The following is a 144,179-nucleotide window of genomic DNA, read 5'->3' as shown; positions in this document are numbered from 1 at the left end:
AAAGTTTCATGAATAGCCAAAATGTATATTTAATTTTGTCATCTTGCCAATATTCTCGTTCTTACAGTACATACAAGCATTTCTTGCTTGTGGATTGCTAACCTTTGTTACATGTCAGCCTTATACAATATATTTCTTGTGGCCCACATAAACCTCAATTACAGGCTGGTTTACTTGTCAAAAAGTTATGGCTTAACATAACTCTTTAAGATAAATTGAATGCTAGTATTTTCATTGGTAGCATTGTTTATCTCTTTCAGTCCACCATCTCATGGACATGTGGTAATTTTGAAGTTGAACATCTCCAAAAATCTCTGCAATTGTACTACTTTGGAAAAACAGTTTGCTTGTTGGTCATAAGTTCAAGATAGCTCAGATGATTCAGAAGTATTTTCACAAATTCAAAGCATTATTATATTGTGTTTGTTTGTGTTTTTCTAATAATTGCAGTTTATGATAAATTGAATGGATGCTGATTTGTTCACTGAAAATACTACCAAGACTGAAAATTTTTATGGATTACAGATAATTTCCTATTTATAGCTGTTGCTATAAGAGACATTGCTGTTCTTCAGTTCAAGGAAATGAGGAACAGAATGAAGACCTTTTTTCTTCATAATACAGACAACACTATTTTTTTTCAAATGTATACTTCTTCCCTGCTGAAATCACCACAATGGAAAAAGCACATAAAAAAAGAAATCACAAATAGCTCCAAGGCTAAATTTTGTAATAAGTTATTTTGAAAATACTTTAAAAAAAAACACATTCAGAGAATTCTAGATTAGTCAGCTAACAATTAATAGTCTGAAGAAATATCTAGGTTGGGTAAAATATTCTTGGCTTGCAGTATAAGATAGAAAATGATGGTTTGTGGTCATGTAACTACAATCAGCTGCCCTGGCTTGTCAGAAGTGCCTCTAATCTTTCTGCTTATAGTCTAACTATCCTTAAAAATAAAATAAAATATAAAAAAGAAAGCATCTGGAGAAAATTATAAACCTGAAGCTACTTTACAGGCCAAAAACTTCTGATCATTAACAGACTTCATATTTAGTTTAAGGAAGGTCAAAGACTTCTAGCATTGAAATATATCTTGTCCTGCTTTGAGAGGAAATGCCTTTAGCCTTTAGCTACATAAATTTTGCTCGTATCAGTCTGCAAAAGCACAACCATAAGAGAGGTGATTTAGATGTTTTTTCTAACTTATTTGACCCTCTTGTATCTGTACAGAGACAAGCTCTAAGCTTTTCACTCATGTTAATAGTGTCTTCTCTGGGGAAAAAAATCATGTTTGTTTGCTAGTAACTAGAAACCAGAAACCAAATTGGATTGTTCTGTGCAGATTTTAGAATCTTTTCCCTGTGGACCAGTTCCTTTGCCAGCGAAAAATCCACCCATCAGATCCATATCTTTCCAAAATGGGAAGAGGGATGTTGTGAGGGACTATATCAAAGGTCTACTGAAATCCACATAGATTGCATCAGTGGCTCTTCCCTTGTTCAGTGATGCAGTTACAAGACAGCCAGTAGGTCGGCCAAGCAGGAGTTGCCCTTGGTGAAGCCATGCTGGTTGTCTTGTATCTCCACTCTCTCTTCCATGTGCCTTAGCATAGTTCTGGAAGGACCTGTTCCTTGATCTTCCATGGTACAGAGGTGAGGTTGACAAGTCAATGATTCCCTGGGTCACCCTTTCTACTCTTCTTAAAAATGACGTTGCCTTTTATCCGGTCACCAGAGACTTCACTTGACTGCATGACTTTTCAAATATCATTGAAGGCAGGCAGGCAACTGCATCAGCCAATCTTCTCAGGACTCAGATGCAGCTCATCAGGACCCACAGTCTTACAGATGTTCATGTGGCCATAAACCTGATCTTCTCTTCTAGGGGAGGACCCATTCACTTGAGGGCTGTGTGAAGAGCAATTACCAGTGAAGACTGACGTAAAAGTTTCTTGACTAACTCACTCTTCTTCTCATGCATTTTTACCGTCCTTCTTCCATTGCTCACTAGGGAGGTATTTGTCCTTATACTTTCCTTTTCCAGTAATGTACTTGTAGAAAGAAGCCTTTCTTGCTCTTCTTTGCTCCTCTTGTCTTGTCCAGTTCCAGTTGGATCTTGTCTTTCTTGATCCTGCCCCTACACAGCCTAGCAACATCCCTATACTTCTCTCAGGATATCTGTTCATGGTTTCACTGCCTGTGCATTTTCATCTTGCTCTCCAGTACAACCAGCAGATCCAGTTCAATCATGCAAGTCCCTTGCCTTCCTTTCCTGACCTCTGATAGCTAGGGATGGAGAGCTCCTGTGCCCTGGAGAGAGCTTCCTTAAAGCTTTGCCAGCTTTGCTTCACTAGTCCCTTAAGACAGTTTCTCAGGAGATTTAGTTGACTAACTCCCTGAAGAGCTGGAAGCAGGATTTCCTAAAATTTAGCACTTTAATTTTACTCTTTGTCCTGTATTCTTCAAGAGTGTGCACTCTACTATTGCATGATCACTGCAGCCCAGACATCCAATCCTGATGTCATCATTCAGTTTGCTTGTGCTGGTGAGAAACAGGTCCAATATTGTATCTCAGCTTTATGAGGCTGTCTGTTACTTGACTCAAGAAGTCATTCCAAAAGATTCCTGGTCTACCTTCATCTTGTTATGTTGTTTTTCAAGCAGATGTCAGGATGGTTGAAGTCTCCCAACAGGATGAGAGCCTGTGATCACAACTTCTCTGTAGCTGGAGGTAGAAGGCTTCATTAACAGGCTTCCATAGATCAGACAGCATGTAGTTGACTCCAATTACAAGGCTCCCTTTGTTGCCTCCATCTCTGACTCTCACCCATGATATCCATAGCCCTTTTCTCAGAGTTTGTCAAAGTCCTGAACCTTAAAAACAGCACAGATTCATTGATTGTCAAGGGAATGAAAGCCTTATTAGACAACAATCTGTTTCATGCTATTTAACTTCATTTCTATATTTAAATTAAGGGATGTATTTCATCTTGCTTCAGTTGTGCAGAAAGACTGAAACATATCTAGGAGTCCTCCTTCAGTAGCCTGTAGAAGAAACAGGCAAATTTCATCACCTCTGGAATCAGTGGTTTCTGGATCCTAATTTAAAATGAAATTGAGCCTGTGGGAGCATGGAGATCTTCATTGATTAGATCAGAGATTTAACTAAAAGTAAATTTTTGGACTGCGAACATTAAGTGGGATAAATCCCGTTCCCCATAATAAGCTTTGAAGACAGGAATTGTGCAAGAATTATTTTATGTAAAGAAAATATTAAGGGAAATTTAATTCTAGGGCACCACAGATTAAATCCTTGCTTTTATGGGGTGTTTGCATTTGTGTTCCTGTCCCTCGTATTATTTTTGGTAAAGCTTTGCTTTCTGAAATGGAAATAAAAGAATATGCAGAAATAATCTGTGATAATTTCATTTACCATACTATTCGATGAACACAGAATCCTGTTCTGCTAATGTTGCTTTTCATGACATAGAAATGTAGAAGCAAAATAGGATTGCATGACACTCTAGAATTTCAAAGTATTAGTGAGGAAAACCAGAACAATTTTAAACATTTCTCTCAAACACTTAGAGGTTTAGTTATACAATTTATCTGTAGCTGCTTCATATCATTTCTTGCCAGTGTTGTATAATTCTCTGTCTTCTGTGCTAAGGACAAGCTAGGCTGACAGGCATAGCGAGTCTACTGCACTTTTGACCTGCTGGTTTCCATTGTTTCCTGTCTACCTACATTAAAATTTGTTCACTTCTATATGTCTTCATCTACAGAAAAATAGATATGATTTTATAGCACAGCTTCTGGCTGCTATTAAATGGAATAATTAGTAGATATTTCTCCTTCATTCCTGTATAGAGTTTTTACCTACAGGAGACATTTAATAGATACATATATAAAACAAAACAAAGCAGTATGAACAAAAAACAGTAAAAACACACAAACACACACACACACAAAAACCTACACACACACAAAAAAAAACCCCACAAATAAAAACAAATGAAGAATAACTTCTTTAGTCTCTGTTCTAGGTCATCTGTCTTTCAAACTCTGAGGCTGGCCTCTCTTGGGAAGGCCTGATGTCTTCCACTGGAAGGCAGAAGGAAATGAGAACAACATTATGGAAAAAGAAGAGAATAGTTTTCCTTCCTTGTTGGATTATATTCCCTTAGGGCTCAGCAGAAGTCTGTACTGTAGACTGAGCATGAAATAGAGGGTTCTGCTTTTCCTAATTCTGTGATAATAACCCAGCAAGATAAAAAAGCTGATAGGCTTCCCATGCATTTAAAATAGTCTTATAAAAACTCATTGTAAAAGTAAATGTATTCTGGAAGATGAGCAGAAAAGAGACATTATTAATGCCCTCACAGGAAAAAAAAAACAACATGGACGTATCTGCACTGAAATTATTTGGAGTCAAAGACTAAAAAGTCATTCCTGAGAATGACATGGGGAACGTCTTGCATCAATACAGTAGCAGATTTGTGGCAAATCCAGGCATCTGTGGAGTACCTGTTTTTTCACATGTGTGACAAAACTGAACAAACTGCTGCTGAACAATACACATATACACAATTGAATGATACACTGCATACGAATGTAGTAAAGGGTTTGCTGGATATTCTGCCTAAAATCTCAGTATTGATAGGTTCTTTCACTTCATGCCTTTCCCAAGAAATACAAGTAGTACCCATCTTTTCTTTTGGTAGTTTATGTCTACTTTTGTGATATCAGCTATTACAGATTCTTCATCAGTTTTTGAATTTCTTCTATGCATTGCCTTTCACTACCAGCCATATGTTTCTTGTAAATGCTTCTGTTAACTTTTTCTTGATGCCTTATTCCAATAGTTTCCATGTGGTCAGCACACAGACAGTTCCATGTACTTCTTTACCTTTTGGTAGCAACTATTTCCTGACAGACTTCATTATTCCTATAACACTTCCATTCCTCTCCCTCAAGTTTCTAAAGGTGTTTCTTTTTTCTTCTCTGTAAATCTCACACTCCTTGACTTTTTATTTCTGTTGACATTACAGAAATCAAAAGTACTAATTATGCTTGGCTAAATATAATCCACTACATGTGGCATTTCAGTAGAAAAGACATAGATATGTTAATGCTTAACATATCTATGTTAAGCATTAAAGCATACAAGTGTATAATAGTTATATGAATCTCATCAGAGTAAATGTTTTTTTGGGATGTCAATGCTGGCATGATTTTCTTAGAAAGTACTTGTTTACTTACTCAAATACACAAACAAGTGGCAGAGCCTCTCCTAATTTTTATTCTGTAGTTAAAGGTCCAGAATCCTCCATTGCAATTCCAAAAGGAAGCAGTAAATACTGTGTGCACATTTATCTGTCAATCATGGACAAACTGAATGTGAAAGAAAAATAGTCTGAAGACACTTTTTTATTCCAGTTCCGCAGTTTTGCCAGTGTGGAGTTATGACTACAGAAGTGCAAGATGATGCTTTGTGACATATTAAAGCAAATATAAACAATAAAGCTACTTAAAGGAACAGAAAAATATCAACTAAGGTAGCAGGTGAGAGAACTTTATAACTCCAAAATCTTGTTTAATTTTAGATCGCATTTCCAGAAGGCTCTGTCTGCCTTCAGTCAGATCTCTCAAGAAAAATCTTAAATTACATAGTTTTCTAATTGTTCCAATTGCAATATGTTCATTTTGAATTGAACTGTTAGGTAAAAGAAAAGGTTAAAGACACTTCCAAAGACCTCTTAATTAGTTAATACATGAGAGACTAAAAATCAAATCAATTATCAAGATAGAGAACTTAAAACTTTGTGTTCTGCACACAAAATTTTTTTCTCCTGTGTTCTGAAATATTTCTTTTCATTAGATGACCTGACTGCATAAGAAGAGAATTTTTCACATTTAAGCAAAAAAAGTTGACAATGGTATTATTATGTCAGCAATTTTTTTCATAATATTAGAGTAACTTTGGTATATCTTGATAACTGGAAGATTTTTATTAAAGGATTAATTTAAGATATGTTTTCACAAATACATCATTTTATAAGTTCATCTACTATGTCATTAATCTGGGATATAAAGATCCACACAAATAGATTACTTCTTCTAGTTAAAGAAATATTTATTTTTAATTTGAACCATTCTAACATTTTGTTTTAAATAACAGCTTTTTGATCTCTGAAGACATTCATAGCATGCTAACAAAAAAGAAAACTGTTACTCTACAAAAATGTAATGTGGTTAGATTTTCTCATACGGATGCAATAAAGAGCACTTCTGGTGGCTTGACATTGCACAGCTGAATAGTTTTTGACAGGGAAAATAACTACAGTTTAGTCTGAGCTTTGGCAGTACTACAAGTTATTAAATACTTCAATTAATCCAGTAAGCGAAACTGTCTTATATGCAGGTTGCTTGAAGGTATATTCTCTCCATAGTTACAGACATTTTCATTATATGAGCATTTTTTTGCTATTTGAATGTGCTTCTTGCTTCTTAATTTTTATATTGTTTCTCTCATTGATCAGAATGGCCTTTTGGAAGCCTACAGTTTTCCTTTTTTATCTTCTTTGTCTTTTATAAGTAGGATGAACTTTTTCTGAAAAACTATAAAAAACATTCTGATAAAAATAACAAAAGTTCAGAGCTGCCATTCCAGTCAATTCTCTCATTTCTCATTCTCAACACTGAGTTTTATTCGGATCTCTCTTTTCTTATTTTACAAAAAATCTTCTGTATCTCTGTGTATATTACCTTACCTATCCTTTGGGCTTCCAATAGCACAGCACGTGGGCCCATCAGTCGGCACGTTCTCCTCTTTTCTGCATCTGGGAATTGCTGCATCTCCTTGCAGATAAAGAACAGGACAGCTCTATGTGAGCACAACCTGCATTGTGCAGACGTGGGGATTCTGGAGTAAGTTACAAGAAGAATGGCTCTGACACAAGCGGAAGCAGCTACAGCACTGCGTGCCAGCACAGCTGCACTGCTTACATTGCCTTCAGGTACCATCTCTGCCAAGAGATGTATCCTGCAGGTGCATTATGTGGCTGGTCCAGGCTCAAGCAGAGACTCTGAGCTGGGACAGGGTCAGTAACTCCGCTGTCATGGTTTCACGAGTTTTCATCGGTGTTCCACATTGTAACATCTTGCAGTGCACTGGGAGTTAAAGAGTTAACGTTGCAGCCCCATGTAGTGTTGATATTTCTAGTCTCTTGGTATCAGAAGAGAAGAATTAAGTACAACTCCCAGAAGACTTCATTTTTCTCTTTCGATTTTCTGTTTGGAGGGAAAGATAAAACTGACTGGAAGTCATGAGACAGCATCTTTGCTCTTCCTGCTCCCTGACTGCTTTGCCTACAACATTAGAGGACTTAGTTTCAGAAACTCTCTCTTTAGCATTTTACTTGATTTAGTAGCTTCAATTTCAATCATGTTATATTGTATTATCTCACATTCTGCTACTATATTTTGTTATTTGAGTTTCTTTCCTTTGGCTCATTGCTGCTGTTTATCTCACCAAGGATCGTCTCCCTTCCTTTTCCTTTTCCCTCTCTCCTCTCAACTCCCCAGAGTGTAGATCTGTGGGACCCTTTGCTCCCTCGTTATGGAAACCAGGACGAACTATGACATCCACACTGGTAAACATCACATTAGGAGCACTCTCTGCCTCTCTCTTTCCTCTGACATTGAGCATAGGAGAAGGAACCCAGCGGTTTTGCCAGATTTTTGTTTGAACTTGGAGTAGACTTTGTAAATCTGCTAGAGGGGAAGTGCTTGTTAGGTGAGTTCTACCTGCATTCCAGGGTCAAATTCTAAGGGCATGCAACAAATACCTTCACGCTTTGTAGAGTGAAATGTGAAAGCTCATTCTTTGGATTACACAAGTAGTTAATAAAAATAAAGTAAGGATTCTGATGGTAAAAAAATACACACATACGAGGAGAAATCTATCCATGAAGACAGGGAACAGAAGCTGACATACACAGGAGTAGCGAAGTGTATTAAATGTGAAATAGGTAAATCATCGAGTCAGCATATTTTACTAAGTCCTTCCAGATATGGTTCTGCTTCCTTAAGTGATTTACTTTATTAGGAGATTAAAGTTTCCTTCTAGTGTGGAAGAGTGGCTAAAATAATACTGGAGGTGAATTTGTTCAATGGACCCCTTTCCTTTTTTCCCTGCTAACTGGCAGTTTATTTATTGCTGTCATATAGAAATGTGACATGTTGTTGCACTGAAGAGAAAACATGGAAAAAGTCTAAAATGATCACCTGAGGAATTGAGCTGTGTTAGATTAAAAGTAACAAAGAGATGACAGTGGAAAAATTCCAGAACATGATTATCTCTCACATTAAACTTAAGCTCTATCATGAGGTTTTTGTTTATGTTTCAGATAATATGATTTATTTAAAACATTAAATGCAAAAATAGTATGCAAAATAAGTAATGGAATAATTTTTGAAAGAAAAGGGGTGTATATACTGTAAAATTACTCATGCTGTAAATCTTACTAAAAGCAATTGAACAATTTTGAATTATCTTAAAAGTGACAAGGTTTGTATTTGGTCATCCCATTTCAGGTTACAAAATAATGCATGAGTAATTTCTACAGTCATTTATGATTCTATTTGTTTTTTGAACTTTATTAGTATTTAGTATTACCCACACTATCACAGATATAACAAAGATAATTTTGAGCATTTACTCATTAGAATAATGGAATATTTTGTGTAAAGAGATCTGTTGTGTACAAACCAAACAAAGTGATTCTTGGTGTGTAAGAGACCATACAATTTTATAGATTTTGGGGACTTTTAACCCTTTCCCTGCCCTCCCCTCCCATTCCATCCCATCCCATTCAATTCCTTTTCCATCATGCTCATAAAGTTATTGCTTTTCCTTGACACCTAAAAGGGAAACATACTAGCTTTCCAGCTGAGCCAAAAGAGTCTCCACCAAGTTGTAATTGCAACCAGTTGGCAAAAATCAAGTGGAGATAAGTGTGGAAACTTCTTTACGGTGTGTGTTCACATTTTTCTATCACTTTAAGTACTTGTTCATTAGGAAAATGTTCACTAATTTGTGATCAGAATGGATTCTATGTGTAGGGACTGAGCATTACTCACAGTACCACAAATATAAGCCAAGGAAAGGCACCAAGGCAAGCACCTCTTTTATCAAGTGGTTAGGGGGTTAAATTTTGTGCCTGGTCAGAAGTTGATGGAGCCAAAGTTTAAAGCAGTTGCAAGGGGAGCTGAGGGATGCTGATTTCAGGAATACTGGTCTCATTTTTGCAGGAGAGTAGGTGAGTCTTTGTACTCTGCTGTGTGACTGTTGCCAGGTTATAAAGGTCAAGTATTTTATAGCATAATTTCATTTTACAACGTTTTCCACATTAGAAGGCAGTCAAGGAATCCAGTTTAGATAACAAAATGTCATAAATACATACTTTGCTGTGCTTTAATTGTGAATCTGTTTTATGTTTCTCTACTGCAAAATTACAGCCTATAGGAGCACGAGGTTCCCAACTCAACAACCCAACTTGGAGCTGTGACCTGCTGCAAAATGCTGTGGTGGGAAAAATAGGCAAACTCAAATCCAATCACAGTTGCTCTGCTCTGTTCTGTAACCTGTATTCTGATTAAAAACTTGCTGAACTCTACAGGAATTTCAGTTTCACAGAAACTCTTCTATTCATTAAAATAATTCCAGATTAAAAAAACAGAGCTCTTTATCAAACATTTTTTACGATGGAGAAGAAAAAGTTTGCACATAAGATCTGACATTGAAACACATAGCAAAACTCTGTTGTCTCCAGCAGCATTAATTTTTCATTCTGAAGTTCCTTAACAGTTGATCTGCATCCACATTGATGCCATGTGCCAGAAGCTAGCAGAACTAAAGTAACTCTTGTTCTACATCATCCTGTAGGAGACCATAACTTCACAGCCTGTATAGGGAGTTCTGTGGAATCAGCAGGTTAATTCAACATATCTATTAATTGTTGAAAGTAGAAAAATAATGAAAACCAATCTGCATCCTGCTTCCTCCATTCCCACTGGTGGGATTACAATGATCCCCGTCACATGCAAAATCCATTAAAGGTAGATCACATACTGTCTTGGTGAGATTTCCTTTATATATATATTTTTACACTACCTAGTTCAATGGAGCAATATCTTAGTTCTTCAGATCACTGAGAGGTAAGTATTTAGTCACAGGCAAAATAACTCCAGCCTGCAATAATATTTAATTAACATTTAATCATGTTGTCAAAAAATGGCAAAACATGAGTCTTAACACAGGTCACATCTTTAAGCAGTGAAATGCAGCTCTATGAGAATATTCAGCATTTATACATGTGCAGACCAGAAAAATGTGATTCTTCAATCTATGTTTTGTCTCACTAAGTTTGTCAATGTTTTTCTATAACTACAGTTTGTTTTCTACACTGACCTAACCTGTTCCAGCATAGGCACTCAGTGAAATGAATCCACTTGCAGCCTTCTTGTAGCTCAATCTGTGGAGAAGGGAGAAGAAAGGAGAGAGAGGACAGTGCAGCTGCCTTGGAGGCTCAGGCCTCCATTTGTTTTTTTGGGAGTTGATGCCATTTAAAGTTTTTTGCTAGAAAATCTTTAAACTGCAGAGAAAATTCTTGATTAAAAAAAAAATGCCATTAGATATACCCAAAATGGTGATAGAATAGAATAAGGGAACAGAAAGTGCCCTCATTTGGAGGCAAGTAAAACATTTTGTGAAAGATTTTCCTTGATGAAAGTGAACTGATGCAGAAAGGGTAATACTGAGAATGAACATCATATATGTTTAAGGAAAATGTGTGTTCCCTGAATAAATTGCCTAGATTTAAACTTTCTCAGGGGTCTGCAGAAACAAGTAATTTATGTTTATGTAAGTAGGAAGAGATTCTTTGCACAAGCACTGCAGTAATACTTCTGGTATGCACTTTGAGGTCTGTAAAATTGCTTTTTCTGGGGAAAGCAGTCCATGAAATTTCCATAGCTAAGGCCAATTTGCACAATCCAAGTAAATGTCCTGGGATATTCTCTGAGGGCTGAAGGGATGAATACATCCACAGCACCTCCTCCCACCGCAGCAATCACGAAGGCTGTAGGTAATAGACATCCTCTCTTTCACCTCCTCTGAAGTCATATCACGTCTGAACCCATACTCATGTCATATTCACATAGAATAATGGTTAGTGATAGCTCTACTTAGCAATATTTTATTTTTCATTAATACATATGCAAAAAGGGGAGTTGTTTCCAGTGAATCAAAGGAAAATACGCATTACTTCTAGGGTGGTGGCAAGTTTCTACCCAGTGGGTGTGGACATTTTTTGCACTATATTGCATTATTTCCCTTGCATTCAGGACACATGGGGAAAGGAGGGGAAGTATATAGCCTTTCCCCATACTAAAACATGAAAATGCAAAGACTTTTCCTCTTCTTTCTTTTGGCTTTACATTAAGAATTCAGTTTTTACCCTCCATATTGCTCAATAAACTGCTAAAAATTTCCAGCAGCTACATTTTTCAGTGAAGCCAAGTACAGTACGAGGTTTTCCAAAAGCTGAATGAAACAATCCATTGAAAATGTCAGTCAGAAGCCAGAACATAATTTTATTTATTTATTTTTTGATCCTATTTCAGAATTCATGATTAGCATGTGGCAAACTGTAAAATGAAGTGGAACAAAACTGCCTGAAATAAATTTCACCTTGACCTGATTTCCACTTGACTGAATTTGTTGTAGTAAACTGGTGACACATAGTGGATAAACAGTAACACATGTCTGCATTTGAAAAGGGAGAACAGATGGTAAACACAGTGATATAAGAACTGTTACACAAGAGGTTTGTGTATAATTCAGAAAGGTCAAATCCCCTGAAAGCCAAAACAAGTTTAATAAGGGAGAGGAATTCATTGACAAGAAGGAGTGAAGTGGGCACAACTGATGAAGATTGGTGCTCCTCAGAGAGTTTCACTCAGAAAAGGCATCTGGCCACATCTGCCTTTTTTTTTTTTTTTTTTTTTAAAAAAAAAAAGCAAACAAACAAACAACTGTTGGAGGTATTACTCTTTTTTAATGGTACTTCCTTGTAGGAGAACACTTTGCTAGTCCACAAATCTGACTTGTGTCACTGTTCTAAAAAGCACTTCCTGTGCAACAAGAAAATACACACTTGTGATGGTTTGGAATATATTTTGACCTTCCAAAGACATTGATTTACTGGGTAAGATCTTCTTCAATGTGATTATCTGCTCCTGTTTGTCTGCTGATCTACTTCCATCTGACTATGAGTGCTGCATTGGGTAAAGGAGTCTTAGCTGAGCTCAGGCAGGATTGGGAAGGCAGCTGTCTTTGAATGTTTGTAGTGTCTTCGTGTCCACTTGGTGTGTGGAGTTAATATCCTTATTTTGAATATCAGGAGCAATTAATTAGTTCAGTGGCCACCTGGACTAGAATAATGCAAATAAATAATAAAAAAGCAGAATCTCCCAAGCCCTAGGTAAATTTCCTGCACATCAAACTGTCCTCTACTGGACACACGCTTAAAGGCTTTTGTCAAGTAGTGCTGGAAAAGAAAAACAACTGTTCTAATTTGCCTTGGTTGAAGCATTCATGGTCACTAAAAGGGAAAAAAAAAAAAAAGAAGAAAAAGAAAAAGAAAATGAAGTGAGAATCCATTTAAGAGTTCATCAGCCAACAGTAGTGTTATTGGTGCAAAGTTCCTAGATCTCCTTTCAATAGTATTTCTAGAAATCCAAGCAAAAGAAAAGTTATTCACACAAAATTATTCCTTTGCACATATCTATCCTTTATCTTGCAGTATGCTTTGAAAACATTAAATATTGCTGCTCACAGATACACCAAAATATATCTACAAAGGAAGTTAGATAATAAGTAATTTAGTTGAAAATAATTTCTGCAAAGTGTGAAGATTTTAGTTTTCCAAACTATTCAAAGAAATTTTATTAAAATGTAATTCATAGTAAAATAGCTATTCTCCTTTAAATATAGGTTCTATTGTTAAAAATACACCTAGAGAATGTTATCCCTAAACCACATTTTTTTAATCAATTCTTGGCAGCAGACTACAAACTTTAAATTGAAGTTACTCTGCTTAAGGGCTCCCAGAAAACAGAGATGGAGTGAAAAATTAGGTGCTGAAGTCAGGCATATTGAATGTTCAGCTTGTATCTGTTTTCAAGAATTAACAATGCCAAAGTCATTTCACTTGTGACTTATTTAACAGCTGTCTGCAATTGGAGATTCAAATTTAGTCTCTTATCACATCTTTTACTTTAGGATTTACGCATTCCCTTAAAACAAACGTACTTTGAGCCAACAGTTTTTCCAGTAATAAAAGATTATTTTAGCTGTATAGAGACTTTGCTTGTATCTCTGCCACACAACAGATATCTTTCTGTCCCTTACAAACGTGCCCAAATTTTCATTAGCAGCTACAGCTATGAGGCTAAAAGGTTTGTAGCCTTGACAGCACGTAGTCTGAGTAGAGATGCTGTTCTGTTTTCTTCCTTAGCTCCTCAAATGGTGGTAAGGGTACTTCCATATATTATTTCCATACCTCACTTCCATTTTAATTCTTCCCCTGGTGACCTTTACATATTAACTGAAGAAACACAATGAAAGCCAAAACGCACAGAATACAGCACAGTTCCATACTTCCTGGGGAATTTCTAAGCTGCTCAGATCACAGAATTAAGATGTGCCTCCATGCAGTTCTCATGCTACAGACTCCCTGACTCTAACAGCAGATCCTCTTGCTGACATCCCACTGGTACTGCAAGGACAGGTGTCTTTCCCCTTGATTCTCCATTAAATGGAGTCTTTTGTTTGTCAACTTCTCTAATGTTACATATCAGATGAGCACGTTCCCCTTTTTTAATTTTTTATTTTCTCTTATCTATATATTGCATGAATTTTCTTCATTATCTATTCTGTGTAATTTCTTTAAAAACTGTAGGATGTTTTCCTTGTGTTCTGAGGACTGTGGAAAAACTACTCTATGTACTTTTTGTATTTTACTCTGAAAGTACTGGGTGGGGTTTCTTCTTGATGAAGTACAACTGTCCCACTCCAAGTCAGAAAAGGATAAATGCACTGAAATACTGACAATCAAAAAACAGTGGCAGGTTCATCTATGAAGACATTTCATGTATCTATCACTGTGTATATACATGCAGAAAGTGCTTTTTTCTGACCATTTTGAAAAATGATCGTGTAATCCTCACAAGCAGCAGTACTGGTAGTGTTAACTCTAACAGAGAGCATTTGAAGGTTCACTCCCAAACAGCTATGCTTTTTTTCCTCAGAGTCCTTGTCCTACTCCTCTGGAATAAGTGACTGTTCCTATATAGCTCAAAAATATGTATTTTTTTCTCTTGTAGGTTTAGTGTGCAGGAATAAGTTGGCTGTTTACAATGTAATGGCATTTCTTTGACTTATTCTAGAATATGATTGTTTTCCTCTCTTCAGTAAGAGATTCCTGTATTTAAAAGGAAATGATATTTTAAATGGAAATATCAATTCCAGAATTTGCAAATATCTTCATAATCACTTAAGACCCTATATATGTCTCAATCTACTCCTGATTTAGGCTATATTTACATTAGCGTTTTGTACAGAGCACTAAGGACCAACCAGTAGAGCAAGACAATTGATATCAAGGATCAGGTATCCCCATAACATGAGTTTCAGGAGTTTTATCCCAGACGAGTTCTAGTCTGCTCCCAGGGACTGAATCTCTGTTAACCAAGGGTGTGTATTTTGTGGTATCCTAAATTAGATTCATCAGAAAGTAGTCCAGATTGTGTACTTGGAACTCAATTTGTTCTGTAATCCAAAGGAGAAAGAGTGGGGAAACCGTGCAAGTAATTTAAGAATACCCTCCTGACCTAAAAAGAACTGAATAAATGTTAGCTGCGTACATAGCCACTGATCCAACCTGTAAGTGATGAATATCAAAGAGATTATTCACAATTCTCAAGATGAACTGCATTTGTGCAAAGAAGTTGCTAAATGGGAAAACTAACCAAGTCAGCTATCAGTGTGTTTTTGAAGGAATCCAAATGTCTCTTTCTGTCTCAAGTGAGACACCAAGGTGAATATTTAGACTCCTAAGGTATACATTGTTTGGCTCTAACATCAACTCTAAATCAAGTTTCTAGAAACTGGTAATCTGAATATCAAATCAGCATCTTTACTTAAGGAGGAAACTAAGGGCATTTTAAGTCCTCCACAATAGAAACATTTGTTTTAAGGTGAATACATGCAGGAGAGAATGCCTCTAAATTAGACAATATAGAGGGTTTCTGAAATGTAACAACTGTACTATGCTATCACATTTGTTACATTATATTGGATTGAACTTACTGTCATCATACCTTTATTTTTTGAACCTGGAATTTTTTTTTCCCCTCCGTGAAATGACATTTAAAAGGACCGCATTTAAAAGGATCATTCAGTTTACCTCAGTGCTGTTCTTTCAGAACTACTTAGTAGTACTGTCTTTAAAGGTCATGAATAAAGGGTAAAGTTCTTGGCTTCACTGATTTATCAGTAGCTGCCTCATTTCTAACATTTGTTGATAAGTAAAAGGACATGGTCTAGTTAGGACATGGAGTGAAAATAAAGTTCACATGACATTACATATGGGCCTGCAACAATATTTGTGCAAGAATAACAGTCCATTTGGGGGTTATCCCATGCAAAAGCTGAACAAACTAAGATGTTCTGATAGATTATAAAAATGTAGGACCAGTAATAAAATTCTCTTCAAAACGAACTGGTGTAATTCTGAAGGTGGAGCAGTGGAGGAACTATCCATGTTTGCACATTCCAATATGGATCTCACCTGTATGAAATTGCTCCTTCCTAAAAAATATTTAAGCAGCAGCTTGTAGTTTCAAGCTACTTTCCTAGTACCTGGAAACTGATAAGGAAAGACTTCATTACCAGAGCTGCAATGATTTGGCTGCCTGGAGAGCTGAGGTGGTAGATAGGTGTAATCCTGTCCAAGTTTCATTTTATCTTTAATGTTGTAGAGTTTCTTAGTAGGTTCTAAGCTCCAGGGTCACATTTTTGAATTGTGATGCTCTTCCCCCCCCCCCCCCAAGCTGAAGACTACATGAAAACTTTTAAACATCCATGTTGGTGCATAATATTTGCAGAGTAAGGGCAGGTCAAACAAAAGTTTCTCATGCTTGTGAGGGAAGGAATAGAATATTTCTTAATCTAAATGGCTTTACTAGAATCTGAAAAATAACAAATGATAAATTAAGTCATGAAGTGATCAATAAAAGTCTTTACCAGTTCCTTATTTGGAAAGTGCTGCTTTTTTTTTTTTTCCTAAGCCATCTACTTTCAACAAATAAACTCACTGATAAAATTAGTTCAAATCTTTCCTATTTTTAAGATAGAGGACATATTAGTGAAGATCCACTCAGTGAGTGCCTACATGCAAATTTAATATATATTCCCATAAAATAAGAAAATAATTATTGATATCTATAAGAAGGGTTAAACAACTGATTCCATGTTGGATACTTATTACATCTACAGTGCAGGATATGCACACGTTATACACCTTAGTTATGCCCCAAAGATTGTCAACCATGAAATTACAGGATAAAAATCAAGAAAGCATAAAAATCTAAAATTGGAGTAGAATACTTATAACCATACAACATGCAAATATCTTTTAAGTCTCATAGATCTAATCACAAGCTTATCACTAAGCACATTTACTCAGATATCTAGATGTGTGATCTGTGAATACACGACTTAAGGTCAACTTCTGTGACTAATTGAAACTCACAGGAACTTTTAAGATTTTGCTTTATGTCTACTAATTGGAAATCTGAAATTAAAGGTAAAAAAAAAAAAAAAAGAATGCATTTGTGGAAAAATCACTACGTCTATAGAAAAAAACTCAGTGCATGAAAAGCCAATATTCAATGCCTTTAAAACATGGTAGATGAAATATAAACAAAAAAATTGTGACAAAAAACACTGAAGATGTACTTTCAAAGGGTGTTGAAACTACTAGGAAAATTTATTTAATTTCATCAGAACAGAAAACTAGATATGAAAACAGTGGGACAACAATGTCTAAAGGACTAAAATAAGTGAACGGTAAAGTCATAGCAGAAAAGCTCACTAAAGTTCTGAATCAGGCCTAACTTCTAGACACATTGAGGAGAAGTCTGTATTCAATACATAATTTTTTTAAGACAGTAATAAGACGAATTTGAAGCACATGTATAGCAATTATTGAATGAAACAGACACTTTACATTTTAATAGGTCAGCAGAACTGATTGATATTTTTCTGAGAATACTGAAAGAAATCTAGAATTTTAGACCTGATTGCATTACCTGTCATTACAAGGTGCCCCTGTGCCAAGGGGCTGGCTAATTGGTAATGTCTTTGCCGTCTGCAAACAAGGCTGTGGGGCAGGTCCTGGAAAATGCAGACTAGTGAGTCTGTTTTCCTTCCCTGATAATATGATACGGCCTGTAATAGAGAAAAAGATCAAGGAGCACATGAATGAGTACAGGATGTTGGAAAGGAGCCAGCATGGATTCTGCAAGAAGCAATCTCACCACATTGTCCTATGGGTACTCTCTGAATGCATTGACGAGCATGTGGGTGAAGAACAGTCACTGTGGAAATACAAAAACTGGGTTTTCAAAGTCTTTGATGAAGTTTGACAGCAAAGGTTACTGAAGAATCTAGATTATTTGCTCTACAAGTTCAAAGCAAATATAGTCTACAACCTTGGGTTCAGCTGCAGGTAATACATGTTCCATACACCATAAATGCATCTTAGCAAAGTTTTAACTAACTGCTGTTAAAAATGTGAGAAGATACATGAGCTGAAGGCATTCAAGATAAGAAAAGTAGAAACACAGCAAAAGAGTGAGATGGTAATTGTTGAGAAAGTAATAATCTGCATTTCAAGAATTCAATTGCTGACATGAAAGAGTATAATTCTAAAGAAAAATAAGTCCAAATATTTATGAGATGGGAAGATTAACAGGGTAAAGGACATTCCAAGTTGCAGAAGAGATCTGGCTGATGCACTCTAGGCTAGGTGTGGCTCACTGGATTCTTGTTGCAGCTTGGAGTATTATTATTTAGCCTAGTATTATTTATTTACTGTGCAAATGATTGGCATGTACTTTCAGGTTTTAGTTATCCTGTTTGAAGAATATCCTTGTGTGTGCAAAGACCAGGTAATGACAAAATGGACAGAAGAGGAAGGTTACAAGAAAAAAAATGATTTATGGACAGTAGAAGACTTAAAAGTTACAAAGAAAGTGGTGTTCCAGCGATCACTTTTTAGAACAGTAACTAGTGGCTGCAACTCAAGACTACTAGGGGGGCAAATTTTGTTCAATGTCTTCATGAATAACCTGGAGGAAAATTTTTGTGTAATCAGATTACATACTCACAGTGATAAACTCCAGGTTTTTTGTTTTTTGGGTTTTTTTTGTTTTGTTTTTGTTTTTTTTCAGCCTTATTCCTCAGAATATTTCTATTAAATTGCCTAATTCTCCACTCTTTGATCTCTTAGATCTAATTGGAGTGGCCACAATGTTTGCAAAAAAATCCAGTCTTGGGTAGCTCATGATATCGCTGTCAGGGGATTCACACACAGTAAATTTATGTAGGTGGATTATGAGATTTTCATGTTGTAGCTCTTTTCAATTATAGCTTATCAGGAAAAAAATAAAGATGTCTGGGAGTACTGTTGTGCCAAATGTCTAGCAAAGACAGTTGCTGAGAAAATAACTTTTTCTTCAAAATTAGTACTACTGGATATTCTTACAGAGGCCTTCTAAATTATTGACTGCTTTCTATCTTGTGTAATATTCTTTTTAAAATATATATGAAAATTTCTAAGCAAATACCTAATAGAATAGCAAGATCAGTCCTCACTGTGTCTTTTCCTTAACGCCTATATTCCAGAAGAGAACTTGAAGGAAAAAAAAAATAATAATAATAAAATAAATAAATAAATAAATAAAATACAAAGATCAAAAAACAGGAAGAAAAGGAAGGGAAAACCCTAGGCTTTAAAGTCATTTGGAGAGATTTTTGAAAGATTTATTGCAACACTACATAAAAGCCTAAGAATCATGTCTGCAGGAAATTAGTTATGCATTCCAAGAGACTTTTTAAGTGGAACTTTGGGACTGACACTTCTCTAATCTACTTTATGAAAATACAAGTATAGAGAAACTTCCTGCCCTTCACCCAGCCCACTTAAACCTTAAAAAAGAGACTTAACAAAGAATATCTTATTTAATCTTCACACACAGTAAAAATGCTCACAGTGTTTGAGAAATATCTAATTAGCAGTCTGATGGTATCTCTGAATCATCAGTAAAGACTTAAAGATGTAAATGCTTAAAGATGAATTTGATGTGCTCCATGACAGCCAGTTTTTTCTGCTTCTGAGGACACTTAAGTGAATTGAAATGGCTTTTGTAATGTTCAGCTGATGTTGCAGTCCTCTGCATTAAGATACATGAACATCTATTGTGTTCTTGTTTCTATAGTAAGTGACATCAATCATTTAGATTGATAGCATGCCAGTGACAGAAAAAGGGAAAAAAATCGTAGGTGCTTTTTCTCCTATAACTGACTCATTGATACTACCCCTCTATCTTGCCTGAATGTTTCAGAGGATCCCTGACATCTAAAAGTGCCTTAGCCTCTGCTTTTTCTGGTACAGAACACTAAAGCACCTCCCTGTAAACTATTCCTTACCATGACACAGTCAATGCCTAATTTCCTACTCTACTGGAGGACATTCCTTAATTATCAAACCACTGGAGCAGAGTAGCTCCTGGAAGAGAACAAAGTGAGTTAGCTTTCATAATGAAGGCAATTTCGTATACAGACACACACAGATTACAGAAGAAGCTTGGTGTAGAGACAAACAAAGCTGTAAGTACGATTAATAGGTCGAATATTTTGCCTGCCTCTGCAATCTTCTTTTTTCTGAAACATCTCTCACTCCAAAAGTCTTCCAAAAGAATTGTGTACAATTAACAAATACAGCTATAAGGTTTGCATTGTTAGGATAGCGTTTTACAGGTTTATAGTTAAAAAGATCATCATGATGGAAAGAGACAATCAAAAATGAAATGCTCACCTGTATCCTAGGCTTACAGTAGAAAACTCCAAAAGAAGACATCTCCAGAAAGAGATCCTTTCCCAGTGGCAGTCAGCCCTTAAATGGGGGTCTAGGAGAGGTGCAGCCAGGCTCCACTCCTCCCAGTCACACAGCTGAATTGCCTTTACCTGTGCTCCCATGGCTGGCTCAGTACTTGCCTCAGGTGATCAATCAGTGGTTCAGGCCATGACTCACAGTTCCCATACAAGCTGATATTATAATAATAGATGATATTACCAATATATTATTTATAGATTCTACAACAGTAGGAGGCTTGTATGGCTTGATTGTCTGATCGCAGACTTAAGATGCCTGACTAACTTTAAAAGGAAGTGATGTCTCCAAATGTTTATTATCCTAACAATCTTCATAGTTCTTACTCTGGGGATACAAGGGTCCATCCCCACCAGTAACATGGTAAAATCCTTCTGTATCCTTTTTTTCTCTTCTCCTAAGTGCAGTTGGCATGTATATTTACATCAAGTTCAGTATCACAACCCATGGAATTGGGAAACATTGCGTCAATATGCCAGCTCTCTGTGAAATCACAAACAGGCACGCAGTAGCAAAGGCTGAGTCCAAAAACAGGCATGTGAAAGACAGAATGTTTCTCTTCTGGTTTTGAACAAGTGACAATTAATTACGTTTGTGAAACACTACCTTGCTAATATTTTGCTAATTGCTAATTTCTTTGTATGACGCCATCCTCTCAAGTTCCCATTAACTGATTTTTGGGTGGTCCCGTGTAGTCAGGAGCTAGACTCAATGATCCTATGGGTCCCTTCCAACTTGGAATATCCTATGATTCTGTGATTTGTACAATAAATATACATAGAAGAGCAGTTTACCTTTTTATTATTATTATTATTCTCCCCTCCCCTCCCCCCCCCCTTTTTTTTTTGTTTTGAGATCCATTCCATCTAATCATCTGAAAAGTATTAGAGATTCTACAAATATAGTTTAAGGCAAACAGACTAATTAATGGCTTCGTGTTACAATCACATTTATTGTAATTCATCTATATAGCTTATTGTCGTGACTTGTTTTCTCTGATTTAATGTTTTCCTGTTATATTTTTGTGTATATAGCACTGGTTTAACCAAGATCAACATCAATCACTCAGATTCCAAAAAAATGTTCACACCATTCTTCAGAAATTGGACTCCTGTAGCAATGCGTTGGGATGCAAAAGTATTCTTTAACAAAAGAAATGGAAACTAGTTGCTCCAACAGTATTTATGTCTGCTCTATTTTAGGAGAGTCTACTAATTTGTCATAGCCTTTGTTACCAGTCTGGAGACAGGAGCATCAGCTCTAAAGAAATCTTGGCATGACTTACTTGCTAGTGTCCATAAAAGCATTTTTATATTTGCTACTGACAAACTTACAAGTTAGCTACCCCCCAGTGAAGATTATTCCTGCTAACTGAGGTTCCATAAATGATATTGAGGGACCTATACAAAATGGTAGTCCAGGATCTACTCTGCAAAGCTTACTGTTGTAGGCTCACACCACATGTGCAGTGGAGGTATGTTACAAAGCACTAGCAGAGACAGGAAAAGATTGGATGAGAAGGTTTATGATATAATGCACATGATTAAATAGAGCTGGCGATCATCCAGCTTTGTGTGTGACAATCAGTAGCAGACTAGAAAGGCTGAGTAACAGATGGCTTATATGGATGTTAGAAAGGTTTGTGTTTAGGCACCCAATGCTAAGCCAGCTAATCTACTTCACAGATGTCCTTCATTTTGCAGCTGTTTTTGTCTTTAGGTGTCCTTGAAAATTCAAAGTCTGATCCCAGGCTACTCCTAGATACACCTGATATGAATTACATTTCATGTATCATTCACAGAGTGATAAATTCAGCCTTCAGTATAAGAACTGTGGAGATGTAGTTGGTTGTTTGTATTTGTACAAAACTTGTCACTAGTTACAGCTTAAGGCCAGGTTGCTAATATGAACAATCAGAGTTATATCCAAGGCTTAACATTTCCATTTTGAATTGCATTTTTTTCTGCATAACTTGAAAAAATAACCTAGAGTCAGTGTGAGAATAGCAAACTTGTTAGCTAAGACAACTGCTTTTTAAGAAAACAACCCATTGCATTCTCAAGATGTCTCAGAGAAACCGAAGATCATAAGAAAAGAGAATGAAGTAACAAACAGTAACATATAACTGTGCTTTAGATATTGAGAGGGGATATTCTTTCTAAGAAGGCTAGAAGGGTTACTGCTCTAGATTTAGAAAAACATTTGCATAGCACTTATGCATCTAGCAAATTGCAGAAACCTTAAGAAAAGGGTCTTTGAGTAACCCACAACAATTAAATATGAAGAGAATTTTTGATGGACAAACGCGTGAGATTCTAGTTTTGTGAACCAAACCACAATACAGGCAGTTTGTAAAATTATTACTTATCTACTGGTCAAGATGAAACCATCACTGCTACTTGTCGAAGGGACCATCTGGATAATGGGACCTTGGCTATATCCCTTCCTTTCAAGGACTTGTATTCTGAGGATTACAGAGTTTCTGATTTTAGTGTATCTTTTCTTGTCTCCCTCCTTGTGGCTCTCAAGGTTCTGGTGAAAAGTTCTTCCTCAGAAATTGCAAGAAGCCACAAGTGCCTTCTGATGACTTAGCTGCCAGTAAGCACAGCATTGCACAGCTGCAAATGTGCCAAGTGACCCAATAGCAAAATGAAAATGCAAGAAATTCCTAAAGTTAAGATTTACTAGAATTTCATCTTAAGGTCTCCACAGACAAAAGGGCTGTCTTCAAGACAAACCAGATAGATACAGACTTATGGAGAGGAGTTACACTAAATAGTCCTCATCCGTACTTTCTGCAGACTGGTCATTATTCTCTTCTATTTTTCCTAGGAAACAACATAGGTAAGAAATGTGTTTGGGAAAGATTTCTTCAGAAGGAGATAAGAGCTGAAGCATGAGGATAAAAAAGCTTACATCTCCTTTAAGAGTTTGGATCAAGGATCCACAACAAATTGTGTGGCAAAGTAGTGGAATGAATCCAAATTCCGCAATTTCAGCCTAGGCCTCCAGCACCAAACATCTATATATTTTCTTTTTGTTTTGAAGATATGGCCATACCAGAGACTGCTTAACATATAGAATTCACAGGCATTGGTGGTATGGCTAGTCTCAAGAAGCCTATGTAAGTAGTGTGGAGACCAGGGTGGAGTGGGCTTAGCTTAAAATCTGTGGAATTTTAGAGATTGAACAGTTTGCATGGTGTTACTGGGGCTTATTAGCATGCAATGTTGTTAACCTGCCAGACAAAAAAAAAAAACCCTCACTTTATTGTTGGGAGATAATAATTCCACAAAATCCCCAACAATGTTTGGTTTTAAGATCTGAAGAAGCCTTGATGTTTACAGCATACATTTGTTCATGATCTACTGGGAAATTATCTCTCGCCCCCCTGCTCCCCTTGAGATATGTTACTGGTAGTTATGATCTTTTTGGGGAAGCTGACAGTCCGACTTTGCTTATTTCTTCTTCAAAGCTGCAAAGTAAGTCGCAGAACACAGACTGACTTCTTTGATATAGTGAAGGTTGTTTGTATTCTTTGACATTGACATTTGCAACTATCACAATGTTTGTCCTACTAGCACAGGTTTTCAGAAACCAAGCTTTTATGCAGCATCTTATTTTTCTGATTGCAAGTGTCAAAATCAGTCTCTTGATTGTTCCTACTTGCTGTAATTTGACAAACAACATTTTTAGGTCTTCTGACACTGGATAACTTCTGTATGAAGCTAAGGCTTGACCTGCTCTAGGAGTGGAGAAGAACAGGTCCAGCCACCACCAGCCTTCAGACTGCCTGAAATAAAAAGCCCCAAAACATGTAATGTGGGCATCAGCACCCACTGAGCTGGTCAGCTATTCAACAGATCTATTCCTCTTGATCTCTAGTACCGATCTCCCGATGTTGGCATGGCCAATATAAGACTGGAATGCCACCTAAACCAATGTAAAAAAAAAAAAATCATGGCTTTTACAGAGATAATGATTTCCATCTTAGTGTGCTAGCAATTTAGAGTGCAGAAAGCTGAGTTTTGCTCCAGCATTTCACATATAAGAAGAACAGATCTGGGTCATGATAAGTAATAAGCACCAGAATCTGACAAAAAACTGGACGTTATAGACAGAGGCTATAGACAAAAGCAAGTGTAGAGTCTTGCACGTAGGAAGGAATAACTGCATGCACCGGTACAGGTTAGGGGATGACCTGCTGGAGAGGAGTTCTGCGGACAGGGACCTGGGTGTCCTGGTGGACAACAGGTTGGCCATGAGCCAGCAGTGTGCCTTTGTGGCCAAGAGGGCCAATGGCATTCTGGGGTGCATTAAAAAGAGCGTGGCCAGCAGGTCGAGGGAGGTGATCCTCCCCCTCTACTCTGCCCTGGTGAGGCCTCATCTGGAATACTGTGTCCAGTTCTGGGCTCCCCAGTACAAAAAAGACAGGGATCTCTTGGAAAGAGTCCAAGGGAGGGCCACAAAGATGGTGAAGGGCCAGGAGTATCTTCCCTATGAGGAAAGACTAAGTGAACTGGGTCTGTTCAGCCTTGAGAAAAGAAGACTGAGAGGGGACCTGATCCAGGTCTATAAATATCTAAGGTGCGGGGGCAGAGTAGCGAGGCAAGACACTTTTCAGCAGTGCATGGAGACAGGACTAGGGGAAATGGCATTGGAAGTTCCTCACAAATGTGCGCAAGAACTTCTTTACAGTGAGGGTGATGGAGCACTGGAACAGGCTGCCCAGGGAGACTGTGGAGTCTCCTTCTCTGGAGATGTTCAAGACCCACCTAGACACCTACTTGTGTGACCTGGTGTAGGGAACCTGCTTTGGCAGGGGGATTGGAACTTGATGATCTCTGGAGGTCCCTTCCAACCCCTATGATTCTGTGATTCTGTGACAGCCAGACTATAGCACAGTAGACGGGAACTGGAAACACACATTAAACAAATCTGAAATAAAAATAAAACCTCTCCTTTTCCCTGTGAGCATCATTATTTTTTTATTAATTTATTCTGCAGAATGATAAACTCACCAAGTCTTCTTCCTGCAATACAGAACAGCACAGCTTTTTAAGGATTTAACATACTTCAAATATAATATACTTACTTAGAGTAATACAGTGTTAGGAACAATTACTGGATACAAATTGAGGAGGTGCGATATCAGAAATTATAGATTATCCAAATTATTTTGGACAATTACAACTTTCCCTGCATGAAGGGTCTCCAGAGGGACTAACAAAGATATTTTTGAGAACAGTATGCTTTTAATGAAAGCAAGATGGTACAAAAATCTATCGCCTTTAATTTCAATTCAAAGGTACAGCTTTCCCCACGCCCAAACCCCAAAACCAAAATAATCAGAACTGAGTGCTACTGCTCATTTAAGACATATGTAAAGAAAGTTTTGACACTTGAGAGTTATGCCTTTTTTCCTAGATCACAGTTTTCCTTTGAACAGTATGAAAGCTACCAGCACAAAAGTGAAAACTTTTACGCTGATACTTTTGGATTGACTTGGAAAACTTCAAAAAACTCCAAGAAACTGTTTCTGCAAAGTAGTAGCTGGAAAGAAAGAAATACTTTCTCTGTAGATACAGTAACAGTAATCAACTGAACATGATTTCTGTTCAACACTTGTATCTCAGGCATGTCAGTCCAATGCCCCATCAACATCTGCCTTAAATCAATACTCTCTAGACATAAGAGCTGTTTTTAATTTTCTCTAGATCCAACTCCATACTCCTAGATTTTCTAGGTTAAGCAGGGTTGTTCTGTTTGTATACAAACATGAAATTATAATATTTGAGTTATATCAGTTGTATCAGTCATGATCAATAGTTGTTTGAACAGAAATGTAATTTCATAATTACTCTTTTACACTAAGCCTCCCATTCTACCTGTACCTACTTTATGCACTCCTGTGTGTGTGCCACCTGGAATAAGTCTGCTGCCTCAATATCTCATGTCACACTTGTGTGGTATTTCTTTATGTATGAAATGTATATTTGTTGAAATTTCTTCCGGAAAGCAGTGATTACAGTCAATGATCTGTTGATCTACAACCTACATTTTTGCCAGTCATTTTCAATTCAGTTGGATACTGGTCCTTGATTAGAAACACAGAGCAAAAATGGATCACTTCCTTTTTCTGGAGAGCTGATAACGTAATCACATCACAGGTAAAAGCTTTAACAGTAGGCCCTTCTTTAGGAGAAATAGTTTGCAGGAACTGCCAGAAAGGCATAGGATTTTATGCCCAGGTAGTAACCTGCCTTTCAAAGCTCAGAAGGACACTGCAACAGTGTCAGAGCTGTTGTGAGAATTTCACAGCTCCGCATGTTTATTCAAGGTGATTCTATTTTTTCTCTCTTGTACTTCTGAAAATACAGCTTATAGCTACATTTTGCAGGGTAGTATCTTCTCTTTTTATTGACATACATAGGTCATGACATTGGTGCTTATATCTAATTCAAGCCTAGCCAACAATATCTGCAGAGCAATGAGCAAGTCATTACAGCAGGGAGAACTATTATTAGCAAGCAATTGACTCAGCAAACATATTCTGTTTTTTTTGTTGTTGTTTTTTTTGTTGTTTTTTTTTTGGTGAGTTACCTATTGGTCTCTCTGGATAGTTCCTAAACCCACAGAAGTGTTTCTAATGACTACTGCATGCCTCTGGCAAGAGCACTTCAGTGAGCACATGATCATGACAGCTTCTCATCCCATAAATAACTTTGCAGATAAGATGAAAAATAAGTTTCATAGGAAGTGAAAGAAAAGAAACTTTCTGTGCTAATGATTCAATTGCAGCCTCTATCCAATCAAATTTCTACAACTATTTATTTATGATATTTGCCATCTATAGGATACTAAAATAATGACTCAAGAATTAGACAGAATGTATTTTCTTCTACAGGAACTGGAATGTAATGAAGTTAAACATCTATGTCTACACACAGTACTGGAAAGCACATTGGCTGATGTTCCTTCATACTAAAGTAATGCAATTAAATGTCCTTATTGTGGTTAAATCTCACAAGGCATATTTTTAAAGCACATGTTAGTGTGGTTCTTTGACTTTTGAAATAGAAAAGCTTCTGTCAGTAACACTGCTTTTATCTTACAATATGGCATTGCATACAGTGGGCAAGTCTTCAATGAAACATTAATTCTTATTATACTGAGAAACTTATTATTTCTCAGTTAAACAGAATTTCTTCCTATACTCACTTCATACTGTAAAAAGTTGTTGCTCTGTTTTCAGTATATGTACTGTACATATTACAGTGTATGTATCAGTCAGTTTGGAGCTAAAACTGTGACACTGGGGAACCAGAATTTCTTCACAGTAATATTGTCTATTATTATCAGTGTCTGCCTTGTCCTGAACAAACTCTCTCTCTCTCTCTCTCCCTGCAGAATCTGGAAAGAAATCTTTTATGGGAGAGCAAAGACAGTAAACATAAGCTGTAGTAAATGGAAACATCTAACCACAAATGTAGATGATTGGAAAATTAGAGAAAAGTGTCCTATTCTCAGGAGATAGCTGAATACAGCAAATGAAACATCCAACATAAAATCGAATATACAAGGCTAGTCAGCCCTTAATAATGCACTCTTAAATTTCTGGATCCCGAACATACAGTTAATTAATATGTTTCTTTACTCACATTCTTCCAAAGTACTTTCAGCCATCAGCACTTTTCAAGAATGGTACACACGGCCAGGCTGGAGTCTGCTAACCAGTTATGCTTGTGCAAAGCCCTAAACACTGGGAAAAACAATATAATAATAATAATAATAATAATAATAATAATAAAATACAGTAGCACTTTTCTTTCCTTGCATGAGATACAAGAATTGTGATCTAAGGCCTCTTTAACCTTGAGATATTTGTGTCTTATATATATACACATATATATAATGTATCGCAGAAGGTGTCCAATACAAGAACGGCTTAAGGCATTTTGATAGTCCTTCAATTTTTTGCTCCACTGACTTCACTGAAAACAAGTATTCAAAACGTTAACTTAGTTTGAAAGCAAAACTGAAGACTAATTTTTTTGTTATTCTCTTTTCTCGTGATGTTTCAGCTTTTGAATACAAATCAGAAAATGTCAGTATTTCCCACAAGAATTCCAAATTTTGACCAGAAATATTTGGGAAACATGACGGACAGACATGTTGGACATGATGGAAAGGCAGTAAAGTGTCAGCTTCAGTTCACCACAGTAGGTAATAGCAAATATGGACATTGAGGCAAAGGAATATCAACTTGCCATTAAGCAAATCAAGGCAACCATGCTATAACATTTAGGTTACATACTCTCTGAGAGAGTCCAGAAAAGTTCTTCTTGTGAGGATGTGGTTTAACCAGGGCAGAGAAACATGATGGTTTCAATATATAGAATTAATCTGAAGCAAAGGCTAACATGCAACTTACTTCCGTATATCTGTGAAAATCATGTTTTAGAGTTTGGGGATCTCAGATACAGCTGATGAAAGCTTAAATGATCCCATGGATGGAAGGAGAAGCTTGAGTAAATCAGTGATAAGGTGAAGAGTTTTGTAGGCTGGTTATTTCACTGGTACAATTTAGCTGTTATTGCAACCCCAGAAATCTTTAAAAAAAGATTTGGAAGCCTTCTTGAAAAAGATTCCATACCTTCTGTGTATGTTGCAAACATGCTCAGAGATATCTGAGAACCTCTGCTATTTTGACCAGATAATCCCCAAATTTATTTCAGGCTAGTCAGAAGATACAGGAGTGAAAGAATTTTTCTACTTTTTTATAGCTTGCACTATAGTTGGCAACCACAGAAATATCATGTTCTCCCCCTGCTCTCCAATTTTCTCCTCTAATGGAGGGATATACTTTTTTCTCAAAGTTGTTCATTGGTTCCCTGGCTTCCTATGGCATTTATTATGAAATTTGGTTTTCTTTTTCAGTCCTCCCCTTCACACTTCATATTTATCGAGATATCACACATTCCATCCCATCTTCTCTTTCCTCTTCTGCTTCTCTCTTTTTTCTCTGTGTTTGCCTTCCTACAGCCACAAAATTTAAAACATTTTGCTGTTTATAGCCACATTCTTCAAAGTGAAGATCATGGCTAATTCTCCTCTCATGAATTATCTCAGCCCTACACAGAGTCATGCTACTTGTTACCTACCCCAATTTCCTGAATAAAGACACCCAGTAATGTTGCTTTTTAGGTTACAAAGGAACATCATAATGACATTTCTTCCCACAGTGAGAGAGACAGAGGGAGAGCAGTTGAATTTTCTGTTTTCCTGCTTCCAGCTTTATCTACTTTAGGATCAACTATTCAATCCAAGCTTAATGAAGTAATTAGGTCAGTGCGAGTCAGTTTCCCAAGGGCAAAGCCTTTTGAAAATTTCTACTCTTTCTTAAATGCAGAGATGTTATCCAGTATAGCACAGTTCCTACAAATTGTGTTGTATAATGCAAATTAATTTCTGGATATAACACATCGCTGCAGCAGGTCATGATCAGTCAAATTAAAACTGGAGATATTTCAGTGTCTCCCATTTTCCTTTTTCCTTTTTCTTCTTGGGAGCTGAAAACACCCACTCTTTTAAATATTCTGTTCTTATTGCAAACAACAATTTATGGAATTTTCTCAGTGATGAGTAGATTATGTAATGCAGCTCAGTTAAATACTTTTCCACTGTTTTAATTAATAAATTATGGTAGAAGATCATCATTCCATCAACATAGCAGTGTGCACAATTTTTTATCTACACAATATATATATGAAAAAGCAATCTACATGTAACTAAGTAGCCCTACTATACATCTTATTAATTACGTGATAAAAATTTCCTATGACATTCTGCATATCGCATTTCTGTACAACTGTGTTACTGTTTTGTTGACGATGGTAACAGTCAGCTACAGTTTCCACACAAGCTAGAAATGCTAGAGTGAAAAAGATACTCTTACGTCAGTTTAGCAATAAAGATTAATTGCTGGAAAGCCATAAAATACTTCTGTGCTAATCAGTTTAAGTACAATAATCTCTTTCTGGAACTAGAAATTCATTAATTAATCATCTCAACTGTAAATGCAGTCTAGGCAGAAAAATCAATACAAATCCAACCATTCTTTTAAGGTCAGATATTGTCAACAAAACCTCTGCTGTTTTACTTATGCAGGGCTGCAAATCTAGTTGGAGATAAGGCAACTGCTATTGAAAAAGTCTCTCTTTATATGCAGTGCTGAATTTTCATAAAGGTCTGAAAAAATATTCATTTCAGTTTTACTGAACTGGCTCATGCCCACATTCTTCACAGATCATTTTCTTATTTTGCACTCTTTGCCTGTATAAAGAGAAGTACAATTCTCATTTAGCATGAGGGAAAAGGAAAATTTTAGTCATTATTGAGTTAATAGTCTTAACCAGGGAAATATTCATAAGTATGTATATAACTTCTAGACAGGGAAAATTTTCCAAGTGTTCTGGAGAATCATGAATATTGAGCAATCAGTAATTAACTGTTAGTCATAAAAAAGGATGGAATGAGCTCTTTCAAAGAAAAGAGTAAATGTAAGAACAGGCAAAGGCTGTATTTCCCACATGCCCTGTGGTACTAACACAAGGCATGCTTGATATCTAAATTGTCACTAGGTTTACCTAAATAAAAAAGCTTTATCTAACAGAAGAAGTCTGATAGAAAATCCATTCAAATCTATTAAACCTAGTGGTCTGGCACATTAAGTGCCTCAGCCAGACTGTGTGTAGATCTGTGAGACAAATGTTCATGTAGTTTTCGTGCTTCTTTCCCTATATATCAGCCACAGACCTTTGACAGATGCAGGACTTTTGGCCTTTAGTCTGCCTTTAACATGAACATTTCTTATCTTTTGCCCTTGGTTTTCTATAGCATGACTCACTCGTCCATATTTCTGTCAGCAGGTGGCATTTCTCCATATGACACGTGTGCAAACAGAACAAAAAGGAGTTAATTGTTTTAGAAAATGAAGTCTTCATCAGAGTACAATAACAAAGTTGTTTGAAATTTCATACTGAACGTTAGGCAAAATGAATAAAAACACCTCTCAAACACATCCCTTGAAATATTATGTATCATGAAACATGAAACTCATTCTCTAGAAAGAAATATGAATTGCAGGCAGTGGAGCCATTGTGGTATTTGATTCAAGATCCTTTCTTGAAGTGTAAAATGCAACTCTGTCCAATTTCCATTTCTTATACCTGTAGTAAAAGATTCTGCTGTTGAAATGAATATGCATTGACAAATAAAAACATATTACTATTTAAGGTATAACATTAAAGAATTCAGCTTACCAGACTGGTGACTAGAATCAAGTTTTGCCACCCTCACTCATGTTACCAATATCTTGCTATATGAATATACCTGATGAAATGTGTGTGCCTACTTGCCTTGACAATTATGTGGGTAAAGTTGGTTCTTCAGAAGTCTATGCAACCTTAATTATAAATGGCAAATGTGCATGTGAGATGGGAAGAGAGAATCTGTTTGTGGCTTCGGTTCTCTTCAGCAGCACTGGGAGATGCTTTATGAAAATGTCAGTTCCCAAAAAGACAATCAAAGAAAAGATCAGAAAGTGCATGTCACTTGAAAGAGAGACTGCTTGAATCAGCATTAAAACATTTTGGCTCACCCTTGCCTACATTGGATAAACTGACTTGTGAACCTGAAAAATCAAGCCCTGCTGATGTAATCTAGTCCACGGATGAAATTTCTCTGTTTATCATTCCCTGATCATCCTGATGTCTCCAAGAAAGTCAGGATTTCTCATGAAATACACAAGTTATCCACAAATCTCCAGGTCTTCAGAGACTGCTTTTTGTTCATCAAAATATTCTCTTAATAAACATGAAGTGATTTTCAGCCTGCGTTTTACTTTTTTTTTAAGTCACACGTTGTGGAACATTTAGAAATAAAGGGAATTGTCCTATGAAAGAAAAACCACTTCTGGGGGAATGCTTTCAAGAGGCTTTTATTTATTTATTACAAAAAGACCTCACTGAATTTCTGCTGAAAGTATTTTTAGAAGACTGACAAGATATACTGGTTATTTTTTCCAATTGTTTTTATAATTGAGGATGTTCAAAGCATGGTGTCTATAAAGATAATTTAAAACTTGTGGGATAAAACTCTATATATCAAATGATTAACATACAGTAACATGTGAAGTAGAAAAAACTCTTGCAAATCATATTTACCTGAAGAGCAGCAGTTGAAATACATTATGCTGCTCAGAATTTAATTTACATCACTGCTAAACTTCTGTTTGCAAAAATGAATGCATTTAAAAACATAACTAGGCAGCATGATTTCATGGTTCATTTTTTTCAAACCTCAAAAATGTTGAACTCATATTGTTACTTCAGTAATTTCTCCCTGAAAATCTTTTTCCTGTAGTTCTCGTCTACCAATGAGATAGAATTTTTCATATATTACTATAATGGAGTGTTTTTATAATTGTATTTTCTTAAAAAAAAAAAAAAAAAAAAAAAAGCAGTTTATTAAGACAATTCTTTTATGTTAGCTTTGCTGAAATTCAAAATACATTGAAAAGTTACTCCTACTTCTGTACAGCTTTGGGGATCTAATTTTATGGAAATTTTCCTCATCAAGAAATACCCTAGAAAATGAATTCCATTCAAACATCTGCAGCGTTTCTGTTGATTCCTAATTTGGCAGATCTTACAGGGGTGATTTTCATAATGTGCTTAGCACCACCCTCAGGAAACCTTGAAGATATCCCCCCTGAAACCTGAACAAAAGTCATATTAGTAGTTTTTTAAATGTTTATTTTTTTCTTTCAGGGACAGCTGATCACAAGTGACAGATGAATGAGCATGAGAAGTCGCGTGCATTCCAAGTTAAAAGAAACATATAACTTGGAGAAAATACATATACATATTTCTACGATGAGCAGCAGGTGAGAAAAAGATGTATAGGGAGAAGTGCAGATTATAGCTACCCATAGCTAATTGATGTTTAGATGAAACATGTGCATCTGTTTTCAGCAATTAGCGTGGAGATCAATAGAAAACATATATATTTAATTAGACATATGGTACATTTTACTGTAATTGGAACCCCATGTCACTTCTGGCTCTCCACATTCAGTATGTTCTAAATTGTTTTCTGGGACGTATTTCCATCACATGGATGGTAAACGCAGACACCAGCTGATACTCAGATCTCAGTGTCTCGTGGCACTGTTTAAAGTAGGCATGTACAATGACTTAGTCTGAGCAGAAGTCAATAAAATTTTGATTTTGAGGGTCATTTAACTCCTTCCCTGATGACTGGCCACTACATGGCTTGTAACAATAACAGCTGCTAGCACTAGATCTGTTCACTAGTGTTCAAGCTTAGCACTACTTTAGGGAAAACTATTTCCTGAGCCTCTACAAATAAAAGCAGCTCTGATTTCCACCCTTCAGAGAAAAAGACATTCTTCAGAATAAAGGTGGATCATAGTGGTATTATGTTACTTTACTCATTGAATGCCTCTTAATTATTTCTGTTTAAAGATAATACAGGAGAACTGAAACCAAAAACAACTTTCAGCAAAGTCTGCATAGATAATCTTATCCCATCTGCCCACACTTACCCAATTACATGATAGAACTCTAACTTAACAGAGCAAGAAAGCTCTGCTAGAGAAGGTGAGGGAAGTGATAGAGGAAAATTAGTGTTAATAGTAACTGATTCATTAGACTTTCATGTTTAAGGTCCTGTGCTTTATCTAAGAAAGAATGAGGACACATAGAATTACCTTTCTTCTTCTGGGGTTGGGAAGGAACACTCAGACTGCAGGCTGAAAGAAGAAGGACACGTCTCAAAGTCTGTCTCTTGCCCAAGCACAGATGCTTCCCTCATTTGGGCTCTAGGGTCTTCTTGCTCAGGTAATTACCAACCATCTGTACTATGTTGGACTGTGTGATGATTAATGGGTAATGGGTACCTTTGACATCCTGTTAAATGAACCAGTAGCTAATGCTTACAGACAGGAACTAAGATCTGAAGAAAATCACATTTTCTGTCTGGAAGAAATGGTTCAAAACCACGAGTCATGAGAGCAATTTGGAAGCCACAATCACAGGGCATTCTAGATGGGGGGAAAACTTTCCACTCCTTTCATTGTATGCTCTGGTGATGTCAGGAAAGGATTGAATTTCATGAAGGGAAAACAGCAAGAGCACTAAAGTACTGAAATATACCTTTGTATCTGTTCAATGTAGCTGCATTTACAGTTCATAAGATGACACAGTCAGTGTGCATAAACAGCCCTTGTTTCCAAGATTATATGTCAGGAATCGGAATCTTTGAACTGAATACTCTGAATCCTGGTCTCACAACTGAATGCGAGTCCAGAAAATGTTTTCTCTCAATGTCCTGCATTAGAATTCTTGGTCCTAGGAACGTTACTCTCCCGCCTAACATGAGTGTAAATCAACCTTGCTTTCACTTATGGTAATGTAATGGCCTAAAAACTCCTGAAGTTGCTGAAAAACTCTTTGTAAAAGACAGAAAGTAAAGATTTGTCATTAGGCAAGTTGAAAAAAATTTAACCTTTCTTCCCTCTTCAGAAGGAAATGTTCTAAACTGCCAGTAGGTACCATCACTGCTACTTTTTTAATGAAGTCTGGCCCTGACAGAGAAGGATATCTGCAAGATCATTATTCTCAGAAGACTTGTATGGAAAACAGCATATATATTTTACGAGAAATTAGGCAAAACAGCCTTCAGAATAGAGCTATGTTGGATTGTAAACATTCAATGAACATTAAAGGATTTGTAATTTTAGAGGCAAGTATACCAGGAATTTTCCAGATCACAACCTTTAATATAGGCCCTAAAATTTTCTCCATTCCTTCTTGAAGCCTAAAAGTCCTTTTCTTCTTGGAATCACTACTCTGTACAGTTGTTCAAGCACCCTAGCAAGTCTGTCTCTGTCCTCTCTATCTTTGTTCACTTCATATTGATCTTAGAAACCTTTGGTCTTAAGGTAACAGCTTCCAGTAGGCAGGTCAGCTGCATTGGTTTGTTTTGTTAGCAAGCTGTTTTTTGTCTTAATTACGTAAATGGACTCAGGACAGAGCAGAGAGAGGGCATGTGTTAGAAATACCAGGGAATATCCCATAGTTCTTTCCTCACGCACTGCTTCAGAGGACCAGCTTGTCCTGCCTAATATATTTTTCCTTCTTGACCCTGAAGATGAAACTGCCCGTTTCAGAAGTATTTCTTTTGGGCTGATGCCTATCAATTTTATCTTTAATTCCCCCAGTTAATTGGACTTCTCTAAATATTACTGCCATTACATAAATTGCCATGGCTATCTCTGTTTTCTAAGGGGTAATTTCTTTTACTGGTATTATCTGAATTCTTTTTTACCTCATGCTGCAGCTTTGCAGTAGATTTCCATAGAATCTACTGGAAGTTTTGTTTTCACAGCATTGATGGAAAGAAAACAGGTTTGGCCAGGGGACAGAATAATCTTCATTGGAATCATGGGTGATGTCCTGTCCACACAGCAGGATAATATCCCCTTAATCCCTCTCCCTTCCACAGACTGGTCATTGAGCTAAGGGAAATGGGGCACACAGGGCTCAAAAAGGAGCACCAGGGCTGCACTATGGCTGCCAAAGGACAACTATTGCCCCTGTGCTAGACCAGTCCTGTAATCCCCTTCCCTGTAGCCTGCTGCAGGCCCTATTACTGAAAAATTATATGCATGAGAAAGAAGCCTGTTCAGATCAAGCTATGTACTGCTCCTAGCTGTCAGTCAGGCAGTGACTAGCTCGTCTGAGTGGATAAAAGAAAGCCGTGTGAACAGTGCTGCTGGCATCTGCCTTTTTACTTGCCAGCATCCCACACTCTTGAAACAGGGCAGGGCACAGGACTGATCCCATACCTTTTGCATGTTATCACCCACATGGAGATTATGCCTCTGTTCAGGCTGAAAGGATTACTGTTAACTCAGCCTCTGTCATGGAGTAAATGCAAACACTGACTTTTTCATGTCTAAGAATCAAAGAGAAAATAAATCCAATTAAAAAGCCATCACTCTGTCTTGCACTTGTTTATATGTGATTTCAAAGTTTTATGAGATGAGCCTATCTACTTCTTTTCTTTAAAGAGATTGTAATGTCTATTTAGCAATGGGACAGTAGGTGCAGAACAGGTAAATGTTTGTGACCAAAACTGCATTGCCCAGAGATCAGACATCTGTTCTAGGATATTTATAACTTCTATTTCCACCAGTGTTTGTAGCTATCTCACTAACAACTCCTCTACAGACTTAGTTGCTCTGGGGAAACTGGAAAATGTCATCTCCTCCCAGCCTGCAGTTACTTAAATGCTCCAGTGTCAACCAATATTATTCGGCTTTTATGTTTTTCTCCATTAGACAGCTGCTGGCTCTGCCTTTATGGGAAAGCCACCCTTGAAGTCACTTGACCTCTTGGTGCCTTAGTCAACACAGATGGAACATTGAATAAAACCAGGATGTTGCTAGAAATCATATGACTCATTTGAACAGGGAAGGGAAGGAATTTGGGGGAATTGTTTTTCTTTCTACTTGGTTAAATAAGAGTTTGCTTATCTAATTAAAGGTGTACAGATTCTGTTATGCAAGCTTGTACTTCTTCAGTTTGGCAGCAATCTCAAAAGGTTGGTAGGTTGGCAGTTCTTTAAGAAAAAAAGTGGCATTTATTTTGATGTGAAGCATCAAGTATCCTGTGTTTCTCATATTCATATTTGAGAATTACTTTAAGGTGAGCACTGACAGGTGTGATTTGTTTCATATATCAATAATATAATTGAATTTATTTTATAATTCTAGTTGAAAGTGTAACAAAATTCTTGTAACATACAAAAATTTAATAAACTGAATATGCATTTTTATACTGAGTATCCCACAACATATAGTATTTTTTCTTCTTTTTCATGACCCAAAGGGCTGCCTGGCAATTGCCTGGAGGTCATAAGCTTGTTTCCTTCCCTTTTTTCTGGCCTTCTGCCAAAAAGATTTGTTTGAACATCAAAACCAGCTCAGCCTGCTCCTTCAATATATCAGCAATAGCATATTTTCCAGCTTCATCAAATCATGGAGTGGGTCTACTGAAGAACCAGGGGAAACAAATCTAAAGATGTTGCTTTAGAAATGGGCTGAATATAAAAAAAAAAAAAAACAAAAAAAAAAAAACAGGGAGACATGAAATTAAGAATCAAGTGAGAACACATGCAGAAGCAGGAAAGTTTGAAACCTCAAACTGGAAAAAGTGTTCACGTTACCTATGAATCTGTCAAAAAGATGGTATCTGTTTTTCTCATGCTTACTTACTTGATAACAGTAACATTCCCCATTGTAGTATATTACACTCTACTGAAGAGATGAAGCACTTAAATAGTAAAATGATTCGAGGCTGTCAAATGGTGAGCAATTTCAGAGGGCTGACCCTTTCATTTATGTTTGTAACACAGAAAGGGATGTTCTAGAGAAATATTATAGGAATCCAAGTATGATCCCATTTTTATGTATCTAGACATAGGGAATCTCTGCTCACAAGCAAAGATCAAAGTGGCTTTGATTGGAATGTAGTGTTCTACCACTGTTCATTAATGCAATTCACTGTTACCCTGTGCATGGCCTGTATAGTCAATGAATATAAAGGTGCTATAATTACAAAACAAACAAGAGAGTTTGACAAAGCAGATTACAATAACAAAAAGAGAATAGATAGGGCACCTACCTGCACCCTGGGTTTGCTGCAAAACTCCCAAGGAGAGATCTCCAGAAGACATAGTTCCCCACTAGTAGTCAGCTTTTAAATGGGTCTAGGAGAGGTGCAGCCAGGCTCCATCCCTTCCGGCAGCACAGGTCAATTGTTTTCACCTGCGCTCCCATGGCTGGCTCATTGCTCACCTCAGGTGATCTATCAGAGGTTCAGGCTGTGATTCAGCAGTTTCCATACAATGGTCAGAAGTTCATCTTTTATATCCCACAAAACAGTTGTCTTCACTTTGGAGAAAAGAGTATCCACCTCATGATATTAGTATTTAATTTTCCCATTTGATTTCAAAATTGGAAAAGTTTACAATGAAAACAGGCAATATTTACAGCTTCATATGACTTTTGAGATCATCAATAAATTGTGAAACATTTGTGATTTTTTTTTGGGGGGAGAGAAGGGAAGGTTCAGTTGACAGCCCTGGTTTGCACTATCTTCTGAACAGGAACAAACTGAATCAGAATGATCTCAGAATCCTAAAATACTTCAGATGCTATGACCCTTTAAAACTTTGACATTCATTTATCGGGACAAATAAACTCTGTAATAATGGCAGCAAAATAAATGATGAGTGCACAATATGAGAAAACTGTGTATATTGGATGACTTGAAAGTCTGTAAAAACAGCACAGAAGAAGCAGATGCTTTGGTGAACCAGAGAACAAAGCACAGCAGTTAATTCCAGAGGAAAGGATAGAGTTTAAAGAAAGACTGATCTATCTGGAAGTCAAATTTTTAAGAGAAAGCCTTTGAAGCAGAGGTGACACTGGTTAGCATGGCTTTATAGTAAGGATTGCCTTCAGTGTTGGGGTCTTCTCGTTTCTGCTCCCAGAAGGTGTTCCTACTGAATAGGGAGTGGCTCAGCAAGAGGCCAAAGCACGGCCCTGAGTTGGTGCTCGTACCGCACTCACACCGCAGGCTTAGGAGTCCTGGAAAGCACCTCCATCCCACCAAAGTGCTCCAAGGGAAGGTGTGGTTCAAACTGGAACTCTGCCTGATCAGCACAATTAATCTCGGCTTGAATATGACAGATGCTCTTCAAGTTCAATGTGCTCACAAAATGGATGGTGTGGATAAAGCTATTTGTTGTTTACTGTGTACTCCACCAAATGCAAGCTTGTCTCAGTTTGTAGTGCATCTTGTTGAATACCCTGTTCTTAAGGCAAAGAAAGTTACACTGACCACAGTCACATTTGCTTCTCAACCTTTTGCCTATTGTGGAGTGCTGTTGTATCTATGCATTTAGGGTCCTCCCTCTTGACCTACTTCAGTGATAACTGCTTTTTGTTCTGTCCTTTGATAAACATTATTTCACATCTGGAAGACAGTCACACATATTTGAGTATCTGTAGCAGATGTTTTGCATATAATTTAAAAATAGTTTTTAAGTGAAAGTTTAAAGAGCTGCTGCATATTACTTTTATTGCTGTTCTTATTGAAAACAAATAATTTGTAAGTATGTTTCCTCCACCATCACATCAGTAGAAAAGCACAGTGAATTCTAGTTGAACATCATAGAGGTTTCTGCCCAGAAATCATTTTGACAGCACATCGTTGAATAACGTTGTTACTAACAATTAATGCAAAATCCTGATGCAGAAGTGCCCCCCACAGCTTTATACTAGAAATATTTCGTTTTAAATCTCGTTGTAAGGTATGGAAAAGATACACGTTCCACCTAGGTTTTGGGTAGCCAAAGATTATTGTTTATCAGGAAGTTTCATATGTAGTGCAAACTCTGATATTAATGTTCCAGCAAGGATTATTTTCTTTGCAGACATGCACTCTTTAAACATGAAACTTAAAGTAGACTTCACCCTTAGTTCTCTTTTATGAACACTGTCTTCCACTAACTTTAAAACCTCAGTTTTCATTATTTTTCTTCAATTTCTAGTGAGGCATAACAGAAATCAAAGCAGCAAAAGTCTGGCTTCATATTTGAAATTTCCAGGACAGGATAAGCATAGCAACAAAGGCATTATCACAGGCCCAATTGGTTCTCTGCAAATCACAGCTGAATCCCACCAGTAGCTGACTCTGTTACATTTGTGCTGTGCTTTTAAAAAAGATTTCAGTCTTCAGCGTGCTCTCAGTGGTACACATTGTGAGTATGAATACTTAAGAAAATCCATTTTCACTCAATGATAAAAAAGCAAAGAAAAAAGCCTCCCCATTCTGTGTTAAAATTCTGTCACAGAAGGAAAAAATCCTACTTACCTTGAACTCTGCCACCACCCAAAATGATGTCAGCAGAAAATATTAGTTCATAAACTCGATGCATTTTTTTACTGAATTAGCCAAAGAGATTCAGATCTTTATTGCTAATGGGCTCAAAATAGTTATTCACAATCCAAATATTCACTTCCTCAAAACATTAAGAAAAAAAGACCATCATTTTGCAACAATAACAGCATGAGTACATACTGGAAAGTTTATTGAATTATAAATCACTGTTATAAAAGAGTTTCCTTTGGAAGAGTTATAAAATAAATTGATGAGAGAAGAGAAATATAATGATTCATACGTTCATTTGAACCCTACTATGCTACTTACAAAGTGAAAAAGTCAGTGGTTTATATGGAGTCACTGCTTTCTTAGCTATGAAGTTTTGGTGTTTGATGGAAAAGTCTGATTGAAAATAATGACCTCATCTACTGATTTACAATTGACCATTCTGCTACTAGGGATATAATGAGACTCTCTGCTAATTAGAGCTTATTGAGGCTCATTATCCAGAGACTGACATTTCCCATAAAACGGGAGGGTATGTTGGAGCCACGTATGTCTCAGCAATAGTCTGGTGTTCTGGTATCATTTGAAGACTGTAATTTTGAAAAATAACTGAAGAACTCATGGGCTGTGAAAAGGAGGAAACAGACAGTAGAAAGGCTGGGCACTGTGCCACTGTAAATACAGAAGTGTTTGCTATCCATCACATCACTGGTTTGGGCAATACCCACAGCAGTGCCTCCAGGCCAAACTCAAAATCGGGTTTTGTGGCTCTCAAAAACAATTACCCAAGTCTGCTATTTGTTTAACCCTTTAATGCTTATGGAGCTTATATGAAATGTATCCAAAGAACAAGCACATACACTGGCTGATGTTCAAGTAAACCTAAGGAAAATAGAATGCAGAAAGCCTTCAGATTAAAGACTATAATGCTGAAAAATGTTTCTTCCTAAATGTGGGATCACCGAGAGTTAAGAAAGCAGCATTTGACCCTCAAGCATTTCAATGAACATTTGAGAATAATTATAAAAATAAATTATTTTCTGCTTTTCGCTTTCACAGGCTTCTGATGTATCACCAAATTCTGTTCCTGCTTAATAGTATGCAAGCTCAGTGAAGTCAGTGTGGTTTCTTACTTATAACTGAGGCAAAAATACATATATTTCTGAGCTTTGTCTTCCTTTTTGAGGGTAAGCCCAGATACCCGCAATTATGAAAACTTCCTGTAAAATCATTTGCATTTTCAGAAGTTTTTCTAATATTTGGAAATGTCTCTCTGAAGTTTTGGCCCTTGCCCTGTACTGACGCATGAAGGGAGGTGTATACACGGGATACAATTGTATCTCTCATGGCCTCTTTCTGAGCAAAACAATGATTAACCATACATTCCTCTTCCTAACCATATAGAATATCTTGGCAGATTTCCCATCTTCAAGTGTTCGTATGTCTCAGTGGAGGCATGTGGTCTGACAGCACCTTTTAATATTAACACAAATCTTGCCATAGCAACATAAATGTTGCCACAAAAAGGTCACTCAAGTCATTTAGCAAAATAATTTGAATCACTATGGGGAAAATTTCAGATGAAGTCCAGCTTCCCAAAATTGTTATAAGACATATAATTATGTTCTTCCCAAAACGCAGCTCAGTTTTCCATTCCCTATACATCCGTAAGGAAACACCTTTTCATTTTTCATTAGATCTTAAAATCAAAATTAACAATACCCAGGATTTTGCCTTTAATTGCAGTAATTTGTAACACTAATGGGTGATTTTTTGGTGAACACAGAGAACCAAGCCCCTTAACTAAGCCTTGTAAGCCTGGATCCTTAGTGGTTCTTTTGTTTCACTGCAGTCTCAGGAGGGGGTCTCCATAATGGTGGCAATTCTCTGCCAAATTCCAGGGCTCCAGTGAGGGGATGGAGAAAGGACTCAGCCCACAGAGTTGCGTCAATCCATGGGGACCACCTGCCTGCAGCAGTCAATACTTCAGGTAGATCCACAGCGGAACACTGAGATACAGATAGGGGAATTATTACGAAACGGTAACCAAAATTGAGCTTACAAATCTATCAGTGAAGAGCTGGGATCTGGATCGAGCTACAGACCGATTTCATGCAAGTATACTTGACTTTCTCCTCATATAAAAGCAGAGGTCTAACTTTCTCCTGTTAGTGTCCAACCAATGTCTTCAATACAAGAGCAACAATATTCTCTCAAGCTGCATTAACAGCTGTCACAGTCAAGGTACAGAGCAGCAGAGGAGAGTCCATGTACATAACAAACAATTCACATGATATTTTTCTTAATCCATCCCTTTAGTTATTCTCTGTTTTGTGAATCACCAGTACCTGATTTTCCTCAGGAAAAATGAATAGATAAAAACCTTGACCTAAGGAAAATAACACTGATAACAATTCTGATAGCTCCTACACAACTCTGTTCCCAAGTTCAGGCCAGCAGGCAGCCAGAAATCCCATGAGAAGTGGTCTACGTTTAGGACGTTCTCGCCCCTTTGACAAACTATATCAGAATTCCACAGGCTAAGGTAAATTGTGAAACCATATTTGCTGTGCCCTTTTCTTAGAGAAGATACCAAAAACATAGGCAGAGAAAGCATCTCCAGCTGTACTCTGAGTTCAGATACCCCAATGAGACAACCTTTTTTCATGCATTTTTTCATGGTTGTCTGAGAGAACACTGAAGAAGCAGAATGTTTCTGTTGTTAAAACCAGTTTAAACTTAAATTAAAACAATTCAATTGCTCTTTTTTCAAGCTTTCTAAAAACATATGCCTCCAGAAGGATCTTCAGAGAATCTCTACTTTGGATTGACGATAAAGATGCATAATCTCTTTGCCTTTTAAAGTCTACTCATCATTTGTCAAGAGAAAATCTCTAGGGTGGATCTGGTACTTTGGGCAAACATGAAAAGATTTATCAGAAACAGAATAAACCATAGAATTTACTTTCATCATGTGTTCTAGTATCACTAAAAATATTTCACAAAAATCAAATAGATGAAAATGGTGTCAGTGATGTGAAACAGAATGAAGACAAGAAAAATTCATCTGTACTTGGATCTTTAAGTAGTGTTTAATGGATATTTAGTACAACGATTAAAGATATTTTTCCAGAACACTAGAGAAGGTGTTACAAGTGGCAGCTATGAAATGACAATGTATAGAACCTGTCCACATCACTTCTGGCAGCACTGCAGAAGAGCCAGCTATGAAAGCATTATTATGAAAAGATATGAGAACCATTTCATTGCAGGGACCTTGGAGTCAAAAGTTGTCCCCAAAGGATCCTCAGATAGCTAAAAGAAGGCACCATCCTGAACTCACTACCTCTCAAAGTTTGGTCCTCAAAAAAGAGAACAAGAAATCCAGAAAAATAACAGAGCTGTAATGAAATTAATAAAGCTGCCAACTCAAAAGTGCAAAGGGGTAATCTTAACAATTCCCTTCATGTTTACATGACAATAGGGATTTTAACTAGCTAGTTTAATTGCTTCCAAGACCTGCTGACTTGTTAATTGTATAGAGTGGCGTTGAAACATCTCTGCTGAAGAAGTCCAGGTCCCATCAGAAGAGCATTCAGGTTGATATTTGCAGGCACTTGCTTCACGCTCCTGGATTCCCAACCAGGGAACATACAGATGCTGTCCCACATAGGCAGGATCCAGGATAAAATCAAGGAGAAAAAAAATTGGTTCTGTTTTTACTAGAGCTTAAACTAGTGGTAGTATAAATATGGCTGATGACCAGACATTGAACACACAGGAAAAAAAAAAACAACCTACTTATTAGAAACACTCTATCCATGCTGAGAATTGCACATGACAAGGGTGACCTGTAGCTCTACCTTAATATATTTGCACAAAACAGCAAGACTGTGGTCACAAACATAGTCCTTAATTCTACCATTTCCTAAACTTCTGAATTATGTGGCTTTTATGAATAGCTTTTTCTTTCAAGTTAGAGTGTACATATAATTATAGCATACGGCTGCCACAGAATTCAAATGAGGAGATTCAGCCTTTCTATAAATCTGCTGAAAACATTTCTCTTCCTTGAAAACCACAAGAGTTCTTGCCAGAGTTTAAATGGATTTTTGTTTCAGGGTAAACTTACAGCAAATTTACAGCAAGTGACTGCAAATCAAGACATCAGAGGGCTGAAGAACCTCCCCTGCAAGGGCAGGCTGAGGGAGCTGTAGCTCTTCAGCCTGGAGAAGAGAAGACTCCAGGGGGACCTTATAGCTGACTTCCAGTACCTGAAGGGGCCTACAGAAAAGCTGAGGAGAGACTTTTTATAAAGGGCTTGTCGTGACAGGACAAGGAGAAATGGTTTCAAACTGAAAGAGGCAGGTTTAGATGAGATATTAGGAAGGAATTCTTTATTGTGAGGGAGATGAGACACAGGGAACTGAGAACTGGTTGCCCAACAAGGTTGTGTTTTCTCCCTCCCTGCAAACATTGAAGGCCAGGCTGGATGTGGCTTTGAGCAATTTTCTACTGGGAGGTGTCTCTACCTATAGCAGGGGGGTTCTACCTAGATTATCTTAAGGGTTCCTTCCAACCCAAACCATTCTATGATTCTGTGAATCCATGATTTTTATTCTGTTATTTGTCCTTATATCTACTGTTCAGGTACCAACTTAAAAATACTTGTGGTTCTCCTTTCCTTGTTTTCCATGATGCCAGTATGTTAAGGCATATCTAGTTAAGGATTATAACATTTCCAGTGTCTTAATCTCATGTGAATATAATCCTTTATGATCAACTGAAACAATGCATATTTCTTCAAAATTTCACTTATCAAACAAAAAGTTGGCTCTATTTTTTTCATTTCTTCTCCAATTATAGGTAAGTGACTGCATGAGTAGCTCATAAGTAGAACTACATCAGCAGTACAGTGCACACTTTCAAGTGTGAAATAGATATATGTTGACTTGTCAGTTATCTGTCTTTTAGCTGGTATCTGAAAGTGGGTAGAAGCTGAAAAGCTCATTGCCTCCAGAGGAGACTAACTGTAGAGAAAATGTGAAAATATTTCTCCAGAATTTTCTCACATTTCTAACAATGTGAAACCCAAAGATTCACATAGTTAGAAGTTATTTTGTTGATGTTGTTTTTTAATGCTGCTTTTAATACCATTTAAACATCCTATAAAGAGGAAATCCACAGCTTTGCTAAGGAAATGCAGAGACATATCCATTTATTTGTTCTAGCTTGCTACCCACTAACTTTACTTGATGTTCTGTATTTCTTGAATTGGAGATACATAAACTTCCCCATGTTTCTTACTAATTTACATCCTGTATCACTCCTCAGCTGAAGAGTGCCCCCTTGAAAATACTTAAAGTCATTATCTGCATGCTTCTTTCGAAGGGCACAGATGACTTTTCTCATAAATCAGGTCCCTTAGCACCCGGTTACCGTTCTCCACAAGCAATTAAGCTTGTCCTCTAAGCAATCACTCATGACACAACTTTTAAGTAGCCAATTCAGATGTAAGGAGGAAAATGTAACCAGCTGGACGTAAGGAAACTTTTCTGACCAAGGATTCGGCTACAGAAAGCAGCCAAATTTCATTCACAGAAATACGTTAGTATGCTTTCCCTATTAACACTTTTCTAGACAGATGCTTTTCAAGCAAAAGCCATGCCTTTCCCTTATCCTTCATCACTGAAAAGTCAGTATTGAGAGGACCCAGGTAGAATGGGAGCATTCAAATTCAGATCTTTCCTTCACCTTCTCTGCATATGGGCTTTAAAGCCAGGTCTTCTAATAATAACAAAGCTAGAGGTGGCTTTTGTTGTTGAGGATTGCCTATTTGTGCAACTGATTGGCCCATACATTTTCAGACCAGCCAGGAGGCAAATAGGTGGCTCTAGTGGTTCACTGGAAGGTTACAAGCATCATATTATACCCACAAAGGGAAGGAGGAGTGACTAGATTTGTAGATCTCCCCTGCATAGATTAAGGGGGAATTGATACTCAAGGCATACATACAATCACAGAATCATCCGGGTTGGAAGGGACCTCAAGGATCATGTAGTTCCAACCCCCCTGCCTAGCAGGGCCACCAAACATACACATTTAGATCAGGTTGCCCAGGACCCCGTCCAACCTGGCCTTGAACACATCCAAGGATGGGGCATCCACAACCTCCCTGGGCAGCCCGTTCCAGGGCCTAACCACTCTCCTTGTGAAGAACTTCCCCCTAACATCCAACCTAAATCTTCCCTCCTTCAACTTGGATCCATTTCCCCTAGTCCTGCTATTGTCAGCCCTTCTGAAGAGTTTACTCCCTTCCTGGGTGTAGGTTCCATTCAGGTATTGATAGGCTGCAATGAGGTCACCCCGCAGCCTTCTCTTCTCCAGGCTGAACAAGCCCAACTCCCTCAGCCTGTCCTCATAGGGGAGGTGCTCCAGCCCCCTGATCATCTTAGTCGCATCAATCATCAGTTTTATTGAGAATCTCTATACTACGATGATATCTGTCTAAACTGCAAGGTTGAACAACACAACTTAATAAGAAATCAAAACAAGCCTCGTGTTACTTAACAACTTTATGTGAGAAAAGGAAAGAAAAAAGAAACAGAGAGGGACAACAGAGAGAGAGAGAAAGAGAGAGATCATTGGCCCAGGCTCCAGCATTGGTACAGCCAATGAAGAAGGTCCTCAGTCTTTGCGAGCATTCATCCAGAAGTTCTGTGGTGTCAAGGTCTCAAAGCCCCATCTTCTGTCAGATATTCCTTATGTCTGCTAGACTTACAAAATGGGAATGCTTTGGACAGAGCAAGTCCATCCCATTATTCAGTCTGGTTATTCATGGGGCGTCCTCCTTCACCAAGTCTCCAGCCTTCAATTTGTAGTCACGAAAATGTTCTTGTAAGTGTTTGAGACAATTCCAAGCATACCACAGATAAGGTGTTATTAACTGATCTGCGTCAGTAGGGACAGAACCTGAAGAGGGGCAGCCCCACGGCACCACCAGGTACTGTGCAGCTCAGTCCTCTGTGGCAGCACCTGGAACAGAACCTAACCCCTTCACATCAGGCAATTACAAAAAAGCTAAATTGAAAACATATGGGAAGATTCAAATCGGGGAACCTTATAAAGAGACTGCATTCGGATAGACGAAAATATGGAGAAGAATCTGAGAGGCTTAGCCTGATGCAGAAGGTAAGAGTTCTGCCAGTCTCTCTTTGCAAGAAGAAACTCTTGGCCAAGTTTTGAAGTATGAGGTGATTGATGGCAATACAATGGCTAACCAGTATCAATACATTTGCAATGTTTTTATCTGTTGCATGACTGATTTCAAGAAGTAAGGGGAAATTAAACTTCTAGAATTTCTTGTACATGATAAGTACTAAAAAAACCTGTTTGGGACTGTTACCTATGTTTTTGTATCTTGTTTCCATCCCTTCACATTTGCATAAAGTAGTATGGTCTCCTAGGCCATTTACCAAGCAGAAGCATCATCTCACTCCAGCCAAACTGCATATTGACATTGCGTTCTTTCTACATTTGCTACTACTTGTTCACTGTGTTTGGAAAGGCAAAGTGCTTTGCCCCAGTGAATCTCCTCACTATAGTACTGTTGATTATCTACTGAACTAATGCAGCTAAACTGCTCTCTTAATACTCGCCTAACCTATAACTTAAAGCACCACACCTTGCACTCCTTATGGCAATTACAAGCAAAACTTGGACAGGCAGAGGTATAATAACGGCACTGCTACAAGCACAACCACTACAAGATTCCCTCTTTTGTTTCACATGTGAACAGTAAATATGAGTCGTATAGCCAGTGAATATAAAGATGCAATAATTATGAAATAAACAAGAGAGTTTGACAAAGCAGATTGTAAAAACAAAAAGAGAACAGATAGAAAGCTTACCCTTGTCCTGGGCTCGCTGCAAACTCCTAAGGAGAGATCTCCAGAAGAGTTCCTTCCCCGCTGGTAGCCAGCTCTCAAATGGGTCTAGGAGAGGTGCAGCCAGGCTCCACCCCTTCCAGCAGCACAGGTGAATTGCCTTCACCTGTGGTCCCATGGCTAACTCATTGCTTACCTCAGGTGATCAATCAGAGGTTCACACCATGATTCAGCAGTTCCCATACAGAAGTTTTTGAAGAAGTTTTTGCTTGGAAAACAATTGTTAGTTATCCTTCAAAGCACAAAAATATTTTAGGTTAAAGTAAATTGCAAACATGCAATTAATTTATTTTTTCGTAACTGAAGAGCTTATTGCATATATTGCACAGCCTCTTTGTTCCTGTTGTATGTTTGCTCTAAGACATATAAATATATCACAGAAAGAGTATTGCCAAGAGATTCGTTAAACTGACATTTCATAATTAATAAATTTGGAATAGATTGTGTGTTGTACTGACTCTTTCTTATAATTCAGTTTGCAAATGTCAAAGTTGATAAGCAAATCAAAAGTGAATGAAGCTGAGTCATTCCCTCATTCCCCATAAGCAAATCATATTTTGCTAACATAAGAAAAATTGATAATTTTTCTTAAATAAACAGAAAAACTCAGATATTATTTATGCAAAAAATTAGTATTTGATAAAGTATTACACAAAAATTAAACAAATTAACAGATGAAAGAATATGTTAGAAAAAACCCAACCAATTCTATTAAAATTGAAATACCTTTTCCAGGACAAAGTAGATTTCAACCTTATTCTATAATAGCCTTGAACAAGACTGTAAAATGTCAACATTAAACTTTCAGCCAGTGTACCTGAAACGCAGTAAATAAGTTTTGCTATTATCTGTGCTTGTCTGGACTTGCTGCACTGCTCCAGGGTTGCTCTTCGCAGTAATGTCTGATGTCTTTACTTTGAAACAACCCGCCTGTATTATGGGAAATACACAGGTCCATGGCACACCTACTTAATTTTTTTTGTTATGCCTGTTATCAGAGATGAAATGCACACTCTGCAACCTCTTCTGTTTTCTGTTAATGGAGAATGACTATGGAATTCTTTCTGGATTACTCTGCAATCTCCAAGAACAAGCAATTACAGTTAGTACAAGGTATTACCTATCAAATCCAGTGTATTTATCGTGTAAGCTTACATGATAACCATGCTCTGTAACTTAGTTATCTAAAACCCTGCTAAATGTTTTAAAGACTCTTTCACAGAGTTCCTCACCAGTATAAAAAAAAAAAAAAGAAAAAAAAAAGAAAAAGAAAAAGAAAAAAAAAAAAAGAAAAAAAGAAAAAAGAATTAAAAAAAAAAAAAAAAAAAGGAAAAGGACCAGAATATGATATGTAGCAGCTGTGTTCTTAGCAGGTCTGGGCACTGAAAAGCACCAAAGATAGTGGTCTGTGAGAGTCAGACTAATTCTTCAAATAAAGCACCATGGACATTGCATTACTCAATGCAGCTAAATTTTTTGCTTTAATAGCATAATTGAAAACACCAGAAAAATAAACAATTTAGTCATCTAAAGAGAATACAAGCCAGCTTTGATCCTCAGTGTGACAGTTCCAGAAGTACATGTTTCATTCTGATCTAAATTACATTGGGATATCTTTTTTTTACACTACAGTTGTCTTTTTCAGCTCACTAAAAACAGATATTCCCAAGTTGAAAGCTTTTTCTATTTCTTCATACTTTATAGCCAAGTCCTTAGCCATGATAGAACTTTATCATTTCTGCCGTTGGCCTTTTTTCTGAATTATTATTACTTCATCACCTTAATAATAAGTTTATTTCTCAAATGGCATTTTATTCTTTACAAAGAGTTCTAGGATTTCTTTTAGCTACTTATTCAGCAATTGTGTTTTTGTAAATTCACTGACGTAATTCTAACAAATTGAGCTTAATTTTTCATGTGCAGAAGATATTAAAGAACAATCTAACCACAATGAACAGGCACTTGGTGTGCATGAGTATTTGGGGCTCCTCTAAAATTACTTTTTAGCTCTCTTGAGAATTACTGGGACCTCTTCCGGTGACATTCATGGCCCTTTAGAGCCAGGACCAAAATCTTTCAATAACAGTAAGTTTCTCCACGTAGGTGAGCTTGCTCCATGCCAAGCCACTCTTCATGCATGGGGTGGGCCCTCTTTTCCCTGCTAACTAGACAAGGTCTGATCTTCCCTTCCATCCTAAGCTATTTCATGATTCTATGATCCCTATTTCAGCTCCTCAGATGCATCCTGGGACTGATGGAGAATGGGGTGCAGGGAGCTAAAAGATGTTCAGAAAGTGAAAAAAGAGAGGGGATAGTTTATTACTCATTAGCAGCCAAAGGACAGCCTGTACTCTGTTTTCCTAATAAACTACAGGCTTATTACTGAATGTAGAGAAAACACATATAGTAATTTTGCAATGGCATATGATGCTTAAAGCACTTATTCATGAGCCTTCATTGCAAAAAATCTTCAGCTCAACATCTTCCATGAGATAACATCTGTCCTTCATTATCTTCAGATTCAGCATTCTCTCTGATGTGTGTTTGAATAGCTCCTTTTTTCTTGTGATAACCCTGACATGACAGAACTCACACTTGTACTGGAAAACAAGGGTTCTTTTTGTTGAATTATAAGTACCGAGTCTTTTGGAGTTATGTTTTTAATGAAAGTTTCCATAGACGGGGGATTTTATTTGGATGGCATTGCACTTCCATAAAAAACAGTAGATCTTTATTGTTTCCATACATACATCTTACAGTAGTTTTTTGAGCTGGTCACAGGAAAAGTTGATGCCATGCAAAACTACTATAAAGTGATTTTTGAAATTATTTTGGATCATTATCAAAGAAATACAATAGAGAGGAGATGTGATTAAAAGACCAGAGAAAATTTTACTAACCTACCTTTTTCATGTTCAGGTACAAAGCTCAGATTAGTTATGCCTAGGTATACTTGTCCTCCCTCTGTTAAAGAAAAAACAATGAATGTGATGCTCTTACTATTCATGCTTAATTTTAGTGCTACTTTTAATTTTCACCTGCTCCCAAGGCAGATCTCCACATACAAAATTTCTAAACAAACAGTGAGTTCTATGATAGTATATAATACTAGCAAAAATATTCCCTTGATTAAACTGAGGCTGAATTTCATCTATAGTTCCAACAATGTCAAGCAGGACATATCTCAAACTCCATGTATCAGGAGAAGATATGAAGGCCTTACTGCTTTCCAAACTTTCTGAAATAAATATGCAAAATAGTTTCGATGTTACTAGGCAAGAATAGGAATTCTCCAGGGTGACATAGTGAGTTGGTCTGGATCCATCTATAACTTTAGGAATGTAAGTAATAGGCATTGAGTATAAGCTGGTAGTCTAGGCATCTTCCACAGTCACTAAGAGAGAGAGAAAAACATCTTTGAGACAATTTGTCTCACTTGGCGTAACAGCCCTCAGCAGCCTAATGTTTTTGAATCTAGATAGATGCCACAGTTTTGAGAATAACACTGTATTAAAACCATACCTGTATCACCTCTATTGCCACAAAGCAAGTCTGTGCTTAGATATATTTGAAAATTTATCCTTCTTGCTGGCATCAGTGGATGAATAACACGTATTGCATGACTCACAACATGATGGAATAGGCGACATGAATGAGGGAAGAAATGAAAGAAATGTTAAGCTTATCTTCTCCCTGTCCGTGAAGATATATGGTACATACACTTCGGCAGAAGAGCATATAGTACTCTGCATGCATAAGAGAGCTCCCTGTGAATTTACCATCTAAGCTTATTTGTCAGTGTTTTAAATGAAACTATTAAACTTGGCAGGATCCATACCCTTTTCCAATATTATGGTGAATAAAATAAGCAGTCAGGGATCCCATAGACTGAGTAATGCTAAAAGGAGGTATTTTATACTATAAATCTGGCACCCTCTACTTCTGTATCTTGAAAGTCGAGATGCATCTGGTCTCAAGATGGCCTGGAGTGGAAGTGGACATCATGGTCATATATAAAATTCCTCAATCTCAGCTCTAGGAACTTGGCTGTTCCCAAGCTGCAGGTGGTCCTCTGCTGGGGACACTGCATCTTGCCAGGAGCCTTTAGCTGATATGGGAGAAAGGAAAGCTCCAGAGTTTCCTGTTTTTTGAACTGAAGTGTCAATGTCCATTATTTATTAACTGACAGAGGGGCCTTTTTTTCTTCCCTTTTAATTAGAAACTACAACTTGCTTTTCAAAGCTGAAAATACTTGAAATGATCCCAAGCAATATTCCAAAACCACTAGTCTAAAGCTGGCAGTTAGAAACCCAATGAAATCTGATCAACTGGCTGAGTCCCCTCTTTCTATGCACATATTCACATGCACACACACACTTCCTTCACCCCAGCACCATAAAAAAAAAGACCCCAGCAAGGCAACAGCTTTCGTTTTGAACAACTGTCTGTATTTGTTACACAGCGGACAACTTTGGATCTATCCACAAGAGATTACAAGTGCTGCTTTAAGAAGCAAAAAGCTTTATGAAACTTCTTAAAGCAGACTAAGAAAAGCACATTCATTGCACAGGCTATTTTTACTTTCATTCGAGGCTCATCATGGGTTTTATAATCCTCTTCTGTGTGGAATATCTTCATGGCTTGAACTCCTCCTTAGCAGGATAGATTTAGCATTTGCTGCAAGAGGGGGAAAGGCTAAATGAAGCTGCACTGAGTTGCCACAGCTGCTCCATTAGAGCTCTCTCATTCCCATTTAGGAGCACTGCTATTTTCGAAGAGGCTTCTGCAGCACACACACAAAATCACAAGATGTGAAGACTTTTAATGGCAGAGTTTGACAGAAACATTGCTGCTGATGTTCGGCCAGATTCAGCTGGTCAAAGTACTGCTGTTCATTTACATCTGCCTCCCATGCACTGAATCCTGTCAGATTTTATTTGTTGTGGATGGAGTTAATTTCAGAATGCTCAATGTTGAGAGAATATGGAAGAGACAACATAAAACAAGCATCTGTTCTATAAGAAAAGTGTAAGGCTGACACAAAGCTGGCCTAAAGCTGAAGTAGTTTAAATGGCTGCATAAGGGCCATGTGTTTGAGTACTCCAGGATTAGTCTGTCCCACCCAGTCAATCTCTTAGCAAGTTCCTCTGCCACTGCTTGCCCACAGTGCAAGCTTGAATTGAGGCATCACCAGAAGTTCTTGGAGACTGTGGTGGACACAGATGTTTAAGACTATGCCACAGGGCTATAAACAGCAATAAGGTTTGAGCAGGTGTACTGCTGGAGGTGTTTAAAGAAGAGAGATATGTGGGGATGGAGAGTGGGTTGGTTGGGATGCATTGGCCACATGGGAAGAGATGATATAGAAAAACACTTTCCAAACATGAACCAGGGACACCCTTTTTGAATTTTGCTTGAGGCATGCTCTAATCACCTCAGGCTTATGTGGCGTGGATGGCTTATGCCTATCTGGTATCGATGGCCTATGCTCCCTCTGCACAGGAATGTCCATCTGCAATGCACTTCCTTAAATGAGTTCATTTCTCTGTATGTCCTCCATTTGCTTCTCTTCAGCAATAGTTATTTGGTCAAAGAGCCTTTATAATACATCTACCAAGTGGAAAATAATTTTAGAGAATCTTTTCAGAAAATGCTATGGTGCCTAGAATTTTCCAATGGGCATTATTTAATCTCCCTGAAAGTAAGGAAAAAATTCTTCTTTACCAATTTTCAGTCAGTGCCTACTCCTAGAAAATTCATAGGAATATGTAAAACTGGCACATGGTTCTTCTCACATGGCATAAAACCTGTTCCAAAACACAGCATTTGTTAGAAATCTTGTTTCATTTCAGCCTGCTCAAAGTTTTATTGTTATATTTATGGAGGCTGGAATAAGGAGGGCTAGAATAGATGATCTTTGAAGATGTCATCCAACCTAAAACATTCACAGAATCACACCAAGGTTGGAAAAGACCTACAAGATCATCCAGTCCAACCATTCGCTTATCACCCATAGATCTCACGAAACCATGTCCTTCAACACAAAATCCAAACGTTCCTTGAACAGCTCCAGGGTCGGTGACTCCACCACCCCCTGGGCAGCCTGTTCCACTGCCTGACCACTCTTTCAGAAAAGCAGTATTTCCTAACGTCCAGCCTAAATCACCCCTGGCACAACTTGAAGCCATTCCCTCTCATCCTATCACCAGTTACACAAGAGAAGAGGCCGACCCCCAGCTCACTACAGCCTCCATTCAGGTAGTTACAGTGAGCAATGAGGTCTCCCTTGAGCTTCCTCTTCTCCAGACTGAACAATCCCAGCTCCTTCAGCCACTCCTCATACGGCCTGTGCTCCAGACCCCTCACCAGCTTTGTTGCCCTTCTTTGAACACATTCCAGGGCCTCAATGTCTTTCTTGCAGTGAGGGTGCAAAACTGGACTCAAGGTGTGACCTCATCAGAACTGAGCACAGGGGGACAATCACTTCCCTGTTCCTACTGGCAATGCTGCTTCTGATGCAAGCCAGGATGCCTTTGGCTTTCTTGGCCACCTGGACACACTGCTGGCTCATGTTCAGCCGGGCATCAATAAATACCCACAGGTATTCTGTGATTGCATTATCTGAGGGCTCTGAAAATAATGCTTCTTATTTTATTATGCTGCCCACAACATCAGAGGTGGATGTTAGTGGTATGGCAGGAGATCTAAATCTTTCTGCCAATATTCTGTTACATTTTGTTGCCGTGCAACAGACAGCAGCAGATAACAGTCTGACACAATGACATCTGACATGGAAGTGCATATGAAACAAAGGTGTGGAAATTAATTCCTTCACATGAAAAAAATGGTACCCATTGACATTCATCACTGCTTGCTGAATATTTATGGAGACCAAACAGTGAATGTGAGCACAGTGGGGCAGTGGGTGTGCATTTCAGCAGTGGAGATAAAGACGTGAAAGAAACATGAAAGTCAACCCACACTCCAGACAGCCATGCATGAGCATGGCATGCAGGTTTCGTTCATTACTGCTAAAAGTGCAAAGCTAATTGTGGTGATTATGTTGAAAAATAGAGTTTAGTAGCTGATAATTTGCTCTATCAAATAGTATTACTGTGCTCTTTGTATCTGTTACAATTTCCATGGAAATCACATTGCATTTCTTTCAGAGTAACCAATGTATTTTCTTCAATATCAATATTATTGAGAAAAAATCTCCAAAAAAAACTCTCAAGAGCACCCATATTATCCATACCCGGAGTACACTTTTTATTAGCTCTTCGACAAGTAGAACCAGCAATGTTTTCAAAATAATCATAACATCCCTCAGAATACACACTCTAAAGCATATGCTTCATTCTATTGATCCAAGCGGGACAGTGGGACTTAGTCATTCTGAGTAAATCACACACAAATCATTTGCAAAACAGTACCTTAAATTCTAACCTAAAGTCTACCTCTTTCACAACAAAGGATCAAAATAGTTAGGAGTTAGTGGTGTCAACACTGATCTGTGCAGCAAACTCCTTGTCTGCTGCATATCTGTTTATCTCCTCACCTCAGCTGCACTCCATGACAGTGTGTGGGCTCTCTGAAATCCTATTAATTTTGTATGGTACAGCAGAAATGTAGTTCTGATACATCAGAGAAGTCAGACATAGACATTCTTGAGTCAGAAATTTGAAATTGTACTTGATATGAAGATGAATAGAATTTACCAGCTTTTCTGTATCTCAATCTCAAACCCAAATCTCCAAAAATACATAAGTGAAGAAATAAGCAATGACTGTTATCTCTCTCTAAATATTTTCTGATCTATATAGAAATGTGGTACACCCTGATGCTTGAGCAGAATTACCTGTAATTTTAATTCTTCTGAAACAAATGTTTCATTATCTTTGAACATTTTTTTTAACATGGAGCTTGAGAATAAATTTAGCAATAGGGGAATATATTGTTTATATTTGTATGCACTGCTTTCAAGATTATTATGTCTGTTTTTTTATACGTATATAGTGTATTGTCCACTACCAGTAAGAGAAGATGGAAGGAGTGTCTGGGGAGTCATAGTTGTCTGTGGTATATCATTAATTTGTGCTTCAGAAATTTGGAATTTTTCCAGTTCTGCAGATCACGATCCTCCCAAATAGAAAAGGCAACACTATTCTTACCTCAGCCAATGTTTCTCCTTTGGTCTTTGGTGTGCCATCATAAGGAAGCATGTACAAACAATAGATATTTTCTTAACTTTCCTATCATTTTATGTCAGAAATTCTCCATCCTTTCTGTTCACATCATTTCTTTTACATCAGCAGTTCCAGGATAAGAAAACCTGCCTAATCTACTGAAGATATGAAACTCTGCCATATCCATAGAAGAGTAACTTTTTCGCATCTTGACACACGAACAGTGTGTAGACGGTGTGAAAGGAGGTTTGTTATACCCAAAGCCCACCAAAACTGTTCCTATTATAATTTTTGATGCATAGCATTTATAACTCCATTCCAAATGCATTAAGGAACTAGTTTTGGACATTTTGCCAGGTGATTTCCCAAGGAACTTATTGATTTGCCTGGACGAAGAGAACTGGATTGCCAAAATGTCAATTATAGCACTCTGAAACACAATGTTTGGCTGTGCTGCAAGCATGTGCTTTGCTGGTTCCATTGTAAGGTAATGGAATGCCAGGTCTCAGCTTGTCCAGCTGGCAAATAATAACAATTACAATTACTTGACTGTGCTAGAAATTCATAACACGTTAAATTTAGAGCACATTAACATAGGTACCCAATGTTCACTATTTTTGTGAGACTATCAAGACTTTCTTTTACTTCTAAGAAATCTGAACAATTAAAGAAACAAGTGAATTAATAGACTTGGAATTTTCACATGCTTTAAAATGGAAGAAAAAGCTTTATATGAGTAGCTGTTTCTAGGACTTTTAATACCAAGTCAGAGATCAGGCAATTTAAAAGAACACAAAATTTATTGAAACCATGTTCATCTTGTTCCTAAAAACCAACAGTTTGGCTTACAAAACCAGATCATTTTCACTGGAAACTAATGCCTCCTGCTAGTAGTTGGATTCAATGTCAAAGATACAACACTAGAAGCAACCTTCTGGTAAACAGACACAAATTTGATCAAGCTTCCTAGTATTTTATCATTTACCAGGATTAACAGGCATAGTTGTGAACAACAGACAGAGATGATGCCATTATCATATGAGCAAAGCCCAGGATTTTTGAAGAACTTAAGGGAATCAAAGACGCAGTTTGTTTTGCAATGTAGACACCTGAAGCTCTCTCAGCTTACTTATTATGGCTAAAAGATGTTTTGTTACAGAAACATGACAACAGTTTGTTAAGTTTTGATCAGAATCATCTATTGTCAGGAGAAAAATGAGAAGCATGTGAATCATATGTAGCACCAACTCCTGGGCTCTGCAGACATATTTCACTAATAAAAATGCCAGATGTGATGGTACAAAGCAGTAACCTGTGCCAGGGAAGGACTCCTTGTTTCACTCCTTGTCATCATGCTGTCTTGATAGATCATGAATATGAGCATACCAGAGATAGCTGAGAAGATACATTCTCTAAGTTTGAGTTGTTAGTGAGTGCATATGCCAGCTTCACCACCATATTCAAAGTATAGTGGACCCAGCTATCAGAAAATGTTCTCAGTACCCTTTCCATTCACCAAGCACTGCCTCAACAAAAACTCAGTAAGAGGTGGAAATGAGAAAAATATATCAGTTTCAGTTTGAGCACTCTCTCATATGACTGCTTTCAATTTTCTTTTTTTATTTGACAAGTCCCACACAGGGAAATCTTTAAGTTTCCCCTGCATGAGAGACTATTCTTTTACATCACTGTCTCAAAGTTTGCTGGGGACTTAGAGACACACTGAAACTGTTACTTTCAGGTGAAAAATGTTTTGGTGGGAGAACAAGCCTGGTGATGGAAGATGGGAGTGTGAGATGAGTCTTCTCACTGCTGTATCACACAACAGTCATTTCAGAAGTGGATGCATTACATATTTTATTATTTTTATAGGTGAAATTTGTTAAGATGTCATATGTAAACTAATGGGACTATTTGACTCATATTTTCCTATAAAAAAGGAAACTTGTTAGCCATAAATAACAATTTCAAAGAATTAACTTGAAGTTTTGATCAGGATCACAAGGAGGTGATTAATATAATGTTCACCAGATGAGGGCAAGCTGAGTGCCTGTCTCCATTCAAAGTTGGTACTCAAAAATTCTCAGACATATTGGTGTCTTTATGTCAAAGGAGCAAATACTGAACTGGGAATAAATGTCACAATCAAGTTGGCCCTTTTTATATTCTACATGTCAGCTTAGGCAGTGTTACTTGACAAACATTACAGTGCATATTCTCTTTACTCAGATTGCTAGCAGTAGCATCTTATGAGTTCTGTTCTGTTTTACGACTGAAAGGACAAATAGGCAGAACTAATGCTTTGGACACGTTTTTAGATCATACTTTGCAAAAACTAAAATGATTAACATACATACTCTCACTTCAGATTATGTTTCAAATTGAACCAATATCTCTCTTTTTTTCATTCACTTTAAACACAAGTGATAAAATATTGACTTGCTACAGATGAAGCTGGCTGGCTCCATTGTTTTTCTTGGGATGGAAAAAAAAAACCCACACAACCCAATATCTAATAGCCAAAATAAATCTAGTTCAGTTGCAATGAAATAATCAAAATTTGGCTATAAATCTCATTTGTGGTGCACTGCAGTGTTAGTAATTCTTTCACCCTGAGGATAAGAAAAAATGAATATGTTTGTTCTAATGCATATACACTAAAAAAACAGAGAAAAAAAACAACACCAATTTATGCAATTTGGATGTGTTTGTGCTTATCTAATCGTAATGGTTAAGAATATTTTGGCAAAGGAGTGTTGTATTATTAGTTTATAGGTTTTTGTTTTGGAAAATGAAAGCTGCTAAGATATTGTGGTTTGGAAGCTGCCTGCAGAGAATGTGCAGTGTTTCTTGCAGGCATATACTTCCATTGAAGTTTTGTCTTGTTAGACTTAGTCTCAGTTAGACTTTCACGTACATTTTAAAACCCCATAAAGATTATAGCTAGATTCTCAGCTGGTTTAATTTGACTCACTCTCACGACGTTTGGAGCGATATGCATTATACATTAATAAAAATAATGCATTATACTACTGTGAGATTTGCTGCTTTTTATGCATTACTATTGCAATTTTTGATTCCTTACTGAATAATTGTATCTGTGTTCCTCTCAGACTTCTTGAAATGTTTCCTTTCCTATAAAAAAGAAATTCTTTCAGAGATCTATTGGAAAAATGAATGAGAATAAGGTCCAGTGCCAGGATGGAGCTGTAGCCTGCTTCTTTGGGGGTTAGTAAGTTCTGTTGCATAGTTTTACAAGAATGGATGCAGGAACCATCAGAGTTGTATCAGAGTGCTTTGCCTGAACACCTAAAATGTGTCTTGGGAGTACCACTGAGGTAGGTGATGACAAGTCATGTGTGCTGTTCTCACCAGTACTGCAAGCACATTCTAATTTCCTCTTTTGTACTTAAAACACTATCTATTTACACTCATCATGCTGGATAGTGATGGATTCCTTGCCTATTTTGCTTAAAAAAAATTCAGTTGTGGTGAAATTCCAAGGATCACTGGGGGAATGATAAAGTTTTTCAGACCAAAGTTTACTATGGAGGTGTGAATGTTGTCAGGCATTCACGGGCCTGACCTTTTCTACCTACATTGCCCTGGTGGGTCATCCTGACCCAATTCAGGATACATAAATTTAATCTGAGAAATGTTTCAAAGATTTTTGTGTTTCTTTCCTTCGCAAATAAAATGGTGAGCTGTCATTTAAGCCCATCTCAGTGCCTTTTCCACCCTTTACTCTTCCCACACATTTGTCGCTATTGGTGGAACAGTAGCACGAGCAAGAAATAACTGGTAGTTTTTAAAAGACATAAAAAAGTTCTTTGTTCACTTTTATCTCAGGACAGAAAGACCGGTGAAAGTACAACAAGGAAATAAATGACTAACTTATTAAAGTTCTTGTCAAAGAGAATGGGTTTCCATCCCACACACTCTGATCTGTGAGTTGAAAGGAAATGGGGAAATATTTCTCCAGTGGAAAAATACTGTCTCAAAGAGAGTCATCAGCAGGAACAGTGGCCAGTGGTGGCCAAGTGCCAATCTCCTCCTGCTACATCTTGAAGGCACTCTGTATCTGGTGGTGCTCTCCTATCAGGGCCATGGAGAAAACCTGGTCTGAGTGCCAGAGAGGCAGAAGTTCAGAGATGTCATTATTTTGAGTGTGAATGTAGAGTTGAAAGACTGAGACATGTGGAAGTTGCAGCGTGAATTTTATATGTGGCTAAGCATATATTTAATAAGAAAGTCAAGCAGCTACCATAGTGACTGTATGCACTGGTTGTGATAACACTGTTTCTTTGTTATTACTTTCTGTTACTGTAGCAATGGATTGACATATTACAAAGATATGTGGGTGTAATAAATCTCAGGATGTTCTCATCTACAGTATGCTACCAAGGGGAGTAATATCAATAAAGGAGAGATAAAAAAAGGAAAGGAATCTTAGTAGGTGAAGTTATCAATCAACATTGTGTGAAGGGCCAATCAGGCTTATTTGGTGCTTTTTCTGAAAAAATAAATAGCAACATGAACTGCCTTGCACAGAAAATAATCACTTCTCTCTTTGCACCTCTCTCTTTGCTGCCAGGGTCTGCATCTGCATTACAAGTGCACTCTGACACTTACGGGGTTTTTTTTTTTCTGACTTTGTTGTAGCCACCACCACCCCAGGATCTGCGTTTTGTTCCCAACATGACCAAACACAATGTGCATTGCAAATGCCTGCCAGCTCATTTCCCCTAAGTGTTGATGGCCTTGGTACCCTCGGGACACTGTGTGGTTGAGGAACAAGCCCAGCACCCAGCAGCTCGATCTTGTCAGAAGAGGGTCCATTATGGGAATGTGCTGAGATGTGATGCTCAGAATCTCTAGCATATGAGTGTTTGCAGGATTATGTGACAGCTGTGCAATGGTATTAATGTCTTAATTTTGCATTTACCACCCACATTCTTCTAGGAACCCCTAGTTTGCATGCAGGGTCTAGTTGCTGTGACCCTTTTGAAATATGTTAGCTGGTGCACAGAATCATCCATGACCTCTCTAAATAGCAGTCCTCCTCTCCATTACCTTATATTCCAATATTTCACTTTTTATGAACTCCAACCCTTTATTCCCTAGCCTTCTCTTCCCACTCCTCCAGGCCTGCATGGAAGGACTTGTATAGAATCATAGAATGTTTTAGGTTGGAAGGGACCTTTAAAGATCATTTCCAGTCCCATCCTATGGGCAGGTTGCCACCCAACGTATCAGGCTGTCCAAGGTCCCATCCAATCTGGTCTTAAACACCTTCAGAGATGGGGCATCCACAGCTTCTCTGAACAGCGTGTGCCAAGGCCTCCCCACTCTCTGAGTAAAGAATTTTTTCCTAACATATGAACTGAATTTCCCTTCTTATAGTCCTGTCCTTTCCTTTCAGCCTTGTGTGTGCACCATACCTGTTGTTGATCTGCCTCAAATTATTACCCAAATATTTCTGCTTGTTTTCCAAGGCTTCAGTCAGGACCCCTCCATCATCTTCCAGGCATGACAGCATACACTGCTTTTCCCCGAAGTCCTAGTTTCCAGAGGAGAAGATTGATTTAATGTGGGAATTGCAGGGTTTAGATAGGTTTTTCTATAGGATGTTTCCTGCCTAAAAGTCTTTCTTTGTGAAAGGATCCCAGGTAATTCATCACGGTGTATGGTGTAACCTCATGCAATTACATGCTTGTGCTGTAAACAATGTAGAACGTAACCATTTCCCAGATTTCATACGTTCTCCAAATGTTTTCAGATGAAAGAATTCACATTTCACTTCCTCTGTTGTTGTAAAGTTTCAAAGCATTAATTCTTAGCATATGGGTTTGTTTTATTTTCTTTTTTATTTTCTCTTGTATTCCTTGAATATAGGAACTACCATAACTATGCTGTACTGTAATTCAAATACATGTTTAACTACATAGCATAACATTGAAAAGCAATTTTAAACAAAAAGTAAATGAACTCAACACTAAACCACAGCATATTTCTAAATGAAACCATTACTGCCCAACAGAATCATTAAATTTCCTGCTTGGTGGGATAAGATGAAAATTGCCTCCACAAACATTTTTCTGCAAAATGACAAAGGATATTATATACATATATATAACATATATTCATAGGTATATATGCATACATATGGGCTAGTGTCACTTGAACTTTGCTCTAAAATATCCTTGATTACACATCCATTACCTTTTGTCTATTTCTATACAAGTGAAAGATGAATCATACTGTACCACTTACAGGCAATAACACCATCATGCTCTCAAATGTAACCTCTGTACTGAGTATGTCTCCTATAATTTCTGTTTCTTAATGTACTGGGAGCTGATTTTTTTGTTTATCTCTATTGTGATTTTTTTCCTTCTTGGGAAAAAAAAAAAAAAAAAAAAAAAAAAAAAAAAAATTAGAAGGAAAGGGCTTCTTTCTTTGCAGGGCAGAACGTTGGATTAATTTAAACAGCTGTTGAAAGGTTCAAAATTAGAAAAAATATTTTATACAATTTCCTAATATAGGTTTATATTAAACAGGTCATTTTGTCCAAAATTCATATTTCTGAGTTGTTTGGAAGTGAACTGTATATGGCACAAAAGGCAAACAAGGTCAGAATACATAGTCCTAACATAACATTCCGCCTGATAGTCAAACAAAAGGCAATTCTGTTTCTGTGAAAAAGTGTATTTATAAGTTAGGAAGATAGTACTTTTCTAGCTAAAACAGCATTAGATGTGGGATTTATTATTGCAGGCAAATTCAGTCAGTTATTACCCCTTTGAAGCAAAGTCAGCGTAGGTTCGTAGAATTCCTGCCAGTCACAAAAACAAAAAACTGTTCCAACCAAAGAAGAAAACGTTGGCAAAAACATGGAGGAGTCATCATTAATCTCACAGAGAACAATGAGATCTTCAATAAAAAATTTTAAAAAAAGCAACAGGGAGTTTCTGAAGTGCAGCAATTTTATATCCTCCATTTAAAATGAAATGATGATCAAATAACTTGCTGTACAAATGCGTTCTCATTGCATTAATTGCGGTGGGATGAACAAGTTCTAACAATACAGAGGTTAAAAACGATCATATTTCTATCCAGACTGGAAGGTTTCAATAGATAAGTATTGCAAGACAACCTCTTTCGTCTGTGTACAGTTGGCATAAAGAAATCCAGGTCAGTAGTAACTATGAGATTTTATTGTTCTTGATAAGGATCTCCTGAAGGCTGTTTTCGAAGTGCGGCAAAGCAGTAGTTTCAATTCCACAAACTCATAAATCTCTCTGTCAGCTGGGGCTCTGTGTACCAGGAGTCTGGCACTTAGGACTGCATTCTTACTTTGCACCCCTAGAAATATTCCCCTGCAGGGCAAGTTTAGGGAACTTGTGGAAGTGTGAAGGACAGAAGGCATAGAAGTCATCCAGACTAAAGTAAATTGTAAAATATACAATTTTTTCCAAACATTTCTCCATATATTTTTTAAAATTTAACCTTAGCTAAAGACCTGCCACAGACCTGCTGAGCATCTGTAGACTGCAGGAGTCAGTCACATGCTGCGTGATCCTTCATGAAACTGGAGAGTGCAGGAAGACTTCACTTTGCCTTCGCCTGTTGGTTGTTCTTTCATAACTGGGTCATATTAATACTCTGTGAGAAACTTACAGTGCTTGCTTCTGAGTTTGAACCAGTCAAGAGGAACTCAGCATTAAACTGAGAAAGAAAGCTTTGCCTTTTTTCCTTATTAGTACAGATGATTTTGCAATGAGTCAGTATAAACCCCAGAACTGTAAGACTTATGGGAAATGAGAAGTAGGTCTCAGCTTTGCAGGTGGGAGAAAAGGCTGGGAGAGCACTGCAAATTTATTTGTATGAATGAGAGTATTTTCTTTTATAGCATGTTGCACAGAGCTTGAGGCAGTCCTGTTGAGGAGTTTATGTTCTGGTTGGAAAACTACATCTTATAAAGAATCTAAGTAGATTTACAAAAAAGGTGGGAAAGGGTGGAATGGTAGGTGGCAAGGCAGGAGCAGTGCAGAGCCCCCAGAAAACAGGATTCTTGCCTAAATAACATGTAGCCTTCAGCACAGCTGACTGACTGTCCAAAACCATTGTATCACCTTATCATGAGTCACTCAGACCTTACTAGAGAGAGCTTACTAGCCCTCCTGGTAACTCAGCTGAGTTAGTGAGCTAAATTCATAAAACTGAAGAATATAGTTGATGTCACAGTTCAGACACCTTCTATGTCTCAGTAGAGCATTTTGTGTGGAAAAGAAGTTAATGTCTCGTTGTCCTGGATCTAATCCATTACAGTTCTGGACAACAGGATGGACAGTATGCCTGATACTTCTTATTCATTCTCCCCTAGCTTTAGAACCTGTAAATATATTCTCAAATGAAGAGTCCATATTTTCAGAGATCTCAGTCCATGTTCAGAGGATCACTGTATCCCTCCCTGACTACAGCCTGTATATGACCCCTGAGTATGAGTAGAAATTTCCCATGTGATGGGAAAACCAAAATATTCAACAGTAGACTGTCAAGGCAATGTATTTTTTAACAGATGGAAAAAGAATAATTCCAGATTCAAGAAATCTTGGATTTTTTAGAATGCAAGCAAAGCCCAGGAAGTTTTGTAAAACAAAGAGGTTGAAGAAAGAAAGTCAAATAAAGATGCATAAACATTTTTGACAGTTGCTGCATGTGTTACCAAGAAAGATGAGAAAATCAGTCACTTTGTACACATGACAATGTTATTTCTTAGTTTGCATCTGCCATTGTATGAAGACTTGTTACTCTGAAGATGAATCAGAATATGCTTTCCCATTATGCCTTAAACTTGGGCAAGAATTAATTTGACTGTAAGAAAGACAGCTAGAAGGCAATCAGGTAAATGAAAAGGACACCCATTAGAAGCACTCATTCTGCAAATGAACCCCATTTTGAACTTTAATGGATTCTGTTTTGGCTGTAGTGTTGTGTGCAAGCTTCATTTGCAATGTTTTATGTACATGTAATGGTAGGTTAAAGTTACATGTTTATTAAAAGAAAAGCTAAAGGGCTTAGCCAATATATGATCATCCTAGATAAAAGCTGATTCATTTTAGCCCAAAGGCAGAATCACTGAAATAAATCCTACTAAGCGCTAAAATCAGAGAGAATCAAAGCTACAAGTCTGGCATGCAAGAGCTTTAATCTAGAAGCACTATATACATTGTATTATAGTTTGGATTTTAATGTACTCATTGCTTGAGGAGAAACCATCTGCTTTATATTATGCCTGCAGTGCAGAGTACACTGATTTCATCACATCACTGTACAGAATAACAATAAATGGACTGTGAACCATTCTTCAAATAACTTATTTAAGAATATAACAACCAGCATAATATTTCAAGGTATGAAAACACAAATAGAGTGAAATAGGATAATTCTAAAAATTTACTTTATTGTATGTCTCAGAACTGCCTCAGTCATCTTCCATTTATTTTATTCTAAAATTTGACAGTTGGCAGTCTACAGGAAGCACTGAAGAGATTCACTCAAAGCCTTCACTTTGTTCCTATTTTCGTGATATTTTATTACAGCAAGAAGAGCTATTGATCTACAATGTGAAAGCTGCAGAATAAGTCCTGCAGTGCTTATTTTTGTCACTGTCTGTTTGACTCCATTTGGTTTCTTTTTCTTTTTTTTTGTTTGATTATTTGATTTGCAAGAAAGTTATTGCCTACAATACAGAGGAAAAATGTAGTAAAATTTTAGATTTTTGAGAATAAAGGCAGAAAATATTTGCTGGTTTTGCAGACAGCTGTGTTTAGAAAAAGCAGATTACACTGTTTTCTGTAACAGGACTTCTGGCTTAAAACAAAAACAAAAGCACAGTGCTTGCCAATATTATTCAAGAAAAGTAATGTTTTGACACAGAAACAAATGCAGTTACCTGGAACCTTCAGAAAAGGCAGAATTGACATGATGGTGGAAATAATGTTGCATAATTCATATATTGCTTTGTTGTATCACTTGAAGCCTACGGTGACATTCATGGTTGTTACTGTCCACAACCCGTAAAATAAGGTTCAAAGGATGAGGTAGAACAGTAAAAGAAAATACAGTCAACACAATTTTCCACTGATTAGATGACAAATCAATGGTTGTTCTATGCAGTGCCAGGCAATGATATTACAGGAGACAACTCATCCACAAAAAACTGTCAAATCATAGCCTGAAACTTCTATAGCAATCAAAATGTACAGAGTTGGATGTGCATAACTCAAGAGTAGCATGGCATGAGGGCTTTCAAATCTTTCTCTGTCTCTGTACAAAGTGAATACTACTCCTTTGGAGGATAAATAATCACTGAACAACAATACTTATGGTAGAAATTACAAAATTCTACCTATGCAGAGACATTGAATGTCTCTTTATGTGTGGATTATATGGTCAGATTGCTTTATCACTGGAGAGTTAGCTTTGGTGGCTCAGAAAGCCTCCTCAGATGAAACTGCTGAGCTGTTTTGTGTAGGCCACAGCAAACTCCAATATCAGAATCACTCTCCAGGCTTTACTAACTGCAGACTGATGACAATAATTGCAGTATTGACACCATTCTCACTTGTAGATATCTAAAGTTAGGTGCCTTTCTCTAGTGCAGACTCCCCATTCTTTCACTCTGCTGCTATTTCTGGTGTATTTTTGCATATTATGAGTTAAGACAGCATTAAGTTATGACCATGCAGACTAGCTGGCATGGCTTATTCTGATTCATGCATGAATCTCTAAATCAAAAGAAGTTTCAAATGCTTGGTAAAATAGTCTCAGATGCTGAGTTCTGCATACAGGGAATATGGAAACGTTTTCTGACTCAATCTTAATTAAAGTAAAATGCCTCATATTTGCATGGGGAGCAAGAGAGTAGTTATATTTTATCACTGGGGTAATCTCCAGTGCTTTAGGTCAGCCCCATTAAACAGGTCAGCATTTCACAGGAGTGCAACCAGGACTGCAGGTTCCTCACTTCCATCAAGATTTAGTCATAACTGTGGAGGCTGGGAAGGTGAAATATTTACTTTGGAATGAAATCTGCTGGCGTAAAGGCAATAAAAGTAAAACAAACAACCTTCTCCATGAGAGCCCCTGCTCAGATTAGAAATATCCATGTCTTGAGTTGTTCAGTGCCTGCACCACTGCAGGTTGTGAATACTGGAACTTTCTCTTGTCTCATTTTACGAGATAGCATTAGCAAGGTCTTCCTATGCAGACTTGAAAATCAGAAAGTTTAGAAACAAACTGATGTCATTTTGACTCCAGTAATGACATGCTATAACTGATCTGCTCTGACTTCTTCACAAGAGAAAACAGAGTAGTCTGGAATGAGATGATACACGCGCAAACACAGATAGGGATTTTTACCTGTTTCATCCAGTCCTCTCTGAGCAAAATTGGTCACCGAGGACCTAAGCACTACTTTCCCCAGTCCTGCAGTCCTTTCCCAGTCTTCACAACCATCATCTCTGTTGTTCAGCAACTCCTGCCTCCATTTTGGAAGTTCTACTGCTGCCTCATGTGCCCTAACCTCAGGTGCACTGGCCCACAACAGTCACTGCCACTCAGCAGCTTCCCTGTCTGAGTCTCTGCCAGGAAAGGACTGGAGTACTTTTGGGAATGTATCAAAATGAGCTGAGTTCCTCTGAATCTATTCTGACATACTTGTGAAGATAAAGCAGAAACTGGAAATACTTAGTAAAAAAAGGAAATATAGAAAATAGGATACCAAACTAGTCTAGTCCTACTTTATATTTTACTTCTAGCTAGGGATTGAAAATGAGGTTGGTATATGGGATGTTATGCTCTCCTTTATTTTTCCATTTTCTGGACAATGCACACTTTTTCCATTGCAGTAGGCAGAGGAAGTGGCCACACACTTTCAGTTCCCTTTTTGGTATATAAAAAAAGACTGGAACTGAATGAAACTATGCTAAAACTGTCTGATGTGACATGATTTTTTCTTCCACAAGGTACATCAGTGCTCACTGATAGTAGAATCCAGATAAATGTGATAAAACATGATAAACATGGATTTAAATAGAAGAAGGTTCTTTTGAAATTATAATTCAAGGGATAGGGAAGGACTACTACAGTGAGTCAAGGAGATGAAAGCAAAATATTATGTTATCATTACACTAACCACAAAGAAGGAGTCTGAAGGCTGATGCTATCTAGCATCTGTTGGGACCCAGATGTTGGAATAGATCAGCTATGTTGACAGTTGGGCACACGTGACAGTGACTGCGTAACTTCAAAGGAAGTCATTCTTGTGTGTAGAACTGCAAGGAAAACGTGTGATACAAATGCCAAAGTAAGTGATCTTTCTGGAACAGATCATGTTGGTATTTTGGGTAAATCAGATTATAATAATAAAAAAAAAAGTTATAAAACCTTAATGAATGCATTGGAATTTGGCATAAAGCCAAGGAAAAATGCTGTACCACTGCTTTTTTTGGGAAAGTGAAGTTATTATTGATGGGTGTGGGATAATTAGTATGTACTTCTTTGAAGCAGAAGTATTTTCAAAGGTAATTTAAAGCTTCAGGTAAATTGCATGTATTTGAAAAATGAAATGCCTGTACTGTCAGCACACACATTTGGCCAACAAGCCATCTAGGAAGGGAGAAGGCTTGTTGGATGAATTGACAAGAGGGCATAAATCAGGACTCCGCAATACATTACACATTTCTTTTGTGACTCTTATTTACTTCTATTCCAAAAAGCACTTGCAGCCCTGAAGGCCTACAGTATCCTAGGCTTCAGCAAGGGAGGGGATTGTCCCTCTCTGCTCTGTCCTTGCAAAGCCCCACCTGGAGTATTGTGCGTAGAGTCTCCAACACAGCAAAGATGTGGAGCTTTTGGAATGGGTCCAAAGGAGGGCCACAAGGACCATCAGAGGGCTGGAGCACCTCTCCTCTGAAGAAAGCCTGAAGGAGCTGAGCTTCTTCAACCTGCAGAAGAGAGGGCTCCGAGTAGTGTCACATTTCAGTACACTTCCTGGCGCCTCTGTGAACATATTTTTATTTTATTTAGAGTAAAATGTTCTCTTGGATAGACAGCCTGCATGATTTAATCACTTACAACAACTTATGAGTCCCAGGTGACCCTTTCCACACAATCCTCTGAGACTGAGTCAGTGATCAGCCAGCTTGTAAAAAGGTGCAGAACTGTTCACAGAATTTTTGGCCTGCTCAGAAAGTTTGTCTTTGGCCCATTACCTCAGCTGCAAACAAAGACTTTTCAGAATGATAAATAGGAGATAAGAGAGGAGCAGTTATGGCAGGAGATCTACTAGAGGAATAGATGCATCATCTGTGAAAAACAACCAGCACTGTTCCAGCGAGCTGATCCTACCCAGATACATGCAGAGCATATGCATCAGGGATCACAGTCAGGTTTAAAACAGCCCACTTCAGGAATACATCTTCAGAAATTGTCTAATTTCCTCGTCAGGCCAGAGAACTAAAGTAAGAAGAATGAACATAAAAAACTAAGTTGGGTGCCAAGCAGTATCAGCAAAACAGAGGTGCCAGATTTGCTCTTATCTAGGTGTGCCCAAGGCAGCCTGGAATGATTGCTGCAGCTCTCACCCAGTGCCATGGGAACAGCTTTCTCATCAACGCTCTCTTTCCCCATTGCACAGAGGGGAACAAACTCCCAAGAGAGAACTTTTGGTGACAGGATGCTTACAAGCAGTATGTAACTCAGCTAACTGTGTTAGGTAATTAATCAGAATGGTTTTATGTTGAAGGCTGCTGTGTGGTGACATTCATTTATACAATTAACTTGGGCACACTAAGGCTTAAAAAAGTTTAATCATTGCAAGCTCAGTGCTAATCACGTATGAGCAAAAAAGGACTATGATCTGCTGATTAACTAGAAAAATAAGATATTACTAAGGTCAGTTTGCCCTCCTAATTTCCACGTCCATGAGATGGAAGGTAATTCAAACTGTTGGCCTTTTTACATGCTAAACATGCATATCATGACAGAATGTAAAAGGGATGTACGTGTTTACTATATTTTCTGCTCCTAAGTGTGCCTCAGAAATGTGAGAATGCCACAACATGGCAGTGATTCATGTGCCTGGCTTAGGCTTAGACATCTGCTTGTTCTGGTCTACCAGCTGCTGCTCTAAAATGCTGTGAAATGCTTATGTAGATGCCATGGATAGCCCAAAGCATCTAAAATGGCACTAGATGCCTGTGATTAGGTACCTGAATATCTCCCAGAGTGTCATTCATTGATGAGGGCAGGGAGATAAAATTTTCAAGTTAAAAATTTCAAGATTTATTTGTGTAACCACTAGCTATATATATCCTGAGTAATGAAATGACTGATCTCCATCTCATGCTCTAGTCACGTTCTTAATATTCCATAACATACAGAAGAAAGCTACTTCTAGCATTACATGCAGTAACAGATCCTTTCCCTTTGCAACCCTGAATTATTTCAAATAGTCACTCTCCATTCCTCAGAGTTAAGAGAAAAATGGATGATGACATTATCGCTGAGCAAGAAGGAAAAGATGCATACCAGCAAGGCTTGCCAGTAGATTGCTAATACAGCAAAAGTTTCAATTTCTCAGTGAAGGGTAGAGATTATGTTCTGTGAAACCATACAGATGTTGAGAAGTTGCTGAGTGGCTGAGAAAGAAAAAAAAAAATATGAAGGAAAAGGAAAACCACACAAGCTCTTTTCTCTATCTGTAGAAAAGATAAGCCTCCAAAGGTGTTTAGAAAATAACATACGTAATTCTTCCTATTGCATCAGCCACTGTAAGTGGTATATAGCCAGTTTAGAAAAATACCTAATGGACTAAGCAGGGGGAAGCCAGAAATGAGGAAAGAACTCTATTTTGCTCTATTCTGGTTCCAATGTAATATTTTCTATCTTTTTGCTTTGGCTGTAGAAGAAGTCAGAAAAGTCTGTCAATATAAATAAACAAAATTTTTTTCCAATCTTACTGCATATTCATGTTTAAAACAGGCATAAGAACTTTTCTCTGTTTCATATGAATGATCATCATCTCCAGATTCAAAGCAATAACCATCACTGCTGGAACAGCAAAATAGGAGACCCAAAAATGAGTCAGAGACAGCAACTGCCAGGGCTCTTTTAGGTGCTTGTGGAGAGTGGAGTTATTTTTACAAGTATGGTCTGCATTTTTCTACATGGATAGTCACAAGCAATCTCCTTCCTGAGGCATACTGTTCCTAAGTAAGGTAAGCCACTTCTAAACCCACCTGTCACCTTCAGACAAGTTAATTTTCTTACTTTGCAGGCTAAACTAAATCCACCACGACTGGGCCTCCAGGTAAGGAGGAACAGCTGGGGAGAGGACACTGGTGGGAGCACAGAGGAAGACAGAGGACCAGTGGGTTATATATAATACACTGTGTTTTGTTTTTGTTTTTTTTTCTTCCCATAAACAAAAGGGATTCCACAAACAATGCCAGAAATATTTTAAAGCAGCTTTACATGGAATTTCTGTAAAGAATCTGAGAAAAAATTTATGCTGTAGTTTGTCAAGTTCTGTGAGATAAAACAATGTCAGAGAAAGGAAGATGTATGCTCAGCTGCTCTGAGAGCATGCTGATGATAGCAGTGAACACCCACTGCAGGCCCAGATATGACACACTCAGGCTGTCAGCTGGGGAGTAAACACCTCCCCCTTCCAGTATCTCTGGATTCATTTTGAAACAATTTGGTGAGTTGCTTCCAAAGGTTTTGTACGACCTTCAGAAATACTTGAAACCAAAAAGAGAAAGCAATTTGGCAAGCAACAAGGAGCTGTTTGAAACACACACACAGGCAAGCATCTCCTCCTGGGCTGTACACACACACTTTTCCCATAGAACAAAAGGCCTCAATCATGGACTAAGCAGAGTCATGAATTAAAGATGGGAGAAATCCATTAAGTCACATAGGCTGTTCCCGGAGTACAAGCCAGCTCAGCTGAGCTCTGAGTGCCCAACACATTCGCACCTCCCACTGACACCCAAGGGGATTTCCTAACACTCCCCAAACATCACTTGATATTTTGGTCTATCTTCACAGTTTTATCCAAAAACTCCCTGCTGCATCCTCTTCTATCAGAACAGTTCTCACTTTTTATCTTTATCATCTAAGAAATGCAGGCTGTCACCTCTTTTAGTGATCACTGAGCTAAGTTTGCCATAGTATGCTTTTATCGCAAAGTATGAAGAAAACAAAGAATTCTCAGTGATTGACAGTGAGACACTAGAGAGAACATTTGACATAAGTTAGCAATGCAACATTCCCAATGTAAAACCAAACCAATGCAAATCTGGCATGCATAAGAAATTTCCTTATATAAAGAAGAAGCAAGACTTTTTCCCATGTATGTATCTAATATGGTGAACAAATGATTCAAGTAACGTTTCTTCATCCAGCACTGATGTAATGGACTATATTCAGTTTTGGCATGGGGGAAGGAAATCCTTGATATTGTTAAAATGCTTCAGAAGCACAATGATAAAAAAAAAGGAAAGACTTGAGGACTTTCTCGAGGAAGATGCTTTCTTTTGATGAAAAAATAGCAGTTGTTCACCTGCCCTTTCTGCTGGATTGGTCTATTTCATTAACTTGTCTTCTCATACTGGTTGTTTTATTGCATGTCATATGGAAATGCCAGTTACTGAATATGTTCTTCTCAACTACAAAATGAGAGAGTAATAGCCAATAAATATTTTGTTGCGTGCCTGCCTGGGAGACAGTACACACAGACAATGACTTAAGGAGAGAGAAAGAAGTGAAGAGCAAGAAAAGAGATGAAGAATGGAGAGACAATGTTTTTTCATGGAGAACTTGTATTAACTGATCTTTCACTGGAGAAGGTTTACCAGAGCTGCTGTAATCAGACTGATGAAGCTCTTGCATACCAGTGAGGTATCTTCCTCTGTCAGTGAGGGATAGGAAATAGATGATGTAAGAGGCCTTTGTATCATTCTGTGATTCATCTGCAGTATTCATGTTTACTGATACAGTTGGTTAAAGTCAGTCAGGTGATGAACTTCCACACAAGGCTGTAACATGAAATAGCAACTTTGAAGGTTCAGGACTGATAAGGACAGCTTCAACAATCTTATGACAAGCTTAGAAAGACACAGGTCCTAGCTTGTTTAATGCAGCTCACCAGGAAACACTCCAGCAGAATGATGACAAGAATATGTACTCAGGGTAATGAGCACAGTGTAGTTGCAATTCACAGTGCTTGATTATTTTTAGTTTCCACTGTGCCTGAAAAGCAGGCTTTGAGACATTAAGAATCAGTAAAATCAGAACAGGATACAATTTATCCTGCAAGGCCAAAAATGCTGGCCTTAAGATCTCTTTAATGTGATCTTAATGGCACCGTACTGACATTCATCAGATATGAATGATTTTATTTAGGTGAACTAACTAACAACAACAACAAAAAACCTTGAAAGCCAAAGAGCCCGCACTGTGGTTACAAATGAGCATGATCCCAGGAACAGATAAGTGGCTGACTGGCTCCCAAATGTTCAGGATCTCAAAATACATGCACAGCGGGTGAGACTTTTTTAATCTTCGGCCAAGAGTTACTATTTTTCCTATTTCTGCTACTAGGTAAAATCTGCCTGGACATTTTACAGTGTGCCATAAATTAAAGAACACCAAAGGGACCTTTTCCCTTTATTACATCAATCTACACCAAAACCACAGTCTGATTTTATATTGTAAATAAAACAACATATCTGGTTTCTAATTCCAGTAAGCTGAGCAGCTAGCTGTTAATATGGCTCTGGAAAAGGACTTCATGCATGATTTCAGAAGCTGAGTGTAGGTAATTGTATCTGAAATTATATTACTAAAAATACAGTATGGTGAAGGAAAGGTCAAATACTGGCTCTTGAGGGATGGAAGGGGCCCTTCATCATTTGTTGCATGCTATTTTTAGAGTAGTGTTTCTCAAATTTTAGGTTACAACTAGGAAGTTATAAAAGGCTTCAAAGAGGCAACGGGTGGAAGCAGTTTGTAGAAGCTCCACTCCTCTAAGAGAACATGAGCGGGCTGCAAGACTTCTCTGGGTGTTTGCCTTACCAGGGAATTGATGCCTACCTCTCACTGCTGGCAATGTTTTCATTCCTCCTGGGCAGAATTAACTGCACAAAAACTGAAGTTGAGAAAGAGTGCTCCAGGGGAAGGTCTGACTCAGAAGCAGATGGAGTGCTCACCTATCACAGCCCTGAGTCTGGCAGCAAGGTGAGGCCTCTGCACCCACCACAAAGGGGGCAGAGGGGAGGAGTGGTGGTGGCTCAGGAGAGTTGTCCTGTGTGCCATCTCTGCTGTAAGGCTGAGCCAAGCCCTAACACAAGCAACCTGCTAAAGTGAATATAGAAACTCCCTGAATGCCACAAAGTAGGAAAAGCTGTTGAAGCTAACACACAAATGTGTATGTTAGATGCCTTTGTTTTTGTCTGTGCCACCTTGACCTTGCTACCTCTGGGCTGCAGTAATGACAATCACTCAACAAAGAGCTAAAGTACAGTGGTATTAAAGTGTGGCAAAACTGGAAATAGTGGGTAGCACAAACCCAGCAGCTGTGCAAACTGGTCACATCCCCCAAGGGGCTTAAAGAACTGAAAGCTGAAAGTGGGCAAGAGCTGACCCAACAGTTGCTTCACCAAAGGAAAACATTCTAAAATAGATTGGTATTTGCTTTAGGCATTTGGTGTTATAAATCATCCTGTTTATCCAACTCATTGGAATCTTCTCCCTCCCCCTTTAAGAAAAAAAAAAACAAAAAAACAAAAAAACAAACACCAACCAAAAAAACAACACTGTTAACTGATCTGTGTTTGCAAGGAGGGAAGTCAGCTCATTTTGAGCATTAACATGTATAGATCAATTATCCCTATTTCCTGGCCGGGGGTTCAACTGATGTGCTGGTTGTAATGGTCTGGATTTTGAATACAGTGTGCAACCAACCCAGCCCTGGCAGGAGGAGCTGTATCACAGCTACAAGGCTGTTGTGTAAAAGAGAGCCACCACTTTTCCATGACTGCCTCAGACAAGCCCGGTCTGCACGGAGCTCAAGGCTCCATGGCGAGACACATGTCATGATAGGGATCTTCCTTGCAGGGCCTGTTAAGGGGTTAAGAACTTCAACAGCACTTTTGGGTACTGCCTGCCCTTATTCTTCCACCTTGTGAGCAGCACGGTGGCACGAGACTGATCACCTTGTTCCCTGAGAAACAAAAAACTGCCCAGCCTGCGAAGCAGCTCCTCGTGTGCAGGCCCCAAAGGGTAACAAAACTGCTTGGCCATACAGGTGCTGTTTGCCAAGGTCACCCGAACAATTCTTAAAATGCTTTGTCCTTCCTGCAGAAGCATTCACCTCTCTTAACTAGGAAGCATCACAGACTACAAACTGCATTTACAGCATCTAAATGATGGGCTTCAGTTGTTATGTTAGCATCTTTTAGAGCAGGTTCTAGGCAATGTTTACATGACTGCCAAGAGTAAGCAAACAGGCGTGATCATTACTACACAAATATCCCACTTCTAAAAATAAATAAAATGTTCCTAGGGCGCATCCACTCAGATCTGGGTCTTTTGCCACATGTTTCATTTTGGTTCACATTTTATTACTAGAGAGAAACTGACATGCTGACTTCAAAGCACTTTGAATTTCCACAAGTTTTGAAGTCACAGCTGAATCTGAAATTCTGCATCTTTCCCGTCTTTAGCAAAAAACACTAAGTGCTGTTTTTGGATGTTTCTAAAACAGGGAGGGAATCTAACCATCTTGATGAATGCGACTTCACTCAGTTATATTTAAGTGGAAAAGCTTGACTTTAGAAGCACGTTAATGAGGTTTACTCACATTCTTTTAACTGATTATTTCCATATTTTTCCTGCTTAACAATAATATTGTTGGCCTTAAGTTCCTGCCATTGTTATTTTACCTGGCAAGATTAAAATTATAGTGTTAAGTTAGCAACATTTCGCTTTGCCTCAGAATTTTCTTATTTATTTTCTTAAGAACTATTGAGGGACTGAAAGTAGACTAGAGCCATAAAGCTACATGCATGCAAGTTTATGTGCTAATTTTAAGCACAGATCTGAAACTTGGGGCAGATACTTCTTTACAATTGCATAAAGCAGCACAGGCTCTTGTTATCTTTCAAAGGCTTGATTAGATGCCAGTGTTATTAAAATATTCTTTGGCACACGTTCATGTGCCTTCCATGATCACAGCGTGCCCTTTGTGTGTGTGCATGTTACACAGCAACAGACCTGCCACCAACCATGGATGCATCAATGCTGCACCATTTTGTCCAGTAATTTTTGGGACTTCTGGAAGCAAAGGACAATTCTGTTTTTCATAATGATTAGTGCTAATGGGAAACCATGATTAGCTGTATTTGAAGATCTACCAGTAAGTAATCCTCTACAGTTCCATTTCTAGTCTGGAACAGCAATCTATAGCTTTTCTAGGAAAAAAAAAAAGAAATCTAATTATAATACTGTTGACGAGAACTTGGAAAATATGTGCTTTAGAAACCATATACATAAGCATGCAGAGTTAAAGGGAATACTCTCTCTGCTAAGATCATCTCTAACGTGTTTCTTTCAGCCACAGAGACCTTTCATCTACTGTAGATGCATAAGCATGAAAATCGGGCACTTCTTAATTTTTTAAAAAATATATTATTTTACTTTAAAATCTCAGTTGAGAATTGATGACACTTCACCCCACAAGAAGATAAGAAAGATGATGCTGTTGATGAGCACATAAGTACCCTAATTGCTGGTCCATAAACTGTCCTGGATATTCAGCACCTCCTTCTAAAGAACCCAGCTGTCCTAAGTGGATACCGTAGGTACTAGACTAACGGATACATCTCTTGACCCCTCTTCTCTTAGTTATTTGCAAACTATTTGTTTAAAAGTGGAAGATTTTTTTTTTTTTTTTTTTAAAACAAGAGAGTTTGTTTCATTTCAGGATATTTTATGAACCACTTCAGAGATCTTGATTTTATTCCTATTGCCAAACAAGCTAGAGGAGGGAGCTGATTTGTATCTCTTGCTTGTCAACTAGTTCATTTTGACAGAAGACTTTATTTCTGGCTTCTTTCAGATACATTAGTTCAGTATGTTCTGAAACCACTTAACTGGTGGGCCCCAGAGATGCAGGAAACACCTGGTTTGCAACCTCTCAAGGACTTGATAGCCAAGGAGTTCAGTATTGCCAGGATCTGAATAGCTATAGAAGAATTGGGGTAGTTGGCAGCTAAGCAGAGACTTTGAAGTTTTAAACTTTGCTATTACAAAAAATGTCAACCTTTCCACATGATTCAGAAACTAGAAATGGATATAAATACCCTCAGATATATTTCAAGTACATTACAGATGAGGTCATCCTCTCGCTTTCTGCTTTTCCCTATTTAACCTTCACTGACCAGTGACAAATAATAATAATAATAATAATAATAATAAAATCAATATTTTCTTCTAATTTAGCTCTTACTTTTAATAGCAAGGGCCAAGCTCCTCTGGCTCATACCACCTACCACAGAAAAGATGTTCTATGTTACGAGGGAGCCTTCACCTCCATAACTAGTGAGTGGCAGAAAAGGAGAAAAATAATTTTTTTCTTCTGCTTTGTCTTTCCATAAATACAGAAGGAATTGTTATATTTAATATTATTTTTATGCAGCACAAAACACTTGAATCGCTTCCAATATCTGTCAATTTTACTGTTCTTATTCTTATAAGAATATTTATCTCATTGTTTTGCTTGAATGTATCTTAGACATCCAGACAGTCATGAGCACAAAGAACCTTTACATTGGTGTACAAAATCTGGTTGAGTTAGTAATTTCTGAATATTGCTTGTTCAGAGCCAAGCTGGTTTCAAGAGAAAATAAGACTCTTTAGGCCTCTGCATACATTATAACCACTACAGTGATTTTGTGTTGAGGAACACATCTTTCTCAGAGACTGGCTGCTTTAAATTTTGTATATAATTGTGTTCAATGTCAGCCAGCTGTTATTAAAAAAAAAAGTTATAATAGGAAAATGCTCTTCACGATCTCATAGACCTATTGCTTTGATTGCACACTGTAGGTTGAATCTTTGAGTATTTTGCGCTTAAATGTTGATGCCTCACTACTTATAATGGAAATCAACTTTATGAGATCAGGGGATTTATAAAATAAAGGTTCACCACTAAAGTAATGCAGCAATGCACCAATACTTGCTTGAGAGTAAGAATGAGTACTATCTTTTTCCTGGAGACCCAGTAAGTAGTCAAAGTGAATAGTGTTCACAGGAACAACAGTAACAGCAGGTAAAAAGTGGAAAGTGTCCCATGCTGGAAATCATTAAATGTTCAGATAAAGTGGATTATACAACAGATAGAATTTAATAATTGAACATCAACTCCAACATGTATCCTGGATGAATAAAGCTGTTTTGGTTTAGAATCGTTTAAACAGCACTAGCTTATACAGAAGGGCCTGCTAAGTAGGAAGAGAATCTGTCCATTTAATTGACCATCAGAATAAAAATATTAAAAAAACTGGAATCAGGCTTTTCTCATAGATAGTAATTTAATCTAATAAACCAGCTGAGAGACCTTTCACAGATGAACAAAATATCAACAAATGAAGTTTGTTAATCTTAGTTTAAATGTGTGAGCAGGAAATGCAGATCTTCACTAGGAAAAGCATTTCATCTACATAAGAACTACTTGGGAAAGCCTTTCTCCTACAGAGCCTCTGATAAGGTAACGACTTCCACCAACAAACCACCTCTGCTAATGAGGCAGTGAAATACTGACGGTTCTGAACGACCGTTATCTTACATGATGAATCAGAAATAGAATTCCATAACAAAAAGAAAGTTTCTGTACTTAGCCACTATCTTCCTCATTCAGAGAGAACTGGACAGCGAGGTTGTACATTTCTGGGAATAGGCTGACCACGTGCCTTGAAGATATCTCTTTAACAAATAAAACAGACTATAAAAAGGATGGCTTGTGTGGTTCACATTATTGATTGATTATTCCCAGATGTTACTTAATAGATTTGCAGCCTTGTTAAATAACTTTCCTATTTTAGCTTGGGTTTTTTTTGTGTGTTGTGCAAGAGGAGTAAACAAGATGACTTCTGTGCAGAGTTATTCAATAAGACGTGTGTCTTAATACTTTATAAGATAATAGCATATTTGTAACCACTTAATGTCTTGTCCATTAAGTCAAAGTTTTAAGTCTGGTAACTGTAGAGAGAATTACAGTGAAACATCTGCTTTAGAATTGTAATTGATTTTAAAAGATTATCACACAAAGTCAACATACCGTACCTTAAAGAGTAATATCAGTAATTAGAAATCAAGTGAATTGTTAAAAATCAGAACTTACTAAATAAACAATGAATAGGCTACAAACTGAGCTCAAAACAGAAAATGCTTACCTTATTTTTTGCAACATTGACGTAGAGATCTAACCCTGCCGGAACTGTAAACTTACTGTTCACTAAGCAACGAATATAGAAGCCTTTCAACTGCTAATTGTGGCTTACTTTTTACAATGTTTATTAATAAAGTCATTTTCATGCAAGTTTAAAAGGAAAATACTAATTCCATGGGCAAATACACACTTGTTCATTACTCTAAATTATGTACATTGTATTTGCATCTAATATTCAGAAGTGCAAAGTCCACAGTGACATAAATAACAATAGGTTCATAAACTATTAGATGACAAGTTTCCAAAAACATTAGTAACTGCATCATAATATATCTTTTCGTATACTGCTGAAATCAAACATTTTGCAGTAAAAGAACATACATTTCCGCTACATTCAAGTGATTATTTTATTACCATATATTATGCCTTACAAACTTTATTGAAGATCAGCAACAGCGCTACAAAACCATACCTTAATGCAAAAGATGTACTGCATGGTATGTGCAGGCATAGCAGATGAAAGAGAAGACCTGGAAAGAAAAACGAGCTAGGAAAACTTGCACAAAAATGGATAGTAATACTGTCTAACACTGAGTTATATCTTACTTATAACAGACCTGAAGGACTAAGAGATCCAATTTAGAAACATCTGTGCACTGTAGGTACAGTTTGGTGCAGATCAAGAGTGCACTAATGCAGACAATGTAGTACATGTAAGATAATGCACAAAATCAGCTGATATTCATACAAACAACTAATTTGTTTACAGTAAGTAGGGCAGCACAATTGTAGTGCTGCATCCTTGGCACTTGGTGATAGGACAACATGTATTTGGTTAAACTAATGTAATAAAGAGGATTTACACTGGTTTGTAAGATGTAAAACATATCCCTTTAAACCTTCTTGTTTTACAGCATTTTCTTCTAATTTTCAAGTTCAAATTAAAACATCATACACTAACTAGATATGGAAGACATTTTAGATAGATATCGGTTTAAAGCAAGATCTTACATAAAAAATGACAGGGCGACCAAGTAATTCAAATGATGTTAATCAAATTTGCTAGCGATATCTCGTGCTGAAAATGAAGTCTGAAACATTGATGTTTGTTCTTAAAAAGCAATCTTGTATTAGAACTCGCAATCTCCTTATGGTCTTTTCCTGAATAATAATTTATTTTTTAATGTCCCTTTCATATATAATAATTTCACTTAAAAGACCTGAAGTCAGTCATCTGAGAAGCTGTAACCAAATTAAGTCTGGCTTAGGATATAATATCCCAAAATGAAAGATATGCTCTCCCAATAATAAAGCATGTTTCATCTGAGAAAGCATTCCAATTCAAAAGTGATTGTCTTTGTATTAAACAATGTTAACATCCATCTGAAGGGAGCCTGTTTACTTTTGCCTGCTTTAAACTGGCTACATTGCCACTTTATATTATATATAACAAACGTAATAAAATATTAAGATGGAATGATGTAACATTTAAAATTAACTGGTTTAAGATATTTTACAAAGATATTTTATCATATATGAACTACACAACACGCAAGAGTATGAAATATTTTGAACATATACACACTTCTGTACTTTCATGTAGCCTATTATTTCCCACCAAACATTGGTGTCTATGATTCTAAAAATCCTCTCAGGAAAAAAAAGAACAAAAACCAGAATGATGCTTTGTCGGTGGTTTTTGTTGTTGTTGTTGTTGTTGTTATTTTTCTTTTTTTTAACCTCTTGAAAATCAAACCAATTAGAAGTAGAATTTCTCTAATGACTCTTTGTTTCCTTTCCCATTTTTGTATTTTGCACAAAGCTCTTGAAGTGGATCCAACATACATTAAAGGAATAGCCTCTCGGTCCATTGCAGTGCAAGTTGCTAGGAATAAAATTTTAACCCAAATTGACCCCTTCCCCACTATGAACATTGAAACCTGCGGTCAAAGTGTCAATACCACTCATTATTGAGACTCCTTTCCCCCTTATTTAAAATGCAAATCTTTTCAATAACCATTTTAATGAAAGTATTTGCATAGAGCAGCCTTGCATTATTTCTAAAGAACATTATGAGTGTTTTAACACAAGATAAGGCACATGTTTTTCAACATTAATAATCTAAAACTAATCCTGAGGAACTGCTCTTCCCCATCGGCAAAATCTGCTTTTTTAACATACCCTGTATTACCTGAAGAAAGCAGAAAAGCAGTACAGAATAAACCAAAATTCTTTTGATGAACTAAATTCAGAACACTAATAACTCCTGATTATAGTGTAACAAATTCATAGATAAAGAATTAAGTCATACTCTAAATAAATTGTCCTTGGGGGGGAGAAAAGGATACAGCCAGTAGTACTGTAGATGTTAGATAAAAGTTCACAGAACGTGGACGACATCTATAGTGAGTTTTGCTAAGATAAGCTCCTGTCAGAAACAAGGTAGCTAAACTGTGAGGCACTTAAGGTTGACGAGAAAAGGAGGAATGCAAGGGATCTGTTTCATAGAAAACCTGACTTTGCATATCGTATCCTTGTATTAAGCCTTCTATTAAAGTGCTAGAAATGGAGACTTAAAACAAAAGGATTTACATATAAAATAAGTGATTAAAGAGCTTAGTATGCATTAAATTAAGTGCTTTTGATTCTCATTTCAGAGCTTTTTAATTTTTTAATATTTTTTTTTTTTCATGAAGTCTGGAAATAATCCAAGTGTGAAATTATCTTCCTTGTGCCAATGGTGCTATTTGTAAAGTGCCCAATTATTTTTCTAAATAACAAAACCATTTGCCTTATCTTATGTTGTATAGCATGACATAGTCTTTAGTACATACGTAATCCATATCACAATGACACAGTCAGTCTGATGGAAAACAGCACGTGCATATTTTTAAGTCAAGAGTTTTAAATCCACCTGCCACCCTAAAAAGTTAGGGTCTTGGATTACATATCCATCAGTACATAGTGCAATCAACCTCAGTTTTTCAAAATCTAATTTAGCTGTTGAAGTCCAACGTTGAAAGACAGACTTATCAAGCTTTTCCTCAGAGCAGCCTGATACCCAGACAAAATCACAGATGGAGCTCTAGATCTGAATTACATAAATCCACTAGATGCCAAATCTGGGAAGGATCTGGGCTCTGTTGGATGATGAACAGGTTGAAGATGTGTGGCAGTTTGTGAATTACTTATCACATCTAACTGAGAGGGATATGCTTCATTTACATTTCCTCCATTGAAACCATTTTGGAACTGGTGGGAAAAAAAAAAGAAGATAATATGAATGGTTAGTATGGAAAACTGATGCATTTATCTTTTAGAATCTGACTGAATGAACAGATTGGATAAGCCCATCTTAAAATACAATCAATAGCTTTAAAACTTTGTGTTAAAGTACGGGCTTAATCACCAGTGAAGCCTACCCTTGCTGAAGTTAGTGAGAGTCTTGCTTCAGGTGAAGGAAAGAAACATCATCATTTTCTAAAGCATAATATAGTTTCCATTTGTAGAAAGCAAAATCTGAGTATTTCTAAATTCCAAATCCAGCTGTTACATTTAAAAGCAACCTATTTACATTGCTTCATGTCTGCAGTGGGATATAGATTTACAGCTCTTACAGGAATGCGTATTCACTCCTATTTGTTTGCTGAAATGTACTGCATTCAACCCACAGGCTAAGCTATCATAGGATGGGCTTTCTAACAAATGGTCTTCATATTGACAACACCAAATAATAGCAGTGAATGGGTTTCATCAGTCTTGACATAATTGTTCATAGGATTATTTTAACCATATGATGTAATGCTTCCTGTCATGCTATGAAAAAATATTTTTTTTCTACAAAATACTCCATTCGATCACGCAAAGAAAATTCACAGAAATATTTAAACATTTCTATTTTCTCTTTGGGAGTAGCCTACGTTGGAAGTATTCATTCATTCACTCAAGGTTTGTCTTTAAAACATACGTTATACATTCACTCATTCACTATCAAAACATGCTGGTTTTGTGGAAACTTCTTTTGTTCCTGCTGGGCAAACATGGAAATTTGGTAAAACATGCAGTTGTTCTTCTAAATTCTTAATGACCAGACTACAGCTGCGTGAATTATGCTTTAAATCAAATATGCCATGCTCATAAAGATAGAATAACGTAAGTTAGAATAACTTGTGGAAGCAGTAGATTACTTCAGTGTTAATATGAGAAGTGCATTCATTAAACTAAAATTTCTAACAAAGTTCTCTGCACAGAATCAAGTAGTCAGCATGTTTCCTCCTTTTTAGTAAAGGAACTGACCTTAAACAAGCCATCAGTTTATCCAATGCCTTTCTGCCCACTGAAACATTTTTGGTGATGGAGACTACGCTGGCTATTTTCCTAATGCAAATGCATGAGTTCAAAGAGTTTCTGTGGGTACCACAGGTTAATCACAAGTTAGGCAGAAGGAGAAGGCAGACGATCACAACAGACTCTTTTTAATCCCACTGGTTTTTTTTTTGTGTAGAAACCATTGGGAGGCTGAGGAAAGGACAGCAATCTGCACTGGCAGAGCTGAAGTCTACCCACTGTCCAGCCTCCAGGTGACATCAGGAGTCCCCCACTCCGAAGTGACACCTGCTATCCACTTACTCACAGCTTTACTGCAGTTACCAGTAGCCAGCAAAGTCAAACCTAATTTACTTATTATCATATGTTGTGATACATTCTCCCTACTAACAATAAATAAAAGCGCTTTATTTGCTTTGGTACAGATGATGCTTTACAACACTACAACTTCAAGTGCAGCAGCTATACTTCTAACTTACTACTTCCTATGAATGTGCTTATTTTAAAGTTCCACTATCTCCTCTGATACCTCTGGAATTCAAACATATGTAAATACTGGGTTGTCTTTTCCTGCACCAAGGACACTTCCAGGTAACATGAAAACAAACTTTCTTTGTATTTAAACATTTATCAACAATTTCAGAATCTTACTTTGCACTCAGACAATAAAAATGTTAATTGGCAGATGAGAATAAAGGTCAAAACTAAGTACAGTCTGATACAAAAGGATACAAAAGGTTGTAGGTTTTTGTTTTGTTTTGTTTTTCTTTTGTTGTTCTGGGGGGTTTGGATTTTTCTGATGGTTTTTCATTTTGGATTGTTGTTGTTGTTGGTTTTTTTTGTTTTGGTTCGGTTTTATTTGACCAGTATGAAGCAGTATGGGTTGCAGAAGACCATGCTATTTGTTTTAGGACAGGCAGTTTCTCCACCCATAAGTAAGTTGTGGACCTACTAAGACTTGGAGATAGCTGTCAGCTAGCTACAATCACTCTTATGTAAACAGTGTAAGGGGAATAATTTTTTTCATCTCATCAAAAAGTGTGCCACTCTTTTAAGCTATGTGGACAAACATTCAGCAATTCTCTTCAGAGGTAAACAAGAGCTGACATGCAGAAGAGTAGCATCAATTCTTCATTAGGCATCCGCTTATGCAATGCTATCCAGATCCATAAAGCATGCATACATCATGGCAAAATGAGTGGAAATTGAACACTCTGACAAAGGCTAAATTTCCACAAAAGTAGCCTTTGTTCATGCTTTTATGACAATCAAGTTAAAAGAAATGTTATTATGGCAGTACACTGTTCCAGCAAATAAAAAGTAGTAGGAACTCATTTAGTGTATTTACTGTCATAGTCATATTTACTGTCTTAGTCATTAGTCAGACTTGGAATTATTTAGGTACTGGCTCATCAAAACCTTTGAGTTATATCAGCATAGCTTTTAGGAAAAAAAAAAAACAACAATTTTTTAGCCCTGTTACAGGGGTGAACTTGGATGATCCTGGAAATGCTTTGCATCTCTGTTATCAAGCACTATCTTGGATTAATAACACTGGCCACAGCTCTGCAAAAAACACTCAAGTGCTGTGCAAGCCCTGTGCCTGCAGCTTGTCAAAGTACTCGCATGATATTTCAGCCCTTGGACATTTTCTGAACTGTTTTAGCTAAACTTACGTAATTTGGTAATTAGATTTTTTCCATAAATTAAACAGTTTTAAGAACTGTATGTTTTGTAGTTGTATTATGCATACCAAGAACTGTGTATGTTCTACTTGCATTCCTCACCAATGGTTTGTGTAGTTATTTAACAATTAATATTTTAATTTGGTAAATGCTTATACACACGCAGAAGCATTTACAGGAGGATCACTACTTTACCACATAAACTCATTGGAGTAAAAAAAAAAAAAGAAGTGTATCCCTGTACTCAAGCACCATTAACAGAAATAAAGGTTATAAATTAAAAGACCTCAGCAATGGCTATGCAAAAATCAGGAACTGTGTTTTCTTCTTTTAATTTTAAAATTAATTTTATCCATGAGAAACTACACCTAAAACTGTACTTTGTGCTAGAGCAAGACTCCTCTTTTCTTCTGCTTTTATTTCCACTTTCTGTAGAATAATGTAAAAATGCAAAACAAAAGTCAATTTAGCTTTCAGCAGATTTAAATAGTAGCTTGAGAAAGCTGGCTTTTCCTTACATCCGCACTACAACAATATCTAGATACTTTTCCAGACCCTTACAATACATTCCATGAAGATAAATCTGTCAGACAGTATTGCTGATATCATCTTGTTCCCCTAAAAGCGTACACAAATTCCAAATTTTTGACCAACCTGCTTCTCCTTTGCTCCCTTTGGGAAAATTACTGGTAGGTACGACATACCAATTCACTAGTGCCAAAGAGACCTACCAGGATGCAGATACATATATACAAAACCTTTATCAAATGCAACTCAGTTCAGTCTCATGAAAATAATCAAAGCAAGGACATTCACTCACTGATAACCCACCAGCTGCAAACTCAGCAACTCAATTATGACAAACTGCATCCCCGCAGCCACTGAAAACAACTAAAAATGTGATTCAAAACACAAGCAAAGTGACAGTGCTGTTTACCATACCTTGTTTAACAATGTTTGCTGATTTGCCATCATGGGATCATATTGCATTTGATCCATGTTGTTTGGCTGTGCTTCTTGTGTGCACTGGTACATAGAAACAGCACCTGCATAACACGTTTGTGGGGTTAGCATAACCGATTCAGAGTTTATCCCACAGTCAAGATTTTCAGGGGCCTGCTGCAAACAACCAAGAAAATCCTCCAAGTTGGAAGAAGCAGAATAGGCTGATCTGTCAAGTCCTGCTACAGGGAAATCCATTTGGGAAAAGTTAGAAAGCTGTGGCATCATTGCTGTGGGTTGCTTGTAAGGAACAAATTCTTGCCTGCATGCGTAGGGTGAAGTGTTTACTTCTGATTTGTAAGAAAACTCAGCAGCAGTGGCTTGCATGTCAGGGAATGTGTATTGCTGGGGCTGCTGCTGTGAGCAAAGAGGCATGCTGGTGCCAGGGCTCCAATTTGTGAACATCCCATTGACTTGCATATGTTTCATTTTCTGACAGAGCTGATGTTGTTGTTGCTGTTGCTCCATGAGCTCTTTCTGATGCTGACGAATTTGATGCTGATCTAATTCTTGCTGTACCAAGCAACCAGCATTCTCGACCAGGGGCTGCTGCTGGTTACAGCCCAAATATAAGAAGTCAGACTTATTTAAGGAATCCTGCACATAAGTCAGGATTTCATCAGTGATGTCAATGTCCCCAATATCATCCATACCAGATAATTCGGTTTTAAAAAACTCCTCATCCTGCTGAATACACTTTAGATCTTCAAAGTCAATACCCAGATTTTTCATGATGCTATACAAATCATTTGTTTTGTTATCTTGAAAGAGCGCTGCACTGTCTTCAGGAAGCGGCACACTGCTGTCCTGGGAACACTCCATTAATTCCCTCTTGAGAATATTGTGACTTCCAGCAGGTAGGAGGCTATCTGTCCAGTCACTGCTAACAACACCACTCAGTTCATCCCTGCTGTCTGCAAAGAAGTTCCGCTCAAAGGAAAGTTTGTGTGATGCTGGAGGACAGAGATACACAGACTCATCTTGCCTTAACATGGCACCTAGAAGGGAATTTGGATCCACAGAATCCCTGTGTAATGTAGTTTTGCCTCCTTTTCCTGTGGTAGTTTTACTCCTTGGCTGAGAGGCATCTGATAAGCTGGACATGGGGAAAGACAGCTCATATAACACAGCCTCACCAGTGGCAAACATGAAGGGCAATTTCATGTTACGCTTCCGTAGATGTTCTGCTCCTTCTTCATCTCTGAAAATAAATCATGTATATAGCATAATACTGCAGCACTCAAGAGTTATACAGTAATCTTTTTGTCCCCTGGAATTTATATAAAAAAATGAATTATTCTATTGGAAGACATTTTTCAAATTCCTAGCTATTCCAGCTCAACTTGACTCAATGAGCCAAGAGGGAGATTATGAAATAAGGAGCTTATGACTGTAATATGACCTTTATGTGTTACATTTGTAATTAAATCTAGATAGCATACACCATTTTCTATGTATTAGTAGCTGAAATGAATGTAAGTGGCCTTTTACCATTTCTTGTGGTTTTCTTGATAAAGCAAGTAAATGAATACTTCGGTGAAGCATTAATTTTCATCATTTTACAAACTCCTCTAGAAAAATTATTTTACCTGTAATCCTAAATTCTTTATTATATCGAATTCAATTAAGCACCAAAAGACCTTAATATATATTTTTTGCTGTTTCCTCCACATAACCACTACTGGGATTTTTGATCTTTACTAACGAGAATTCTGAATTAAGTATACCTTAGATAAAAAAACTTGGTACTTGTACTACTCTTATTATTTACATGAAATAAAAATGTCAAAGATCTCATACATAAATAAGAACTATGCCATACAAGAAATACCAAAATCCTTTCCAACATTTGTTAGGAAATAAGATTATTATTTTTTTTTTTTTTTTAAGTTCCAGATTTGAAGGACACTTATTTAAAAGTGAAGAACAACTTTCTGAACGTAAACAAGATCAATGAAAAATGTTCAGTTTCTCAAGCACAGTGCTTTATACAATGATGACTCACGTAAGAGGTCTTTGTGTGGCAATGATGTAATCTGGTCTTCCATTTTTATAGACAAGGCGTGCATTTGCCTGTACCCAGGCCCACCGATTTTCTTTGGTTAGAAGCCTGAAGACAGTCATTCCACTCTCACCTGTCTTCATCACTAGAGTTAAAGAGTAAACATACTGTTTACTGTCAAGTGAAGTAAAATAGGAAAATCTTGCTTGTCATGAAAGTTATCCCATTCTGCAGAGCAATGTACAATCTCACATCCTCAGTCACACATTTCTGTAAAGCACTAATAATGTATTCTTAGTGCAATATGACAATCAATCACTTTTTAAAATGTCTATTTTAAATTATCAGTAAAATAAAAGCAATAATAGCCAAAATTACAAGTAATTGTTAGATATCCACAACATACAGGCAACAACATCCTGAATACAGGGGGACTAAAGAAACAAAACAGCTTTCCAGGAAAAAAAAAGCAACAAAATCTCACAAAGACATTTTTATGCCTTCCAAAGACAATTATATTACAACTAACAACAAAATAAAGAAGTCCACCAAATAGTTACTTATTAAACACAGTACTCTTGTCACATTTTTATCTAAAACAAATTATGCCACCAGATTCAATAACAGAAATTTATAAGACACTAGCATGCTAATTCAGAAATTAGTCATAAAAATTTATCAAAAGAAAATATGTTATTTCCTAATAAAAAAGTAATCTCAGAAATATTCACTAAGCCCAAAGGAACCTGCTGAATAGCAGAAATCAGATTGAGCAGAGAAGGAAAAGAGCAAGATGTGACAGAAACTGAAATTTAGAACCAAAAAGGCTCTAAATAGGGATATTAAATATATATTTTCATTGAGTATAAACTCTTACAAAGAGCAAAAGATCATGTAAAATGAATAGTATGTTTTTTGTTAATGATGACAGAAGTTTAAGAGTACTTTGATGCTTTTACTGTGAATACATGACTTGATTTTTCATAGTCTTTCTTGAAGAATGGAGCTTACTTCGGACATGATTTTCAGCGCAATAAAGCATATCAGCTGCATGAATGAACTGGTATCCTGTTCCTCTCATACACAGCTCTGCTTCAGTGTATCCCAAGACAATCTTTCCTCTGAAAGGTAAGAGCAAAAGATTGCAACATTGCTGATGAACCATTTCACTGAACAAACGCCAGGCAAGATAATTATGGCTAGAACATTTTAGACGTAAATGTTACCTACATTTTGCAGCAATATCGGTTGTATGCAGAAACATGAGTGCTCTAATAAAAAATGCAGTTAACAAATCATTAAACTTTTACCAGTTGGCTTCAGTGACTTGAAACAGGTTTGCAAAATTGTTAGATCATTAAATAAAGATGCATATTACAGTTCAGCTACACTCCTAAATTCCAAACTTTTGAACAAATGACTACACCACTCACCATATACTTTTACAAGAACCAGCTCCCATTTGTTTCAATAAAATACACTTTTTACTAGGCCTCATCTCACAGCATTTACCTATTTTTACTTCTTGCATGTAGTATTAAGTAGGGGCCTAACTTTAGTTATGCAAAACTGTAGAGTTTATTATTTGCAATTTTTCAAAATTATTAAAAAATAAAGTGCATCTCTGAACTACACCCTTTTGTTACTGAATGGTTCAGGGCCTTGGGATTTGTATTTAAGCTTTCCAAGAGATACATCACAGAAGCACAGGCAACAGCTGTCAGGGTTGGCCATGAATAAAATGCAATACTTCAGTGCACATCAGGGAGATGGAGAACTTTAAAGAAGTTGTGAGTGTGCAATGAGATGCATAGAAAGATATAGAAAAAAAGTAGTAATAAAGAGTAGGAAATGGGATGTGTGGTGATCCAAAGGTAGAAAAGAATGGGAAAAAAATAGGAAACAGGAACAATAACTGCACTGTAAAACATGACAAAAATTGAAAGCTTCTAGCAATGTATAATGAAAATAAAAAGAGAGAAAATTAAAAGCTTGAGTTAAAACTTTATTATTAACTTTCATTTATAGCACCTCAGAGAACTCAAGAAAAATATTTTGGTTTATCAGCACAAATAATATTGAACAATTCAATTCTAAGTTATTCCCTAAGTATGATCACAGGAAATATCCCACCAGAAATGAGTCTGAAAACTCAGTATTATCAGCCAAAAATAGGAGGAAGGGAAGAAGGACACATATTTCTTTTACATAAGGAATCATCTTAGCGGGCTTAGTGCTATGCTGATACATAGTTGCCTTGTGTTGATCCAGCAATGCAAAAGCTTTCCCAGTTTTCAAAAAGGAAAAAAAGAAGTGCTTGGAACCAGGCAGTCATAGTACAAAAAGTTAACTTAATTTGTAGTGAATAACATTTCAACTGCATTTCACATCTATCTGAAGTGCGCAACATAGAGCCAAAAAGAAACACTTATTCTATCATTTCTAAAACCAGGCTTCAACCAGATGAAACAAAATTTTCCTTCTTCTCCAATTTAGTAGTATATTATATGTTACTGCAGACTAAATGAGACTGGTGTTTGTCTTATTTTATTTTTTAAAAGATTGAGAGTAAGAAATCAACATGTTTTTCCAGAAAGCACACCAAGTAAACTTTACTTCTCTATGTACTATCAGGGCTGAAAAGAAAAACTGTAACAAATTCTAACTCAGTACTGACTGAAACACTAACTAGCTTTGCATTTTAAAGCCATACTTGAAACTCAACAGCCAATGGGAGAATGCTGTGCAGAATAATTTACTTACTTTGCATCACAGCCAATAGGTGTGAAATCCAGTTTGTGTTTTGTTCTGAAGATGAAGTTTTTGGTTCGTATCTCAAGGATAGAAGGTGGTTGTAGGGGAGTTGCTACCGCAAACAGAGCCAGCTGTGGAGACAATGCAGCACCATCCTTCCCTTTCTTGTTTTGTCCATGGAGAAACTTTAATCGTCCTTGAAAATTCATAGCCTTAGGATTATGAAAAAGTAATTGTTACAGGTTGGAGATACGTAAGATGCAGATATTTCTGTTACTAAGTAAAATGTATAGTGGTGGGGTGTTTTTAGACCCACCAAGTTCAAGATTTATAGAATGGCATACACAAAAGTTAGATAGTAAGTACTGAGTACTCTTGTTATTCTTCTTAACATACAACTTAAAGATATATGAATTATTATACTTACTAAAAAAAAGAACTAGTGGGAAGGATGCTTTGTGAAATAAATACATAGAAAAGCAAATGCCCTTTGAGATTTTAAAATTTCTAATGAACACAGTATTACATATATTTGCAATTAATATAACTTTTCATTTATTTCAGTCATTAGCACAGTATATGCAATTACGTACAACTGCAAAAATCTTTTATAAGCAGTTCTATTTGTATAAAGTCACTTAGATTATAAACTCATATTTCTTTTAAAATCCACAGTATTGAAAAATAAAGCACATACAGAAAAAAGAGCAATTGCAGTAAAGGAAAAATATAGTTCTGTTGATTACTGTAACTCTATAATTTCCTTCATTTCAAGACACTCAACTGAAATAATTCTTAAAATACTCTTTAAAATAATCTTACATGTTTGTAATTCACAAACTATGCAGTGTTCCACAAAAAATTACTCATACTTCATGTAGAAAACTAAGCCACGAGAAATTAGAGAATTTGCCCGTAATTGCAACATGTTAAATGGGAACCTAGAAATAAAGTCTTTGTCATTTAGTGTCACTAACTGAAGTACACTGGGTAAAACCCTCACACATCAGCAGTATCAGTAATGAAACTGCAGTACATATCGTAAGCACAGCGTAGATTTAAGCACGTGTGGAAGTTTTTACATAACTGCAAACTCACCAGAAACCCAGATGAGTTATCCAGGAGACATCGTAATCTGCAGATGAAATTCCTTTCCATAAAGGAAGAATTCTCTGGAGGAAGTTGGTCTGGGTTATAATAGTTTGCTGGCTGTGAAAAGCCATTATCTCCTACAGGAAAGGATTATTTATAATGATTATTTTTAGAAGAACACCTAGTGAAGGCTATCTATAACAAATCATCTTCTGCCTCATAAACAAAGCCGTAGGTCATGACCTGAGCAAGAACAATGTAAACTGGAAACATTCTCAGAATTTATATCAATTACAGCACTAGGTTAAGTATCACTTCTTCTAACTGGATTACAATTTAAAGGTTACGGTATTTTAAAACTGCAAACAATTTAAAATTGAAAACAACCAAAAAACACCTCAGCAAACAAACAAAAAAACCACATTATTTTAGATTCTGAATCAGTTGCAGAGAGCAGATCTGCTAGAGAATATAGAACCATTGCTATAATGACAGATCTTCCACAGTGAAGTAGACATTCAGTAACAGAAACTCTTAAGAACTGATCATTCAAATGCTCAGTAAATGGTATCAAGCTGTGAAGCCATTGCTCTCCAGATGCTCGGCTGAAAGCTGTTGGGAGCAATAAACGAAGAGGCAACTTTAGAGGATCACTACAATAAACCAATCTGAGCACCTTTTGTATTAGATGCCAAAAAATAAAATAAAATAAAATAAAAATTAGTAGTATTTCATAACTAAACAGTGAAAATACTTCTTCAAGACAATGCTGATCAACAAAATGTCATAGTTACTGCTCCAAAGCTCCAGAAACTGGAATGCTTCTGCTTAAAAATGGTAATAATAATAAAAAAAAATAAAACAAATGACAGTCACATGACTAACCACTAGGATTAACAACCCGATTATCTTCTGCCACTTTGGGATAAGCATGTGCTGCCAAGTGGCATTTAGGAAACAGACTTAAACATTTGGAATATAAAGTAAAAACATAAGGTAGATCAATAAACTGCTGATAGAATACATATGTTCTGTATGGGGCCACATAGAGACATCAGAGCAAGTCTACTCAAAGCAGATTTAGCAAAGCAATCTTGTTTACAATACATATTAAAATTAAAAAAGCTTAAAAAAGCTCATTCCTGAGTAATTCATAAACATATACAAATTAAGAAAAACAAACAGTGTAAAGCATTGCTTTAAGAGTGCTGTATCTCCATAATTTTTAAATTAGTCCAGATACTCTGAGAGAACTGTTTACCATGCATGTACAAATAGCACTACTGCAGAAAGATCCTGAATTAACCTTCTAGACTTTGCAATGGATTCAGAGATTGTATGCCACTTGCTCACCCACCAGACTATGTTTTCTGAAACACAATTCCGTCTTTTGGACAGCTGGAAAAACTTACAGACAGGCTACGTGTTTGGTGCAGTGACAGATCCAGACTAACTGCCCGTTCAGTTTAATCTCTTGTTAACTCAAGGGACTGAATTGGAGACATACGACATCGTTGATGTGCTCGAGCAAGAGACCTTGCAAACTACAGGCTGTATAAATCTAACAGGAACGCTGAGTCACCCTGCTCACCAGACAACAGCATTAGGAGACTCCATTTTTTTTCTTAAAAGAACAACTGTGCAAGCTCAATTTTTGATGAACAGACCTCCAGTCATGGAGGAAAAAAAAGTCTTATTTGGTAAAGCATATGAGAGGGGAAACCGTGGAATTACAGCCATCAGCAGAACTGTACGTTAGCCAAGGCCATTATTATGAGCTGAGCTGATCCCTACAGATAAGGACATTCAGATTCAAGATGGTTGCTACCTAACTTTGATACTAGAAAAAAAAAACTAAAAATTCCTGTCACATGGACAGCTCTCAGCAGGTAAAAGCAAACTTACTTCCTTACGTTCTACTGCTGCAGATCTTTTTATGTTTCATTTTTTTTCTTTTTGAACTGCTTCACCGCAGGTGAGAATTTTCAACACTTTTGTATCTGAGGCATTGTTTCTCCAAGAGGTGCTGAAACAAGTCAGATGCCCTCCAAAGAAACAAGCAAGGATAGTGAAGAAAGGGGCAAGAAACAGTTTGGAAATTTCAGCTCATTTTTCAAAGATATCAACTCTGACACCCCTGAAAATCTCTGCAAACACATCAATTAAGGTTTTCTCTAAATAGTTAATGCACTGCATTTATCAGCACTGATATTTCACAAGTATCAGCATGAAGTAAGTCCTTAAAACATATTTTCGTCCAAGTATTCTTAGTATTTGTGTCCCTTTGCTGTTGCCAGAATCTTACTGCCGTGAGACCAGCCACAACTGAGAAAGGTGTCAACTAGTGTGACAGAAAGACTACAGTCCGTTTGAGAAAGTTAATGCCTTAAAGCAGATATTTGGGACTGAAAAATCAGAATCTTGCAAACTTCTCTGAGCCAGGGTTGGGAAGTATGTCTAGGAGGCCCAGGAACAGCTGAGGAAACCCGTGGTCTAGCAGCATACCAGAGCACTGAGAAGCAACCAGGCTAAGCTAACTGGAGCATAATTAGTTCCCAGACTGAGACTGGAATCCGTGATTAAGCCTGAGCCCAATTATAACATATCTATAAATATCTACATAATGTTTGCTGGATGCATTTAAAAGGAAGCAGATTAAAAATAACAAAAATGGGTGGTTCCTTATGATCATAGCTTTTATCCTATGTTATGAATATAAATTCAGTTTAGAAATCCTCACCATCGAAACACTTTACACTATTTGAGGCATGAAAATAATTCAGCAGCTTTTAGTAAGCTAGTAACACAAGGTACAAAACATACTATTGTTTGTAATCCTGCTCAGCATTTGCAATACTTCCATTGCTCAGTAAAATCTGATGCTAAGTCAGGCTGGTATCACAGTATTCAAACACCACATTTTCACACTGAGGTAAACAGAAATCCACCACATAAAAACATAACTTCTGAGTGGCAGTTGTTTTCTACACTAAATTACAATATTAATTAATTGCGTAGAATGTTTTCCATTGGATTTTGTGTAGATTGATCCACTAATAATGTGCTGTTCAATAAATGAGAAACTGAAATATCTTAGCTGTGTGCCATACAAATAACATCAGCTGTTTTTTGGTTGTTTTTTTTTTTGAGATTTCTCTGTCAAATCATGGCCTTTCTCAACTATAAAACAGTAAATGGGTAATTGTTAAGGCTTTCAAATTGCTTTAAGAATGATTAATTTATTAAAACAACAACTTTTTTTCTGGATTAAAAGAGCCTATAATTAAATAGTAACATATATTCAAACAACTATTGTGCAAAACGAAGTATTACAATTGTTTCAACAGTTTTGTCATCATAGTTAGGAAGACTAACACTTATCACATGGCACGTAAATACCTGTAAAAACATCTCTGTTTTGATCTGCATGCAACATATTTTTCCTCAATAGTTTCCCAATACTGCACGTCAGGTAAGGATCAGTCATGATAATGTATGGCAATCTAAAACTAATATGCATAATTCTTGGTTGTAAAGGCTCATTTATATCATCTTTCTTTCCCAAGAGAAGCAGTGATTTACACAGTAGCACATGTAGCATAGTCTATAACACCATAACACTTTAACTAGTATTAGTCATGGAAAATATCTACCAGCCTGAAGTGCTTTAAGAAGCTGTCATACCCTATTGTCTGCTGGCCATCTTAAGCTAATACATTTGGTGTCATAATCTGTTATCAGGAATAGCAGACTTGAAAGGGAGAACGTTATTGCAGAGAAATCACGTTTCCATTCATACAGTGATTAGGTATGAGGTATAACTGAGCATGAACAAAGAGAATAAAACCCCACAACTTTCTGCATTTATTATACCACCAAAAGAAATTCCCTATTCTCGTTGGTTGCAACACAAACTTGTACGATTAACTGCTTTGCTATTTTCCACAATAAGTAAATCAAATGAGACATTCAGTCATTCTTGCTCCAAATTAAAGTATTTCACTGTAGAACAAAATTGGTATGTTTGTGGTGCTGTGCTATAAATAGCAGTGCTTATTTAAAACGCAAAAAGAGCATTTTTATATTGTTGGCTGAAACATCCATAAAATTCAAGTAAATTTAAAAGTCTCTATTCCTTCCTTTGGTCATACAAAAGGATCTTTTAGAAAATTAATCTGATAAGCAAACATGAAAGTTAGCTGTTTCTCACCTTGCACACTAGGTCCAGAATCTGCAGACTGGGCAGGATTTAGTGCCCAGTGTAGCTGACGTTGAAACTCGGGTCTGTCTTCAGTGTGAATCAATTCAAATACACTCTGGTGTATAATATCAGACTACATACAAAAAGGAAGAAGGAAGGAAATAAAGAATATAAGACTTCACTGACAATATGATGGAAGTTGTGTGTTGTCATCATTGCTACTGGCATAATGGAATAATCTTTGCTCAGGAATAAAAATGTACATTTGCATGCAAATAGGAAAACTTCATGAAATGCTTTTTGGCAGCAGAGAGAAGTAATCAGTCATGCCCACGACTGCAAATATGTAAAATAATAATAAAAATATTACCTTACAACAACAAAAAAACAAACGGTTTCTATTCCTTTTTTTTAAATCTGTTTTTATCTAAGAAGCCTCGCACTGTTGTGCTTGTGTTTTGTTTAAATCATTTCCTCCAACATACTGGTAAATAAAATACTTGCCAGCTGATTCTTTGACATGGCCCATTCTAGGTGCTCCAGGAATACAAAAGTCACTGAAGACCATAAACTCTCAAAACTAAGTCAAGCAGATTTTGAACACTAGTTCAAAGTCTTATCAGTCCTTAAGAATGCATTAAAATCTGTACTTGTTAAGTTCCTGTATCACCACCATTTGTGTGGTTAGGAGTATGATCTAAATGACAAAGTTACAACATCCAGGATCAACTGTCGAAAGCAATTAAAGGAGAAAAGACAACCATAATGGGAAAAATTCCACCTACAGTATTCAATAGAAATATAAGTCAATTGAGAGGAATTAAACTGCTTGTTTTCTACATAAATCAAAAATCCAGCCATTATATAATCATAAAATAATTTAAAATAAAACATAGATCTATGAAAATTAAGTTGAGTTGGCAGAAGTAGAAGTCAAATTTTGCCCTGATAAATTTCAAAGAAGAATCAATATTTTCCAGAAAAGATTGCCAGAAATGCAAATTTCTAAACCTTCAAGACTCCTAAATCATGTATATGACTTATTGGCACTACTATACAAACCTTATACAAAATCTTTTTTTTCCCAAGTATTTTTCTTCATTTTCCAACACTGAAACAATCTGTAACTTAAGTAATAATAATGTTTTGCTTGGAATGTTTTCTTTTATGCAAACATTCCACAAACCCTTATCAGTTAGCTAAACTTGTAGACCAAGTAGAGTTTTTCTCTATTTTTAGGCATCAATTATATTTATCATTGTCCAGTACTCAACAGATGTGAAAATAAATATAAACTGATAACTATGTGGAAATATTTGACCACAGAAGCGCAGTAAACACATATGTGTTTTGCAGAGATGTAACTCGTGGTTGAACAAGAAGGTCATTTGTAATGCAGCACATTTTTAAAAAAATCTGTCACAGCAGAAAATTATTCAGTTTATGTACCAGTGTACTTAATATTGAGCTAGATTTAATTGTTGTCATTTATGCAATACTCAGTAATTCAAGTGCAGTCTCCGATATCATCCAGAAAAGGGCTACTGCCTAACAGGAATTCTGTATGCAGGAAGAAGAAAAGGGCGGGGATTGCCAAAGCCGGCATCACTGGACCATCTTTGGATCAATCTGTTCATTGATCTACCTAACTCCCACGCAGAGATAAGAACCAGCACAGCTTAACATAAACTAATCCCAGGAGGTGCATTATGCACAGAACATGTGATCTCTGGATCTTGGCCTTTACTATTTTGGTACATGTTTTGCAAGGCCATACATGATATTCATGATAAATTATAATTAACAAATGCTTGTTTTAAATTAATAAATGAGTGGGAAGGAATGGAGAAAAAAAGTGAACTAAAAAACCTACAATTACTAAAATCGTTGAATAGATACTTAAGAAAGCCTCAGAGCATATGGACTTAATTTTTATATGAAAGGTTCCCATTAAAATAATTACCTTCCCACTGAATTATGTCTCATTCAGCATCATAAACTGGGTAACACCACAGTATAAATTTCAAACAGTTGTTCCAGTAAAGACTAATTAAGTGTGAAAATTTCCTATCTTGCCTAACTCAGCTTTGGAAATGGTATTCCTGTTGTGCTTGGCTTGAGATTCGATTTTGGCTACATGAGCTGATAGAAAAGTAACACAGTTTCAAAGTAATCAGCTCAGAATATCTGACTGTGAATTTTATCACACAATCAGACCCTAAACACTGGTGCACTCAGAAACTAACAAAAATTTCTGCAACAAAAAAAAAGAAAAAAGAAACAAACAAACAAAATCTTACTTGCTGGAAACCCAGGTAGTCTTGGATGGTAGATGAGACGTAAAAAACCAGAGCGTCTGCTGTCACAACTAATACAAAGCCATTCAATGCCTGGGAAAGAAATGCATCAATGTCAGCTTCAGAGACAACTTTTCAGATAATAATTGTGGCTTTAACTTTACCTATAGCCTAGTGTCACAATAAATTGTGAAGAATGCAAGAACACACCATTATCTTACAGCATAAACAGAAGGATTTGTCATCACCTCTCTCTAAAGCACACATGACGCAATAAAGAAAACCGCATCTAAGGAAGAAAAACGTTCTGGAAAATTCCAGGAAATGAGTCAGGGGAGAAGCAAAAACTTGTTGATGACTTGTTTACTCCTGATTGTTGGAGCTGAGGGGCAGCAGCATGAAGAGCTATAGGCTTATCTAGTAACAACCCTAGTTCACAATGCTTGCACAGTTCAAGTCTTCAGGACATTCAAAAGCCTGCAGTACAAAAGGGAGAAACATCACAAACTGATTCCCAAAATCTCTTCTATTCATAGCACAGACAGGCCTAAGTGGACAGGAAATCAAGCGATCAAGAGTCCCTGTATAGCTCAACAAACATTTTATAGCTTACTTAAAATAGAAGACCTCTGCACAAGCTGACTGTTGCAAGCAAACAATGTTTTCGAAGAGATTTCCCCCTCCATGTAGAAGCAGACTCAGTGGCTCCTTGTTCAAAGTCACGCAAAGGACATTTATCTGAACTCCAAATCAATATGGTTCATGGCAATTGTTGTGATAGCAAACAGAACATTTGTGACTTGGCAGCTCATCTGAAAGGTGCTGATTTACTTCTATGGATTTCAGTCAAGATTTAACAAAAGGCCGTCTCGAGAGACTGAATTAAGTATGTTGTGCCACTTAATTTCCTCAGCTGTATTCAAAGTTGAATTTGGCCGGCATACCAAAAAAATATTTAAAAACTCTTCATTATGCAAAATTATTGTAACTATTAGAAAATGTAAACTAAGTGAAAGATATTCTATTTGTTACTGTAACAACATAATAGTATATTTTTCTTATGAAACAAAATTATTTATTCACAAATTAACCCCTTCGGCACCATACTACAGTAATCAAGACAGCTGCTTCTCTGTATTGTGCAGTGATATGGTTTTACTATTTCTTGTTCTTCTACTCATCTAATTAAGACAAGTTAACTATCTGATTAAAACACTGGTGACTTCTGTGTAAAGTACACACGATGCAATGAATAAAATTTCTGAGAAGCGCTCCAATTTAATTTGTAGACACTTCTTAACTTATCCTCACTCGTCATCACAAGCTTTTTAAAACCTCCTTATTTCAGTTTAGAGAATTCTACCTCAGAACAGTATTAACTTATAAAAAAAAGTCTGAAACAGTGAAGCCAATCCAAGACATCTTGAGGCTCAAAGTGTCTCAGAACAGTTACAATAAAAAATCCTTGAGTTCGATAAAGTTCATACCAATCCCAAAGGAGTGGGAAAACTGCAACGGCAGGTGCTTGTGTCCTCCACTGACCTACTTTGCAGTGGATTTCACCTCAAGTGGTTGATATAAAACTTCTGTGAACTGTACAGTGTCTAACCCTGTGCCACATGTTAAAATTACCTATTCTGCTCTGCTTTATTCAAAGCTTCAATTTTCAAAAAGTTCCTTTGCCTGGAATTCAATCATTTTATAGTGGCTCTGTCAGGCAGTTCATTTTGAGGCTGTTACTGCAGAAATCAGATACCTTAGGTAAGCCAAAAATCCTGTAAAACAATAGGGCTTTTTTTTTTTTTTTTTCCTCCCCCTCAGATATCTACGACAAAGGATTGCTAGTAGTTTCTTAAAATATGCAGGTATCCACCGTATGTCAATAAACCCAGTACTGATTTTTAGGGAGCTTTTAGCAAAATCTATTCCTAAATTAACTACCTCTAGAGTTATAATGAATTTTTTCATTGATTTTATTATTTCAGAGCATTGGAGACTATATTTTTGCTTATACAAAAATATTCTCATTACTACTATACTCCTTGATACTCCTAAGTATCAAGGCAACTGCAAAATTGTTCATTAAAGTGCTTTAAAAATTCCACTCGCATATATCATGACACTACAAGACTATGCACCTAAATTAACACTTTGAAATAATTTAAAGTAATTTTAAGGGATATACGACTTAATTTTAAGGAGGGAATACTGATGTACTTGATCTCTACTTCTACCATATGTTGAAATAGTAAGAAAATGAGTTTTATATGGGAAAGTAAAGATATCTCAATTTTCTGTTTGTTATAAACGAGATAGAAAGGCAATGAGCAATGAACAACGCAGTATATATTCATACCATCTATGCAAAGAACAGAGAATAAAAAGGAAACATTCATCATCAACAGTATATGGAAATAAAAGTGATGAAAAAGCTCCTGAGCTTAGGCAGAAGACAAGGTGTTTACTACTATTTACGTCTTATCAATATTCCATATCTTCTAGGTAATTCCTAGAATTCTTTGTCACTTAGCTTCTTACATTCTCTAAGAAAAGTCTACCTGTTTCTTCATTCTCCTGAATGACTTTTTGAAGTGTAAAATATTTAACAAATCAAGAAATTCAGTTAAGAAGTTCAGTTAATTTATTCACTCTCCAAGGGGTTAGAATTTATAGTAATAAATATAAATATCTATTTCGTTTTCACTTTGGAAAGCCTTTTGTTACAGCACTTCCATCACAGAATATCTTAGCAGTCATAAAAAGTAACACCACAACCTTAAACAATAAGATGACTCCAATGTAACTGTATCTTTTTAGATAATTTACGTAAAAAGATGCTTACCTTTAACACCTCCCTTTTTCATATTTTAATAAAGTTAGAAAAGTAGTCATGTCCTACCTTCTTCAGTTAGTTGGGAAACCATTTTCCATAAGCATTAAATTTACAGTAAATGTTTTGCAAGATTCTTGGGAGCTGTTTTCATTCCACTTTCTGAACAGTCAAATGTATCTTTTTCTAAGCAAATCACTGCTTCTGATCAACCTACTAATTTGACAATTCTGATATGTCAGTGGGGAAGATGCTCACACAAGATAGATTAGGAACATGTTTCAAATGGAGTTGAAGGTCACAATAAGATATATTCCATGAAACTAGAACACTGGAATGCTTATCTTAGGCATTTCTTGAGTTTCATTTGGACCTAGTATTTTATCATTGTATTCCATACACTTTGTCATGCTAGGATATTAAAATAAACTAAATAATTTAAAAAAGACACATATCAGTTTTCATTAATGCTTTCCAGTTGTTCATATGGTTAAAAGTTACTGGAAGTATTTTAAAATAGATCCTAAACCTACACTATGAACTCCAGGTTCTCTCAAACAAGAAACCACTGAGAAATCAAGATACTTCCGCAAGTCTAAGCTCTTTTACAGAGAACATTTTTTTTCAAGATAGTGATCAAATTTGCAGTAAATAATTGACGTCTCTAATAATATTCATTAAGGTCAATAGAGATATTGAGATAAAAAAAAAAGAAAAAAGGTGCAAAGAATGGAAAAATACAATGTTAAGAATTGACATATTCCAAGAGCTAAGAGATCCCTGCAGATTAAAATCTGCCCCTCAAATTTACTAGTACCTCCAGCTAAAAGTGCAAGAGTGGCTTAGAATCATAGAATTTCTCAAGTTGGGAAAGATCATCAAGGTCATGAAGTCCAACTGCAACCTGACCATATTACCCTAACAACCCAACAACCATAAATTAAACTGAAGAAAATGAGGCAATAATCTGATAACAGGAAAACATCCTTTTTCTATTTCACTAGTGAAAAAATACTATGATAGTCTAACATTATTTTAATTTAAATGGATGCCTAATAGATGCTGTCAACAGTCTACAGGCAGATCCACTGCAAAACATACCTGCAGTAAGAGCTCTCCTTCCAGGATCTGCATCCCTTCTCCAAGTCTTGCTGTTCTGTTTTCCTGAACGCCATTTCTTTCTAGTCTTGTAGAGTTTGAAGATTTTAATGCAACTATGAAAAAAAAAAAAAGAAAAAAGTAAAAAGTCTGAGTGATCTTTGGAAGGCTCACCAGAAATTCATGCAACTTTGTGTAAGAAGAAAACATATTTTAAAAATGATTATGAAATTAATCTAATAGAAGACCTCTATCTCAATATCAAGATTTTTTCATTACTTCTAAAGATAGCCCACCTAGATTCTATGACATTTTCACAACAGAATCAGCATTAGGGAACTCAATATCTATTTTTTTCCCCCCTTTCTCCTCCATACTACAAGGCATACTCGCAGTTTGTCACTCTTCTTTATACAGGACATTTTTGTTTCCATACAGCCACTTCAAACAGCATAACAATAATCCTGCTTTAAAATTAGATTACAAATAATTAATAATTTCACTAATCTGATTTCAGAAATCTAACTATGGCACCTCACATAACAGCCTGCTCTAAATTTGAAGCTCCATTCAGAGACAGGAAGGAGACACACAGGAACCCTATATGCATGTTACACATTAAAGAAAACATTAAGTAAAGCCACCATCATGTTTTACCATTACAAAGCTAAAAATAAGGGCTTTTCCCCTTCTTTCCTATCAGATTGAAATATTAACAGTTTAAATAATTAAGCAAACTTTTCAGTTTCATCTAAACTACTTCAACCACAAATAACTTTAATTCACATAACAAACAAACGAACAAACAAAAAACTTAATGGGTAAAGGACGAACAATCAGTCCAAACAGCAACAAAGGAGAACTAGAACTCAAAGCTTGTCCATGACTCAGAAGTTATGTACTTACATAGCTCTAAAAAGAAAAAAAAACACAACAAAACACACATACACAAAAAAAACACTATCAAATAAATTAAAAATAATAATAATAAATTTAAAAAACACCAAGTTCCCAAAATTGAAATTATTCTGATTGGATTTGTAATATGCAGACAGCTTAAAATTATGAGTAATTACACCTTAAGCCCTTACTTTAAAACTAAAGAAAAAAACAGAAAAAAACAGAAAAATCTGTAAGCTGCAAAACATGGACAATTAATAAAAGCAACTGTACTGTTGTGTTTCCCTCAAAGATGAGGTAGACACCCTAAATTCCAAATGATTTTTCAACCTATTTAAAAAAAGGCTTCAATTTTGGCTTCTCAGAATGCAGAACTCCTAATCACTTTTCAAATATGTTAAATGATAATTTACACTAAGCATGTTAACTGAAAGATAAATTATGCCTCTCAGGTTTGTTTTCTTTAAGCTATCACTACAACTCATAACATTCAAGGCAGACAGTTTTCATTAAAATATCCCTCAAAGGCACTGCAGAAGAAAAATGTGTTTAAAAAAAAAATAATAAAAACAACAACTGATTAATGAGCCAGGAATTTATGTCTGAAATTAAATCCTTAATGTTCTTCTTCCGACTAGATAGACAAAAAGTCATATAAAAGGCTACAGAGAGTTGAAATTGCAAATTAATTTTTCACAACTGAAAGATTGCGTAATATTTTTTCCTCTGCTTTATTTTAAAAATACATACAGAACATTTACTAAAACCCCCTGAAGTCCTCTGGCAAAAGAAAATCTATTATATTATTAATTTACATTACATGCTTATTGAGAAGCTTTGGAAGTTCCATGTAGAGATGCATAACCGCGCCTGCCATTCTGAAAAAGACTGCACAGTTACACCAACTTTAAAAAGTGAAAATAATAAATGAGGGGGACGAATTACAGAAGGTTATCAACTGAATGACATTCTGCTCTGAATCAGAATCAATTCACAGAGCCATAGGGCCTATATACTGTATAGTCTATACATGCTTGTGGCTAGATTTATCACTGTTGGCAAGGCATGCACAGTTACATGTCAGCTTCACATGCTCTGATGAACCAGAACCCAAGCCTTTTGCAGAAATCAGAACATGGATAAAAAGCTGCACAAAATATGAGATTAAAAAAAAAAAGGATGGAAAGCACAACTATACAGATCATTAGAAGAGTACATCTTGATAAACATACTCCATTACATTTCTTTGACAGAGAAATCACAGGCACATCTGTCGGTGCTAAAAGTCATCTTATCACAGCATGGGCTCCCCGAACACCCACAGATAGGGTGAAGAGATTGCATCACAGGGAACTTCACAGTTTGAGACTTTGAAGATGCATCACTAAGTGATGCTCTAAAACACCCACACTTTCAAAGACTTCATGAGGAAATGTCATTTATGGGATGTTTTTAATCATCCAATCAATAGTTATTAAATTGAAGTGTATATGTTGCAGACGTTCTTCCCTGGTTTCTAGAGACTTGATTCCTATACTCTAAAAGTGAAATGCCATTTACTGGGCAGAACAAAAAAAAAAATGAAGAGCTTAGCAGGAATGAGAAAAAGCCAGTTTCACATAGCAAAAAAATGAAGTTAGCTAGATGAAACAAAAATCAGAATTACAGGTAGGATTTACCATTCATTTTCACTATTTCTCAAAAAAAAAAAAAAAAAATCCCTTAAATTTTGGTGGTAAGAGATTTCCACAGAAATGCAGTATGCAGGCAGAGAGAGGGAAAAAATAATCTCTGAAATAACTGCTTCAGGTCTGAAGCTGAATTCAAGCAACTCTGTTCTAATTACTGCCAAAAGACATCTTTCATTTTAAAAATGCATGATTATTTGAGAGAAGCAAGTATTAAGCAGTCTTCCTTCTTTCCAGAGAATAACATCCAGTATGAAAAACTGCTTTGGGATATATACTGCACTGCATGAGTTCTAAGCAGTATTCTGAATCAACCATTAACACAAGACAGAAAGATAAATTTCAGGAACTAACTGTTGAGATACTCAGAAATGAATCTGTTATGATGCAGACAACCAGCTCGCTTTGATCCTTCTGAAATTTTAGGAATAACAATGCATCTAGGTTCTAAATGACCTTTTAAATTGCACTTCCCTCAGTACAAATCTTTCAAAGCTTTCACTTCTCATGGGAGAAAATTCTCAGATTCTTCATCTCTTCAGATCAGGTCCTCAAACTAAGAAGCACTGAACATCAACGGTGGCTACTCAGTGAATTAATCTGAAACCATACCTACACTGTGAGCAGCAATCAAGAAAGAAGCAGAAAATTTTATGTAACACAATCTTAACTCCTAGCAGAAGCATATTAAAGAACACTAGAACAGTGATTTAACTAAATAAATGGTCTGTCATCACTACATTTCAACATGATGCTGATGATCCTTCAACAGAAGCCCCAGAAGGGGATGAAAAAGGCCTTTTACTACCTTCAAATGTTCCATTCTCTAGGATTTCTATTTGGCATCTGGAACCTACTGATATTCTCTTCCTTCCAGGCAGTCAATTCTGTTCTCAGAGAAAACTTTTGTTATTTCCTCACTTGAGAGCTAGATGCTTTGAAGTCCAATCTTCCATATTCTACTGAGTTCAGATTACAAAAAATGAAAGACCATGCAGAAGTCAATGTTGGCACCCTTGAGCACCTTCAGCAGGAATCCTGGAAACAGAGATTTCTCACTCTGTTTACAAGCAGTTACTACAGCAGAGGACTGAAGCTCTATCACAGGGCAAGCATGACACTACCTGTACCAACACTATTGTCTTACAAAATATTTTGTTATCTGGCGAGAGTACAAGAGATGAGCACTGCCAGCAGCGTGTCTCATTGTGTTGGCAATACTAAGTTCAGCCAAACTGTGTTCTTTCATCGTTTTCCTCAAAGCTTGAAAATATTTAACTTTAAAAAAAAAAAAAAAAAAAAAAAGTATTCTTTCAAAGCATCAGAAAGCATAATAAACCATAATAGATTTTAAAAATTATTACTACTTCTGTGTTGAGCGAATAGTTTTCCTGGCATAAATGAATAAAGTGTACCTCACTTAATGGTGCTCGGCAGTGGAGTCTGCAGAGATCATTCTCAACTGAAACCTGAGCATTTCCACACCAAATATCTCTTATTATTCTTCAACCAGTGAAGAAAAATGTATACTTTAACAGACTTTCCATTGCAAAATTCACCTGAATACACACTGATTCAACCAATGTTGGCTGAGAAGCTTCAGGAAATCTTAGAAAGCTACTCTGTATTTAGGATCTTTTATCTTTGCTATCCTTTCTCTCTCAAAGAAAAGGCTTGGCAAAATCTTTTTGAGGAGTCAGACTAGTTTAACGCAGTGCTGTGCAAAGAAAGGAATGTGGAGACAACATCTTAACTGGGTCTTTTAAAATCACATTGAGACGCACTCAAATCTGCATGGAGATCATTTTACTGTTTAGGTGAATGATCTGCTCAAGTCTATAACTGTATTGAAGTAACGCTTGCCTAATATCACAAGCATATCATTAGCACATCAGTCATGCAGTTCTGGAATTTAATCTTAAAGAGCTTCCCAGAACTGCTTTGTATCAAATTTTGGCATAGTTCCCACAATTAGGCCAAACAGGTCAAAGTTTGTGGTCAGAGCCCATTTAGACTGTTTCACAACCTTTCCAGTAGAATTATAAATTCAGCTAGCCTGCTCCAGATTACTTTAACAAACAACAGCTCTCATGAGGGGGGTGGTCTTATTCACTTCAGTAACAAATACTAACCTCCCGCACAAAGTTCACCAGCCAAAACAAGGCATTTCTAAAGGCCAGGAGAGCATTACTGAGAAAACTGAGTTTAATATTAAACTTCTGCCTAAATCATTAACATATGCTAAACTGCTTACTAAAGATCGATTTTAAGAGACAAAATACTCTCTAACCATCTACCTATGTGCAACCTTTGCAACCTCATCTCCATTACTTAAAATTATATGAAATATTTTGCATCCATTGTGTCTAAGACCAAAAAAGGAAAATGTTCCAAGCTATCAAGTAATAAAAAGAAAAAACTATGCAATTAAAGATTTTCTTTTTTAGAAAGGTGCACTGTTTATATATTTTGTACAGAACTACATTTGTACTAGAGAAGATAAACTGTAGAGTTTATTAATAAAACCAACATGCTAAGGACTGCTCTGTACTTATAAAGTCAAGATAAACACAATTCAGAATTATCATACATTTGTGTCTGAAGTTTTAGTTACATTAAAAAAGAAAGAAGATCATCTTTGTAGGCTGAAGATACAAGTAAAATGTGTTATTTCAGAAGAAAAAGTTTTCAGTATTTTGCACACTTAGATGTCCCGTACTTAAAATTTGCATTTCCTATTCCATCATTTACAAATTCTAAAGATAATTTTTGAGCTTGCTTTATATTGTTTATTTATATTCTGCTAACAGCTAATGAACTATTTACTCCACAGAACAGGGGAGGATAAAATACAAAGTAATGTATGGTAGACAATTTATCCTGTTTTGTTCACAGAAATTCCAGTAACTAAAAGTCACTTAAATTTATAATTATACTATAAATACAATAACATTTTGTCATTTATTTGTTTGGATGGGATGGCTCTTCCTTTCTGCCACGTGAGTTCTTACACAATCAGGATTTTGAAGCAGCATCATTTAGAATATTCAAAGATGTTGAATCTTGCAGAAATCCTGCCTGATTTCTGATATCTTGACCTCCATTTATTCTTTCATCTACTAGCAATTAAATCTGAAAATTTTGATACACATCAGCATTTTCATTTCTTAGCAAGTCTAAAGACAAAATTCATGTCTTCCTGGTAAATTGCATTATACAGTATGGCTTATTAATTATAGAAAACCTGATGAATAATGTGTATTTTCCATTAGTATCAAAACAATAAAACAAAAACACTACTAAAAAAAATAATAGTTTCGACACAAACAAGACCAGTATATGCAAAGAACAAATTACAAAAGTAGCCATGAAAGCTAAATGACTACATTTTATAAACATAAGCAAAATGAGGTTGACATTGCACATCTGGGAGTGACTGGTGTCAGAGCATCTTTTTCCTCTTATGCATGTGAATCTTGGAGATCTTTTCCAACCTTGGTGATTCCGCAATTCTATTATTAAGACAATAATGGGCTCAATTTTCAAAGGACATATCTTAAAACAGGAAAACTAATAAAACATATTCAGGAGCTGTATATGTTTTGATATTTCCACAACAAAGTTCAAATTCAAGTTTAAAAAAAAATTAAAATGGTGACAAAATCCTCAAACTCAGAGGACATTGCAATTCGATTCCCAAACTTATCTTAAGCTAATTTGAAAGACATATAAAGATGTCCATAAATTTAGAATAATCAACTGAAAGAACCTATGAGCCATGGGAGACATATCTTCATCTGGCCTCCAGGAAATCACTCCTGGCTCAAGACAGAGGCAATAAATACCATGAGGCAACTGTCACAAGAGGATAAACCATGTCATTGTGAACACATTCAAATAAGCATTATTAGGTTATGGCTGGTGAAGGGGACTGAGGGGAAAAAGCACATGTACTAAAGTTTTAGCAAGAGAGATGAAGGGGGGGAGGAGGGGAAAGGAAAAAAAAAAAAAGAAGAAACAAACAGAAAAGGGTAAAAAGTAAGAGGACAAAGAGTCTAGAGTCTGGGAATTTCCCAGTGTTTACACCAACTGAGGTACAGATACAGACTGCCTACTGATGTGTACAAATTCCTAGAAATCACACATTGCTAGACTGCAATTCAGATTTTGTGCCAGCATTACAAAAAGGATTTACTTGGTACCACAAATCAACTGTTTAAATGATGACAGTCCCACACATGCGCACTTCTGAATTTTCAGTCATCCAGAACTTTCCAGTTTAGCCACAGCTCAACCCAAGTAAAATGCATACTCATCAGTTGTACAGTCAGATACAGCAGACAGAGCACAAGTCTAGCCATCTGTGAGGACATCTGTGAGCGACAATTAATTTTCTTTAAGGGAGGAAGAAATGTAGTGTTTACTCCAAACCCCTTATGCTAGGAAGGTTAATATATATCTCTCCCTGAAAGTAGCACTAAAAGGGCCTGAACACAAGAGGAACATTTAGGGGTTGCAATCAAAGCAACTACTAAAATAAAGCTGTATTTGTTTGCTACACTAAACAGAATCATTTATGCTTTCAGTACTATCAGAATAAAGATTCCAATACTAAGGTTATACTAAGAATTGCCCTTGAATGTTCTGTAAAACATCAATGAAACCAAACATAGGAAACAACAACAACAACAACAACAACAAAAAAAAACCAGTAAATATTTTGCCAGTGTTGAACTGAAATTACTAAAGGTACAGCTACAGAAATTCCCAAGGGGTCCCTGTACTTACCCTTCAGACAAGTCTTCATACATATTTTACACCCAACAACAGAAAAGCAAAAAAGCAACACACATTACTTGAATCGCTGCAGGAGTCCAAAATACTCTCTTCACTGTAATCAATATCTAATCAATACACGTGAGGAATAAAGAGAGCAGATTTCTTCAACATAAAGTGCAATGGTTTTCAAGTATGTGATATTTCAGATTAAACTAACAAAACTAATGCTATTTTAAAATGGTTTTCCTCATTAGAGGAAAAAAAAAAAAAAGAGTCCAGCGAGCAAAATACTATTTTCCAATTATCTATGATCAAACACTGGGCTTAAATAATTCATCACAAAAGCTATTTTAACATAAGGAAGTCTGCTGCTTGCTCTTTCAAAACTGACGTCTCTATGTGTTCAGACCACTGCTACTTGATTTCCAGATCCAAGGATACATTTCTCAATGTTTAGAGTTATAAATCATGAGAGACAAAAAGTTGGCAAGACTGTCAGCTTTTTTTCTTGTCTAAACTTATATCAAATTTCACCAGCCAAACTCAAAGGGAGTTGTGAATTTCTCAGAAATTACAGTTTGGGATCACAAGATTATTCATGAGACAGTGAGCATACCGTTTTATAAATAAAAATATATTGATGCTTGATAAAATTTACCAATAACAAACAGAAGCAGAAAAACCTTTCACAAGGTTTCAAAACCCTTCTGTATACCCTCTACTTGTAAATCTTCTTATCCAGGAATACTGTTACATTAATATTTTAATTTCTGTTTTTAGTCTAGTTTTCATATGCTGTATTTGAATACATATTAACGTGCATACTGTATCTCTAAAGCAAGATTTTCCCCCAATTGTTGTATCATTTAAATAATTTAATTGAATGGCATATCTGCAAGAGTTCATACAAATGCAGAATAACATTTTTTAAAGATCTTAAAGTTGCATTAGGCAAACCAACTTTGTAACTTATTTGCTGTTTTACTATAAGCAGTTACATGTTTACTGAGCTACTATAAAACTCATTTAAAATAATAGATATATTTGAATAGTTATTTGAATAGCCATTTAAAATAATAGATATATTTTATATAATTGAATAGACATTGTTCTGTCAAATGCATAACTACACAGGTAAATACCAAACAGCAGAAGAATAAAGCTCCTCCTTTCCAACCTGAAATATGGGAAAGCCTCTATTTAAAAGCTACTACTCTCCCTCATGTTCTTTTGTAACCTGCAAGCAGCCTATTAGGAGTGAACCTTAAGCTCCTTCCCCGATAGAAAGCTGAACAAGTACTGGCAGGTAGCTGGGCAGGAGCACACCTTACCTTCCCAGTGTATTTGAAAAGATTTCCACATACAGCAGGTTCCTAAACCAAAATGCTGATAAGATGTTGGATTTCCATTATTGTGCTGGAGAAACATATAGTTTCTAATATTACATATAGACTAAATAGTTAAATATCCTTACATGGTGATGTTTTATCTGAAACAGACAGGTGTGGCATCCAAAGCTCACCTTTTCCAATATTAAGACAGCATTTTAAGGCAGTTTACGTAAGTTTCAAAAGTGAGAAAGTTAACGAAGAGTAGAAAATCTTCTGGTTTGTACAGGTTTTCAGTGTATTTATCTCAAGTACATTTTTCACATGATTACAGATACCGTTGCACTGCTGCTAATGTCAATAAGTTAATATATATATATATATAAGTTAAACCATATCATATACTCTGGACAAGCATGTGTGCGCTCACGCATAAATGAGAAAAAGACATATTAATGAAAAAGAGGAACTTATCAAAAACGTGATAAGAAGTTAAGAGGCTGGATGGGTTTGTGGCTCTCACAGAGCCTTCCTGTGCGATATGATGGAAGTTATAAGGCACCACATGCTTCATTCCCTATAAAATAAGAGCACAACCCCCTAGAAAACAAGAATCAGAGCACTGACTACAGCAGTGCTCCAAGGATAAATGCAGGAAAGATTCAGAAGGTCAGGCAGATTCTAAAATTGGGAACCTTGGAGTGAGATTATAGAGCCTCGTATGAAAGCTATATGAGATAACACCATGTGGTTGAATAGTATTTATGTATTCATAGGACAGAAAGCTGTGGGGTTTTTTTGACCAAGTTTTAGAAAGCGGAATTATCATCAGCAAGTGCTATATAGTCTGTTGTTATTAAAGGTTAGGCTGACACACCAGCAGAAAACCATGTCCTATTAATCATGGTCCAAAGGAAGAGGGAAGGATAAGCAGGTGAGGAGCCCTGAGCAAAGGAGACCTGCAATAGAGCAGCTGAATTCCATGAGGAGAAACTGAGACAAACAGCCCCTTTGCCTCACATCACCTGCTCTTCCCAACAGGAATGTGAAGCCTGTCAAGGCCGTCTTAGAGCAGATCTGGAAAGACCTCCCTTCCCAGACGGAAGTGGATTGATAAAAATAAAAACACAGACAAATCACAGTTCAAAGTTTTGTAAAGTTTCTTCACATATGCTAACATTAGAAGGATAACATTAATTAATTAATTAAATATATATAATAAAAATTATACTTTGAGTTTTAACACACACTTTGCTGTCAAACAACTTATACACTGGCCTTTCAAAAAAGCAACATTTTGAACAGGAATTGTGTGCAGAATTGAGCAGGAAGCACGTGAAGACAGCTATAGCAAAGATAACACAAAAGTCCAGTTTGTTTTACTGGACCTTTCACCAGTTCCAATACACAGAACTCTTTTTTGCCTTAAAAATACTTCAAAACCATTTATACTTTTAAGATTTAAAACTTAACTTAGAGTTTTACTTTGGATTTAAATAATCAGTCCATTTAAGATGCTCTCCCCACCAATTCCACGCCGTTTCATAGCATATGTTATCATCTTTGTCAAAACATAAAATTATAATCAATAAAAAGGCCTGATGAATCTAGGTAAAGATTATTGTTAATACACCACCTGTGAAGTCAAGACAGATACTTGAACAGTATTCATTAAGCATCATGTTTAATTGCCCCAATGATTCACATAAACAAAGAAAGCTCCTGCCTCGAGTAGATTGCCCTGAAGGCCAACCCCACAAGAACAAAGGATGAGATCCTATCTCAGATTCTAGCTCAAGATTTCAGTTTCTTGTCTAAGTTTCATTCTTTGTAAGAACTGTACAACCTGCATGGACTTGTATGGGGATTTATTTATTTAAAACTATTTAGAAATATAACTCACTGTGAGAATTTGTCAGCACAGTGGATCTTTCTAGAACTGCACCTTGCTATGGAGCTGAGAAGGTACCCACATACTGTTGCATTACATTGAACTCTCAGCTCCAAATACACAACGTCTCAACTTAGAAGGGATTTCCATCCTTTTCTATAGAACATTAATCCACAGATTTACAGAAGATACGAGCATTTGTTAGGTGAACAAATATACAATTTCACTGTCTGTTCATTTCACACATTCCATTCTTGTTTGGGAACTCCACATATTTGTATTTCTAAGAAAACTAATAGACAAATAGATATTTGAAAAACTGTAAGTAATTACCATTTCCTTTATGGGGGAAAAAAAAATAAATGTCCTGGACACATATTCAGCCTTCATTGCGGCTTAAGTAACATTAGAAAGTTAAGCTGAAATGCAGAATGCCTTAATGGAGACAGCAACAATTTCAGCCACTGCTGAAGAAATTTAAAACTGCAAGGGAACTTCCACTAACCATAAAATTTCAACTGACATCAAGCAGGACCTTAAGAACAGCTGGCGCCTCTTCTTTTTTTCTGAAATTACGGTAACACTCATTTTGCTTTTAGGAATTTCCAAAACACCAGCACAAATTTTATCCCATCCAACATATTCCTACATCTTACTATGACAATCGTTTCCATTAACTTTTTTTTTCTCACTTCTAAGCATTATCCTACCTGGTACTTTCACAGACAGCTATCATAGCTTTTACCCTTCATTTTACCAAGCTAAACATGACACAGGGGCTGCTCTGACAGTAATGCTTCCTATTTTATTATGTTGGTCCACAACATCTGAGGCAGGTGCTGGTCATATAGCAGTAGATGTTGAACCTTCCCACCTATATTCAGTGATATTTTTACCACGCAACAGATGGCAGCAGTGGGGCAGCCTGACAGAATGTCCTGACATGGCAGTTTGTATGAAGCAAAGGGGTGAAAAGGGGAGAAATTTAATTTCTCCAGGAGGAAAAAATTGCACCCATTGACATTCATTGACACTTTTTATGGAGATCAAATAGTGGATGCCAGCAAAGTGATCCTTCTGAGTTTTCTGAAACCCAGACAAACCATCAAGTCTGATCACTACATTACAGTGCTGACTGAACTGAAGGTTCAAACTTCCAGAGTCAGGCCAGAGAAGAAGACCACCTTTCTCCAGCAACATGATTAAACCACTCCTCGTTCCAGATTGAAGACCACAGATTACACTGCCAATTTTGGCTGAACTATTCTCCCATATCCATTGTATAGTCTGCCTTTGGTAACTTCTGACCTCCATCCTTTAGGAAAATGAAAAATGGACTGTGTGGGCAACATTTTCCTATCAACAATGTCATAATAGCAGCTGTGAAACTGGGTCACCTCCACTGGTGCAGTTTTGGTGGGTTTGGGTTTGTTTTCCTTTTATTTTTACTTTTTAATAAGAGCAACATGCAGGCTGTTGTTAATTGCTGGTGAAAATGCATAGCTAATGGTGGCGACCACACTGAAAAAATGTTCTGTACCTGAGAATTTGTTCCATCAAATAATTATGCTCTTTGTATCTGTTTTATTTTTCATGACATAAATAGGTGTCATCAATTTCAGAGCAACATGCATATATATATATATATGTATGTATACACATACACACACATCTGTGGAGAAAATTATCTATCCCATTCTTTGGTATCTGTATATAATACACCGAATTTTCATACCTGCCACTTTACTGATGAATCCCAATCCCTTCTTTCACTTCAGTGGAAATAAGTCCAAGTTGAAGTAATACCTACTATCCTTCCTGTAGAAAATTTGGGATCTACACAAAAGAATAAAAAAAGGTTTCCTAAATTTGAAAGTTAAAATTAGAAGGCAGGTTCCCAGCTGGGGCACTAATCACAGAAGACAAGACTAGACCCAGATCCAGTTCCAGCTTCAAGAGCCATTCAGCTATATTATAGCTGTTTTGAAATATGCATAAGCTAAATCAGAAAACTCAGTTTTGAAAAGACTTTAATTTAATTAACAGAAATCAACAGTCATTTAACCAGGAGCATACTGAATTAAATATGACAGCATATTTCTTACGCAGTAAAAGCTGTTCTCTACAGATAAGGCAATAACATCTGTAAGGACAGTTACCCACATAATACAAACTGTAATGGAGAATTAGCATTCACTGTATTGGGCTGCCACAAAGAAAAGAAAAACAGAAACAACCTAAGAGCCAAAATTTCATTTTAGCTTTAAGTGCTATAATGTGCATCTAATGTGATAATACCTGCATGATATTAAATTTGTTTTTACATAGATTGTTCAGGGCCTTACTAAGATAAATGTATTTTGGTTTCTTTGGTGCAAATTTTCAATTAAAAGTTTGTGCCATGCCTTATCAAGAATACTTGGATTCTTATTAGAGTAACCTCAAATCAATTCATATTTTAATAGTGCCATCTGTTTATTTTCTTCCTTTTTTTTTCTTTTTTTTTTTTTTTGTAATCTCCTGCCAATGCAACAGAAGATGAAATGAAATAAAATCTAAACATGCGGTTTCACTTACCCTGCCACAAGTAGTAATGTTCAAGGTGGCAAAGACATATTTGTTTGATAATTACGTATTTCTTGCTAAATTGTTCCACATGCTTGGAAGATTTGGCATTTAGCCAGGATGAAAAGCAAAAACACTTCTAGTAGTTGAACAGTTCCTCCCCAAAACTCTTGTCAAGTTATCTCAGTGCAATTGCCCTTTAGAGATTTATATTAACTATTATATTAACTAACTTAAAGATTTATATTAACTATTTCTGTCCACTACATTGGACAGGAAAACATGCAATTCCAGAAATGTACACGCTTTGCTTAAACAATTCAAAATACAATGAGGAAAAAAATGTGCAAAAATACATTTAAATATTCTGTTCATAATTGTGTGTTTCTGGCTTCACTTGCTTTACAGAGGCTTTTGAATTACTAATATTTCTAAATATATTCATTTGAAAGTTGTCATTAATGGGAAAATATATTTGGTGCCAACGTTGAAAGTATTCACCATCTTTGTTAGTTCCAACAATGGGAACCAACCCACGAGTAAAAATCCACAAGTCTATAACTGAAGACACTTGTTTGTATGCTCTACCTGATTAAAGATTATTTTTGATAAAACAGAGTGACAACCTATCATTAGTCTTAACATGGTAGTGAGGAAAATGCTCAGGCAAGAGAGTACAGCAAGATACTGAGCTCTAGAGGGCACAGAGAGCAAGCATTAATGACAGCAGCACTACTTCCTTTCTGCATTCCTGGCCTTTGATCAGGAAGATTCCAAGCTCATCAAGATTTCTAATTTGTGCTTGTAAATTACACCATATTATGATATTACACTTTTTCCCTCCCAAACATACTGCTGCTGTGAGGTGTTTTGTAGAAATTAGTACCAGTTGATTCTGAGCACAGCAAATACTGCAGCTTTATCACCCTGACCTTACAGTACAGTTCACAGGACCAGCAATTTGGGAATTTTCACTGAGAGCTGTATGCCTCTCCCTTGCTGTCTCTGACACAATGGTACTGTAAAATAAATAATTTAAAACTGCCAATCAAAACTTTACAAGATAGTTCATTACATAAATTTATAAAAGGAAATAGAAGAATGCCTCTACTTCTCCAATAGAGATGAAAAGTTCTTAGAAGATCTTGGTAGCATTTACATACAAATACATTTCAGACTGAGTTTTATAAATCTGCAACAATGTTCTATTTATGTACAACAGCTTCAAAATCACAAAGTATACAACCTTTTTTCTTCATATGCACATGTGACATGACAGCCCTGTATAACAGTCTGCCATTAGGGACAGCATTAGGAAACAGATCTTGTATTCCATTACCTTTACCCAGCTTACTCTAAAATTTGTTCCAAATCATTTTCATATGTTTGAATTCATTTGTTCTGTTTGCATTAAATTATATTTGCTAAAATGGGAAAAAATGTATAATGTAAAAGGAATGGAATGTTTCATAATGCCAGCTTCTACTGCTAACATAGAATACAACATTAGAAAGCAAGAATAAGCCTTTGTAATACAGTCTAATTGAACACTAAAAATTACTGTAGTTCAGTGTGATATATCTGCATTCCAAATCTATATAAAGTTGAGGGAATCTCATTCTCATAGTATAACAACACGAGAAATAAATTCAGTGTTTCTTGGACTAAAGATGTTGACTTGTGAAGATAAGAAAGTCATCCAACACCACCCTCAGCTTTCTGTCCACCTGGAAATGCGTATTACTCGTTCTACAATCTTGAGAGATTTAGTGAGGGACGTATTTGCCTTTAAGCTATGGTAGTTGACAGCATATGGTGTTCATGTAAAGAAAAAACAATAGCTCTTCCTTAATATTGTCAGCAGTAGAATGCTGCAACTCAACATTCAAAGCCACCCAAGCTTCAGCCATTTCTCCAAAGCTCAAAAGCTAATGCAAGCCAGAAGCTGGAATCAAGTTTGGTAGAACATACTTAGAAACATCAACTGCAGCATCCTGATTTTGCAAGCTCCCTCCATGGATGTTGGATGATATCCGCAAAGCTGATGGCTAAAAATTACAAGTCTCTGAACTCATCATTCATCAAAGAGAGAAGATTAGTACTATTTTTTCCCCATAAATGTTAACATTCCCTAAACAGCTCAAATTTTCACTCTTTATGAAACAAACAAATTCAATTAAAAAAAAAACAACCCCACAATTACGGCAAGGTGGTGAGAAAGGTTAGTGATTCATATTATTTACCAATTTAGGAAGACTGAAACTGAGTACTTGTCTCCAGTTAAGTGGTGCATACATGTGCAAATTACACAGTCAGTTGAAATCATGACTTCTGACTGCTCTCTCAGGTATGTTCCACAAGTGCAAAAGGACATTAAAATACATATTGCTGATGATGATTATGCCAGTATGCAGGGGAAAAAAAAGTACTGACCTTTACAAAGCTAAAACAACCAGTGGAAAAGTCATGTCCTATTTGCACAAAGCATATCCAGAACATCTGAAATAGAATATTGTTCAGTCTCATAAAAGAAAGACACTAAACTGTCAGGAATTCCTTCTCCACGAAAGCTTGGTGTTCTAGGTGATGTTTTTTAAAAAAAGTTATTACATTGCTACAAACTTTTTTAGACTACTTCTAGCTTTAGCAACAAAAAAAGTTATTGAAAGTATTGTCTGTAGTACCAGACTTGTTTTTCTGCATGAAAGGCTGCGAAGCTACAAATATTTTCTTCTCAAACATAACACTATTTAACTTAATTTGCCAATTTAACTTGGCTTAATTCAAGGGTGAATTACAAATAAACGTAGATAGAGCTCAATAACACATTTCTTAATAATCATAAGAGGAACTATGGGTGTTTAGTCTAGTTAGTACTGTAGTAACTGAACTTTTCGCTTTTATGTGCCAAACAGCATTTCCATCCTTAGATTGCAGTGCCAAGAAAATCTACTATTTCATTCCAAACATTCAACAGTAATACACCAACTATACATATATAAATATAAAGCTGCCAATTTTGCAGAACAAATTCAAATGACAAAATACTTGACATTCGACCCGTTTCCTGGAAGCAACTTACCCTGCAACAGTATAGTAAAATATTTCAACTATTATAAGCAGCTCATCTTGTTCATAAAACTGAAAATCAAATTTGGGTATAACATCCAATTAGAATTCTTACTGTTGCAAAACATAAATATAATAACAATATTCTTGTACAAACTTTTTTTTTTTTTTTTTTTTTTTTTTTTGCAACTTCTAGCTCCATTTTTCTTAAATAGGTAATACACTTCTACAAAGTGTTAAACTGGGATGACAGTTAAAACCAATTTTAAATTTAAATCCGAAGTTCATGGCTTGTTATCACATTTTCAGAAAGGAGACAAACATTTAATTTCATAGAAATGTATGTAAAAAGAGATGCAGCAGCAATGTTACACAAGCTTACTGCACTGGCTACAGATTTACCAAATGTTGAGATTAGTTTTTGAATTACTAGAAAACAAGCAAATATAATTTAAGTGTAAATCCACAATGCTTATTATAAATGTCTTGAGAGGCAAAGAATTTGTGGCCTTAATATGCATCTTAATATAATAAATATACCATCTTAAGGAATTTTAATTCTCTTGGTTGATTGTTTATTAAAAAAGTAGCACTCAGTGAAATGCCATTAGTTTTAGTAATTTAGTTCTACTGATTACAATGATAAAATTGCAAAGAAAAACATAAAGCTATCAGAATAAGGAACAAGCAATTCACTAGACATCTTGCAGATGCTGCCAAATAAGCTACAGCCTCTGTTAGGCATTAAGTTTCTAATTAAGGGAGATGTAATTCTCCTGGATCATTTCACAGTGGTGACATTGAAAGTGATAAGCTTGACTACTTATCTTTCCAGAGAACCTTCTACATATCGATAGGCCTGTACTTGCCTACAAGCACCCTGTGGTACAGTCTCCATTCTAAGTCTCAAACTTGGAGTTCAAATTCTTGATGAATCTTAAGAGAGGTCCTCATACCATCTACAGACTTCTTTCTCTGATGGAACTAAACAGAAAGGAGAAACTCTGGCCATGACATAAGACAGTAAACAGCACTGTAGAGACTGGAATTCCCTCTAGGAAAAGATGAAGACCTGCCTGCTGGGCAGGTCATAAAGCACACTGGTAGAAGGCATAGTTTGGGGAAAAGAAAAATTATTGAGGCAATTCCTCTGAAATTCTCTTGAACTTTCTGTTTAGATCAATATGGCTCTAATATGAAGTTTAATAAGGCTGTGGACATGGAGTTGGCTAATGCAGCCAAAGAATCTTCTGAATACTTGAGACATACTTCAAGTACGGAAATATTTATATGGAGCGTAAATTCTCATGTTTTATTTTCATCCCGAAAGAAACATGACCTACTTTATGAAAGATAGCAATTGTAGGCTTGGGGGCCATTACCAAATTAAAGGGAGACAGATCTTTCTCCAAAATGATCTTACATAGAGAAGACCTCAATGCAGCTTTCAGTAGCACATGATTTTGAACAGCACTGAAAGACTGCAAAGGCCTTGTTGTTCTGAGATGGGTTTAAAGTAGTAATGATTACTGAACAATTCAACCTAACTATACTTTTATTGAAAATATCAACTAGTATATCATTTGAATTTGCCCTCTTCCACCTTATTTCCCTCCCCATTCATTTCCACTGCTGACACTTAAACCTATCTATACGCTCACTGGGAGAGAAGAGGCAAAAATAAACTGTGGCTACATTCCTGCCTAGGACAGTTACAAGTTTAAACTGGGAAAGTAAGGTAAATAAGGTAAAAGGTTAAAAGAGACACAGGGTCTCGGTCCTTTCTCACCAGACTGGTTGCTAACCGTCAGGTACCAAAATTCAGACAGAAAGCAGCAAAAAATAGGCAAGCAGCAGACATTGGATAATCTGTTCCCATTCTTGTACTCCAGATAGTTTTCATACTGTCTTAATTTTAAAAAACCCTACATCTAAAAGGTAATGGTCTTTCAGATGTCTTTGTCAGCACTGAAGATTCTAGCTAGTAACAGTGATAATGAATTAAAGTGCTTTGCACACTAAGTTGATGAAACAATGCCATTGAACCCAATTTTCCGAATTATACCTAAGTCATCTGCCAGCACAAAGAAAAATCTGAAACAGGGTTTGGGCTACTAGGGACAGAAGTGAGGAGTAAATGACCAAAAGAGATGAGTAGGTTATAGATAACTGTAGCACAGGCACAATATCCCAGGATACAGTCAAAACTCAGAGTGGTGTTAGAAATTTGACCACACCTTCATATATAAACAAGGCAGAGTCATTTGAGCCCACCTGCTCCAGAAAAGAAACACATTTCATCATGCAAGGCACTCTTCAGCCCTGCTAGCTGCATCACACACTCAGTATTTCTTGAAACAGTGCCCCAACTTTTGATTCTGAACACATACCTGGTCACGTTTTATGAACAGGCAGCACAAATCTATTTGGTGAAGGATAATCTATTTACACACACATAAATACACTTGTGTTCTCCCAAGTATTTTTTAATCTTTTGAAAATTAGAGAAAAAAAAAGAAAAAAAAAAAGAAAAAAAAAAAGCTCTTTATTATTTAGGAAAGTTAACCGTTAGTTGGCCTGTACAGCAAGACAAAAGGTTTGCTGTTTTTTCCTTTAGCATGCTCCCACTACTGTGGGAAGCAGAAATGTCTGAGAAGGAAACCACCTTGCATAACATTGTACTGAAAAGTCTGAGTAGTTTTTTTTTGTTTTTTTTTTTTTTTTAAAGCTACAACAGTAGCTTTGCATTTTTAAACATGGCTTGAGTTTTAGAGATGAGCAGATAAGTTTTAAAAGCCCTTTACATAACGAAGACACTAGAATCTAGAATATTTTCCTAATGCTATAAAGATATAAAAAACTGTTTTAAAAACTTAAAACCTAAGAACTCGAAATTTAACCTGTCTATAATTTTCCTGAACTTTTATAGTACATTTTTTTCTGCATCATTCCCAAAATGCAGCTTAGCAAGCCCTGAACTGTTTTTCTTAAGATTATCATGAAATGAAAAATAAAATTTAAAACCACCGTATGTCAAAGATCTGAAAAGCTATTATATGCAACCAAATTGCTCACAACTTGATCAGACTACAACCATCTCAAGCTCTGCTACATGGGATGGCTAAAATTCATTATTAAAAAAAAACCAAAACTTTCTTGCTTTATTTATATTGCTTTTTAAAAGAACGAGTAACAATATTATTCAGCGTGGAATGTTAAGTGTTTATGCAGTAGCTCCCTTACAAAAGGAGGACATATCTTCAGATGCCACAAAGTAGTACTTAGCACACTGCTATGTTTTCTTAGGTAGAAGGAAAATCAACAACTAAGTTGAATATATTTTTTCTTAAGTGACTGAGTGATGCTGAACTTAGTTCACAGCATGCTAATTAATCACTCTAGAAACATCATGCTAAGTCAATAAGCATCTACCTCCAAAAATGAGAATTCAGTGATTGCTTTTGGAACAGTTAGTCTTTGTTCACACAAACACTTGCAGTAACTAGAGCGGATGTTTCCACATTGGTATGTGAGATGCTTCAAAGTTATTTCATCTGTGGAGTTGGCATCGGTAGCCATAGATCCTGACTTGAGGAAAAAAAAGTAATAAAATCTGAAGCCATCACAACACCACGTAGTACAATCTCATCCCTTTAAAAGCCTACAAACACATGCTTGCTTCTTGTTTAGAATACTTTCACTGTACTCCCAAACTGGGAGACAGAATGAGATTTACTGGGAGTGAATAGGCAAGCAGCCATTTTTGAGGAGCAGCAAGAAGGCAGACAAATATTTCTTATCCTATAGCATAGCCTAAGTTGTTACGGTCCTTGTCCAAGGTGGTCATTGAAAAATCCTGTCAAGCAATTTCTAAGCCACTAATGCATCAGCGCTCGTTTTCCTCCACTTAAATTAGAGCCTGAGCAAATGAAATAGCTGAGAAAAAACAACTCTCAAAATGGCTACAAATAACATTCTTATGAAGTAGCAGAACAGCAATTAGCAAACAGTGCTTTTATGGCTAGCCAACTGCAACTGGTCACCTGATGTCAGAAATTTGGTTCAGAGTTTATATTTATTTATTAAAAAACATCTATGTGGAATAAAACTACTTTCTTTTGCTTTTATCAATTACTTTAAAACAGAAAAGTAAATTGCAGGAAATAAGCAGTTATTCAAATACATCAACTCTCACTTGGGCTTTGAAGTTTAACAACCACACACCAAACCATGCACTGCTTGTGGTTTTCAACACTTGGAGGCAATGAACTCTTGTTCTGCTCCTATCACAAAGAGGAGTCAAGGAGTCACCTGCTGAATCATCCAAACCATAACCAGACTGACACATTTCCTCTGATGTACTTCCCATTCAATTACTTGTCTGGGTATATCTTCCTTGGTCATACAGGAAAAATAAAAACAACACACACAACAAATGGAGATGTATGCTTGCAAATTGCAGTGTACCATTAGGCTTATTCACATGACACTACTTTAGGCACAAAAAGGGAAAAGAAAGGAAAAAAAGCTTGCTAAATTATCAGATGTGAGAGATGTAGAATCAAAGACAAAGCAATGATTTACTTCCTTCAGGAATTAGATCAAAGGGAAAATGAGCAAGAATGCACAAAAGTACCTGTCCATCACATCTTTGTATTTTTTCACCTCTAAATTTTAAAACAGTTTATTTCCCCTCTCACTCTTCCCCCCCGTGCTTTGGAAAAAAGCTTATATCCCTAAAGCTAATCAGATATTTTCCTTTGTTTAAAAATAATGATTCATTATACTTTTCATTTATCACTTAAGTAGAAAATGACAATTAGCAAAACAGATTTATGTATTTTTAATTAAATTCCAAATTCTGAAACAGATGACTGAACTCAGCTAAGTAAGTCTTTTTGAAGTATCTGCTTTCTTAGTTTTGTGCACTAATAATCCCTTTTTTGGAGCTTGGATCTAGCACACAGCGTTTAGCTTATTTATAATAATAATAATAATAATCTAAGTAGTGAATATGGAAGCCTTTGTTTTGGCTTCATCCAATTGATGGCTCAATGGAAATCTCATAGAACTTTGCCTGGGGAATTCCTGTATGCTTTCAACTGAATAAAAAGATACGGTCAATTACATTTCATATCATACTATGTAATCAAATAGCTCAATTATTCTACAAGCAAATATGATGTTAAGTTTTGCAATGACTGTATTAAAAGGGTGTGGAGTTGAGTTTGGAACGTTGCTTTACTACACTATTCAAGATCAACCCTTGCTTTATATGGGCAGTAACAATTAAGCAATTTCTAAACAGAAATACCTCTTTATTTATATTGAGGCAAAAACATACATTCAACCAAATGAGATGACATCCTTTAACACCAACTCAAAATCTAACAAAATCTAACACAAGTCCTTTTGGAATGCCTGAAGCACGACAGAGAAATCAAGTGAACTTCTGGAAGTTTGCTTCCCTTCCAGCTCAAAACAATCTTCTGCTTGTGATACAAGCATTCTCAGCTTACTTCACCATCAATGTCAATGGACCTGTTAAAGATGAAATTTTCAAGTCTCCAAGGGCAATTAATTGCCATGTCCAATTACCTTCATGTTGAACATTATTTCCCTAATATCCCTAGCTACAGCTTCCCATATGTGAACTTCTCATGTTGTAACCTGTAACTGTTACCTTTTGTCCTGTTACTGTACATTTCTGATAAGAATCTGCTTCCGCTATACACACCCATTAAGTAGTTAGCTTACAATGACAATAAGATCTCCAACTAGCTTTCTCTTCAGAAGACTGAGCAAACCTAGATCTTTCAGCCTCTCCACACACAAGGTATTTCAGCTCCTTAACTGTATAGATTGTAATCCACTGGGCTTGCTCCAATCAATACAACTTATTCTAGGAAGTTCAAGACTGTACCCAGTACATCACATGTTGTCTAAAGTTGCAAATAAAGGGCAAAAAACATTTTGCTGGATCTGCTGGCCACTCTCTTGCTAACATAGCTCAGTATACAGCTGGCCTTCTTCACTACAAGGTAACATATACATTGCCAACACCTGTTCAAACTGTTGTCCACTAGAACTCGTATTCTGCAAAGCTTCTTTCTAGCTGGACAGTCCTAAACCCATACTGTTGCACGAGGTTAATCTCAAGATGCAGGACTGAGCACGCCTTTGTTGAAGCTCAGATTCCTGTCAGCCTGCCTCTCTGATTTGCTAAGGGCTGCAAAGAGCAACTCTGCTCTGTAACCCATGGCCCACTGCCCCCTGTTTGGCATCACGTGAGTTGTATAGCGTCTGTTCCATCCCACAGTGAAACAGTGAACCCTGAGAAGCACCACAAATGGACGCCATGCTGCTGCATGCACACAACCCTTGAAGTCCATTCATCCTAACCACAACGCATCAGTTGGGTAATAAGAAAACAATGAGAGACAACACTAAAGATGTTAGGGATCAAGGGCTTCCCACAGAAGGGCACAATCATTGCATTCTACCTGCAAACTCTGGTGTGTTGCACAACGGAGCAATTTTTTTCCTTTCACATTACTAGGTATAACACTTTAATGTTTATGCCACCTGTTTAGAATACTGACCAGAAATTTGTATTGTCCACCTTTTTAAGCATCAGCAGCTATATATACGTACACACACACACACACACACAAGTTCCATCTGTCTACAAAGTTTCCCAACTAAATAGGTCAAGAATTAAAAAAACCTTCAGTCTCAGTGGTCTGGATACATTCTGGATACATTTCTTATCACTGTCTGATAAAAGTGCACGAACAACAGATGGAACAGCAAGAAGAAGATAGGGAGATACCATTATCTTTTCCTTCAAATATAAAATATTTACATTGTACATTCACGATCAATAAAAGACAGCATCCTTCAATTGCAACTCAAATGCAGACATCAAGAATCAAAATGAACACACTAAGACTTGAATGCTTCAGTAGAAAAGCTAGTACCTTGTGCTGGTCCACAGAAATTGTGTGTTGAACACAGAACAATGGAGTCTGATGCCAGAGTCAAAATATTTGACTAGGCAGACTATGGACTTGCTCCAGTAAATTCCTACTTTATGCAATCAACTACAATTTGTCTTGAGGGCCCATGTATGTACATCTTTTAGCTTATTAGACATTATATGCTGCCACGCATAAAGTGTGCAATACAGAATAATTCAAATGTCACATGGGTTGAATTTTAAGATGCAATTATTCAGAGGAAAAAAATGAGCATCTCATTGTACAATTAAAAGCAGAGTTCAGCATGCATCACCGAAGGCAACTAATTCCTATATGTGCGTACCCTACTTTAACATTCACAGCTGGCAAACAGCAAAACTACAAGCTCTTAAAGTACTTTCAGATAAACGTTCTTGGTCTTACAATTTACTTCATTTAAGTTTCTAGAGTAACTACAGTCAGTTTAATCGTTAATGTTATGTCTTGTTAAAAGATACACTTTAACAAGTTATCATCACACTGTAGTATTGGAAGTACCTGAGGTTTTCCCCAGAAAACTTTTGTCAACACGTTATCTGAAGCTCTGAAGAGCACTGGAAATTGGCTATTTTGCTTGCTTCGTATTCTCTTAAAAAGAATTTATAAATGAATCAATTACAACAACAGAGCTACGGTAACTAGAACCAAGTTATGTAGTTAGAATTCTGAAACAATTCACAAAGCAATCATTCATTAACTATTAATTTCTCTATCAAAGCACTTATTGAGCACAAACTTTGTATACTTAAATAAGCAAAAAAATTTTTAGTTACATTAACAATCTCATAACTAGCTAGAACAGTTAACATCTACAGAGCTCACTCAAACAAGCAAGTCTTACTTCCTTATCAGAACACATATAAAAGTCAAACATTAAAAGCTACGGCATTTCTCCTATCAACGAGTACATGCAGGAGGAAGAGTTATAAAGGCACATATCCCACTAAAGCTGTTTCACAGATTATTGGTACACTTTAAGGAGCATTGATACTAAAGTTAAAATTACCAAAATATGTTGGGTTTTTGTTTTGTTTTTTTAAGTCACATTCAAGCAAATTGTATTTGCACAAATTCTAATGAAGCCCATGGAACACAGATGTTGCAAGCCTGATTCTATCTGTAATTATGCTTCTCTGATCAACTGTATTTGGAGGAGGGTTCATCCATTACCATAGTTTGCTTAAAAACAAAAGCCCCAAATTTCATCATCTTCAGATTTACAGTTTAACAATAAAGATAGCAGCAAAAAAATAAAAAAAATCATAGGATTTGGAATATATGGTGTCAGAAAAGTTACAATACTTCCTGAGGACGTACATTTTACCTTGTTACTTGTTCTGGTTTTGAATATTATTCTAACCGTAATAATGTCAATCTCAAGAACATCTATCTGTTTCACACTGAATAGTTTGCAAGATCAGAGCCTTAAATATAAGCAAGGCAGAATATTCACTGCAACATTCACAGCAAAGCATACATAATTATATTTAAAACTGACCTCCCTACTAACAAGGGCTAAAAGACAACCTAAATACTATTCATCCTGGGACTGGGTTTTCAAGAAATGTAACAACAGTTTTGTGGAACATAAGAGGCTCCTAAACTGATTTCCCATATGGTTTTGATTATGAAATATATGTAGAATAGAGATGAAAAGATAACCTTTTACTTTCCTTCCCTCCAATGGCAGTTCTAACAATGATTAACAGTAGCCACTCAAATAATTCAGTCCCAACAGTTCCAGAAAATAAAAAAACACAGCTGAAGAATAAATTTACTATCACTGTTAGCAACCAATTTCCCTTTTATTCCACAGATATGCTCACATGGCAAGATCTTACTGTCTGATAAGTAAAGAATTTGCCATTTTATATATTCTTTATGGGACATACTGAATGTCAGCTGTATGAATGCACTGCAGAACAGGGCTGCCCAGCTGCGTTCCCTGCCTAGCGACACAGCACTCCCAGAACATTTCTGATCAAGGTAAGAACCAGCACGTAACAATGAAAACATACACATAGTGAGATTGAAGGTGTTGTCACAGCTACATGGCTTTAATCATTGTTTGTGAGGATCAGAATTTAGGACTTCAAAGCCTAAATCCCTACTTATGTTCTGTTATGTAAAATACAGGCTAAAATAGCTAGTAGCAGACAAGCCATAAATGCTTAGTACGACTAGATTGGGGTAGGGCAAGGAACAGGAATACAAAAGACAAGCACAACAGCTGGGTAGAGAAAATAACTTGAATAATATGGTAGTCTCACCCTGAAATATCCACACAGTCTCAAAGTACACATTATGTAATAATTTTGGATGGGGGCAGGGTAGGAGAACTGTACAAGAAAAAAAAACAAACACATTCTTCTCCCCCTTTTTCTTTGTTCCTCCAACTTACAAATAAGATGTAAAACATGGAAGGGAAGCTGCCCTTTCATAAATACATTAAGAAAGCTGCATTACACAAACTAATAAATATAATTGTCTGAAATGAAAGCAAGTCTGGTTAAACCTGATGCAGTATTCTGGCCTTGGGAGGTTGAGTTTTAAACAGTAGTTTTGTAATTTGAGGTTTCTGTTTGAGAGAATAACATGGCACTTGGTGAATAGGTTATCTATACCTGCGAGGTTGTAGATATACCACAACTATTCTCAATGAGAAAAAATACGTTGTCTTCCATATTATCTGCCTTTATCATCTGTACATTTTAACTGTACATTTTAAGCCATACTCTTCAAAGCAGGAACATCATGCAGTCTGTTCTCTCAAATGTGCAGTGTGATAGAGCAGGAGGCATTACAGGAAAAATACATTATATCATACAATATATTTTATGTGATGACAATGGGTGCATTGCAAATTTAAGTTATGTTAAACCAAAGAATATGTGTTAATTATATCACAAAGGAAAATTAGGCAATGCAAACTTACTGGAAAAAGTTCTTAAGTATTTTGTTATTGCTGTGTTTGCCAGAATCACTTGCATACAACATAAGAAACCAATCCTGAACTAATTTTGAACAGAAACTTTCTTCTGTAATTGCAGAATACTATCCAGTAAGCAAGAGAAAACAGCCACATACTTTAAACCACAGGAATTCTTACTGAAATGGATGAAAGAATAATTAATAAGCAACATGTTAAATTTTGTTTCTAATGTATCGATACACATACATAGCACAGCTTCTTCACTTCAGTTTCTCTCCTTGATTCTCAGTATACCTTAAAAAAAAATTCATTCCCCAAAATATAAATGAAAGAGAGCAAATGCTAACTTTAATTTCATTCTTAATTATTCCTTATCTCTTTGACTAAAGACTCACTTTAAGTGCTCTTTCTTGCTGCAGTAAGATACTATATGACAAATTGACAACATTATAGGGACCAAAGCTAAAGGTAAAAGGTTTTTTTTTCATTTTAGCAGGCACAAAGAACACAGGTTAAATGATTGTCCAGTTGTGCCCCAGATGCTGAACTTGCACTTCTCCCATTTTTCACTTCTATACATTTTTCACTGCTGAATGCACAAACGTACTGGCACTTAGCATCAAAGCAGACTGAAGTAATACAAGGACAAATACAAAGTCATTCTTTACTGACAGTCAGCAAACACCTGCCTGATTTATCCCAGTCTCTTAAAAATAACAAGCTTGCCTTAAGCCACTTTCAGAAAGTATCTTACACACAAAATAAATACTCCAGCAGTGATTTAAGCTAACCTGCTTGACTTTCAGGACTGCTAATCTATCTACTATATGCAGGTAGCATCACACAGCTGAAAAGCAACACTGTCCCAAACAACTTCTTAGCTTTGACTGACCAGATGAGACCTTCAGATTTCACGATGAAGCAGACTTGAGAGTCATTATTTTGTATACGTTCAGTCTGGAAAAAGAACTCATTGAAAGTTCTGGTGAAAGCTCTGCAGAGGAGGATTTGGATGTCCTTGTGAATTAAAAGGTGGACGTCAGCCAGCAGTGTGCTCTTGCAGCCCAGAAGGCCAACAGTATCCTGGGCTGCATCAAAAGAACAGTGGCCACCATGGAGAGGGAGGTGATTGTTCCCCTCTTCTCTACACTTATGAGGTCCCACTTGGAGTACTGTGTACAGGTCTGGGACTCACAGCCCAAGAAAGATATCCAGAGCTGTTGGAGAGGGTCCAGAGGAAGGCTGCAAAGATGATCAGAGGGCTGACGCATCTCTCCTATGAAGAAAGGATGAGGGAGCTAGGCTTGTTCAGCCTGAAGAAGGTTCTGGGGAGACCTCATTATGGCATTCAAATATTTGAAGGGAGCTTGTAAGAAGGAGGGGACTGACTTTTTACACTGTCTGATTGCAACAGGACAAGGGGAAACAATTTCAAAGTAGAAGAGAGAAGAGTTAAGCCAGACGTTAGGAGACAATTCTGTGCTCAGAGAGAGTAGCGAGGCCCTGGCACAGGTTGCCCAGAGAAGGTGTGGATGCCCCATCCCTGAAGGTGTTCTAGGCCAGGTTGGATTGTGCCCTGGGCAGTTTGATCTTGTGGTTGGCAGTCCTGCCCATGGCAGGGTGCTTGGGACTACGTTACCTTCCAATCCAAGTCATTCTACAGTTACTTTCAGCACCTAGCAAAATCTCTTTCTTGACTACATAACATAATGTTCAAATTCCAGCATACAGTCAGAGCCTGACATGGGCAGGGGGAGTCATCTACCACTACGTTAACTTGAGAGTGACTCAACCACACAAACAGCTTCTGCATCACTGAGCTGCTGTTGCTGACGGGCAGCATATATAAGGATGGCTTAACAGCAGCCATTGAATAACTGAACAACAAACTACAACAACCAAGTGCAACTGCTTAGCAGAATATCATCAGTTACTAACAGAAGATGTTTAAAGGTTATGGAAAAAAAAGTACATCAGTGTTCTAGAATCTGGAATACGTTAAGCGCACTGAAGCTTACTACATTTCAATCTTGACACCACAGAAAAACTCATCTGGCTTTAACTTCGGAGACTATTTTGAACTGTCTTAAAGACCTGGGAAGGAAAGATTTTTTGTCTTTTACACTTAGCTTTTAAAGTAAGAACTAAGGATTTCATAGACATCTAAGTGAAGCACGTTCATTCAAATTGACACAACTTCTTGAGATGTCTTTCATAAAACAATTCCTTTTTTCATCTCCTCCCAAACTTCTACCTTATCAAGACAGACATCCACTCTGGATTATTTAAACTTGGAAAAATGCAAGTGTTTTCTTTGAAAAAAATATCCATTGTTACAGCAAAAACCTGGGTTTCCTTTCAAGCAAGATCATATGATTATGCATTTATATTTTACTTTCCGCAGGAATTTACACACCCCCCCTTTGCATCCTGTTATTCATTTAGCGTTTCCCCTCACTTCAGCATGCTATGTTAATAACGGAGACCTGCTGGCTCAGAACGGGCACTCAAGGTGACAATCAACACTCACTCATGCACTCATCAGTTATTCTATAGGGCTCTCCTCACTTATTTTTTAAGCAGCACAAAATAATCCTTCAAAAATCAGTCCTGTGAGAAGCACTGGACAGGTAGATCATTAAAACAGTTATCTTAGGGAAGTGGATGGATTTGTTATTGTTGTTCTTAATTACATACTTTAAAATACTTCTTTCTCCTCTGGAAGGTCAATTTCAACTGAAATAGATTTTGTGCTACTTAAGTACTCTAAAATAGGAAAAAAGATTTTCCTCCTATTCGCAATAGTGAATTAGTCATTGTTTCAGATTGCTTCCTGATGTTTATCTTTAATCAATGTTAGCCTTTAAATGCTTTCAGATTGATACTGATTAATGATCTAATTTGTAATCTTATCTGTAAAGAAATAGCAAGAAGTCTTTTTCCAAGAAAAAAAAAAAAAAAAAAAGACAAGATAGCATCACAGAAGCAATTATATCTGACCGTATAAATAAATTTGCTTCATGCATCGGACATTCTGAACTACATAAAAAGATAATCAACATAAAACTTATTTTTCTTTTCAGACTCAGCTAATTTTTTTTATTTTATACTAAGTGCTAGAATGCATCTAGTATACACACTCATTCCATGCTTACTATAAGGAAAGTAAAAATTCTGTTGTTTGATTCATTATGACATGAATAACCTGCACAACACAGCTAGGGTCCAGCATATTCTTAGCAGTTGCATGTGTCCATATGAAGTGGTCTCCATCTGAACAGAGCCGCAACACAGTTTAATTTGCTTCAACTTTGCATCCATAAGTAGTCAAAACTGCAACTTGAGATGCATATACGATTTATCTCCTGCTATCACACATCTAATTTATCACTGTTTTAAGCATCTGAAAGCTGATTTAAGATTCAAATTAGAAACAATCAATGGATATAAAGTTTGGTGTGATGAGATTACAGGTTTTTGAATGTTTTTTAACAGCACAAAACTAGTAATGCAATTATTATTTTCCTAAACAGAAATTATAGTATTAGCCCCTTTATTCCAGGACCTTCAAGTGCAAATTAACAGAATACGACAAAACAAAAATCAAACATTTCCACTGCATGAGAAAGTGAGATTATCAATCCAGCCCACGTGAGGCAAAAAGTCTACAATCTTCTATTCATTTCAGAATATGTAACTTTTCTTCAAGAAAAATTCAAGTGCATTATTAGAATTGAAACTTCCTTTTCAATTCAGAAAAAGAACGCCAAACAAGATGAATAATTCGTTCATGCAATCAACATGAAATTACATCTCACCAAGACTTTGATGAAACTGATGTGCCAACAGAAAACTTATTTCCAGCGATATTTTTTTTTAAAATAAGGATATTTGCTATCATAAAATATTTCACAAACTCAAACCTTGAGGAGATCCCATACTAAGAACCATCCTGAATGTGCCCAGTAATCAAGACACTTGCACGTATTCATCAAGCAATAAAATACTGGATAACAGTTTACAAGCATTACCAAACTGAAGCCTTTAGTCAAAATAAATGAGAAAAAGAATTTTGTAGTCCTGCAGTAAAAAGTGAAACTATTGTAGGCAAGCTAGCTTTCTTCAGTCTTCTTATGCATGGTATGGAATCACTACCAAGACACTGAAATACCAAATCCTCAACCAATAAGGACAGAGGTTATTTTTTACAAAAAAAAGGTCCTTAGTATTTGCAGGTATCAGTGTAGATCCATCTTCAATATAGTATCATAAAATTTCTGATTACAAAAAGGAAATTTTTTTTTAAATACCAGCTCCTTGTTTTACTCCAGCAAAGACAAGGACTAAATCCTGCCTTTGAAGAAACCAGCAAGCACCCAATGCAGCCAACCACCCCTTTTCACCCTACAAAAGAACACAGATAATGATAGAGGGGGGTAGCACTCATCTACTGCCTCTGAGGCAGAATAGGAGAACATGCACATGGCCTGATTACTGCCCTGAGCACTGCTGCACTACGCAATCCCGGGCTATGGTCAGTAGACACTGCCCACACAACTGGAGAACCTTAGGTGTTGTCTTAATGCCTCGTGCTCTGCTTTAATCACAGCTTGAACACAGGAAAGACTTTGCCACTTTCTTTAGAAGTCACCTTCAGAATGAACTATGGGAAGAAGCATTAGTTGTTATTGCATATAATATGAAATCTTTTTGATGCATCATTAAGCAAAACATGCAGCGGATTGGAACTCATGATATTTACTCAATTGTAATGGCTTTATAAGGGCTATTTTCGGAGGGGTAAATGATAAATCCCAGCTTCTAATTTTTCAAAGTTTAAGAAAAGGACTGAAAGACTTATTAAGGGCTACACTGCCTCCAAATGCAAACCTTTGAAGGACTGATGAAATGTAAGTATTTACGTTTGGTTTTCAAGAAAGTGGAAAGCCTACTTTGTACAGTCATACTGTATATATCCATACAATTGTATGCTCCACTAAAATAGAAAAAAAATGATTTTAAGTACTTCAACAGCGAACACAACCTGAGTACAAGCAGCATTGTGCAGGCATTCCTAAACCAAATAAATTCCCAACTGTTACCTTCAAAAAAACTCTTGGCTCGCAAGTAACTGACGCTGAGCCTAAGCACAGACAACTTATCCAATTTGGCGATAACATCTTGAGGGAAAGGCAGAAGGCTTGCCAAGCGATCCAACTCCGCATTCAAACGGTCTCTGTGCCTCTTGGAGGGATTGGATTTGACTCCTTCGGCTGGAGATGGCTTTACTCTGTGGCAAAAAAAAAAAATAAATAAAAATAAAAATAAACAAAAGTTCTTTCCCAAAATGAAGGCAAATATTTGTCTAACATTACAACCTTTTAAACTTTGACATGCAAAACACGTTTTTCCTAAGCGACTTCTGTTCCTCATGGAAAAAAGTAGAATTCTATCTAAGATCATTTCACTTTCCTCCCCAACACATTCACTGTTAAACAAAGCAGTAAGACCTGCCATAGCTATCTGAACACGTAATGGATGTTTGCAAACTCAGATATAGCACTTGTAAAAACCTTCCTACACGCACATTTGCCTTGATTTCTTTCAAATTATGAATAATTCAACTTATTAGTGTACAAATTATTTGACAGTACACTCAGGTTGTTGTTGTTTTGGTGGTTTTTTTTTTACTTGAATTACATTTTTTCACAAATATCTTTAATTCTTCATCAAGGTTTGGAACAGGTTATTGTAAATTAGAAATAATAAATGGTTAAGTAACTTGCTAGACAACAAGGCACTCAGAACTGCACAAGAAAAGATACAGCTCAGTCAGCACGTAAAATCTTCCTTGCTAATACCACTGAACTCATTCTATATACCAACTCTTAGCTAATAATGTTTCACTTGAGTATGATATGACAAAGGTGGCTCTGCAAGGTGCATCATTTCTCAAGTATTATCCAGGCAAGACACTCACTTGAATACGATTAACACAATTTAAATATAACTCTAACAAAATAAATAAAACTCAAGATCACCAAATGTCATCAGTAACATTTAAATTTGCCTCAAATAGTTGTGTATAGAACAGCCTTCATTGAAGGCAAAAAAAAAAAAAACAACAATAAATTTCAAACTTTAAGCAAGTAAAAGCTGTATACCTGTCACTGAACAGCTCTCTATTACCAAATCAAAGCATGTTCCAAAAAGCAGAGGCCCCCTTGAAAACAGCTCATGACACGCCAATTAGAGCAGCACTGAATACCAGACTTCTCTATTTTCACAACTGCCCTCCCCTTTGCTTAAAATTTCTATTAGCAATTTGACAAGTTATGTTGAAACAATACGGAACTGGGCAATTACCTTCACAAATTGCTCATTAGATGTGATTGTTTTTGCATTACTTTCATGGAAGTTTTTACTTCCAAGTAGCCAATGCATAAGGATTCCCCAAATGCAGCATAGAACATTACTAAACATTAAGTTGGCGGTATTTTCAGAATACCATGATTTTATCTAATTTTATCTACTATGACCCAACAAAAAGCTGTGATTTAAATGGAACTGTCACGGACAAAAGAAATAAGGATGGAAATGAAGGGGAAATAAGTAGTAACTTGAACCATTTTCCATTCTCTTACATAAACTGTTGATGCACAGGGCTGCCTTAGCTGCATTGCAGAAAATTACCTTCAAGTACAATTAAATGCTATGTCAAGATAACTTTATTATTAAAAAAGGGAAAAAGGAAAAAGAAAAAAAAAAAAAAAAAAACAACAAAGAAAAACACTACAGAAGAAAACAGGTTTTAAGCTGACCTCCTGGGCACCACCTTTTACCTTACTTACAGGAAATTCAAACTCTCTAATCAATCAAAAGCCAGAGATTGCCACACACTCAGTATCTCTCAAGTAAAATACAGTCCTTATCATCCAACAGCTGCAAAACAAGCAAGGACTGCTAATTCTAGTTTTACCATTGTAAAAGAGGTACTACCGCAACATTAACTGACTACTGTTTTCAGAAGCCTGCTACAGACAACAGAAATTTCAATTGCACATGCTTACCATGCATGCCTTCATTGATATTAATAACACTACAAGTGCATGAGTATCTGGATCTTATTATTAAAAGGCCAAAATAAGTTTCAGTATTTATAGGCTAATTTGTATTTTAAAGGAAAATTGAAGCAGTTCCTTGAGAAAATGAAATACAGCACAGATATGTTTTGTTCATAACATACAAGAAAACCTTTAGGAGTTCATCAGAATGACTTCACTGATTAGAAAAAAAAAAAAGGGCACAAGGAAGAACACGCGTGTCACCTCTCTGACAGATTTAATCTTTTCAGCTGTGTGTACTTTTCATTTCATCTTCAATACAGCGTGTGTTAACATGTTATTCTTATGTCAATTGAATTAAACATAGGTCAGGTATATGAAACTCATCAGTTACTACTGAACAAGTGCTATATAGGTGACACCCTCCAAAATTCTCTATTTTAACAACTGAAAAAGACTCCTATGAATAGTCTTATCTGCCACAGTGAATTCACCATTTAGGAACGTTCAGCTGCTGATTCCTTTGGAAGAAACAGATACAATGCAAACTAACAATCTCTCTGCTCAAAAGCTTTTGTCAGCCTATCTTGAAGGGCAAGAGGCACTCTCCAGTGGTTCCTTCAGCAGACAATGAAACCAACAAAGTTTTAGGCAGCAAAGGGATAAAGATGTTCTCACTAAAAATCTCATGTGCTGCTCATCTGATGCTGTGCAACCGTTTGTCCTCCAGAAGCAGTCTGTCACTCAGTTGCTCAGGTTGGCTTAGTGACCAAGTGACTATGACAGAGCGATGGGGACAGCCAGAACACGAGGCAAGAGCAAAATCTTTACACTCAGTTTTAACACCCTTCAATGCTACCTAAGACCACAAGCCAGACTATACAGAAAAAGAAAAAAGCATGTTCTTAGCTGCCAACCATAGCATCTACATTTAATTATCTTCAGTTGCTGCAGCTATTCCTTGCAAACTGAATACTTTTGCAAGAAGTACTACAAAAAACCTTAAAAAAACAAAACAAACAAAAAAAAACACACAGGAAAAAAAAGCCATCAACCACACAAAATGAAACATTAAATGCAATGAATCTTAAGTAGCAGTTTACAGTTTATACGTAGCATACAGGTACACCAACAAGTGTACCAGTTATCAGCTAATCTAATAAGTTTATTCTAACTATGCCAAAAGTTTTGTAGTGCTTCCATTTCACACACAAGGTGCAAGCTGCTCTATGTGTGAAGAGCGCTTTAAACAAAGCAAGCTTTTAATGTTTTGGTTTTTTTTTTTCTTTACTGATGAACTTCCACTTCTTGGCACTTATTTGTTTATCTTGAAATAATAAATAGTTGTGAGGTTTATTGTTGCTGCTGCTGTTTTGTTTTGTTTTTTATTTTATTATTATTATTTTTTTTAAGTTAAACATATATTTGCACTGCTTTCTGAAATCACTATGCCTTAATATGTACCTTTAATTAAGGATCAACCAGCCAAACGTTTTTCTCTATTTAGTATCATGAATACATTCATGGTAACATGGAATAAAAGTGTATCATTTCTTATTTAGTCTGCTTTTTCAAGAAACATGCTGTTACGCTTTGTGTGTCTGCACAGTATGAAACATTTAAATCCCTCCACCCCATTCCTTGTCTATTACATTCATTCCGTTATGCAAAACAATTTCTACCCAAACACTGAAAAAGAGAACAACAAAGCAAATCACAGCAGGACTGAGCTAGCAGGCAGAAAAGCATAGGAATCTAAAGACAGCAAGGTGAAACAACACTTATATAAAATCCTTTACTTAATGTTAGGATCCACCTCCAGTAAACTTCACTTCAATAAAACAATGCATTTTATCTTACTAGCATGCAAAATCAGCAGTTCAGTTAATAATCAGTAGAGAAAAGGCATACAAGACCTTAAAAACAAAACAGAAATAGAACAGTCGAAGAAAAATTCAAAGCAGGGGCCGTGCAGAGCGGCCACCAGGGGGACCCGCACAGCTCCACCACCCGTGGGAAGAAATCTGCGGAAGGCTCCGAGGTTCTAAGAAAGCTACATTTCACTGGAATGCACATTGTGTATTAGGCTGTTGTTTTATTTCCCCTCCAGATGACAAGATAACAAGATGAAATGCAGGAACAGTTGCCGCTTAAGTTTTCCCATTATTGCGTTTTCTTTTCAGCTGTGATATGGTGACTCCCTACCGGATCAAAACAACACGTTTCTGTCAGGCGATTCCCTGCTGAGTCCAGTCCTTTACACGGCCCATAAAGATAGGGTGGCTGCAGGGGGAAGCTTCCTATATTGCCTCTGAGTTACAGCCATGACTTAAAGTTATTTGCACCTGAAGCAGGAAGTAGTTGTTCATTTGTTTTAACCCATGAGCACTGCTGCATGCTAGCTGCCCACTGCTACAGACTAACAACGACCAGGCTCCCTTCACAGCTACATCTATGACAAATGAAACATCAAAAAGAAGCAACCGCTTCACAAAAGGCACTACTCCCAGCAATGCATCACTTCTTTCATTTTAAAATTCTCTTTGAAGAGCTCTGAATTCTACTTGGAGGACAAAATACCAACTTCAAACAGACTCAAATCACAGCAGTGCCAAACCGTGGGGCAAGGAGCAGTGCTGGAACCTACAGGAGCTTATGACCTCTCTCCCTACTTTTTAGCCCAGTGAATGCTCTGTAATTAGCTATGTGAGAAATCAGAGCCTTCCTGCCACCCGCAATGCTCTGCGAGGTTGGTCTAACAGCATGAGCAACCAAAAGTCATAACCACTAGGAGAAGAAAAAGCAATATGTGCAAGATAAATTCTGAATGATTTCTGGTAATTGCAACAAGACTGGCTAATAGTAATGTCTTTTTTTAAGACATTATTATGTCTTTAAAAACCTTAATTATAATTATAGGTGAGCAAGCAAATGCAAAGGAGGAGACATCTATCTGTCCCTTTGGTATCAAAGGGCAGAATCCCAAATAGATATAGTTTCCATTAGCAACAAAAATAGGCTCCAAGTTCAACTAATATGACAAGCATGGCCACCAAATATAAGAAAATAGATTACGGAAAGAGATTAGTAACATAGATACAACAGTAACACAAAAAGGAAAGTTTCACATCCTCTAATCAAGACCAAGAATGTAATAGCCAGCCAGACATTAAGCGATGCGACCAAAAAGGCAGAACAGCTCACCCTTATGCAATTACAAGAATTACTTGCCCTCAGCAACCAACAGTTGACAAATACTACCAATGCATTTCTACTTCACAAAAAGACAACACTAATTTCTTCGTTAAAATCCAGAACTGTAGAGAAGACTGATTCACTGCTTCTACATTATAGATTGGAAATGAGTAATCGAAAAAAGCAAACACTGCTCTTCTCATAATGACTCTATCTTCTAGACAGAACTTTTTTTTAAAAAGGGTATGTTTAGAATTTTGCATTAATTTGTAGACTGGCTGTGTGCATGCACACATTCTCATAGCTCCAACTGTACAGAAGTGAGCACCCAGGCTGACTTCACTCCCTCCAGCACAGTTGTCTGCTGTCAATCTGAGAACATACACTTACATTGGGATTTTATTAAATATTCGTCATTCTCTTTAATGCTTTTGGAGTTCAGGTGATTATGGTACTATTACAAGAGTACTCAGTAATACACTGGGATTTTTTGAGCTTTGTATCACAGCTAGTTTTGCTAGCAGCTCCGAAGTTCAGCTCCTCTACTGCTTGCAACTGACACTGACTTCTAGTCGAAAGTGTGGGTTAAGCCGCCGTCCTGAAAATCACTCGCATGAGATGACCAGCCCGCAAAGCCTAGGGCTCAAACCTACCGCAGGTGCAAAACGCGAAAGCACTCAGGCACTAAGCTGCAGCCCAAGTTTGAAAATACCACTACAGACACTTGTTTTTTGGCCTCTTGGAGTGATCCGCAGCACCCGCAGTGGAACAACCGCCACCACCTGATGTAGCAGTGGGGGCTGCAGCCGGCCCAGCGGACCGAGGACAGCCCCGGGCTGAGGACCGGACCGATCCCCCCCACCCCCAACCTGAACGGGGCCGCGCCGCCCGCGCCGGGAGCTGTCACCTCAGGTGCCTCCCGATCTAGGTCAGCCGCCTCGAGCCGCCGCTCCCTGCTCCCACCTCCGCGCTCCGCCCGCCAGCAGCGAGGGGACCTCGATTTAGCTTTATTTTCACGAGAAATCCAAGAAAAATAAAATAAATCCCTTGGAACCCCCGGGGCGCCGGAGAAAGGCGGGCCCGCAGCCCACCCCGCACCGCCGTGCCCCGCAGCCAGGAGCCGCACAGGCACTCCGCGGCCGAGCCGGCGCCGGGAAGGGCGGGGGGAACCCGCGCCGGGGCAGCCCCACGCCGCGGTGCCCGGGCGGGACGGACGGAGCAAGGAAGCCACCCCCATCCCCGTCTCGGTCTTTCTCCCTCCCCGCCCCGCGGAGAGCCGCTTACATTTTCTGCACAGGTTTCCGCCGCTTGCGACTGGCGTAGGTGACATTGGGGTTCATCCTGTCGCGGCTCCAGCGCCCCGCACCGCCGCCGGCCGGGGGCCGCCTCGCCGCCCGCCTCGCCCCGGCTGCCGGGAGAAGGCGAGTCCCAGCGGCGCCGCAGCTCCTACCTCGCCCGCGGGCCCCGGCCCTGCCGCCCGCCCGCCCGCAGCAGCACGCTCGCAGCGGCGGCGCCTCCCCTGGCCCGGCGAGGACGGAGGGAGGCGGAGGTGGCGCGGGGCGGGGATCCCAGGTGATCGGCGGCGGCGACACCCACTCGCCGCGCGGCGCCTCCGCACGGCACAGGTGTGAGGGCGGCCGGCTCTTTGCGGCTCCGCTCAGCCCCGCGTCTCCCCACCGATCCGACGCAGACTCCCGTCCGACCCCGCCGTCTCCTCGCCCGTCTGCTAGCCGAGCGCCCGTCAGTGTGTGCGGCGCCCGGCCGGGCCGGGCCTCCCCTCCCCGCCTAGCTCAACCCAGCCCCGCTCCTCCCGCGGCCGCCGCCGCGCTGCCGGGCTGGGCCCGCCCCGCAGCCTGACAGTGCCGCCGCCCCGCGCCGAGGAGGCCCCTTGCGGCGGCCGCGCGGAGGGAGGAGGGGGCGGCCGCGCCGCCATGTTGGGAAGGTCAGGCGAGGGGACGGCGGCGGAGCGCCGCAGGCAGCGTGGGTTTGAGCCGGGCCGGATAGCGCTGCGGCGTGGAGGGAACACGAGGCACTCCGCCTTCTGCCGCCCTGAGACTGAAAAGACGCAAAGCGGGCCGCCTCCTGAAGCGGGCTGGGAGCCGACCCCGGGCAGCGGCCGGCTGGGGGAAGAGGTGGGAGCGCGGCTGCACCGAGCGCAGGGACCGCGGGGCGCTCCGCGCAACGCTGCGGGCTCCCTCAGCTCTAAGGGAGCGGAAGGGTCACTGGCCCGGGATGCCGTCAGTGCCTCGTGAGGGGATAAGGCCGCGAGTTATGGCGCTGAAACTAAACGGTGATGTTGAAGAAAAGGAGCAACATCGCGAAAAGCACAAGGTGCTGCCACGCTGTCGACAAACAGAACCGCTGAAGGAGCCCCTTCAAATGCCTCTGTGACCCGCCGCTGCTTCGCCCTCCTGTTTTCTTCCTCCGTTTCCTCTAACAAGAGCGGAGCTCTTCCCCCGGAATAACGGCAATAAATTTTGCCTCCGCGCTCAGCCTGGGAGTCGCCCTGTAAACACGGCCGTGCGCGGCGGTGCCTGCGGGAGAGCCTGGCTGAGAGCATCCCGGAGCAGGAAGCGCTCTCCCCGGCTCCTTGAAGCCCGCAGCCTCGGCCCACGTGCCGCCTGGCAGCCGGGCTGCGAGCTTTAGCCTTCCCTCGCTCTCTCTGCCTGGCTGCGAGGAGGCTGAGGCAGTGTCCTTGGTGCTGGCTTGCTCCTGCCTGCCGACGCTGGCCGGGCTGCGGGAGTTCAAGCGGCAGCTACGAGCACTCGCGCGTTCCCTCGCTGGCTGTTGAAACCAGCGCTGTGGTTATGCAAGCTTTCCGGCTCCGCTTTGCTGATGGAGTTTGTCAGCTGTGGCGCAGGTATTGCTATACGGCAGCCGGTAAGAAACAGCGCCGGGATTGTGCAAGGCCTGGCTGCCCGGCTCCAACATCCCATGCGTCCCGCAGTGGCGTGGGCCTCGTCCTCAGAAGTGCACAGCGTGAATTAGACAGCATAACGCACGCTTGTTTACCAGCTTAATTGCTCGAGTTTAATTGCCTGGGAAGCTATCCCAGATGCAGAGTGTGCTGAAGCCAGAGTATTCAGATAAAATTAATTTAAATAAATCTTAAAAATGCTAGCGTGCTTGCTGGAAAGCAAGGAGTTGATCAAATGATGTTTTGAAAAACAGATCTTCAGCAAATAAAATATGCGAAAATCCGTGGAGGAAAAAAAGTACTGAAAGAATGGTATGCCTTAAAAGTTGCAGTCACATTCCTGCCACATTCCAGGCCAAGCACCTTTGCAGAGGATGTCAGCTCCTTACTGCTATCCCTTTCCTCATCATGGTCTTTCCTCACCAGACCTTGCAAGCACACTGGGAAAACAAAGGGCAATTACATGCCACATCCTCCTGTCTTCTCCATCTCCTTTCTTCTGATTTTAGAACTGGAATAAAAAATTGATGCCTTCTATTCTCTCCAAACCAATCCAAACTCCCAATTTCTTCCAACTTAAACTGCCCAGTCCCTTTCACTACTCGTCTCACCCCTAACCTCTTTCTGCTCACTGGCTCCTTCCTCTGTCAGCATAAGTGTGCTGTGATCACGCACAACACAAATTGCTGCTCTGCTTTCATTCTTCTCTTCATCTACATTACCTTTGCGTTGAAAGCTTTCAGCCATTGTTTAAAGCTCTTCCAATTTTTGATTGTTTCCAGTCTGTCTTTTACTTCTTCACTAAGACTGCACAAAATCTCCAGCAACTTGTTATACTTCGCTGAACTTCAAGATCTTAGCTGTTTCTTGACATTTTGTGCTGCTTAAATACTGTCAGACACCCGAACATCACTTCATAGGATGATTGAGCTTGGCAAGGACCTCTGGAGATCACTTTGTCCCAGCCCCTGTTCCTTCAGAGCAGGCTGCCCAGCCTCACATTTAAGTGGCTTTTGGAGATCCCCACAGAGACTCCACAGCCTTGCTGGGCAGCTTGTGCAGTATGTAAGTTGTCTAGGAGGTTGTACAGAAGGTTTCACAAAGAAGGAGATTGATTTTAGCCTCCCATGATAAACATCATCTCCCCACTCCATTCTGAGGCCATGGAAACCTGCATGGTGCCAGCAGAGTTCTCTGGTTGCTCTTCAGCTCAAGGATTTCGAAACAAACAAAAACTGTCACTACTAGGCAGAAATCTTCTGTACACCTGTACAGCGTAATCCTTTTCACTGCAGGCTATTGGAAATCAACTCCTATGGGTCAAACACCTTTTTAACAACAGATAGGAGATGTAAGATGTTCAGAAATTACCTAAAAAAACTTCACACCATGTTAGCTACAGCTTTTACAAATCCACCTTCTCCTGGTGTTCTTGCTGTTTCTTGTATTAATCTGCCATTTTGATAATTTCTTTTCCACTTATCTGTGCGCAGTAGAGATCTTGCAAAAACTCTGTAACCATGATTCAGCGGTCTTCCA

At 37.3% G+C, this 144,179-nt stretch overlaps 1 protein-coding gene across 2 annotated transcripts; it reads right to left on the bottom strand.

Annotated features, from left to right (window-relative positions):
- Positions 1-80,395: 80,395 nt before the first annotated feature.
- AHR (aryl hydrocarbon receptor) lies at positions 80,396-141,142 on the bottom strand. 2 transcript variants are annotated; one of them, XM_052693431.1, is made up of 11 exons: positions 141,008-141,142; positions 134,567-134,754; positions 103,297-103,409; positions 99,369-99,458; positions 97,078-97,201; positions 92,874-93,004; positions 91,785-91,987; positions 90,033-90,142; positions 89,025-89,166; positions 86,960-88,220; positions 80,396-83,258 (listed from the first exon to the last, which is right to left on the bottom strand). In XM_052693431.1, exons 1-11 carry the CDS (start codon positions 141,061-141,063, stop codon positions 83,103-83,105), a joined length of 2,574 nt encoding a protein of 857 aa, XP_052549391.1. In that variant the 5' UTR covers positions 141,064-141,142; the 3' UTR covers positions 80,396-83,102. The 2 variants fall into 2 exon arrangements, with proteins under 2 accessions (XP_052549391.1, XP_052549392.1); XM_052693432.1 differs by lacking the exons at positions 134,567-134,754; positions 141,008-141,142 and adding an exon at positions 106,690-106,941.
- Between the last annotated feature and the right edge of the window lie 3,037 nt (positions 141,143-144,179).

Source organism: Tympanuchus pallidicinctus, unplaced genomic scaffold (genome assembly GCF_026119805.1).
Source record: "Tympanuchus pallidicinctus isolate F22 unplaced genomic scaffold, pur_lepc_1.0 scaffold3, whole genome shotgun sequence".
Taxonomy (NCBI): Eukaryota; Metazoa; Chordata; class Aves; order Galliformes; family Phasianidae; genus Tympanuchus; species Tympanuchus pallidicinctus.
Note: the sequence above shows the minus strand (reverse complement) of the source record. Positions and strands in the feature narration are given on the sequence as shown.

Bases quoted from the DNA above. Each gene is read 5' to 3' on its own strand.
- AHR (XM_052693431.1), bottom strand. From the start codon at position 141,063: ATGAACCCCAATGTCACCTACGCCAGTCGCAAGCGGCGGAAACCTGTG. The intron at 97,202-99,368 runs GTAAGATTTTGT...TTTTGTATGTAG, and splicing joins ACTACCTGGGTTTCCAGCAA to TCTGATATTATACACCAGAG. The intron at 88,221-89,024 runs GTGAGTCATCAT...ATTTATTTTCAG, and splicing joins GCCACACAAAGACCTCTTAC to AGATGAAGAAGGAGCAGAAC.